The sequence below is a fragment of the Poecile atricapillus genome, chromosome 5 (genome assembly GCF_030490865.1).
Source record: "Poecile atricapillus isolate bPoeAtr1 chromosome 5, bPoeAtr1.hap1, whole genome shotgun sequence".
In the NCBI taxonomy this organism is placed as follows: Eukaryota; Metazoa; Chordata; class Aves; order Passeriformes; family Paridae; genus Poecile; species Poecile atricapillus.
The window spans coordinates 497,935-639,165 of record NC_081253.1 but is presented as its reverse complement, the minus strand read 5'-3'; the positions used below and the strand labels follow the sequence as shown (position 1 = coordinate 639,165).

The 141,231-nt window shown below is 53.7% G+C and overlaps 5 protein-coding genes across 8 annotated transcripts; 1 reads left to right on the top strand and 4 right to left on the bottom strand.

The window, feature by feature from the left end:
- The first annotated feature begins 15,202 nt into the window (after positions 1-15,202).
- On the top strand, positions 15,203-28,582 carry GALNT5 (polypeptide N-acetylgalactosaminyltransferase 5). Its single transcript, XM_058839734.1, has 11 exons — positions 15,203-15,663; positions 15,783-16,409; positions 19,083-19,249; positions 19,906-20,025; positions 20,372-20,507; positions 20,879-20,998; positions 21,613-21,730; positions 21,913-22,236; positions 23,720-23,800; positions 24,276-24,437; positions 27,468-28,582. The coding sequence occupies exons 1-11, from the start codon at positions 15,203-15,205 to the stop codon at positions 27,609-27,611; spliced, it is 2,460 nt and encodes an 819-aa protein (XP_058695717.1). The 3' UTR covers positions 27,612-28,582.
- Positions 28,583-32,198: 3,616 nt separating this feature from the next.
- Positions 32,199-35,104, bottom strand: ERMN (ermin). Its single transcript, XM_058840182.1, has 3 exons — positions 34,858-35,104; positions 34,480-34,566; positions 32,199-32,824 (listed from the first exon to the last, which is right to left on the bottom strand). The coding sequence occupies exons 1-3, from the start codon at positions 35,102-35,104 to the stop codon at positions 32,412-32,414; spliced, it is 747 nt and encodes a 248-aa protein (XP_058696165.1). The 3' UTR covers positions 32,199-32,411.
- Positions 35,105-41,629: 6,525 nt separating this feature from the next.
- CYTIP (cytohesin 1 interacting protein) lies at positions 41,630-50,143 on the bottom strand. Of its 2 annotated transcripts, none has more exons than XM_058840578.1 (8): positions 50,025-50,143; positions 48,635-48,684; positions 47,704-47,758; positions 45,575-45,677; positions 45,357-45,450; positions 45,128-45,197; positions 44,325-44,391; positions 41,630-42,359 (listed from the first exon to the last, which is right to left on the bottom strand). In XM_058840578.1, exons 1-8 carry the CDS (start codon positions 50,100-50,102, stop codon positions 41,908-41,910), a joined length of 969 nt encoding a protein of 322 aa, XP_058696561.1. In that variant the 5' UTR covers positions 50,103-50,143; the 3' UTR covers positions 41,630-41,907. The 2 variants fall into 2 exon arrangements, with proteins under 2 accessions (XP_058696561.1, XP_058696562.1); XM_058840579.1 differs by lacking the exon at positions 50,025-50,143 and adding an exon at positions 49,106-49,918.
- A 10,018-nt stretch (positions 50,144-60,161) lies between these two features.
- Positions 60,162-83,008, bottom strand: ACVR1C (activin A receptor type 1C). Its single transcript, XM_058840384.1, has 9 exons — positions 82,922-83,008; positions 73,356-73,586; positions 68,137-68,376; positions 66,737-66,967; positions 66,250-66,417; positions 65,356-65,512; positions 64,600-64,724; positions 64,357-64,487; positions 60,162-63,302 (listed from the first exon to the last, which is right to left on the bottom strand). Exons 1-9 carry the CDS (start codon positions 82,992-82,994, stop codon positions 63,177-63,179), a joined length of 1,482 nt encoding a protein of 493 aa, XP_058696367.1. The 5' UTR covers positions 82,995-83,008; the 3' UTR covers positions 60,162-63,176.
- Positions 83,009-90,761: 7,753 nt separating this feature from the next.
- On the bottom strand, positions 90,762-140,794 carry ACVR1 (activin A receptor type 1). Of its 3 annotated transcripts, XM_058840471.1 has the most exons (11): positions 140,747-140,762; positions 140,598-140,659; positions 110,804-110,877; positions 109,975-110,241; positions 109,327-109,544; positions 106,873-106,972; positions 105,965-106,111; positions 103,898-104,173; positions 98,424-98,621; positions 92,943-93,073; positions 90,762-92,015 (listed from the first exon to the last, which is right to left on the bottom strand). In XM_058840471.1, the coding sequence occupies exons 3-11, from the start codon at positions 110,853-110,855 to the stop codon at positions 91,881-91,883; spliced, it is 1,524 nt and encodes a 507-aa protein (XP_058696454.1). In that variant the 5' UTR covers positions 110,856-110,877; positions 140,598-140,659; positions 140,747-140,762; the 3' UTR covers positions 90,762-91,880. The 3 variants fall into 3 exon arrangements, with proteins under 3 accessions (XP_058696454.1, XP_058696455.1, XP_058696456.1); XM_058840472.1 differs by having other exon boundaries at positions 140,598-140,794; XM_058840473.1 differs by having other exon boundaries at positions 140,621-140,794.
- Between the last annotated feature and the right edge of the window lie 437 nt (positions 140,795-141,231).

Here is a 141,231-nt window from a genome sequence, read left to right as displayed (position 1 = left end):
CATTTGCCTTATTGAAATGTACACAGACAATATGCATTTTAAACAATTCCGAGCTGCCTGCCTAAAACAGTCATCGGGCCACCGATCCCTGTCTGGAACAGGCTCCCTGCTCTCCCAGCTCTCTCGCCTTGATGAGCAAGGCAGCTAACGAAACGAGCCCATGCATCTGGAGCTCGGAGCTGGCTGCATTTATTATTGGCATTTGCTCCATATTGCAAGGGAAAGTTATCATCTGCGTCATCTGGAACTTAATTACGATCTGCCACCAGCCCAATTCGATTTTAAGCCTGTCTTAGAGAGAGTTCATGAAACAACAACAAAACGGGGGGAATTCTGCATTCCAAAAGAAACTCGCCCAAAGCCGAGGGCCCGTGCAGGGGCAGCTGCTGCTGGCAGCCCCGTGTGGCCATGGGGCTCAGTCAGCAGGGCTGCCTGCAAAGGCTGCCCTGCAATGGGCCTCAAATGGTCCCAAAGAGACAATTCCTGCACTTTTTCCTCTGGTCTGATGGAGCAAACCCAACCCACAGACGGAGATGAGAGCTGCCTGGAGCAGGAAAGCCAAAGTCAACGTTAATGATAATGAAGGACAGGATTTAACCATGCCTGGCTCAGGGGTACTTTTGGAAGACCACCTGAGTGGAAGATGCCTGGCAGGAGCTGCTCCTGCCAGCCCCTGCAGGCTCACAGCCCAGAGAGGTGCCTGCTCTCCACCTCCCCTCATTAACAGCCACCCTCCTTCCCCCTAATCCAAAGCTCCTCTTGCCGAAGGCAAACCCCACAAGTCCCAGGGCCACCTGCAGGTAACGGTGACCCTCAGGGCCTGTGGGAAGCCAGCAATTCTCCAGCACCGCTGTGGGATCCTCCTGGATGGTGTCCCAGAGCCCCCAGCCCAGAAAGGAGGGGCAGTGGGTGTCCCCAGCAAGGTCTGGCTGAGGGGCTGGCAGTGGTGATGTCCCAGCTCTGTCCACTCTGCTGGAGAGTGGCTGTGCTCCAAGGGGGAAATTTTGCAGGTTTTGAAGCTCTTGGAGCACTGCTGGTGTGACACAAGAGGCAGATGGTTTAGAGATGGTGCCCAGCTGGTGATGGGAGGGTGGACAATGTGGAATGTCACCACACTGCCCGGAGTGACCCTGCTGACAGGAGAAGCCTGTGTGAGGGTACCTGTGAGCCCCCCAGGCTGCTCTCACCGGGGAGCAGGGCTGGAGCATTCCCAGCCTGCAGCACACACCCATGGCTTCCAGTGGGCAGTGGGGCTGTGCCAGGGGGAGAAGCCAGAGCCCCCTGGCCACACAGCCACACTGGGACACTGCAGTGCCCCCAGGCAAGCCCCCCTGGCAGCCCCTGGGCCGGACCCCCGGTCCCTGATGTAGCACAGGAGAGCCTGGAGATGCAGTGGCTGCTTGGGAGTGGAGGCAGCATATGTCAGTGGAGCTGTGGCTGTTTCCTCACATGTTTGCTCTCCCACATATCTTCTCAGAGGCTCAAAGGAATTATGGTGGATAAAAAAGGGAAAAAAGCTCAAGAAAAAATCTTCCCTTTTCTCCCCACTCTTGAAAAATATGCCCAAGTGATGTCTCTTTTTGGTATTTCACAGTGCTGGGAGCCAGGAAAACCAGCCTGTGCACTTTCCATGCCTTCTGTTTTAATGAAGTGCCCATCAGTTCCGTCTGCAGCTCCAGCCCCTGGCTACCCACGGCACCGAGGGCTCCTTTTAAACACACTTCACCTGCAATCACAGGCACGGAGCTGTGCCTCCAGTGAAGGAATGGGCAGGATTGCTTTACATCTGCACTTTCATTGAAAACATTTATTCAATCAAAGGGAAAAATAAATGTGGTCCCTCTGCTCTGTCAAGTATAAACTGTTATTGATCCCCTAAATGAAATTTGTCCATGCTGATCGATCAAACACATTATCCTTTTTCCCCAGTCCATTACCAGCAATTGGAAACTCTCAAGCATCAATAGCAGCTTGACCACACACAGCTGCACGCTCAGCCTCTGTTCCCCAAATCCGAATCATTCCTGTTGCCCTCCTTCCCCCCCCCACACTGGGATCTCGGCATTATAACCACATTTTTTCCAAGCTGACGGGTAGAAAATCTAAATTTCATAAAGCACTGGGGATCAGCTGTGTTGTGTTAAACTCCAGTGCTGCAGTAATGGCCATGTAACAGCGTGGGGACAGCACCGGTGCCCAGCCAGGCTCCCCACGAGGGCCCTGGGGATGTGTCCTAACACCAGCCCGTGGCACCCTGCCTGGCCACATCCACTGGAGCAAACCCATGGGTTTTAGTATTTCCTAAATATTTCCTAAATATTTCCTAAATATTTCCTAAATATTTCCTAAATATTTCCTAACTATTTCCTAAATATTTCCTAAATAGGAGTGCATTTTTGCCAAAGCTGGTATTTATCAGTACTCCTGGCACAGTCCCCACTCCTGGGGCCATGGCTTAGTGGTGGCCTGGGCAGTGCTGGGGACATGCTTGGACCCCCTGCTCTCACTGGGCTTTTCCCACCCAAACCTCTCCACGGTTCTGTGATTCCACGGAGCTGCTGGTGCCAAGCCCTGAGCCCGAGGCAGAGCTGCTCTGCAGGTCCCCAGCCAGCACATCCTGCTGCTCTTCCACTCCCAGCACGGGACCGTGGCCTTCCCTCGGCTGCTGCACCCAGCACAGCCCCAGCAGGATGTGAACACACCTGCCCACCCTGGCCCTGCTGTCCTGGAGACACGAGTCTGCAGAGGTGCCAGGGACAAACCTGGTGTGTGCTGGTCCTGCTGTCCCAGAGACACGAGTCTGCAGAGGTGCCAGGGACAAACCTGGTGTGTGCTGGCCCTGCTGTCCTGGAGACACGAGTCTGCAGAGGTGCCAGGGACAAACCCAGCCTGTGCTGGCCCTGCTGTCCTGGAGACACGAGTCTGCAGAGGTGCCAGGGACAAACCCAGCCTGTGCTGGCCCTGCTGTCCTGGAGACACGAGTCTGCAGAGGTGCCAGGGACAAACCCAGCCTGTGCTGGCTGAACCACAGCCTGCAGTGGCTCCAGGACACGGGGTGTTGGTTCCACACGGCCACTCCTGCTCTGTGAGTGGGATTCCCATCGACACAAGGTGCCCAGAGCAAGGGAAGTGTTCCAGGACAGGCTGGACAGAGCTTGCAGCAACCTGGTCTAGTGGAAGGTGGCCCTGCCCAAGGCAGCAGGGTGAAGCTGGATGATCTCTAGAGCCTCTTCCAACCCAAGGAATTCTATTATTGTGAGCCCTGACGCGAGCTCACGGGGCTGGGCAGAGCACTGATCCTCAAAAAGAACTTCTCTTCAGGTAGGCAGTGGAAAAAAGGCAACTTGTCTCTTAATAGCCACCACGGGGGGCTCACTCTGCCGCTGTCAATAGCTCACATGTTTGTCTTTTGTCTTGCTGATGGGTAATAATTTTCTGAGTGAGCTTAGGGAGCAGTGACTCTTTTATTAAAACTAATAAGGGAGGGAGTCACAGGCCTTTAAAAATCGCTCAGGAAATTATTGCTGACAAGTGTTGCTTGCCTCACCCCTCAGAAGGAACACGGTGAGGAGTTAGGATGCTCTGCATGATGTCAGCTCATGGATTTGCTGCCATGTATGCTCAGGACCCCCAGGTTTTACAGTGTCCTGCAGCTTCACTGGAGGTAATTGAAGCTCCAAGTGTGCATTGTTTCAAATGTCTAATTTTGTCTAAATATGGCCAAAATCACATACCAGGGGAATAAACAACTGTGAAACGTTTTGGGTGCTGTCTAACACCTGCTCAAGTACTGAAAACACAAAACCTGAGAAAAAGTGGTGAAAGGCAGCTCTGGCCCTGTAAAGAGGAAGAGCCAAGTGCTGATCCCACTCCTGGACACATCAGCCCAGGTGGGTTCACAGGGTCCCCCTTCTTCCAGCTGTATGACGAGGACAGAGCGCAGTGAAGGCAGAGAAGCCCTGCAAACCTGCCCTGCCTGGGCTGTGGCTGTGCCCCAGGCAGCTGCAGCACACAGGAGAGCAGGGATTGCAGCACACAGGAGAGCAGGGATTGCAGCACACAGGAGAGCAGGGATTGCAGCACACAGGAGAGCAGGGATTGCAGCACACAGGAGAGCAGGGATTGCAGCACACAGGAGAGCAGGGATTGCAGCACACACACAGGAGAGCAGGGATTGCAGCACACACACAGGAGAGCAGGGATTGCAGCACACACACAGGAGAGCAGGGATTGCAGCACACAGGAGAGCAGGGATTGCAGCACACACACAGGAGTGCAGGGATTGCAGCACACAGCAGAGCAGGGATTGCAGCACACACACAGGAGAGCAGGGATTGCAGCACACAGGAGAGCAGGGATTGCAGCACACAGGAGAGCAGGGATTGCAGCACACAGGAGAGCAGGGATTGCAGCACACAGGAGAGCAGGGATTGCAGCACACAGGAGAGCAGGGATTGCAGCACACACACAGGAGAGCAGGGATTGCAGCACACACACAGGAGAGCAGGGATTGCAGCACACAGGAGAGCAGGGATTGCAGCACACACACAGGAGAGCAGGGATTGCAGCACACAGGAGAGCAGGGATTGCAGCACACAGGAGAGCAGGGATTGCAGCACACAGGAGAGCAGGGATTGCAGCCCTGTCTCCCAGCTGGCTCCTGCCCTGCAGGGAACCACATCCCAACAGAGACAGAGCTTTTCTGCAACGAGAGCAAAACCTCACCCATCAAGATTTTATCTCCTCATCTCACACACCTCTCTGAAATCTCTCCTGTCTTGGCCCAGCACAGAGCCAGCCCTGGAGGGATTGGCCCGATGGTTCATTCCCTGAGCAAATCTGGACCATATTCCAGTCTGAATTCATCCAGTGTTTGCTCCCTGGGGCTGCTCCTCAATCCCCTTCCCTTCCCACTGGGTGGGTGACAACTTTCCCCTGGCAAGCCCCAGGACTCCCCCTGCCCCTGTTCCCAACAGGGAGCTGAGCTGCTGGGTGCCCATTTTGGGCCATTTTTAGCCCAAAGCTCCCTCGTGCTGTTCCAGGGGCCAGGAGGAGCCCAGGGGCTCCGTTCACAGCCCCTGAGCAGGTCTAATGGCAGCGCTGACCTCTGCCCGCGCCGCAGCCCAGCCCATCCCGGGAAGTTGCTTGTATCCATCACGCCTTTAACCTAATAAAGAAGGCGGTGGGGAAATGACAGAAAAACCAGTTTCTTGCCAATATTGTTGCATTTCCACTATTAGAACAATCTTCTGCAGAGAAAAGAACACGACCGTGTGTGGCCACATCCATTTCCATCCCGAGCCACGGCAGCAGAAGCGCTGCCCTGCTTCCCCCGGGGCTTTGCTGGCCATGGGGAGCCATCCCTCTCCCTCACTGCCTCCATCCTCTGCCGAGCTCCTCCTGGTCTTCCTCATCCTGGGATTTTCCTCCTGTGCTGCTTCACAGCTGGATTGGCACAAAGGCAGCGATGTGATTTCTCCTTCATCACCCAGGAAAAGGGGAAAATGGAGCCATTATTCCAGAAAATGTAGAAATATTGGTGGTGCTGTGGGAGAGGAGGTCAGAAAGCGGCTGTGGTGAGGCTACAGTTCACACAGCGCCCGGGATCGCTGCCTCTCTGTGCCACCTCCTGCCACAGCTGGCCAGGCTGGCACTGCCTGGGCAGGGCGAGGAGGGGACAGCAGGAAGGGTCTCACCGTGGGCAGCACCTGCCCAGAGCCAGAGAATTCCTCTGCACTCACTCAGAACCAAAAACAGATCCTTGTGTGCCAAAGCAATGGGGATTTGGGGTGTCAAAATCGAGAGAAAGGCAAAGGCAAAGGCAAAGGCAAAGGCAAAGGCAAAGGCAAAGGCAAAGGCAAAGGCAAAGGCAAAGGCAAAGGCAAAGGCAAAGGCAAAGGCAAAGGCAAAGGCAAAGGCAAAGGCAAAGGCAAAGGCAAAGGCAAAGGCAAAGGCAAAGCAGGGCAGGACAGGGCAGGGAAAGGCAGGGAAAGGCAGGACAAGGCAAGGCAGGACAAGGAAGGACAAGGCAGGACAGGGCAGAACAAGGCAGGGCAGGGCAGGACAGGGCAGGGAAAGGCAGGGAAAGGCAGGACAAGGCAGGACAAGGAAGGACAAGGCAGGACAAGGCAAGGCAGGACAAGGCAGGACAAGGAAGGACAAGGCAGGACAAGGAAGGACAAGGCAGGACAGGGCAGAACAAGGCAGGACAAGGCAGGACAGGGCAGGACAAGGCAGGACAAGGAAGGACAAGGCAGGACAAGGAAGGACAAGGCAGGACAGGGCAGAACAAGGCAGGGCAGGGCAGGCAAAGGCAGGACAAGGCAGGGCAGGACAGGACAAGGCTGCACTGACTGAGGACCCGTGGTGACCTCAGCTACACCCGGATCCTGAGCCCCTTGGTCACACCAGTGACACGAGTGGCAGCAGGTCTCAGCCTGCCCCGAGTCACATCCTTCCAGCAGGACAACAGCTGGATGTGTTCTGACCAGGGACACAGTGGCATCGATGGATAGAATGGCTAGAAAAGGAGGAGGAAGAGGAGAAAAGAAGAAGAAAAACTGGATAAGATAAAATAAAATAGAATAGACCAGAAAAAAAAAATAGTAAAAGCCAAGAAATAGAATGAAAAATAAGATAATAAAAACTAAGGGATAAAATAAAAACTGGGAAATAGAATAAGGACTCCTGCTCTTGAAGTTAGACTTAAAACCAGGAAGTTAGCTTTCAATATGCCTCTTTTTTCTCCCAGATTCTCCAACTGCTTAATTCAACTGACTTCATTCTGCTCCAAGTGCTTCTCACATGACCTCTGTGGCTCTTTAACAGATTTTGAAAAACTTTTGGTGTCAAAATGTGGATGTTCTTCCCCAAAACACCTGTTTTCTTCTTTACCTGAATTTTTATGGCCAAGTGCCCACACCATTCTCTGTGCGAGTTATAAATTCTCTTCCTCTGCAGAATCCAGCAGAAGAAACAACACTCTTCACCAAGGCCACAGATGCGCCTTCACCCTCAGGCCCTGCTGGGTGTACTTTGCAGAGGAAATAAGTTTAAACTTTTTTTTTTCAGTTCTAAGCATGGAAGAGCAGGGAGGGCCCTGTTGGGTTGATCCCCTGGCAGGTTCCACCTCCACTGGCACCTCGGAGCCCTGGAAAACCAAACTCACCCCAAGAGATGGAGCTTTGGGAGGCCCCTGCACCTCCTCCTTCAATAAGTGGAATTACACCAGTGGATTTTTCTCTTTAATCACAGGATGAGCTTTTAAAAGGAAAACAACCGAGTCCTGCAGGTTCTCGCTATGATATTTGCTGGGAGATAATTCAATTATTGTGGAAAATTATTTTAAACATTAAGATGCACAAAGTTCAGTTTCCCCTGTTTCTGTGACTATCACCCAAGCTATTGATAAGATGTCTAAATTTATTGCAGAATAATTCTGCAGGAAAAGAGATAAAAGGTTCCTGAATAAAATATGAGGCGAGAGCTGTAAATTGTAGCAATGCATATCATTTCATTCAAATGTAGGAAGCAATTACCATCTGCTATACTCATCAGTTCCCTCCTTTATGACTTAATTATATGTTTAATGCTATCAGATCAAGGAAAGGGCACAATAGATGAATGAGTGAAAGAAACAGAAAAGATTCAGCAACAAGACAAAAGGCAGATGAAAAGTAACCCAAGAACAGAATTGATTTCATTTGTTGGGAGAGGAGTTAATTTAAATAGTATATTCTATCATCTCCTGTGCTGTACTGAGATAATATAAATCATGTGTTTGTGAATTTGCTTCATACAATTTTAACAAAAGCATTCAAGTTTCTGAAAACCCAGGGTCTGCAGGTTTTGATTTATTTATGAAACGAGTAACATTTACAAAGAAAGAGCAGTGACTGACACCAAAGCATTTAAATGATTATTAACAGCACTTTGCTGTACAAGTACAAGATGACAGAGGGGAAGCTCAGCTTTGGCCCCTCCTGTCTGGCTTCCAGCACCTGCCAGGATCACCTCCAGGGACATGGGACGGTGATGGGACACAGCCACCACAGCCACGGCCACCAGAGTCACCAGAGTCACCATGGCCACCACAGCCACGGCCACCAGAGTCACCAGAGTCACTTCCACCTTCACCACAGCCACGGCCACCAGAGTCACCAGAGTCACCATGGCCACCACAGCCATGGCCACCAGAGTCACCAGAGTCACTTCCACCTTCACCACAGCCACCAGAGCCACCATGGCCACCACAGCCACCAGTCACCACAACCATGGCCACCAGTGTCACCAGAGTCACCTCCACCACAGCCACCACAGCCACCAGAGTCACCACAGCCATAGCCACAACCCCAGGGCCAGAGGGCCAGGGAGGGCACAGGGGTTGGTGGCCCTAAGACCTCTCAGGTCCCTCCACAGGACTGAGCAGCCGCCCTCCCCCAGCTGCTCTGGGCTGACGGCTCTGGATGTGTCCTGGCAGAGCTGCTGACAACCTGCACCCACATCCTGCAGCCCTCCATCCAAATCTGAACCCTGTGTTCTGCACCCTGTATCCTGCACCCTGTACCCCTGCACTCTCTATCCCTGCACCCTGTATCCCTGCATCCTGCATCCTGCACCCAGTATCCCTGTATCCCTGCATCCTGTATCCCTGCACTCTCTATCCCTGCACCCTGTATCCCTGCACCCTGTATCCCTGTATCCCTGCACCCTGTATCCCTGTATCCTGCATCCTGCACCCTGTATCCCTGTATCCCTGCACCCTGTATCCCTACATCCTTACATTCTGCATCCTGCACCCTTTTGACCGTATATGCCCATGGAGGAAAATCATCATGGAATAATGCAATTTGCTTAAATATCACATGGTGGGGTTAGAGCACAGAAAAGAATGTGATCTCCTGACAGAGCTCGGGTGCTTTTAACTCCAGCAGGAAGAGTGGGGCTGGAGCAAATCCAGTGGGATGTCCTCCCAGGGACCTGGGGACAGCTGGAGACAGAGGTGCAGGCAAGTGACAAATCCACTGTCTGGAGCTGTATATGCAGGGTTAAACACAGTGGGCACCGAGTGCTCCTCTGAAAGAGCAAAACAAGTCTTATCACTTCTCACTTGGGCTCTGAAGCCAGATTTAGATTAGATATTAGGAGGAAATTTTCCCTGGCAGGGTGGGCAGGGGCTGGGATGGAATTCCCACAGCAGCTGGGGCTGTCCCTGGATCCCTGGCAGTGCCCAAGGCCAGGCTGGACACTGGGGCTGGGGACAGTGGGAGGTGTCCCTGCCATGGCAGGGGGGCACTGCAGGGGCTTTAGGATCCCTTGCAACACAAACCATGCTGTGCATCCATGACTGGCCCTGCACAGCAGAGACTTCCTGAGGGGTTTGCCCCACTAAGGTGGGTGTCATCCTCTTGCAGCAGTGATCTGCATCCCTTTGTGGGCACACCACCACCAGTGCCTGCTCACAGGTTCAGCAACTGTGTGTGCAGGCAGGGATGTGCTGGGGAGCTTCAGAGAAAGAAAGCAGTTTTGTACTAATTCCCTTAATTTATTCACATCAAATGTCAGTGCAGTGTCATATAAAAGTCTTTTATGATTTTAAAACAAATGGTCCCTGAGGCAGGAAAATAGTTATAGTGCCATTTCTAAAATTAATTTAATTCCTGTGGAATAGAAATAAAAAAAAAAAAGTGCCTGCTCGGTTGCACAAGCATCACAAATAGCACTGGAATATTTCTGGAGAGGCTTTCCAGCTGCACTCACCCAGGGTTTCCCAGCCTTTTTGCCAACCCTTGGCACTGGGAGCCCCACGCTGGGCAGTGCTGAGGGCAGTGCTGCCCCCTCCCCATCACCACAGAGAGCCCCCACATTAATTAGTGCCTGCTGCTCCCTTCACACAGCAGCAGAACTGTTTCAATGACATTTCTCTGTGCCTCACGATGCTCTGTGTCCCCTGCTGTACACACAGGACAGCACTGCACTGATATTCCCGGCTGGAATCTGCCTCACCAGCCCCTGGGATGATCATTCCCGGTCCTGCCTCGCTGCCCCCCGTTCCACCCCGAGCTGCTGGCCCTGCTCAGCAGCTGGCACACAGGTTCCAGCCTGGGACAGGGCTGGCAGGGCTCCCAGGGACAGACAGTGCCATGTCCCAGCTCACCTGTCCCTCTGCCAGGGGACTCTGCCCTCACCCCGAAGAATCCCAGACTGGTTTGGGTTGGAAGGGACCTTAAAGCTCACCCAGTGCTCCCCTGCCATGGCAGGGACACCTCCCACTGTCCCAGGCTGCTCCCAGCTCCAATGTCCAGCCTGGACTGGGACACTGCCAGGGATCCAGGGGCAGCCACAGCTGCTCTGGGCACCTGTGCCAGGGCCTCACCTCCCTCACAGCCAAGAATTTCTCCCTAACATCTGACCAAAATCTCCCCTCCCTCATTTTAAAGTCTCTCTCCCTTGTCCTATCACAACAGGCCCTGCTAAAGGTTGGTCCCCATCTGTTTTACTGTCTCCATGGACACTGGTGCCCACGCTGGTGCCCAAGGGTAGTGCTGGGGGAGCACAAAGGTGTGAGATCTCCTGAAAACTGCCGGTGTGGATAATTAAAATAAGCCCCAAACACGTGAAATTCTGTTCAGTGACTCAGTCCACACACTCCCCCGCTGCTCCCACACACCTGCTGATGCTCAGGCAGAAATTAAGCACTTATGGATTTTTTCATGCTTTGTATATAGGGCTCCACATTTTCTCTCTCTTTCTGCTCATCCGAGGCCACTCCCAGCATGGCAGGGGGTTTGGGAGCCCACTGAGGTGCCTCTGGCTGCCCTGGCCAACCTGGAAGCCCGAAAGCTCGGTGCCAGTGAGTGACAAGGCACAGGGGCTGCTCCCCGGCAGGGAACAGCCCGGCTTTCCTTTCCAAGGAGGGTGCACGGGAACCCCCAGACCCCCAGACCCCGAGACCCTTCCCCAAACTCCCCCATGTCCTACAGGGAAGCCAGGCTGGTGCATTCCAGCACTGTGGGAGAAGAAGGGATGTGTGCAGGCCAGCCCTGTGCCTAGCCTGGGGTAAAAGAGCTCCGAGTTCACCCTGTCCACACAGCCATGGGGGGTGAGGAAGGAGGCTCGTGCTGCTCTTGGTGTGCAGTGATGCTGGGACCAGCCTGACTGATCCCAAAGCTAAACCTTCCTAGTGAGGGTGTGCAGGACAATGTTCCCTGACAGAATCCAGCACCTTCACACCAGTGAAGATGTGGCAAGGCTCCTGACAGAGGAACCAACAAGTCAGGCTGGTGACTTAACTTCCCTGCATAGCCCTGGGGACACATGTCCAGGGACAGCCAGGCTGAGCGGGGAACGAGGAGGAGGAAAAGGAACAGGAGACTAAGCTGGGATGCAGGTGAGGGAGACAAGATGAGGCTGGCAGGGGATGGTGCCCAGAGGGTCCCTGCAGCCCGGGGGGAGCTGGGGCCCAGGGCCCGTCCCTGCCCTCCCAGTGCTCAGCAGACAACCTGACAAATTCGGTTTAACTGTTTTGATGTAATAATGTAATTAGGTAAAAGGGTTCAGCAACCAATTGCATCTCACTAATTTCAACCATCTGCTTCAACACTTGTTCTATGTGTGCCAGACTTCAGTCTCTTTGCTCTAATAGTAATTAATGAAACTGTTAATAAGCTACATATATCATATTATGCTGCAATAATTTATCAAAGGATAATGTTATGAGACAAATTCTATATAACAATTATAGAAAATGGCTTACATTACTAATGCTGCACACTGCTCACTAGTTTCTTTACTCTTCCCTTCTTAATGAATTCCCTAATTAATTTAATGCATACGTTATGCATAATTTGAAATTTAAAAACATTGCTGGGTCAGGTTTTAACCATCCTCTTTTACATGCTGTCTGCTTCTACAAGACACATATTAGCCAAACATGACCTCTATGTAAATCAGGGTGCCCGCCGCTGTTCCCGTTCCCGGAGACGACAGCGGCGCTCGGGCTCTGCTCTGTGCCACGGCACACGGAGTGCCAGCACATTCACCAGAGCCACGGCAGCCAGAGGCACGAGCCACAACAAAACACAGACACCAGCAGCTACTCCAGCCTCTGAGTGTGTGACCAGCCCTGCTTTGGGGAGAGCTGCCCCACTCACACATGGTGCAAACACCCATCCAACAGCGGGGCCTCGCTGCCGTCACCCGGCCTGGGATAGCGAGCTCAGCTTCAAAATCCAGAAACCTTTCAAAATAGAAATGCAAACTTCAGTCTCTTCATCTGAAGTTTTTTAAGCATCTGGCACAAAGTTGCCCAGCATTTCCCAGGTTTCTGCCTCTACAGCTCTGGGGTTTTCCTGCAGAACATGGCCCCAAACTCTTCCTGCACAGTTTCCATTTTCATTCCTATCTGATTGGGTGGAGACTTCCAGAACACCACCAAAAACCCCAGAGGAACAGGGTACCCCAGCTTCAGTGTTCCCTTCAGTGGAAGGTGTCCCTGCCCATGGCAGGGTGTGGAACTGGATGAGCTTTAAGGCCCCTTCCAACCCAAACCATTCCGAGATTCTTGTGCTGCATAGAAGAAATACAATTTACCGAGTGAACCAGCCTTTAGCAAGAGATCATTCCCTCATGAATTCTCTTTGAGCAATATATTATTTACATTGCTAAAATATTATATTGAGACCCAGAGTGAGTTATATTAAAATTTCCTTATCTGCTGGGACACTTCTGGCTGAAAAAAGTGTTGAGTTTTCATCTTCAAGCGAGCTTGCTTCCATGCTTTTCCATCTGACACGTCAGATTATTTTAATGATGGAGTACTTGATTAAATTAATTCCTCCCTACAAAAGCAGCTGTCTTGTGTCATGGAATCTGTTCATCTATCTGGAACATTTGTACTTGCCAGGGAGGAGAGCCAAAGCGCAGTGTGGGGAGGGAGTGCCTGACCATACCGAGACGGCGACGACTTTGTCACAACGCATAAAGCTGAAGCTCAGCGGGACGGCCGGGTCTCCCCTGCCCCGCCAGGGCTGGATCTCGTGCCCAGGGATCAGGGAAGAGGCTGCTGGCCAGCCCCACTGGGAGAGGAGCACACTTCCAGCAGCTCCAGGACCTGCCACATGTGCCGTGTCCCTGTGTCCCCGTGAGCGCTGAGCCCCGCTGCGCCCGGGGGCTGAGCCCTGGAACAGCCCCGGGGTGTCACAGCAGGGCCCAGCAGTGCCCACCGAGCCTGAGGGAGAGTCGGCATCAGCAAGGGAAAAATAACAAATGAAAATGGAAAATTGTGCCAGCATGGTGGATGAAGCACAGACCGTGTGCATCAAACTTTTATTTCTAAACAAACGGAACTGTTCCCTTTAAGTTCATCTCTTGCTTACTCTCAAGCTGCTGCTCATTCTTTTTCCCTTTAGACAGTTTTTGCAATCTTATCCTTCCCTCCCTCTCACTGCGAGTCCTCAAGCACCATCCACACATGCAAATCTCCGAAAGCAGAACCGCCTGCCACGTGTGAAGGTTTCTGCTTGGCAAAGAAAAGCCTTGGAAAAACAACAGGATGGCCATTTCCTTTGTTTTCCATTGCACGATGTAACCATAGGCTGGGTTTTGATAGTACTAATTTTTTTTAAGTATGAATAGTAATATAATTTTTTCCACTTATCTCTTTTCAATATTCATATGCACTGCAGTGGGGTTGGAGCCCTTTATTTAACAAAATCTCCAGCTTTGGGACTTGGGATACAGTGCACTGTATTAAATTTATTAATACCAGAGAACTTTAAAGAGTTTAAGGTAATTTTAATAAAGCTGCAAAATACTCCATTGCTACAGGCACACAGACTGGGGTGTTCTTAGGATGCCCTGCAGAGCCCACCTGAGCCCTGCCAGGCTGGAGTACCTGGGGCCAGCAGGGCCAGGACAGACAGGACAGACAGGACAGACAGGACAGGACAGAAGGACAGACAGCAGAGCTGGCACTGCCATCACAGCCACCACAGCCAGTGCAGCCTGGACAGCCAGAGCACGCAGGACAGGTGGCACAGCCAGGACAGCCAGCACATGTGGCACAGCCAGGACAGGTGGCACAGCCAGGGCAGGTGGCACAGCCAGGACAGCCAGCACATGTGGCACAGCTGGCATAGCCAGGACAGGTGGCACACTCAGCACATCCAGAACAGCGGGACAGTCAACACTGCCAGCAAAGCCTGTCACGTCCCAGCCTGCGGTCCAGGGCAGGAGCAGGAGCAGGAGCAGGAGCAGGAGCAGGAGCAGGAGCAGGAGCAGGAGCAGGAGCAGGAGCAGGAGCAGGAGCAGGAGCAGGAGGGTGGATCCTCTCTGGTTCCTTTCTTGGCGTTCTCTGGCTCAGCCCACCGGAGGCTGCCGCGGTTCGCCAGCGTGGCTCCCGTGCCCTGTAATTGAGCGGGATGTGGAACACACCCACGTCCTCAGCAGCGGTTCAGCCGCGGACTGCCGAGCCAGCTGCCACGTGGAGCAGGGACACGCACGGCTCCCCCGAGACACGGCCCCTCTGCCCCCGGTGGGGACCCGGGACACAGCCCCGCTCCCTCCCACTGCCCCGAGCCGCAGCTGCTCCCCGGGATGTGTCCCGAGCTACAGCACCCATCCCGGGATGTGTCCCGAGCTACAGCACCCATCCCGGGATGTGTCCCGAGCTACAGCACCCATCCCGGGATGTGTCCCGAGCTACAGCACCCATCCCGGGATGTGTCCCGAGCTACAGCACCCATCCCGGGATGTGTCCCGAGCTACAGCACCCATCCCGGGATGTGTCCCCGGAGGCACAGCCCCGCTCCCCCCGGGATGTCCCTGGGGCCGGGCGGGTCCCCGGTTCGGGTTCCATTGCGGGCGGGTCCCGCTCGGGGCGGGGGCAGCCGTGTCCCGGTGCCGGCCCCGTTCCGCCCCCGCTCCGCTGGCCCGGGGCTCCGGCTCCCGGCCGGGATGAGCGGGCTGCGGCGGCTGTTCCGCGGCAGCGGCCGGGCCCTGGCCCTCGTGTTCGCCGCCTCGGTGGCCTGGCTGCTGCTCGACATGGCCGCGCTCCGCCTCTCGCTCGGCGAGGCGGGCGGGCGGCTGCTGCGGGAGGCGGCGGGGCTGGCACCGGGGCCGGGGCCGGGGCCGGGGCCGGGGCCGGGGTTGGGGTTGGGGCGGCCCCGGCGAGGCCCCGAGGCTCCGGCGGAGGCAGCGGGGGATGCGGGGGCAGCCCCGGCCCCGGTGGCATCGCCGCCCCCCCGGCAGCGGCCCGGGCCCCGCGGGACGGGCACGGCGCTCCCCGGAGCCCACGGGAGCGAGCAGCGCCCCTCCGGCACCGCGGCACCGAGCGGCCGGGCAGCACAGCCCGGAGCGCAGGAAACAAACACGGGACGGGAAGAAACTCCCTCCAAAACTCGCTTCATCCTCATCAGCAAAGACGGGATGGACCTCGCCGGCCCCGCAGCCCCGCGCCGTGGGCCCCACTCTGCGGGGAACGCCACAAGGAGACGGGGAAAGCACAAGGAACTTGCTGACAAGAGCAGGGATGGTGCCCACGCCGCCACTGCCACTGCTGCGGCCACCAACATGGGTGGCAGGAGCCGCACGCTGGGTGCGACACCAAGAGCAGCTCCTGGAGGAGCGGGCACTGGCCAGGATGGGCAGGAGAGAGGGGCAGCAGTGGGCACTGGCCGGGATGGGCAGGAGAGAGCAGGAGCAGCTCCTGGAGCAGCGGGCACTGGCCGGGATGGGCAGGAGAGAGGGGCAGCAGCTCCCAGAGCAGCAGGCACTGGCCAGGATGGGCAGGAGAGAGCAGGAGCAGCTCCCAGAGGAGCGGGCACTGGCCGGGATGGGCAGGAGAGAGCAGGAGCAGCTCCTGGAGGAGATGGCGCTGGCCGGGATGGGCAGGAGAGAGGGACAGCAGCTCCCAGAGCAGCTGGCACTGGCCGGGATGGGCAGGAGAGAGCAGGAGCAGCTCCTGGAGGAGATGGCACTGGCCAGGATGGGCAGGAGAGAGGGGCAGCAGTGGGCACTGGCCAGGATGGGCAGGAGAGAGCAGGAGCAGCTCCTGGAGGAGCGGGCACTGGCCGGGATGGGCAGGAGAGAGGGGCAGCAGCTCCCGGAGGAGCAGCGGGCACTGGCCAGGATGGGCAGGAGAGAGCAGGAGCAGCTCCTGGAGGAGATGGCACTGGCCGGGATGGGCAGGAGAGAGCAGGGAGCAGCCCAGGGATGCACAAAGTCCTGTCCATGGATGCAACGCTCGCCCCTAGAGACCCCCGAGCTCCAGGCCAGTTTGGACACCCTGTTGCTGTCCCTGATGATAAACAAGAAGAAGCAAAAAGTAGATGGAAAGAAGGAAACTTTAATGTCTACCTCAGCGACCTGATCCCTGTGGATCGAGCCATCGCAGACACCAGGCCTGCCGGGTAAGATCTGCTCCCCCTGCGCAAAGCCCGGGCTGCCCCCGGGGATGGGCTCCGTGGCTCTGGGGAGGGCTGCTGGGGACACAGCGAACCTTCAGCCCTGCTGCCTGGCAGGTGGCTTTTGGCCAGGCCAGAGCAGCCTGTTGTTAAAGGTGAAACTGGGGAAGGTTTGTGGGTTGTCGCAGCCCCCTGAGCCCGGCTGCCCGGCGGGACAAGGACACCCAGCCCGGGTGATGGGCTCAGGCCTCTCTGTGCCCGGGAACTCCGTACCTGGAGTGTCAGGAGCAGCTCTGAGCACTCACAGCTCGTGTGTTGGTTCCTGGAGCCTGCACCCCGTGGGTGTGTGAGGGCAGCAGGAGCCCCCCTGCCCGGAGGGGCTCTCACAGCCCAGGCTGCCGTGGCCCTTCCCTCGAGGAGGGGACACCAAGGGACCCTCCCGGCCAGGGACCTGCTGTGGCTCCACAAAGCCCCTCAGGAGCTGAGTGCTGGCACCGTCCAGCAGGCACAGGCTGGGGGCTCTGCTCTGTGGGCACACGCAGGGAGGGCTGCGCTGTTTGGGCTTGGAAAACCCACACAGCTACAGCTGGCATTAAATGTGTAACTGATGCTGCACATCTCAGGACTGCGCTTCAAAAAAGCCTCTCCCTGCCAGTAGAGGAGAGCAGGACAAGGTGAGGGCAGTGCCTGGGCAGCAGAAGAGGCTGGTGAGCCCCATCCTGAGCTGCCGTGCCCGGCGGGCTCGGCACTGCTGCCTTGGTGCTTGCACTTGATGACCTTAAAGCTTTTTCAACCTAAGCCATTCTGTGACTGCTGCAGGGAGGGCAGGGAAGGTGCCAGCTCAGGTGAGTGCCAGGTTCATCTCTCGCTCTCAGCCCTCCCTAGGGACATCCTCAGCCCCTGGGCAGGTGAGACCTGCCCCGTGCAGAGACCCTCGCGTGTCCCCACGGGTACGGCGGGCTGGGAATTGTGCTGTGCTTGTCCCCCGCGGCACAGGGCAGTGCAGACACTCCCACCGTGCCAGGGGTGCTTGCTGAGGTCAGATCCTGCCCAGGAGGAGGGGAGCAGGGATGGGGAGACAGATGGGGCTGCTTCCTGATGCCTCCTTCAGAAGCCACCTGTGCAGAGGAGCAGAGCCATGGCACAAAGCCAGCACTGGGCTTGGTCTGGACAGCAAACCCCGGAGCTGCAGAGCAGGAAGCACCTCCAGGGAGTGACACACCTGCCCAGGAGGAGCTGCTTTGCCATCACAGGGAACTCCTTGGGCAAACAGGGCACGTCCCTGGGCGTGTGAGCTGCTGCCACGGGGCACGGAGCTGCCCTGGGCACTCTGGTTCTGGCAGGAGCCTGTGCAGGTTCTGCCCTGGGCACTCTGGTTCTGGCAGGAGCCTGTGCAGGTTCTGCCCTGGGCACTCTGGTTCTGGCAGGAGCCTGTGCAGGTTCTGCCCTGGGCACTCTGGTTCTGGCAGGAGCCTGTGCAGGTTCTGCCCTGGGCACTCTGGTTCTGGCAGGAGCCTGTGCAGGTTCTGCCCTGGCCCATTGGCACAACAGCTACCAGCTTGTCAGGTCCAGCTCAGGGCAGTGGCTGTTTGCAGATCTTGGCAGCCAACAATTAATTTTTGGTGTATTCCAGTGTCTCCCAGTTTAGACTCCAGTTCCCATTGTGATTCTTCCTGGAGTACTGGGCTAGACCACTGAAATGGGGCCAATCCATGCACAGTGCTCGCTGCTTTTGGAGCTTTACTGACAGTGCTGGCACTCACAGGAGCTGTGTCTCTGCAGCTGGTGTGAGGGACAGCGCCCTGAGGAGGAGTGTGATGGGCAGGAGGCTTGTGGGGAGCGCTCCATGCAGAGCCCAGATCAGGAGTCCTGGGGCTGAAGGGAAGAGAAAGCTCCAGGGTGACCTTGGAGCCCCTCCCAGTGCATAAGGGGGCTCCAAGAGAGGAGAGTGACTCTGGACAAGGGCCTGGAGTGCCAGGGCAAGGAGCAGCAGTTTCCCACTGCCAGGGGCAGGGACAGGTGGGACACTGGGAGGGAATCCGAGGGAATCCTTCCCTGGAGGCTGGGCAGGCCCTGGCACAGGTTGCCCAGAGAAGCTGTGGCTGCCCCATCCCAGGAAGTGTCCAAGGCCAGGCTGGAGAGGGTTCTGAGCAACCTGGGACAGCGGAAAGTGTCTGTGGGAGTGGTTGGAAGGAGATGGGCTTTAAGTTCCCTTCCAACCCAAACTATTCCAGGATTCCCTACTGAAGGACAAAGGGGGGGTGACCCGGTTCTGCTCACCAGCTGCCCAGCAAGGTGAGGCAGTTCTGGGTCCAAAATGAACTTTTTTGGCATTTTCTGCCTGCTGACCTCCCTGAGACAGAAAGACACATCTCAAGGATTTTGACACAGAGTAATTCTGGGGTGAATTTCACTTAGCCAGAGCACTTCTGATTATCTTCTGAAACATCTTTAAATTTCCTTCAGGAGAGGTTCCTGTGAGAGCCAAGTGAGCACAGTGCAATGGGGCTGCCCATGAGAGAGGCCCTGGGGCTGGTGTGGGGCTCCCCCCTCACCGCTCTGTTCCCCTCCCAGCACTGCAGGGCTCTCCCTCCGTATTTCACCTTGGGCATTTTCCCAGAAGCACCAAGCCTGCAGATTTTCGGGAGTGGGACCTGTGAGCCCGTGTTGCTGTTGCAGGTGCTCGGAGCAGCAGGTCCACGACGACCTCCCCACCACCAGCATCATCATGTGCTTCGTGGATGAGGTGTGGTCCACCCTCCTGCGCTCCGTGCACAGCGTCCTCAGCCGCTCTCCTCCTCACCTGATCGAGGAGATCATTCTGGTGGATGACTTCAGCACTAAGGGTAGGTGAAGCCTTTATGAAACTCATATAACTTGAGGGCAAAATGCGATTTGTTCTCTGTAATTCAATTCTAAGCAGGAGAGAAATCACATTTTCTCCTTCCCCTGTATTGAAGTGCATCCCTGGCCTGCGCTGGGGCTGAGGGGAAGAAGAGGACAGGGGGTGCTGGGGCTGGCAGTGGGAGATGAAGGCAGAGGCTCCAAGAGCACCAGGAGCTGAGTCCTGCCCAGCCCATTCATCTTTGGGGCGTCCTGGCTCAAGGGCTTGTGCAATCAGGAGATGCTCTCACCCCCCAGTGTGCGTGGCTGGTGTTCCCAGTGTGGGGGACACACTCCGGGGTGGCTCAGAGCACAGGAGCTGCAGTGGGAGCAGTGGTGAGCTGGGATCTGCTCTGCACGGGGCATTTCAGCTGGTACCCACCCCCTGCGTTCCGGTGCCTCCACTCTCTGCTGCGTTCAGCCCATGAAAATGCAGGGATGATGTGATTTCCCCGCTGCTGGCTCGGGTGGGCTGCACAAGGAGAGCCCCGTGCCCAGAGAGATGTTCACACCCCAGAGCTGAGGGCCCGGCGTGCCTGCAGGCGCTGCCAGGGGGATGTGCTGGTGGCTTTTCAGCGGGTGGCAGTGTGTGAGTGAGCCGGCTGTGTCCCCTGAGCAGAGTACCTGCGGGAGCAGCTGGACACCTACATGTCGCGGTTCCCGAAGGTGAGGATCCTGCGCCTCAGGGAGAGGCACGGGCTGATCCGGGCCAGGCTGGCGGGAGCTGAGATCGCCAAAGGTAGGACAGGAGCCGTGCTCCGGCCGTGTGGGGATCCCAGAGCGCTGGGCATCCCTCTCCAGCGCCGTGTTTGTCCCTCCCAATGCACCGAGGGTGCCTTTCACCGGGACCTCCAGCCCCAGCTCCGCCGGCTGCCCCAGCCGGGCTGTGTCCGCACCGAAATGCCGATTCTGGCAGGAGCTGCTCTGCCAGGCAGGGAAAAACGCTCTTGGCTGTGGCTGGGCAGGTCTGGGGAGCCGAGGAGGGCTGTGGCACAGTCAGCAGCACCCCGAGCCCGCAGGGTGCCCGGGGAGCTGCCCAGCAGGGCTGGGCTGGGGTCCCCAGGCTCATCCTCCTCACCCTGCAGGCGCTGTCCTGACGTTCCTGGACTCACACGTGGAGTGCAACGTGGGCTGGCTGGAGCCGCTGCTGGACAGGGTCCGCCTGCGCCGGACCAAGGTGGCCTGCCCCGTCATCGAGGTGATCAGCGACAAGGACATGAGGTGAGGCAGCTCATCCCTGCCAACCCCACGGTCCAGGCTGGTGTCCTGAGCAGAACCCGCCTGGCACCGCCGCTGGATCCGCTACGGGAGCGGATCCGTGACTCCAGAGCCCTGAGCAGCCTCCAGCAGCTCCCACAGGGGACACAGAACATTGCTGTGCACCAGAAATTAACATTTGCTGTGGATGTGGCCCGTGTTTATCACACACCATTTTGCTTTTTCACAGCTTTTAGTACATGAAGATGGTTCCTGATGAAATTTGTTAAAATCCTGGTGTAATTACCTACAGATACTCATCTTCACTCATTAGGGGTGACATTTCAATCAGGAATGTGACTCAGAATTAGTCAGCCCATCTTTTCTCTGTTTAGTTACATGACCGTGGACAACTTCCAGCGTGGGATTTTTACTTGGCCAATGAATTTTGGATGGAGGCAGATTCCACAAGAGGTCATAGAGAAAAATAAAATCAAGGAGACTGATATTATAAGGTAAAAAACCAACAAATGTGAGAGCTTTGAGAACCAGCCTGTTCCTCTGGTAGCAGCTTAGCAGCAAAGGCTCCTTCGAGGCCGAATGTTGTTCTTTTGTGGCCAGGTATGGTTCTGGTGCTTTCCAGGACAGCTGAGGCACAGGCTGGCCCCCAGCAGGCATGGGCAAAGCCCAGGAAGCCTTTCTCCCCACACATGGCACTGCTGGTGTGTCAGCCAGGAGAACATTCCGCTGCCTTTTACCCTTCCCTGCCCCATTTCAGCTTTCAGGCCCCCCAGGTGCCCTCTGTGCCACTGTCACACCGTGTGGCCTCTCTGTGCCACTGTCACACCATGTGCCCTCTGTGCCACTGTCACACCGTGTGGCCTCTGTGCCACTGTCACACCGTGTGGCCTCTCTGTGCCACTGTCACACCGTGTGGCCTCTCTGTTCCCAGGTGCCCTCTGTGCCACTGTCACACCGTGTGGCCTCTCTGTTCCCAGGTGCCCTCTGTGCCACTGTCACACCGTGTGGCCTCTGTGCCACTGTCACACCGTGTGGCCTCTCTGTGCCACTGTCACACCGTGTGGCCTCTCTGTGCCACTGTCACACCGTGTGGCCTCTCTGTTCCCAGGTGCCCCGTCATGGCAGGTGGCCTGTTCTCCATCGACAAGCAGTACTTCTTTGAGCTGGGAATGTACGACCCGGGACTGGACGTCTGGGGAGGGGAAAATATGGAGATTTCATTCAAGGTGGGTCAGTGTCACACACCTGCACCCCTGCCAGCCTGGGTGAGTGATGGGGCTGAGGCAGGGGCTCCCCAGGGTTGGACACCCCATTTCCCTGGGTGCCTGACCTTCTGCTGCTCTCCTGGCTGCACGAAGCCAGCGCCCCCCACCAGCTGCTGTCTCTGCCAGCGGCCTCTGTCTCGCAGGTCTGGATGTGCGGAGGAGAGATCGAGATCGTTCCGTGCTCCCGGGTGGGGCACATTTTCAGGAATGACAATCCTTACTCCTTCCCAAAAGACCGTGTGAGGACGGTGGAGCGGAACCTGGCCCGCGTGGCAGAGGTGTGGCTGGACGAGTACAAGGAGCTGTTCTACGGCCATGCCTATCACCTGCTCCTGGGCAACGTGGATGTCGGGGACCTGAGCCAGCAAATCCAGCTGCGCAAGAAGCTGCGCTGCAAAAGCTTCCGCTGGTACCTGGAGAACGTCTACCCGGACCTGGAAGCTCCCCTGGTTAAAGGCAGCGGGCTGGTGCGTGCCCAGGGGTGTCACTGTTCCCTGGGGTGGCTGTGCCCGGGCATTCCCCGTGCTGCGCAGCTCCCTGGCCCTGGCAGCGCTGTGCATGTTTGATCGGGCACAGATCTGGATTCCAGAGCATTCCCACAAAGAAACGGGTCCAGGCAGCAGGGGTGACTTCCCTCTGTAGGGCTGGGGGTTTGGATGGCTGAGCAGGGCACAGTGCCAGGACAGGATGTGGCCCTGGGGTAGGATGGGCACCGGGGCTGGACGTGCCCTCGGGGTGAGAACTCCCTCCGTGGTGAGAACTCCCACATCGGGATCCGGGGGGTCCCAGGGGATCCTGCCCTCGCTCCCTGCCCCAGCTCGGGGGGTGGAGTGCAGAGCGGGGTCTGTAGGGTCAGGGTCTGTAGGGTCAGGGTCTGTAGGGACAGGGTCTGTGGGGTCAGGGTCTGTAGGGACAGGTCTGTAGGGACAGGTCTGTAGGGACAGGGTCTGTAGGGTCAGGGTCTGTGGGGTCAGGGTCTGTAGGGACAGGGTCTGTGGGGACAGGGTCTGTAGGTACCGGGTCTGTAGGGTCAGGGTCTGTAGGGTCAGGTCTGTAGGGTCTGGCGCTGTAGGGTCGGGCTCTGTAGGGTCGGGCTCTATAGGGTCATGGTCTATAGGGTCAGGGTCTATAGAGTCAGGGCCTATAGGGTCGGGCTCTGTAGGGTCAGGGTCTGTAGGTACCGGGTCTATAGGGTCATGGTCTATAGGGTCAGGGTCTATAGGGTCGGGCTCTGTAGGGCCGGGCTCTATAGGGTCATGGTCTATAGAGTCAGGGTCTATAGGGTCGGGCTCTGTAGGGTCAGGGTCTGTAGGTACCGGGTCTATAGGGTCAGGGTCTATAGGATCAGGGTCTATAGGGTCGGGCTCTGTAGGGTCAGGCTCTGTAGGGTCAGGCTCTGTAGGGTCGGGCTCTGTAGGTACCGGGTCTATAGGGTCAGGGTCTATAGGATCAGGGTCTATAGGGTCGGGCTCTGTAGGGTCGGGCTCTGTAGCACGGCTGTGCCGCCAGCAGAGCGCAGCAGCCGCTCGCGTTGCCGGCGCTGGGAGGAGGGACCGGTGCGCTCCGGGCACGGAACCTGAGCCTCGCCGGGGGCAGCGGGCAGAGAACACTTTAAAGTCGCTTTGGATTCAGTGCTGCCTCCACAAACCCCAGGTGGGAGAAACTGGGTCAGGCTCCTCTTCTCCAGCACTGAATTCCAGAATGGTTTAGGTGGAAGGGGACCTTAAAGCTCAGCTTCTTCCACCCCCTGCCAGGGGCTGGGACACCTTTAACCAGCCCACGTTGCTGCAAGCCCCGTCCAGCCTGGCCTGGCACACTTTTCCGCCTCCCTTAGTTGTGTGAGCAGTATTAACCAGAGTCCTGTGAACCCAGCAGGTCCGGTGCAGTGTAACATCCTCCCCCCTTCTTGGGAATTTCTGTCTAAATGTGCGTTTTGTTGCTGTTCCCCAGCTGGTTAACGCGGCCCTGGCAGGGTGCATCGCTGTGGAAGGCACCAGCCTGGCTTTTGAGGAGTGTGATGTTAACAGCACGGTAAGGACAGCCCGTGTGTCACCCTGCCCTGGTGCTGTGCCTGTCCCAGGTGACCTGTCCCCTCCCCGGGGGTGGCACTGCCCTTCCCAGCCGGGGACGTGGCCAGGCCATGCTGGCACAGCCTGTAGCCAAGCAGCAGTGTCAGAAACAGCAATTTCGGCCGCTTTCCTTTGATGGAGCTGTGAGTTTGCATGTGAAAACAGAGGGACATTTAAATACCAGCCTGTGATCTGTGTGCAGACGCTGAACTTCCAGCTTATAGCCCTTCCCGTGCCTCGGCTCCAAGAGGGCCAGAGAACCACCCAGAGGGACGGGACACAGGGAATGGCTTCCCACTGCCAGGGGACAGGGATGGATGGGATCCTGGGCAGGAATCCCTGGCTCGGAGGCTGCTGGAGCCCTGGCACAGGGTGCCCAGAGAAGCCCTGCCACGGAGCCTGACGGGGCCGTGTCTCCTCCTGCTGTCTCCCCACAGAACCAGCAGTTCAACTACACCTGGCTGAGGCTGATCCAGCACGGAGAGCTCTGCCTTGCCCCGTCTGGTGTCGTGGGAGCCGTGGGCCTGCGCCGCTGCCAGCCCAGGAGCCGCAGCCTGGCCTGGCTCCACAGGTCACTGGCCACCGTGCAGCCGGGGCTGGTGAGTGATGCTGCGGCGATCAGCACTGCAGGGAGCAGGGAGCAGGGTGCAGGGTGCAGGGTGGAAGGTGCAGGGTGCAGGGTGCAGGGTGCAGGGTGCAGGGTGCAGGATGTAGGGTGCAGGGTGCAGGATGCAGGATGTTGGGTGCAGGGTGCAGGGTGCAGGGTGCAGGATGCAGGATGTTGGGTGCAGGGTGCAGGGTGCAGGGTGCAGGATGGAGGGTGCAGGGTGCAGGGTGCAGGGTGGAGGATGCAGGGTGCAGGATGGAGGGTGCAGGATGCAGGATGCAGGATGCAGGGTGCAGGGTGCAGGGAGCAGGGTGCAGGGAGCAGGGTGCAGGGTGCAGGATGCAGGATGCAGGGTGCAGGGTGGAAGGTGCAGGGTGCAGGGTGCAGGGTGCAGGATGCAGGGAGCAGGGCGCTGGGTGCAGGGAGCAGGGTGCAGGGAGCAGGGTGCAGGGTGCAGGGTGCAGGATGCAGGGTGCAGGGAGCAGGGCGCTGGGTGCAGGGAGCAGGGTGCAGGGAGCAGGGCGCTGGGTGCAGGGAGCAGGGTGCAAGGGAGCAGGGTGCAGGGTGCAGGGTGCAGGGTGCAGGATGCAGGGTGCAGGATGCAGGGTGCAGGATGCAGGATGCAGGATGCAGGGTGCAGGGTGGAAGGTGCAGGGTGTAGGGTGCAGGGTGCAGGGTGGAAGGTGCAGGATGCAGGGTGTAGGGTGCAGGGTGTAGGGTGCAGGATGCAGGGTGCAGGGTGCAGGGTGCAGGATGCAGGGTGCAGGGATGCAGGGATGCAGGGTGGAGGATGCAGGGTGCAGGGTGCAGGGTGCAGGGTGCAGGGTGCAGGATGCAGGGAGCAGGGTGCAGGATGCAGGGTGCAGGGATGCAGGGATGCAGGGTGGAGGATGCAGGGAGCAGGGTGCGGGTGTAGGGAGCAGGGTGCAGGGTGCAGGGATGCAGGGTGCAGGGTGCAGGGTGCACGGTGCAGGGTGCAGGGTGCAGGATGGAGGGTGCAGGGTGCAGGGAGCAGGGCGCTGGGTGCAGGGTGCAGGGTGCAGGGTGCAGGGTGCAGGGTGCAGGATGCAGGGTGCAGGGTGCAGGGAGCAGGGTGCAGGATGCAGGGTGCAGGATGCAGGGTGCAGGATGCAGGGTGCAGTGTGCAGTGTGCAGGGTGTAGGGTGCAGGGTGCAGGGTGCAGGATGCAGGATGCAGGGTGCAGGGTGCAGGGTGCAGGGTGCAGGATGCAGGGTGCAGGGTGCAGGGTGCAGGGTGCAGGGTGCAGGATGCAGGGTGCAGGGTGCAGGATGCAGGGTGCAGGATGCAGGGTGCAGGATGCAGGGTGTAGGGTGCAGGGTGCAGGATGCAGGGTGCAGGGTGCAGGATGCAGGGTGCAGGATGCAGGGTGCAGGATGCAGGGTGTAGGGTGCAGGGTGCAGGATGCAGGGTGCAGGGTGCAGGGTGCAGGGTGCAGGGTGCAGGATGGGTCAGGGATGGCCCCCACCCTCCAGGACGTGGCAGGGTGCCAGGACAGCCGTGGCAGGGGGACAGCCCGGCCCGGGGGTCCCCCACCCCCTGCTGCCCCCTTTCCAAGGCCACTTGTCCTGGAGATGCGCTGGTGCCACTCGTGCCCCTCTGCCAGGGGTTGTGCCCAGCATCCCGCACGGCTGCAGCCCGGGGACACCGGGGACGAGCCAGGCACTGCTGCTGCAGCCACAAAGCAGCCTGGTTACACTCAGAAACCGTCAATAGCACTTAAAGGAAGATGAGTCAGCATCGACTGGCTCTCAGCTCACAGGGGCTTCTAAAGAGAGCAGGTATGGAAAGGAAAAGAATGGATACTTACACTAATTGCCTGCCCTGCACAAAGAGTCATGGCTGTGCCTCCGTCTGCCTGGTGTAAGGAGCTGTCCGAAACGCTCTGAAATAGCATAGCTCATTGTTGAGAAAAAAACACTCTTCACTTAAGAAAGAAAAAATGTAGTTTAATTATACATTCAATATAAAGACAATTTCCTGTTCCCATTTGGTTTTTTCAGCCTAAAGTGTTGAATGCCAGAATGCCACAGGCTCACCTTGGGTGTTTAGGGAAAAATACAGGAAAATTTTTATCCACTTAGTGAAAATCGTGAAATTGTCATTTCACTTTGTGAAAAATATGCAGAAATGCCCAGGGAGGTGTGTGGGGCACGGGCAGGTCTTGTCTCCTGTTCCAGCCTGATTTCTCAGCTGAGGGTGGATGGATTTAGTGATGCTCTTTTACCGGTGCCAGCAGCAGGAGTGTGAGGAGAGCTCAGTGGCTGCTGCCTGAAGGAGTTGCAGGGCTCTATCCCCATGGTGTGAATTGCAGTTCCTGCTGCACAAAGGTGCAGCTGCTGCCCCTGCACACATCCCTGGGGAGTGTTCCACCTCGGAGTGCTCTCCTGGGATCACTGCAGGGCGAGCAGCAGCACGGACACGTCCCAGCATCGCCTGGCTGCCCACGGGTGAGGGAGGGCAATCCAAGCTGGTGTGGAAAGCAAAAGGATGGAGGTCACTCACAGCCTTCGTTCCTCCTCAGCCCAGTGTCCTGCCCAGCACTCCAGCTCCAGGGCTGGGTTCCCCAGCATCATTTTCATTGCAGCAGCTGCTGAGTTCATGAGGCAGCAAACTGAGACAGAGATCAGTCTCCTGCTGGACATTGCCTGTGAAGCAAATCCCACCCAGCGACTCCCCACATGGCAATTGCCACACGGACAGTGAGAGAGCTCATCTCTCTGCTCCCAGAGAAGGAGAACCCAGGAGCCACAACAGCTGTGCTGTGATCCTGGCTCAGCAGCAGCTGCAGGCTTGGGTCCCACGCCAAAGCCCTGTAACTCAGCAGAGATGTCTCAGGTACTGGGGATGAGCCACAAAAGGGCACGTAAGGAGCTGGGCTTTGGTCTCAGAGGGAGAGTGGAGCTGCTGCTGCTGCTGCTGCAGGAGCCCTAAAGCCTGAACACCCCCTAAGCCTCAGCCCCCAAAGCCCAGGCCCCCCTGAGCCCTCCTCTCTCTCCTGCAGACCGAGCACATCATCTCGGAGCACCAGCACCTCCCGCAGCCCTGCCTGGAGGTGGATCCCTCGTACCGAGCGCTGCGCCTGAAGGCCTGTGACCCCACAAACCCCCACCAGAAGTGGCACTTTGGCAGGTACCACGCAGACTGAGGGCAGCCCAGCTGCTGTCCCCATGCTGTCACCGTGGGCTCAGCGAGGACATGGCTGTGGCTGATGGCAGCCACCAAACGGGGAGTGCATTTCCAAAGGAGAACTGACACCTGTGATTTGGTACCGGCACATGGAGGATCCGAACACCGGGAGCAGCACGGCGGGTGTGACAGTGCCAGAACAGATCAGGGCCATTCTCCCTCCCCGTAGGAGACTTTGGGAAAAACTCCTTTTCTCTATGCTTAAATGGAAATATTTTTTGAAGTCCCCATCCTACTGTAAGCAGACTTCCCTCGGTTCCCCTGGACAGCAGCATAAGCTCCAGAAACACTTCCAGGGCCCCAGAAGTCTGTGAGCAGCAAACTGGGCTGCTAATTCCTCCACAGAAACTGGAATTTTGAACACCATGTCCACACTGGATCTGGCTGCAGGATGCCTCCCCATGGGACGTGTAGTGTGACAGGTGAGGATCAGGGCTCTGTGAGGAATCAATTGCACACCAATAAAGCCCTCATTTTATAGTGGGAGGTGGATGGGGCCAGCCCCACCCAGGAGCTGCAGGAGAGCCCTGGAGCACTTCCCTGTGCTGGGGACAGCGAGGACACACGTGCCTTGCTTTGTTTGGTGCTGGAGCAGGGAACCAGAGGTTTATCCTGCTTCTTGCCAGAAGCACATTCCAGGGGCCAACCTGGAAGCTGCTCATCCCAGGGCAGCCAGGTTGTCCCACCCTGGGGCTGCCAGGACCCCAGCCATGTTCCCCAGCCCCCGTGGCTTTCTGGGGGCTCTCCAGGAGCAGTGCTGCTCCCCTCAGCCCAGGCTGCACGGCACAGCCAGGCTCTGCACACCAAACCCCTCTGGGCTCACTGCCATGGACAACTGTAGTCTGTACTGTGAAGTTCTTCATCTCCAAAATCCATCACCAGTCACCAACGGGATGGATTTGATGAGAGAATAAACTCTGTGTGCCAAGGTTGTGAGACCCAGCCTACAGCAGGGAGGGTTTCTGCCATGTCCCCATTGGAAATTCCTGCTGTGGGATGCTGCTCCCTGTGCCCTGTGGGGCTGCAGTGGGAGGCAGCGCTGCCCCTGCCCTGGGCTGAGCAGAGGGGCTGTTCCAGCACCAGCCCCTGTGTCCCTGTGCTGAGGGAAGGGGCTGTTCCAGCACCAGCCCCTGTGTCCCTGTGCTGAGCAGAGGGGCTGCTCCAGCACCAGCCCCTGCCCTGGGATGAGCAGAGGAGCTGTTCCAGCACCAGCCCCTGTGTCCCTGTGCTGAGCAGAGGAGCTGTTCCAGCACCAGCCCCTGTGTCCCTGTGCTGAGGGAAGGGGCTGCTCCAGCACAAGCCCCTGTGTCCCTGTGCTGAGCAGAGGGGCTGTTCCAGCACAAGCCCCTGTGTCCCTGTGCTGAGCAGAGGGGCTGTTCCAGCACAAGCCCCTGTGTCCCTGTGCTGAGCAGAGGAGCTGTTCCAGCACAAGCCCCTGTGTCCCTGTGCTGAGCAGAGGGGCTGTTCCAACACCAGCCCCTGTGTCCCTGTGCTGAGCAGAGGAGCTGTTCCAGCACAAGCCCCTGTGTCCCTGTGCTGAGCAGAGGGGCTGTTCCAGCACAAGCCCCTGTGTCCCTGTGCTGAGGGAAGGGGCTGCTCCAGCACAAGCCCCTGTGTCCCTGTGCTGAGCAGAGGGGCTGTTCCAGCACCAGCCCCTGTGTCCCTGTGCTGAGGGAAGGAGCTGCTCCAGCACAAGCCCCTGTGTCCCTGTGCTGAGGGAAGGAGCTGCTCCAGCACCAGCCCCTGTGTCCCTGTGCTGAGTGGAGGAGCTGTTCCAGCACAAGCCCCTGTGTCCCTGTGCTGAGCAGAGGAGCTGTTCCAGCACCAGCCCCTGTGTCCCTGGGATGAGCAGAGGGGATGTTCCAGCACCAGCCCCTGTGTCCCTGTGCTGAGCAGAGGGGATGTTCCAGCACAAGCCCCTGTGTCCCTGGGATGAGCAGGGAACTCTCTGCTCACGGTGGGCACAGCCGAGCCCCCAGAGCAGCCTCACGGCCCCCACCCGGCACAGCGCTGCCTCTGACCTGCTGGATCAGTGCTGACAGCATCTGACAGGCTCAGTCTGCCAAAATATTGACTGGCTCAACAGATTTTCCCAGTTGACTCCTATTCCAGCTGTCTGCCTGATTTTCTCTCCCTCCTTCAGCGCAGCTAGCCCGCAGTCACCATCAGAAAAATGACACAGCCGTTGTTTGGGCAGTCAGCTCGTATCAGGAGCATGGATTTCATCAAATTCTGTTTGCTGACATTCAATCACTTGTCACGGAGCAGGCGGCAGGCAGTCATATGTCACGGTCACATCCCATCGCCAGCGCTGTCACTCGCGGGCGCTGCCCCGCTCGTGTAAATGCTCAGTTCCCCGCTGGATCTTCGCTCAGGGACTGAGGGCTGCCCGGGGGCTGCTGGCACTGAGCTGGGGCCCTGCTGTTGCTCAGTTCTGAGAACATTCCCACGGCACCAGTCAGCCCAGTCTTCCAGAAACGAGAGCATTTTTCTGTCCGTGCCGCTGCTCCGGGCTCGGGCTGGGCTCCGCAGCCCGGGCTGCGGCTCCTGGAGCGAGGCACCAGGGCTGGAGCATCCCCTGAGCGGGGTAGGGACAGCAGCGCCCGATGGCCCCGGTGTCACATCGTTAAAAACACAAAAGGGAGAATAAACGATAGTAGGTGAAGCTGCTTCCTCTGAGCGCAGGGTGTTAAATCTGAGCAACTCGGAGCCTCTCTAGGGGCTCCTCCCGAGCTCCTGCCAGGCTGAACCGTAAAGCATCGCCCCAGGGAGAGCCCTCCAAGCAGCAATGGCCCCGATGTGTGGCTCCTGGTGGGTGAGGGAAGGGCAGCAGCAGCTGAGCTCTTGCCGCAGGTGTGGCAGCTGTCACCAGCACTGTCCCCTCTCCTGCTCTCACCTGCCCCAGCCCGCACCAGGCACGGCCGGAACGAGAAAAAGGAGTTTCGGGCTGTGGCTGCCATGCCCTGCTCAGCACCTGCCCGAGGGTATCTCTGCTCCAGGGCCGCGTTCCCAGCTCCTGCCCGGCTCCTCCCGTGCGTGTCCGACCCCTGAGCACTGCCCGCAGCTCCGGCACCTCCCCTCTGCCCCTCCATCGCCCCGAACCCCTCCGGGCTCACACCCACCGGGGGCTCGGGCCGGGTGGGGAGGGCTCTCAGGCCCCCCGAGCATCCCGGCACTTTGATTTTTTCACCTTTTCCACCCAGGAAAGCAGGAGAGGGCGCTGCGGCTCTCGGCAGAGCAAGCGCTGCTTTGCAAGGAAGGCAAAAAGCGAGTCCAGGGTTCGGAAAGCCTCGGGGAGCCTTTCCCAGCGAGAGCTCAGGGGATGCTCACAGGGACTGATAGAACCGGAGTGGTTCGGGTTGGAAGGGACCGCAAAGCTCCCCTCGTTCTGTCCCCTGCCATGGGCAGGGACACCTTGCACTGTCCCAGGAGCTCCCAGCCCTGAGCAGGGTGGCCCTGGCTGGGACCACCACGGGCTCCTCAAGCGGGACGTGTCACCCCAGAGCAGCTGTCAGCGGGAACAGACACACAGTATAAGTTGGTACCAGCAAAGCTCAGAACTTCCCCAGGCCAAGGAGCAAATAAACAAGTGTGAATGGCACAATGAGGGCTATGTCTGCTGGCACAATGCAGAATTGCCCTGTATTATTTTCACATTGCCAATAAATAATTGCCTTTATGTAGAAGGAGAAAAGTCAAAGCGATATTCAGTGCTGCTGGAGATGTAAAACTAATCCTTAAAAAGGCACTTATGGCTGCAGGAGGCCTCTGTATAACTCCATCCTTACCTCCTCTCCCTTGCCAGCTGTTCTCAGCTTTCCCAGATTTCTGGGATGACAAGTGCAAAGCTAAGTCCCAACTCCAGACAAATCTGACTGCAAAACAGTTTAAAAAGATTGCCACCACTGCATGGTCACAAAGGTCCTTTAAAGTGGAGAAGAGTAATATCCAGGTGAGACAAAAATAATGGATTAAAACTCACCTGCTTTTGACAAAATAATCTTTTAAATTTTGCGATTTTAGGATGAAAGTCTAGCAGACACCTAAGGGACTCTGACTGGGTGGCAGTGGGACAAGAGGTGTTGCTGGCAGTGGCCAGGCTCACCCAGGCACAGGCAGGGAGGTGCCAGGGCTGCCAGCCCAGAGCCCGGCTGTGCCCCTGGAGATGGCAGCGGTCACCGGTGCCACTGGCCCGAAGCCACCCGGGCTGGCAGCACGGCCAGCCAGCACCAGCAGCAGCGCCCACAGCTGCCCCTGGGCCTGGGGACATCCTCAGCAGAGGTGGGGACAGGCAGTGCTGGCACAGGGAGGCCGTCAGGGCACCGGGACAGACAGACTGAGAGGCAGAGCGGGGGTGGCCAGCAGCTGTCCCTCTGTGTCCCCTGCCCTGGCAGTGTCACCACTGCCACACTGCCAGCTCGTTACAGCACAGCTGGTGGCGTGGGACAGCCAGGGGAGCCCCAGCCAGCTCCAGCCTTGCCGTGGCCTCAACACGGCTACAAAGGTACAGAGAAAATAAGAGAATAACCTTAAAATCCACCGGGTGTGTATTTAGCAAACTGATTATTTATTTTCCTGCGCTATGGATGCCTCTGCCCCGTCAAAGCCAAGATGTTAAATTTTCACAGTGTATTATAAATCATGTACAAAAAGAAGAAAAGCAGTGACCTTGTGTTGTGTGAAGAGACTGGTTTTGGGGGAGTAAAATCGAACCAAGCCCAGAGCAAAGGCTCGGTGCGTTCGGCTCTTCCCCCTCAGTTCATAAGTGCATCATGGACTCAAACTCGTCGATCCGCTGTTTGGTGTTTCCTTTGCGGATCCTCCGGTAGGAGATTGTGTTGTATCTGGAGTAGCTGTGTCTGGAGATGTCGTTCTTTTTCCCCAGGCTGGGCTGCTCGGCCCCTTTCTCCAGCGGGGAGTTGCAGCCGGGGCTGCCGGGGGGCGATGCTCGTTTGCCGCTGTCTCGCTGCTGCAGGCGGGGCGCCTCGCTCTTCTCCTTCTTCATTTCAATCACCTGCACTTCATCCTCTTCCGTGTCCTCCTCCTCCTCGTCCTCCTCCGCCTCCTCCGCCTCCTCGGCCGCATTCCCTCTGGGCTGGCCGCTGCCGGGCAGGGTCCCCGGCTCCTCCGTGCCGGGAGCGGCCGAGGCTGTCCCCGCTGTGCCACCCGGCCCTGCGCGACACGGGGGACACGGGGGGACATGGGGGACACGGGGGGACATGGGGGACACGGGGGGACATGGGGGGACATGGGGGACACGGGGGACACGGGGGGACATGGGGGACATGAGGGACACGGGGGGACACGGGGGACATGAGGGACACGGAGGGACACGGGGGCTGCGGGGCGAGCACCAGCTCATGCCCAACTCGGCATCCCCGGCACGGCTGGGGACACTCGGGGGACACTCCCTGCCCTCCTGAACCCATTCCTGGGGAAGGGAAGGGGAAGGGGAAGGGGAAGGGGAAGGGGAAGGGGAAGGGGAAGGGGAAGGGGAAGGGGAAGGGAAGGGGAAGGGGAAGGGGAAGGGGAAGGGGAAGGGGAAGGGGAAGGGGAAGGGGAAGGAGCCATTCTGCCCGCAGTGCCCAGCTGTGTCCCTCCCTCAGCACTGGCCACCCCGGCTGCGATGGCCGTGTCCCATTTGCCCTGTTTGGCACGTCTCTGCGGTTAATGATGCTTTAGTGTCGCAACAAACGGTCTATTCAAGGTTTTGCCTGTGGGGTCCAGAGTATTAATTAGACTAAATTGGTTGGGTAGTAAAAAGCTGCCTGCAATTTCGAGATAAAGTGCTGTGGTTGCAGGGCGGGTGCAGGGGACCCACGAGAGATCCTTTAATAGGTTTTATTGTGTGCTCCTAAAGCAGCACAGCTGGAATACGGATGTCAGCTCTCAGTGGGAAAGCCTCCACCACTGTTCATCTCCTCACAGCCTGTCCTGTGAAACACTAATTTGCCCATGACAAACGTTCAGATACTTTTCCTTTTGTCAATGGAAGCGGGTTTTGCTTGCAGGGCACAGCCCGTGGCTCGTTTAGAGCCCGTTCCAAAGCTCAGGGCAGAGCATCACCAGCGGCTCCCGGTCCAGCCACCCCTGTCCCACCACTGCCAAAGCCAGCGAGACGGGAGGAGCCTGTGCTGGAGATGAGGAAAGGAACAATGCCCAGAGCCCCTCTTGGAGAGATCTGGCTGCTCTCCTCTAGTAACAAGCCACAAAACACTCCTCCTTTTGGAGAAGTGGCTGCAGTTTGCATAGTGAATTAAATACATTAATTTCTGTATATGCTCGGTACATTTTTAACTCGTGACTGGGACCCCCCTGCAGCCCCGCTCACCACAGGAGGTGGCTGAGGTTCCAGCCTTGGCTCCTGCTCGTTCCCACCATTTTCACTCAGAAATGAGCAGAGCAAGACCCAGGAGCAGCTGTTCAGAGGTTTTATGTGGATACTTGGGTACTGAGGGATTCAACACTTGGTGAATCAGGCAAAAAAGGAATTTGGGTTTTGTGGCCACCAGCAGCCTCACAGGGTTCTCCTCTGAGCGTGGAGCAGAAGATAGAAAATCTCCCAGCCTCATGAGACTGTTGGGGACCTCCTGGCTGAAGACCCCACAATGTTTGAGTAGCCCATGGTCAGTGAGATATGTAAAACCTCAGCAAGGAAGAGATCAGTTCTGCTTTCTAAGGTGCAGCAGCTCACAGGTGGGAAATGAGTGACTGCTCTCTGGGATAGAAGGGTCTGACCCAACTTAAACAAGATAATCTCCACCCGCATCCATTGTCTCTTTGCTGCACATCAGGGAAGCCCCGGAGCAGATGGCATTTGGCATTACCTTCCCCTGATCCCTGGCCATTGGTCCCTGTGTCCTGGATATCCGCTGCTCCCTGCTGGAGTGTCCCAGCGCTCTCCTCTCGCTTTTCTTTGGGGAACACAAAGCACAAGACATGGGCTGATGGAGCGATTAGCGATGACAATCAGGTTTTAATGGCTGCAGGTCGGCAGATTTTCAGATTTAGAATTGCTCATTTCTTTAGTTATGAGCTTTCCATTGCACCCCTCGTGGTGTCCCAGATTCTGAAACACTCCCAGTGCCAGCTCCCACGGATCAGGGGTTTTGCCTAACACACAGCACATCCCGTTATCTATGGGGCTATAGATCAAACAGAACTTTTCTCTCCCGACACTTAGAGACAGCAGCCCCGTACGATACCTTGGCATCGCTCCTCTCCAGCACAATTCTCAGGAGTGATGTCCTCTGCCAATGAATTCCTGTTTTCCTCCGGATTTTCCCTTGCAGGTGAGGTGTCAGGGCTGGTCTCCTCGTTTGCGTACGGGACCGTCCCAAGGGATTTTGCGATTTCTTGGATGCCACCGATGACCTGGAGCGGGCCGTCCCCCGGGGGGACGCTGCCATTGCACGCTGGCATGGTGGCACCTGCGGGGGCTTCTTCTGTCATGCTGCGGGCCCTGCTCCTCCGGGCCCCGCTGCTGCCCCGGGCTGGGGAGCTCCTCCTCGCCCCTCGGCCCTGCCTCTGCTCCCTGCAGAGTGGCCCTGGCTCGTCCCCTGTGCCCGGCCACCATCCGCCGTGCCCAGGCCTTGCCAGCCCAATCAGCGCCTCCCCTGCGGCCCAGGCTCTGTTGCATAATTAAATGCACCATTATAATTTACATAAACAAACAATCTGAAGCAAGGAAGCTTTTGTGCTGGCCCGGAGCGCGGGGCTGTGGGCATGTCGGGGAATAAGCAGGAGTCTGTGCTCCGGGCACAATGGCTCTTTGTGTCCCCGGCGTCACAGGGACAGCCATTGTTCTGAGCCCTAATCCCCGGAGGGTGACCACCTTCCCCAGCGCCTGCACCTAACCCGCTTAACATTCCCCATCGGGATTGTGCCCGGGAACCTCGCTGTGGATCAGCCTCAACAACAGGGATGGACCTGGATATGGATCAGCCTCAACAACAGGGCTGGACCTGGATATGGATGGACCTGGACATGGATTGACCTCGCAGTGGATCAGCCTCAACAACAGGGATGGACCTGGATATGGACCAGCCTCAGCGTGGATGGACCTGGATGTGGATCAACCTCAACAGGGATGGACCTGGATATGGATGGACCTGGCCATGGATGGACCTGGACATGGATCAACCTCAACAGGGATGGACCTTGATATGGATCAGCCTCAACAGGGATGGACCTGGATATGGATCAGCCTCAACAGGGATGGACCTGGATATGGATCAGCCTCAACAGGGATGGACCTGGATATGGATGGACCTGGCCATGGATGAACCTCGCTGTGGATCAGCCTCAACAACAGGGATGGACCTGGATATGGATGGACCTGGCCATGGATGGACCTGGACATGGATCAACCTCAACAGGGATGGACCTGGATATGGATGGACCTGGCCATGGATGGACCTCACAGTGGATCAGCCTCAACAACAGGGATGGACCTGGATATGGACCAGCCTCAACAGGGATGGACCTGGATATGGATCAACCTCAGCATGGATGGACCTGGATATGGATCAACCTCAACAGAGATGGACCTGGATATGGATCAACCTCAACAGGGATGGACCTGGATATGGATCAGCTTCAACAGGGATGGACCTGGATATGGATCAACCTCAGCATGGATGGACCTGGATATGGATCAGCCTCAACAGAGATGGACCTGGATATGGATCAACCTCAACAGGGATGGACCTGGATGTGGATCAGCCTCAGCGTGGATGGACCTGGATATGGATGGACCTGGCCATGGATGGACCTCGCAGTGGATCAGCCTCAACAACAGGGATGGACCTGGCCTTGGATGGACTTGGCTGTGGATGGACCTGGCCATGGATCAACCTCAATGTGGATGGACCTCACCGTGAATCAGCCTGGCTGTGAATTAACCTTACCATGGATGGACCTCATCATGGATGAACCTCTCTGTAGATGAATCTCACCATGGATGGACCTTGCCATGGATGGAGCTCACCATGGATGAACCTCACCTCACCCTGGGGCACAATGGGCTCATTTTGCCCTCTGGGGAGCAGCCCTGGCGGTGGGACAGGCACAGGCCCCACATACGGAGCGGTGTCACGCTGTCCACCCACGCCCGGCCACACGCCCTGGACAGCCGGCACTGCTCAGAGGGGCCATGGCAACCCCTGGATCCCTGGAAGTGCCCAAGGCCAGGCTGGATGGGGCTTGGAGCAGCCTGGGTGGTGGAAGGTGGCCCTGCCATGGCAGGGGGTGGAACAGGGAGACCTTTAAGGTCCCTTCCAAGCCAAGGCATTCCATGATTCTATTGGTAACTCTCAGTCAGACCCAAGGCTGGCAGGATGGAGAGTGGAGTGCTTTGCAGAGGGAAGCTGGAGAATCAGCCAAGCAGCACTGGGGCATTTCTGACCGCAGCTGAACTCGTCTCAACCCTGGTGCCAGAGCCAGGTTTACATAACAGTGTAATCTCCTGCTGTGAATGACATCCTGTGTTTGTACAATACAACATTTCTGGTATCTTTGGCCTTTAGGCTTTGGAAATCCTCTTGTTGAGTTCAGCCCCTGATTAGAAATGGACCCAAAGACTTTCCACTGCTTCTATTCACCTCTTGAGTTTGTGTCTTTAAATCAACAGGTTTTTATTAGTGTTTTAAAATTAGTTTGGTGTGATTGATCTATAAATTCCATCCTTTGCTGGAAAACTTTGTCCAAGAAAAGTGAACGATAATGTTTGAACATGAGCTGACAACGGGCAGCGGTCAGTGCTCTCAGGAGAGGCTGAGAACCAGCAAGGCCTGGTGACTGGAGAGGGGAGAGCTCCTTTCTGTTATCACAGAATCACAGAACCATTTGGGTTTGCCCAGCACCCCGCAGGACTGCAGAAGGAAAAGGCAGCTGTGGGTTCATGGCAGGCAGCTGCTTGTAAACAGCTGGGCAAAAGCACCCCTCAAGGGCAGGGAAACATTCCTTCTGCACAAACCCCACGGGGTGGATTTCTGCCTCCTCAAGCTCTTAGAAATGAAAAATCTTTGTTCTGTCCAATCTGGCACAGCCACAGCTGGATGTGACTCCACTAACAGCAGCTGGCCCGTGCCAGGAGCACCGGGAACAACTCCTGGCTCTGTCTGTGGATAAAACGTGAGTCCACTTTGCCTTGAGGCTCTGCCAGGAGCTGCCTCCATCACTGTGTGTGTGACCAGGGACTGCTCAGAGCCCCAGAGCTGAGTGTGACCAGGGACTGCTCAGAGCCCCAGAGCTGAGTGTGACCCACTGCTCAGAGCCTGAGAGCTGAGTGTGACCCACTGCTCAGAGCTGAGTGTGACCAGGGACTGCTCAGAGCCCCAGAGCTGAGTGTGACCCACTGCTCAGAGCTGAGTGTGACCAGGGGCTGCCACAGCGGAGCAGGGTGAGGAAGGAAGTGCTGGCTGTGGCTGCAGGACCAGCCCAGCAGAACAGTAGCACGGAGACAGCCCCACCATCCCTGGCTGTGGGGCAGGATGGATCCAGAGACAGCCCCACCATCCCTGGCTGTGGGATGGGATGGATCCAGAGACAGCCCCACCATCCCTGGCTGTGGGGCAGGACAGCACCCAGGGACGGCCCCACCATCCCTGGCTGTGGGGCAGGATGGATCCAGGGACAGCCCCACCATCCCTGGCTGTGGGGCAGGATGGATCCAGAGACAGCCCCACCATCCCTGGCTGTGGGGCAGGACAGCACCCAGGGACAGCCCCACCATCCCTGGCTGTGGGGCAGGATGGATCCAGAGACAGCCCCACCATCCCTGGCTGTGGGATGGGATGGATCCAGAGACAGCCCCACCATCCCTGCCTGTGGGATGGGATGGATTCCAGGGACAGGACCTGGTGGGAGGGTCTGGGCAGTGGGCAGCACTCAGCCGAGCTGTTAAGTCCCTTTAGAAGGTCAGGCTCTGTAGCATTCATCAAATTAATTGAAATGTTCAGTTTAAAATCCAGTTGCATCCATTGAGGACCAGCTGCACTTTGCAGTAAACTTGTGTTACCCCCTCAGCCCCTGGGGAATAAGCAGAGAAAAGGCTCCATTGGCTGCTGGGAACTCTCCAACCCTTCCAACACCCCTGTGAGCAGTGAGAACACCTCTGCTGCTGGAGGTCCAGAGCACATGGAGCCAAACCCCAGTGTCCCTGTCCCAGGCTGCCTGTGCAGCCACCCTCCCTGCCCCACTCCCAGGGGGCAGAGCAGGAGCCACCCAAAGGGCTCTCTGCGAGGACAAATGCCATTTTAAAAAGCTGTTGCAGCTGCTTTTCTCTCTGAGCACTTTGGCTGGCCTGTGGGCTGCTCCCTCCCCCACAGGCTGGGGCACAGCAGAGCTGGGTGCTGTCACCCACATCCTGTTTGTGACAGTGCCTGAGAACGTGTCACGCTGTCATCTGCGGCACCCAGAGCGTGCTCTCACCCTGCTGGGAGGGCATCGCTTGTTCAGCCTGAGCTTGGGGGGTGGTGAGGCTCCTCCAGCCCTTCCACACTCACAGTAAGCACCTACATCCCAAACTCTGCCAAATTAGCCTTTCATACCAAAAGGAATCACACATTTGGACTGTAAAGCTGCAATAATTCAGGGTCCCTTTCTCAGTGCTGGAGTTGTCCGTTCCCTCCGACCAACTCTCACCAGATGTTCTGGTTTTTGTACCCCAGTTGCTTTTGGTCACCCCTATATCTGCCTTTAACTCAACATTTTGGCCAAATAGAACCAATATCTGATTTTTTCTTTTATCCTCTCAGCTAGTGCTACTGGCAATGAAAAGTGGAACTCTATTTTGAGACAGCAAATCATGGGCAAAAATATTGATGCCTAGTGACAATCTCCAGAGCAGCATCTGACTGGGGATGGGCTTTGACTCCAGGTGGGTGTTGGAGCAGAAGCTCCTCCAGCGCAGGGCTGGGGCTGCACCCACAGCAGAGGGGCTCCCAGGCTGAACTGCAGGCACTGGGTGCAGCAGCATGGCCAGGACATCAGCCCAGGTACAAACCTGGATGTGTCACCACTAACAGCAGCATGTGAGCTCCTCCCCTGAGTGTCCTGCAGCTCCTCTGACTGTCCTGCATCTCCTCTGATTGTCCTGCACCTCCCCTGAGTGTCCTGCACCTCCCCTGACTGTCCTGCAGCTCCCCTGACTGTCCTGCAGCTCCTCTGATTGTCCTGCAGCTCCTCTGAGTGTCCTGCAGCTCCCCTGAGTGTCCTGCAGCTCCCCTGACTGTCCTGCAGCTCCTCTGACTGTCCTGCAGCTCCTCTGACTGTCCTGCAGCTCTCCTGACTGTCCTGCAGCTCCTCTGATTGTCCTGCAGCTCCCCTGACTGTCCTGCAGCTCCCCTGACTGTCCTGCAGCTCCCCTGAGTGTCCTGCAGCTCCCCTGAGTGTCCTGCAGCTCCCCTGAGTGTCCTGCAGCTCCCCTGAGTGTCCTGCAGCTCCCCTGAGTGTCCTGCAGCTCTCCTGAGTGTCCTGCACCTCCCCTGACTGTCCTGCAGCTCCCCTGACTGTCCTGCACCTCCCCTGAGTGTCCTGCAGCTCCCCTGAGTGTCCTGCAGCTCCCCTGATTGTCCTGCAGCTCTCCTGAGTGTCCTGCAGCTCCCCTGACTGTCCTGCAGCTCTCCTGAGTGTCCTGCAGCTCCCCTGAGTGTCCTGCAGCTCCCCTGACTGTCCTGCAGCTCTCCTGTGTCCTGCACCTCCCCTGAGTGTCCTGCACCTCCCCTGAGTGTCCTGCAGCTCTCCTGAGTGTCCTGCAGCTCTCCTGAGTGTCCTGCAGCTCCCCTGAGTGTCCTGCAGCTCCCCTGACTGTCCTGCAGCTCTCCTGAGTGTCCTGCAGCTCCCCTGACTGTTCTGCAGCTCCTCTGAGTGTCCTGCAGCTCCTCTGAGTGTCCTGCAGCTCCCCTGAGTGTCCTGCAGCTCCCCTGACTGTCCTGCAGCTCTCCTGACTGTCCTGCAGCTCTCCTGACTGTCCTGCAGCTCCCCTGACTGTCCTGCAGCTCTCCTGACTTCCCTCCATCTCCCCTGAGTGCTCCTCAGCTTTCCCAGAGCCATGCTTCTTTCCAGCACTTAATCCTTTCCACAGAAATTTCAGAGGCCAGTACTGACTCCTCTGTCTTAGCAATGTCCATGAATTTGAGAAGTTTTGGGAGCAGCTTGGTTTTGTTTGGAGCTCATCTCAGAGGGAAGTTTTTGGATTTAGCCTGCAGTCTCTGAGGAGCCCAGAACCCCCTGGCACAGCGGTACCCAGGGGTACAACTGCACAGGCTGCCCAGGCAACAGCGGGAAGAGTCACACAGGGCCTTCCAATTATATTTAAAATGCTTCCAGTTGTATTTAAAAACTTAATTAGGCTGCTCAGGCTGAACAAACAGCCTGTTTGGACTGAGAGGGAGCAAAATTCTCTTTTTCTGCACATCTGTGCCCATGGTTATTGAAGCCCACTTCCCAGATGCTCTGATGTGAAGTGCTCGAAGCCTGTGCCTCTGGAGAAATGGGAGCAGGGGTGGAGAGCTGGAGCAGTGGGACCAAGGACCGGGCACTGCTGGCCAGGGTCCCCAGCACAGCCCCCCAGGGGAGCCCTGAACGTCACCAAGCTGCCAGTGCAGAGCACTCCTGGGGCTCCTGCAGGACAAGCCTCCACCCTTTTCCTCTCCTGCCTTAGAGAGGTCAAATCTGCCGGACACACCGAGCTGGCTGGGGCAGTGTCACAGGCACCACTGTGCTCCCCAGCACGGGCTCTGCAGAGTGGGGACATGTGCAGGCTCAGGAGGGCCCTTCCCACTCCAGATCCCCTGGAATGAGGCAGCTCGGTGAGACACGAGCATCAGCCCCTGGCAGAGGCTGCAGCTCAAGCCAGCACCGGCTTACCACGCTTGGTACAGAGGATGCAGAGCTGCCACTCCAGAGCACCCCTGCCTGCCCTGCCCTTCGCTCCATCCTCCTCCTCAGGGACTCTGCAACTGGCTTCAGCAGAAGCTCTCGTTTTATTAAAGACCTTTGGAAAACACTGACTCCGGTAACAGGAAATAAATAGCTATCAATTTCGCATTCAATTAAAAACTGTTATTAACAGTAAAGTTCGCCGAGGAAGTTCTGCAAAGGTTCTTCACATTTTGGAGTCGCTCATTTTCACGTTAATGAGGAGGTCCGCAGCGTGCTCTGATTAAAAATGAAAATAATTAAAAGCCCCGAGGCGTGTGAGCCTCATCAGTGCTGTGGTCTGGGGCGTGCCCCGGGGGACACGGGGGGCGTCACACCCGGCTCTCCTCCTCTTCTACTGCCCGCTGGAAGCCTGGGATGAATTTCAGAAGATGCTTGCGAACGCTGGCTCTCCTGCTCTTCCTCGGGAGGGTCCCGAAGCTGCTGGAGCTGCTGCTGCCGAGCCGGAGCGGGGCCGCGGAGCCGCTGCTGGCCAGGCTGATGCTGCGGTTCCTGCGCAGGGAGCTCCTGCCGGCAGCTCCGGCCGCATCCCCGGGGAACACACAGTCCTCATCCGTGCTGGACTGCCGGCTCCTGCTCCCGGACCCACAATCATCGCACATCTGCTGGAAGCTGTCCTGGCTGCCCACCGTCATGGAGCTCAGGCGGCTGCGGGAGCTGCTCTCGCTGGAGAAGCGGGGCTTGGCTGGGAAGAAGGGTCCCGGGGAGCTGCTGGGCTCCCCCGGCTCCAGCTCACCCAGCAGAGCGCTGTCAGTCTCCTCCCCTGGGACAGGAGCCCGAGAGCGGCGTTAGGGGCACAGCCAGGAGCTCATCCTCAGCACAGGAGCTGCCCCATCCCATGTGGGAACTGCCCCATCCCATATGGGAACTGCTCCATCCCATGTGGGAACTGCTCCATCCCATGTGGGAACTGCCCCATTCCATGTGGGAGCTGCCCCATCCCATGTGGGAACTGCTCCTGCTTTAGGAACTGCCCCATCCCATGTGGGAACTGCCCCATCCCATGTGGGAACTGCCCCATCCCATGTGGGAACTGCTCCATCCCATGTGGGAACTGCTCCTGCTTTAGGAACTGCTCCATCCCATGTGGGAACTGCTCCATCCCATGTGGGAACTGCTCCTGCTTTAGGAACTGCTCCATCCCATGTGGGAACTGCTCCATCCCATGTGGGAACTGCTCCATCCCATGTGGGAACTGCTCCATCCCATGTGGGAACTGCTCCTGCTTTAGGAACTGCTCCATCCCGTGTGGGAACTGCCCCATCCCATGTGGGAACTGCCCCATCCCATGTGGGAACTGCTCCATCCCATGTGGGAACTCCTCCTGCTTTGGGAACTGCTCCTGCTTTGGGAACTGCTCCTGCTTTGGGAGCTGCTCCTGCTTTGGGAGCTGCTCCTGCTTTGGGAACTGCTCCTGCTTTAGGAACTGCTCCTGCTTTGGGAACTGCTCCATCCCATGTGGGAACTGCTCCATCCCATGTGGGAACTGCTCCATCCCATGTGGGAACTGCTCCATCCCATGTGGGAACTCCTCCTGCTTTGGGAACTGCTCCTGCTTTGGGAACTGCTCCTGCTTTGGGAGCTGCTCCTGCTTTGGGAGCTGCTCCTGCTTTGGGAACTGCTCCTGCTTTAGGAACTGCTCCTGCTTTGGGAACTGCTCCATCCCATGTGGGAACTGCTCCATCCCATGTGGGAACTGCTCCATCCCATGTGGGAACTGCTCCATCCCATGTGGGAACTCCTCCTGCTTTGGGAACTGCTCCTGCTTTGGGAACTGCTCCTGCTTTGGGAGCTGCTCCTGCTTTGGGAGCTGCTCCTGCTTTGGGAACTGCTCCTGCTTTAGGAACTGCTCCTGCTTTGGGAACTGCTCCATCCCATGTGGGAACTGCTCCATCCCATGTGGGAACTGCTCCATCCCATGTGGGAACTGCTCCTGCTTTGGGAACTGCTCCTGCTTTGGGAGCTGCTCCTGCTTTGGGAGGTGCTCCCTGCGCCCTGCCCCGGGGCAGCCCATGAAAAACCAACCCAGCTAAGACCAGAACGAGAATGGAAAACAATTCCCCACCCACACAAACTCACACCCCGGGACAGACTGAGAGCCCCGTGTGCGCTGCTCGAGCAGCAGCACCGGTTCATTACATTACCCTCGGGACAAACCCAGGCCGGGGAGGGCAGAGGAGGCAGAAGGAAGGCACTGGGGTTGCAGAGGATGCAGAAGGAAGGCAGTGGGGTTGCAGAGGGTGCAGGAGGCAGTGGGGTTGCAGAGGAGGCAGAAGGAAGGCAGTGGGGTTGCAGAGGATGCAGAAGGCACTGGGGTTGCAGAGGATGCAGAAGGAAGGCAGTGGGGTTGCAGAGGGTGCAGAAGGCAATGGGGTTGCAGAGGAGGCAGAAGGAAGGCAATGGGGTTGCAGAGGATGCAGAAGGCACTGGGGTTGCAGAGGATGCAGAAGGAAGGCAGTGGGGTTGCAGAGGAGGCAGAAGGCAGTGGGGTTGCAGAGGAGGCAGAAGGCAGTGGGGTTGCAGAGGATGCAGAAGGAAGGCAGTGGGGTTGCAGAGGAGGCAGAAGGAAGGCAGTGGGGTTGCAGAGGATGCAGAAGGAAGGCAGTGGGGTTGCAGAGGAGGCAGAAGGAAGGCAGTGGGGTTGCAGAGGATGCAGAAGGAAGGCAGTGGGGTTGCAGAGGATGCAGAAGGCACTGCGGTTGCAGAATTGCTGCCTGGGGGCTCGTACCGTGCAGCAGGAGCCGCTCCCGGGACAGCAGCACCCGCAGCTCTCCCCACCGCTGCTGCAGCACCTGCTACGGGGACAAGGAACAGCTCTGTCACTCGGGGAAGCACAAAGCACTCGGAAAGAAACCAGTCTGTAAAAGTGCAGGTCAGGGAACACTCGTGTGTCCCGCTTTTACTCAGACAATTTTCCCAGAGTTTAGGAAATGCCTTCCAGACAACAGGATTCCCTCTCACCCGAGGGTGCTCTGGCCACATCCCATTTGGGAAAGGAGCAGGCTGAGAGCTGCAGAGCACAGAGCCCACCTGCAGCCAGCTGGGGCAATGCCAGAGCTCTCTGCAGCCCTGCCCACCCTGCAGCAGCCAGCAGGAGCAGGCACCCCACTCCTGCTCCCAACCTCACAGCCAGCCCTGCCTGCGCTGGCAGCTCCACCTGGCAATCCTGAGAGCCCCAGGGGCACAAGGCATCCAACAGCTCTGCTGCAGGTCAGCTCTTGGGGGAAAATAAACCACCTCAGGCTTGATTCAAAACCCCAAATCCCCTCCGGCCCAGCTCTGTGCAGCTGGACATTCCTGCACCCAAACCACAGCCTGAGCTCCCCTGGGCAGTCCTGGGATGGGACCACATTTCTTCTCTATTCCTGGTTTCTGAAAATAACACCAGAGGGGCCAGGGCTGGGCTGCTGGCAGCAGGGAACCCCCAGGTGTCAGCCCTTGGCAGGCCCCCGTCCCATGGACACCCCCTGCCCCCAGCAGCAGTGAACACACATCTCCATTTGACAGTGGGACAAGTCCCTCAGCAGTTACCTTGAGAGCCTGCAGCCTGCTCTCCAGCTCCATTTTCCTCAGGAACAAGGCCCCGTTGATGGTCTCTAACCTGTGGGAACGGGGGATGCTGGCCCTGGAGCAGAGGCTCTCCCCAGCCCAGCCCTTGGGATTTCGGTGTCTCAGGCAGTGCAGGGCTGTGGGGCAGTGAGATCTGCCACAGGTGGGAGAGGATATCAGGCCAAACCCCACCTGAAGGACAGACACCCACCTCAGATAGTTCCCTGAGGACTTTATCAAGTCCACGATTTGCTTGTGACCAAAGCCCTCGGTGCTGACGCCGTTGATGCTGGTGAGGATGTCACCTGTCAGAGACACAGAGCGAGCATCAGCAGCCCGTGCTCACCTTCCCCTGCTCCACAGACACTGCAGCAGGCACAGGAAAGGAGGATCAGGCCCCCCAGGTCAGGAAAAGCCACGGATAGTTACCAGCCTGAAGGCCAGAGAGATGGGCAGGGCTTTCCTCTTGGATTCTGCAGACACAAGTGCACACCTCCAGGGAGAAATCATCTTGGTGTGGAAACCTGATAGTCTGTTAATGCCAAAGGGACACAGTTACCCATCCTGGAGCCATGAAAGACATCTAAAATTCAGCACTTCTGCAATGAGAAGGCTGTGATGAGCAGAGTCCATTACATGCAAGGGAGATCAAAATGCTGTAACCCAACAATAAAAAATGCATTTTTATAGCAGAAAACAGTAGACAGCTGACAGGTGCCTGGACACTGGGTTTGGGGAAAACAAACAAACCTAGTTTTAAAGCAAGCTGGTTATTCAGTGTTTAAAACTAACTTCAGCCAAGAATATGTCAGCAGGGGTGGGAATGGCTTTCTGGAAAGATGTCTCATGTTCCCAGGGGAATGTGGCAGGATGGGACTGGGGCTTTTCAAGGGATTGACTCTTATTCATTGGGAATGCTGTGTGGAGACAGCTCGGTTTGCATGGGAGCTGAAAAGACAGAGGGTTTAAATTAACTTTTGCTCTTCTGGCCTCTGAAACTCGTCATCCACACACATCCCCACACTGCTCAAAGTGCTTTTTATTCTTGACTTACACATTTAACTAAACGTTAAGTAACTCTAATTACTCTCAATCTCTCATGTGGTTATGGGTGCTGGCATGAATTTAGAAAAATGCAAAAGCCGGTGCCGCAGCCTGTCCGGATCCTGCGACAGAGGAAACGTTTTCTGGTGACGTGCAAATACCACATCTGCTTCCTGGAAACCTGCAACCGCCACTTCTAACCCAGACAGAGCTCACACTGCAGCCCCAGAGTTCTCAGCCAGTGTGGAACAAAGGGGTGGAGGCTGGGGAAGAGCTCATCTGGACAAATCCCCCCAGTGCAGTGATTCCAGCCTTGGACCAGCAGCAAAATTCGTGCTTAAACTGAGAGTGACGAGTGAAGCATGAGCTCCCTGCAGATGGAAACCTGAAGTTTCACATCATCTTATTCTGCTTTGCCTAAATTTATCTCATAATGATGCAACTACAGCTTCTGAACACCCTCAGGAGCTGACAGATGCTGCCTTTCTGCAGCCCGGACTTTCTATGAAGTGCTCACGCTGAATGTATGTTCAGGAAGAAAATGTGCCAAGAACAATTATTTTTAATCAGAATGCCACATATAATGAAAATCTGCCCTGACAATTTACACAAAAGGCCAATAATTGACTCAATTATCCTCCCTTCTGAAAGCTCTCCTCTGTTCACGAGCTGAGTGCTGACCTGCTCATTAGTCACAGACCCAAACTGGGCAAAGTTGAGCTTTTCCCAATTTCACAGAAAATACTTTTTCCTTTTGTGTGCAGAGAGAAGAAAGCACTTTGAACGTGCCCTGCTGCTGAGGCAGATCCCCCTGCCCCCAGACTACATCCCTTCACTCCTGGGAGCAATTTTTAACTATAGCCAGGGTTTTTGCAGACCTGCTGATCAGCAGTTACCTTTCTCACAAAACCCCACAAACATAAAATCTCCCACTGCAGTGCTCCTGGTAACATTCTGGTTCTCCTACTTGGAGATTTACTGACTTCTACACCAAACAGAAGCTCCTCTTATATGATTGAGTTCCTGCCCCAGAAGTCATGCTTAACAGGTATTTATGGGAAAATATACCAGTATTGTACATCTTCTTCCAAAGCACATATCTCTCTGTGCATATTAAAGGAGGTAGCAAAAAGCCAGTATAAGGTAATTTAAAGACTGTTTTTTGATCTCTGTCATTTGAAAATATTCTCATATACAATTCTCCCAAAATTATTCTCTTATGGATGTAAGAAGGCACTGTCATTGACTCTGGCTTGGATGCATGGGATTTCTCCTACATTCAACACTCTGACTTATAAGAAGGCCAGAAATTCTCATCTGTGACCTTCGTTATGAAAAACTCCTCAGAGAAACACCCCTGGCTTGTCTGAGCACTGTAAGCTCTTCAAATTTCACAGCCTCTGACAGACACTTCCTCTGCTCTGGTCTGCCTTAACCTGATTTTGAGGATATGACACTTCAGACTCCACACCACATTTTATTTTTAATGAATCAACTTGTCACTTAAGTCTTACCTGTATTTCAAACCCAAAGGTCTCTTTATCTTCTTTCAATATAGCAACGAGGTGCCTGCACGAGGAACACACAGAATTCCATGGGAATGGAGGGTGCTGCTCTTGGTGGGGCTGCATTTCCACCCAGAGCAGGGGTGTCCTCCCCATCACCCCTCCCTGTGCCTGCAGCTGTCACCTCACCGTGGGGTGTCACCTCACTGTCCCTGTGCCTGCAGCTGTCACCTCACCGTGGGGTGTCACCTCACTGTCCCTGTGCCTGCAGCTGTCACCTCACCGTGGGGTGTCACCTCACTGTCCCTGTGCCTGCAGCTGTCACCTCACCGTGGGGTGTCACCTCATCACCTCTCCCTGTGCCCACAGGATGTCACCTCCTGTCCCTCCCACGGTGGTGCTGTCTCTTCCCCTGCTCAAGCCAAAGGTCCCAACTGCACCTGCACCTCCCAGGTGCTGGGTACCACTCTGTGCCTCACACCCTGATCCCACCTGGGCTGGCACAATGCCAGGGACACACCTTTCATGCAGAATAAGCCAGGAACAGTGACTCCAGAACCCCAGAACCCCAGAATCCCAGAACCCCAGAACATCAGAACCCCAGAACCCCAGAATCCCAGAACCCCAGAACCTCAGAACCCCAGAACCTCAGAACCCCAGAACCCCGGAATCCCAGAACATCAGAACCCCAGAATCCCAGAACATCAGAACCCCAGAACCCCAGAATCCCAGAACCCCAGAACCCCAGAATCCCAGAACCCCAGAACCCAAGAATTCCAGAACTCCAGAATCCCAGAACCCCAGAACCCCAGAACCCCGGAATCCCAGAATTCCAGAACCCCAGAACATCAGAACCCCAGAACCCCAGAACCCCAGAACATCAGAACCTCAGAACCCCAGAACCCCAGAACCCCAGAACCCCAGAATTCCAGAACCATACCTTTGTGGCTTGGAGGAGTCGTCCAAGGAGCTGGATCTGGCCAAGGTGAGCTGTGACTAGAAACAGGAGAGGAAAGGCATCAGTAGTTTGTGGTTCTTTGGGGCACACGGATAAACCCAGCAGTTTTGAGAAGAATGAAAAGCAGTGGAGGCATCCCACCAGCACCTTGCACCAGCACAGCCTCTGCCCTGGCCCAAAGAGACCTTGGACTTTCCGGCCGGGAGGAAAAGCATCTGCAGGTGAAATCCCCCTGTCAGATGCTGGAATTGACAAATCACATCCCTGATGTGCCAAGAGCTCATCTCACTTTTGTCCCTTCCCTCTAGAAATCTGTGGGCATTTATAACCCGAACGGCTGCCGGGAGAGGCACAAAGCAGCCGCAGGCAGGGGAGTGCACACAGTGAGCCCTGCGGGGTCTGCACAGCCTCTCCCAGGCAGCAGCCAGGGCTCCTGCTCCAGCCTGCGGACACCTGAGCCTGAGAGCTCTCTGGGAAGGGCCAGGTCACTCCTAAACACGGATTCTTCCCATAGGAGTGAGCCATGAGTAAGGAATTCCATTATCACTGAGGTGTTTGTAGTCGATGCAGCTGATGTCTGGGGCTCCAGCAGGATAAAGTGGTGAGCTCCGACAGAAACAGCGACTTCGCGGACATCATTTACTTGTCAAGGGACGAGTTGAGGAGAGAGGCCGTGTACAATCCGTGTGGGAGGAGATGAGAGGGCTGCTAGCCAGGGGCACCGGGGCCAGGGTGCTCTGGTGGCTGCAGTGTCACCTCGGCCCTGGCTCAGCTTTCCCTGTCACATCACGGCTGTCACCAGGGCTCCGGCCCCAGGAGCTGCTCCCTCCCCGCAGCCTCCCTGCCCCGAACACACGCACCAGAAAGGGTTAAGTGTCCCTCTGCAGCCCAGCAAAGCAAAGCCTTCAGCGCACAGACATTGCAGGCGATTTTTCTGCCTGTACTTTCAGATTATCCCGTCCCACAGACATTTCTGTTCAGGTTTCTTCACTCCGGACAAGCGGTGCCGGGCCGGAGCCGCTCAGCCGAGAGCAGTAGGGCTCTGTGGGGATGCCGTGGGGATTGTGCTGCCCTGTGAGCTCTGGGGACAAAGCCCAGCGCCAGAGAGAGCCCCGGCAGCCGCCACAGCCGCCCAGAAACGCTGCCACAGCCGCGGCTCGAGGTGTCACTGCTGTCACTGCTGTCACTGCTGTCACCGCTGCGGGCAGCGGGACCCCTGCCTGGGGAACAGGCGCTTTAAAGGAGCCCCCGGAGCGCACAAACCCTTCTGCGAGTGCAGGGGAGCTCGGCCGGGACCGGAGCTCAGCCTGCACCGCCCTCCGCAGCCCGAGCATCACCGGCAGAGCTCCCCCGAGCCCCGCACAGCCCGTACCTGCCTGCGGGCCCAGGGCTGCATCCTCCGGCCGTCCGGAGAGCCCGGGCCGTGCTGCAGCAGCCGCCGCAGGGCCATGGCCCCCGGGCACGGCCGGGGCTGCGGCAGCGGGGAAGGGAGAGGGCGGAAGGGGCTCCACGTGATGTGTGGTTGAGGTGCGAGTTACACAAATCCCTCCTAGCACGGCCCCGGGACCTCGCTGTGCCTTGTGCTCACACCGCGGTTAACAACCAGGCTTGGCACTTACAGAAATCTGCTGAATTTTTCCATTCCTGAGCACAATCCTCACCGGCAGCTGCTGCTCTCCCAGGATCTGTCCTTACAGCCCTGCCTGCCTCGGGCACTGGCCTGACCTCAGCCTGCTCATCCCCTGACTTGCCCGGCATCCCTGGCATCCCTGAACTCACCTTCTGGCAAAGACGGGGAGGATAACACGGCCTTTGGCTGATGGTGTCAGTGCAGGGCCTGCAGCTGCAGAGGGAAACAAGAGCTGCGGGTGTGGCAGAGCCAGGGCAGGACAATGCCCTCGGCACACGCTCGGGGCTCCGTGGGCAACGAGGACTCCCCTGGCACAGCAGCTCTGGGGACACACAGCACAGTCCCTGCAGAGTGTCCAGGACAGGGCTGCTGTGGCACAGCTGGGACAGGCCCGGTGCCAGGGAGAGCCCTGCACCTCCCCTGCATGGCCAGAGCTCGAGGAAGATTTCTGGCTGAGAATTCTGGCTGGTTTTTCTCTCCAGCTATTACCTGACCTGTCATTATTTCAGCATGGCTTTGAGCAGCCTCAGATTTCCTGCTCGGGGATGTGCTGGAGCAGCAGAGGAAGCAGCCCTGGGCCTGGGGGGTCACTGCAGAGCTGCCGGTCCCCACCTGTCCCCTGCCTGTCCCCTGCCTGTCCCCTGCCTGTCCCTGCTGTCCCTGCCTGTCCCCGCCTGTCCCTGCCTGTCCCTGCCTGTCCCTGCCTGTCCCTGCTGTCCCTGCCTGTCCCTGCCTGTCCCTGCTGGCCCTGCCTGTCCCTGCCTGTCCCTGCTGTCCCTGTCTGTCCCCTGCCTGTCCCCTGTCTGTCCCTGCCTGTCCCTGCTGTCCCTGCCTGTCCCTGCCTGTCCCTGCCTGTCCCTGCTGTCCCTGCCTGTCCCTGTCTGTCCCTGCCTGTCCCCACCTGTCCCCTGCCTGTCCCTGCTGTCCCTGCCTGTCCCTGCCTGTCCCCGCCTGTCCCCGCCTGTCCCTGCCTGGCCCTGCTGTCCCTGCCTGTCCCTGCTTGTCCCTGCTGTCCCTGCCTGTCCCTGTCTGTCCCTGCCTGTCCCCACCTGTCCCCTGCCTGTCCCTGCTGTCCCTGCCTGTCCCTGCCTGTCCCCGCCTGTCCCCGCCTGTCCCTGCCTGGCCCTGCTGTCCCTGCCTGTCCCTGCTTGTCCCTGCTGTCCCTGCCTGTCCCTGCTGTCCCTGTCTGTCCCTGCCTGTCCCCACCTGTCCCCTGCCTGTCCCTGCCTGTCCCTGCCTGTCCCCACCTGTCCCCTGCCTGTCCCTGCTGTCCCCGCCTGTCCCTGCTTTCCCTGCCTGTCCCTGCCTGTCCCTGCCTGTCCCTGCTGTCCCTGCCTGTCCCTGCTGTCCCCGCCTGTCCCTGCTGTCCCTGCTGTCCCTACTGTCCCTGCTGTCCCTGTCTGTCCCCGCCTGTCCCTGCTGTCCCTGCTGTCCCTGCCTGTCCCTGCCTGTCCCTTCCTGTCCCTGCCTGTCCCTGCTGTCCCTTCCTGTCCCTGCTGTCCCTGCCTGTCCCTGCTTTCCTTGCCTGTCCCTGCCTGTCCCTGCCTGTCCCTGCTGTCCCTGCCTGTCCCTGCTGTCCCCGCCTGTCCCTGCTGTCCCTGCTGTCCCTACTGTCCCTGCTGTCCCTGTCTGTCCCCGCCTGTCCCTGCTGTCCCTGCTGTCCCTGCCTGTCCCTGCCTGTCCCTTCCTGTCCCTGCCTGTCCCTGCTGTCCCTGCTGTCCCTGCCTGTCCCTTCCTGTCCCTGCCTGTCCCTGCTGTCCCTGCTGTCCCTGCCTGTCCCTGCTGTCCCTGCTGGCCCTTCCTGTCCCTTCCTGTCCCTGCCTGTCCCTGCTGTCCCTGCTGGCCCTTCCTGTCCCTGCCTGTCCCTGCTGTCCCTGCTGGCCCTGCTGTCCCTGCTGTCCCTGCCTGTCCCTGCCTGTCCCTGCCTGTCCCTGCTGTCCCTGCCTGGCCCTGCCTGTCCCTGCTGTCCCTGCCTGTCCCTGCCTGTCCCCGCCTGTCCCTGCCTGTCCCTGTCTGTCCCTGCTGTCCCTGCCTGTCCCTGTCTGGCCCCGCTGTCCCTGCCTGGCCCTGCTGGCCCTGCCTGTCCCTGTCTGGCCCTGCTGGCCCTGCTGGCCCTGCTGGCCCTCAGTCCCAGGTCAGCAGTGCAGCAGGACGGGCGAGCAGCGGGTGAGCCCAGGGCAGAGCAGTGTCCCAGCCCTGGCAGCCACCCAGGCAAGCCCTGAACACCCACAGAGCAGGGGACACCCCGTGACAGCTTTTGCTGGGACCTCGGGACAAACAGGAGGGACAGCAACTGCACAGAGCAGCCAGCCTTGGACACAATTAACTCTGGCTGGGATGTAAGGGGGAAAGCAGGGCTCCTGCTATCAAAACAGAAGGAATAAAAACAAGTAACAGTCGTTTTTCTGAGTAGAGACCTTTTATACACCTTTACTAAGTATTGCCACACACACCTGGGACTGCCAGCTCTGGGAGGAAAGGCTGGCAGGGGCTCAGGCAGGAGAGGGGGCAGCCAGGACTGCGGGGTGAGGCTGCTGGGTTCTGTCTGCCAGCTGTGGGGACTTCAGTGCAGGCTGGCACGAGCTGGCACCACAGGGCAACACAGAGCTGCTCTGCAATCCTTCTGTGAGGGCCCTGCCTCTGCCAGCTGCAGCAGAGGAGCTGCAGGGATGGGTGTGCAGGGAGGAGCTGCAGGGATGGGTGTGCATGGAGGAGCTGCAGGGATGGGTGTGCATGGAGGAGCTGCAGGGATGGGTGTGCAGGGAGGAGCTGCAGGGATGGGTGTGCAGGGAGGAGGAACAGGGATGGGTGTGCAGGGAGGAACAAGGATGGGTGTGCAAGGAGGAGGAACAAGGATGGGTGTGCAAGGAGGAGGAACAGGGATGGGTGTGCATGGAGGAGGAACAGGGATGGGTGTGCAAGGAGGAGGAACAAGGATGGGTGTGCATGGAGGAGGAACAGGGATGGGTGTGCAGGGAGGAACAGGGATGGGTGTGCATGGAGGAGGAACAGGGATGGGTGTGCATGGAGGAGGAACAGGGATGGGTGTGCAGGGAGGAGCTGCAGGGATGGGTGTGCAAGGAGGAGGAACAGGGATGGGTGTGCAAGGAGGAGGAACAAGGATGGGTGTGCATGGAGGAGGAACAGGGATGGGTGTGCAGGGAGGAACAGGGATGGGTGTGCATGGAGGAGGAACAAGGATGGGTGTGCATGGAGGAGCTGCAGGGATGGGTGTGCAAAGAGGAGGAACAGGGATGGGTGTGCATGGAGGAGCTGCAGGGATGGGTGTGCAGGGAGGAGGAACAGGGATGGGTGTGCATGGAGGAACAGGGATGGGTGTGCAAGGAGGAGGAACAGGGATGGGTGTGCATGGAGGAGCTGCAGGGATGGGTGTGCATGGAGGAGCTGCAGGGATGGGTGTGCATGGAGGAGGTCCCCGATATTTGCTGGAGCAGATGTCCCTTAGTGCCGGGAAAACGCTGGCTTGGAGCTTCCCCCGCCCCAGGGGATCCCCTCATTGCCCTGACGTGTCAGTTCATCCCCATCCCAATCGTTCATCCCTCCAAGCCCGGCAGAGGAACAGGCTGCCCGGAGAGCTCTGCTCCTCCCTCCTGAGGGCTGCTGGCTGCTCTGTGATGGGTGCCTGCGGTCCCTGTGCCTCTCCTGGGGACAGGCAGCCACAGGGACAGGCTGCACACCGCAGCAGCAGCACAACAACGGGTCTGGATGGCTGTCCTTCACCTCCGAGTTCCTTGGGGGAACCCCTCCGGGTTAAGGGGAAGGAAAAATATGTTTAAAGAGCACAGCAGGCGAGGAGGAAAGCTGTCTCCCCTTTCCTGAGAAAACTCTCTGCACCCCTGGGTGGCACCTGCTCGCCTGCCAAGGCACAACAACTTGCACAACAGGAGCAAAGTGGGGAGAGGGTGACTCAAAGCCTCTTCCCCTTTTCCTGCTCACGATCACCCTGCTGAATGCCTGAGAGCAAAGTGCCTTTCAGTTCCTCCAGCAGCCCTTCCTGACAGTCCTGAAACCCAGAGAATGAAACCCAGGGACTGAAACCCAGTGACTGAAACCCAGGGACTGAAAGCCAGAGACTGAAACCCAGGGACTGAGACCCAGGGACTGAGATCCAGGGACTGAAACCCAGGGACTGAAAGCCAGGGACTGAAAGCCAGGGACTGAGACCCAGGGACTGAAACCCAGGGACTGAAACCCAGGGACTGAAAGCCAGTGACTGAAACCCAGGGACTGAGACCCAGGGACTGAGACCCAGGGACTGAAACCCAGGGACTGAAAGCCAGGGACTGAGACCCAGGGACTGAAACCCAGGGACTGAGACCCAGGGACTGAAACCCAGGGACTGAGACCCAGTGACTGAGACCCAGGGACTGAAAGCCAGAGACTGAAAGCCAGGGACTGAGACCCAGGGACTGAAAGCCAGGCACTCGTCTGCAGACAATCTGGGGGCAGAAATGAACGACACCTCCCATCAGAGCACAGCGCAGGATCCTGGTGTGAGCTGCCCCAGCAGCCCCATTACCCTCCTCTGGTACACACCCTACACCCTGACACACCCTGACACACCCTGACACACCCTGACACACACCCTGACACACCCTGACACACACCCTGACACACACCCTGACACACCCTGACACACCCTGACACACACCCTGACACACCCTGACACACCCTGACACACACCCTGACACACACCCCAACACACACCCTACACCCTGACACACACCCTGACACACCCTGACACACCCTGACACACCCTGACACACCCTGACACACACCCTGACACACCCTGACACACCCTGACACACCCTGACACACACCCTGACACACACCCTGACACACCCTGACACACCCTGACACACCCTGACACACCCTGACACACACCCTGACACACCCTGACACACCCTGACACACACCCTGACACACCCTGACACACCCTGACACACACCCTGACACACACCCTGACACACACCCTGACACACCCTGAGACACCCTGACACACACCCTGACACACCCTGACACACACCCTGACACACCCTGACACACCCTGACACACCCTGACACACACCCTGACACACACCCTGACACACCCTGACACACACCCTGACACACACCCTGACACACCCTGACACACACCCTGACACACCCTGACACACACCCTGACACACACCCTGACACACCCTGACACACCCTACACCCTGACACACCCTGACACACCCTGACACACACCCTGACACACACCCTGACACACCCTGACACACACCCTGACACACCCTGACACACACCCTACACCCTGACACACCCTGACACACACCCTGACACACACCCTGACACACCCTGAGACACCCTGACACACACCCTGACACACCCTGACACACACCCTACACCCTGACACACCCTGACACACACCCTGACACACCCTGACACACACCCTGACACACACCCTGACACACCCTGACACACACCCTGACACACACCCTGACACACACCCTGACACACACCCTGACACACCCTGACACACCCTGACACACCCTGACACACACCCTGACACACCCTGACACACACCCTGACACACCCTGACACACCCTGACACACACCCTGACACACACCCTGACACACCCTGACACACCCTGACACACACCCTGACACACCCTGACACACCCTGACACACACCCTGACACACCCTGACACACCCTGACACACCCTGACACACACCTTGACACACACCCTGACACACCCTGACACACCCTGACACACACCCTGACACACACCCTGACACACCCTGACACACACCCTGACACACCCTGACACACACCCCACACCCTGACACACACCCTGACACACACCCTGACACACCCTGACACACCCTGACACACCCTGACACACACCCTGACACACACCCTGACACACACCCTGACACACCCTGACACACCCTGACACACCCTGACACACATCCTACACCCTGACACACCCTGACACACACCCTGACACACACCCTGACACACCCTGACACACACCCTACACCCTGACACACACCCTGACACACACCCTGACACACACCCTGACACACCCTGACACACACCCTGACACACACCCTGACACACACCCTGACACACACCCTGACACACCCTGACACACACCCTGACACACCCTGACACACCCTGACACACACCTTGACACACACCCTGACACACCCTGACACACCCTGACACACACCCTGACACACCCTGACACACACCCTGACACACCCTTACACACCCTACACCCTGACACACACCCTACACCCTGACACACACCCTACACCCTGACACACCCTGACACACATCCTGACACACACCCTGACACACCCTGACACACACCCTGACACACACCCTGACACACCCTGACACACCCTGACACACACCCTGACACACCCTGACACACACCCTGACACACACCCTGACACACCCTGACACACCCTGACACACACCCTGACACACCCTGACACACCCTACACCCTGACACACCCTGACACACCCTGACACACACCCTACACCCTGACACACCCTGACACACACCCTGACACACCCTGACACACACCCTGACACACATCCTGACACACCCTGACACACACCCTGACACACACCCTGACACACCCTGACACACACCCTGACACACACTCTGACACACACCCTGACACACCCTGACACACACCCTGACACACCCTGACACACACCCTGACACACACCCTGACACACACCCTGACACACCCTGACACACCCTGACACACACCCTGACACACCCTGACACACACCCTGACACACACCCTGACACACACGCTACACCCTGACACACCCTGACACACCCTGACACACCCTGACACACCCTGACACACACCCTGACACACACCCTGACACACACCCTGACACACACTCTGACACACACCCTGACACACCCTGACACACACCCTGACACACCCTGACACACACCCTGACACACACCCTGACACACACCCTGACACACACCCTGACACACCCTGACACACACCCTGACACACACCCTGACACACACCCTGACACACCCTGACACACACCCTGACACACACCCTGACACAGACCCCACACCCCAACACACACCCCCCACACCAGACACCCCCACTCCCGCACACTCCCAGCCCGCCTGCCCCTCCCGGCAGGGCTCGGAGCTGCTCGGAACCGGGCCAGAGGCGGAGCGGAGCCCGGCAGGGAGACACCAGGCGGGGAGGTGACACCATGGCCGGGGAGGTGACAGCACAGCCGGGGAGGTGACACCATGGCCGGGGAGGTGACAGCACAGCCGGGGAGGTGACAGCATGGCCGGGGAGGTGACACCATGGCCGGGGAGGTGACACCATGGCCGGGGAGGTGACACCACGGCCGGGGAGGTGACAGCACAGCCCGGGAGGTGACACCATGGCCGGGGAGGTGACACCACAACCGACGAGGTGACACTATGGCCGGGAAGGTGACAGCATGGCCGGGGAGGTGACAGCATGGCCGGGGAGGTGACAGCACAGCCCGGGAGGTGACACCATGGCCGGGGAGGTGACAGCACAGCCGGGGAGGTGACAGCATGGCCCAGGAGGTGACAGCACAGCCCGGGAGGTGACACCATGGCCGGGGAGGTGACAGCACAGCCCGGGAGGTGACAGCACGGCCGGGGAGGTGACAGCACAGCCCGGGAGGTGACAGCACGGCCGGGGAGGTGACAGCACAGCCCGGGAGGTGACAGCACAGCCGGGGAGGTGACAGCATGGCCGGGGAGGTGACAGCACAGCCGGGGAGGTGACAGCACAGCCCGGGAGGTGACAGCACAGCCCGGGAGGTGACAGCACACCCTGCCCCAGCCCCTCCCCGGGCTGATCCTGTCTCGGGGCTGCAGTGGTGGCGAGCCCTCCTCTCGAGCAGGTTGCCCTGTCCAGCCTGGCCTTGAGCTCTTCCAGGGATGGAACTCCCATCCCTCGGAGGCTGCAGGGATTGTGCCCACAGCCACCTCTCCCGGACACAAGGAAGGAGTGTCCCCTCTTCTGTGGGACACAAGCCCTCGGGGCTCAGGAGCTGGCTCCTCTGGGAGCACGGTGCCTTCTGGGGAGCTGATTTACTCAGTAAGAGGAAATTGAAGAATTTGCCTTCTCTCTGACTCCCAAGCGCTGTTCTGAGCGGTGTCCCCGCAGGTGACAGCCCCCAGTTCTGCTGCCGGGGCCGGGGAGCGGCATCGGGGACCGCAGCGGCTGCTCCATCCCCGTGTGCTGGAAGGGAATGCGTGGCCAGAGACAGAAATTCCTCCTGAGGAGCAGCAGGCAGCTCTCCTGTGCCACAGACACCCCGGCCGCGGCCAGGGAAGGCAGGCGATGCTCACCCAGGAGCCCCTGGCTGCTGCTGCTGCTCCATCCGGAGCCCCACTGCCCGGCCACAGCCAGCACCGTGACAATGCCACCTTCCTGGACATGGGCAGGGACCACACAGCCCCCAGGGAATTCCTGTCATACAAATGTCTTTTTAAGGAGAAAACAAACAAACAAACAAAAAAATCCCAAAAACCCCACAGTATCCTTCAAAAGGCACTGAAGTTTCTTGGGTCACAGCATGGCAGATTTCATTTTGACACACACAAAGTTAAAACGAAGCCTGATTTAAATTCCCAGATTGTGGCTATGCCAGGGGAATTCTCAAGCAGGCACACTCGAGAGCTGAGGCGCTCAGGGGAGCTGGTCCCACTCAGATGTTCACCACTGAAAATCTCAACAGCTGGAACTGCACAGCCAGGGGGTCTCGTATGAAAGGGGGCTCGGAGGGAGCTCACACTGCTGTGGGAGCAACAGCCACCAGTGAAGTTTCTACAGGTTCAGCCAGGCTCAAGCCTTCTCTCCTCACACAATGAACAGAAGAACAGTTTCAGGCCACGGGAACACAAGGGCAGAGTATGCTGAATTTATTAAAATTGCCACGTCTTCCCCAAATCTGCATACAAAATACAACAGCTAAACCATTATTTACATCCAGGCAGCTGCAATATCAAGCAATAACTTTAGCAATAGTTTTAAAAATAACTCTGCAGTGTACACAGATCAGCTATTTCACAACATGAGGGTTGAAGTTAGCGCTGCACTGCTATACTTAGTTCAGAAATATTACAGTGTTCCAGATAAAATACTAATGCTTCTTTTAAAAACAGACAACTCAGGAAGTGGTTTGTAAATTGACAAAGCATGACACGTTTTTCTTAGGGACTGAGAAGCACAGCAGGCTTAGACACAATGTCGTGGCTACATTCAAAATACATCTGGTCCATTTATGCCAAAAATACATTCAGTGTAAGTTACAATTTATTGCACATTTCTTATATTCTGTAGAAATATACTGTACCTCAATGCTTATTCCCTGTACATTCATAAGTATTGTTCTGCCCATCAGAGCAGAACATGGACGGGTTTCCCTAAAAGCCTCGGGGCTGTGGGGTCCCAGAGCCCGTGGGGATGGAACAGACAGCCACGGACAGACAAGGGGACACGCTTGCAGTGCTGCTGGGGCACCCAGCTGCTGGCCCAGGGCTCCCCAGGGACATCCCAAGGACACCCCAAGGACATCCTTGTCCCCACTGACCCACAGCAGGGGGTTTGAGCAGCAAAAACCCAAAAAAACAGGTTTGTGCCTCTCCAGCCGTGTGCCCAAAGGAGGCAGCAGAGGCACCTGCCACAGCCAGAGCCCTGCCCTCGCCCCAGGCAGCACCCCAGTGCCACCCTGTCCCTGTCCCTGTCCCTGTCCCTGTCCCTGTCCCTGTCCCTGTCCCTGTCCCTGTCCCTGTCCCTGTCCCTGTCCCTGCCCCTGCCCCTGTCCCTGTCCCTGTCCCTGTCCCTGTCCCTGTCCTGTGCCACTGTCCCCAGGCAAAACCCAAACACCTCCTTCCCACGAGCCAGGGGGAGCTGGGGACAGCCTCAGGGCCACCCTTGGCACAGGAGCTCTGGGCAGAAGGGACTGGGAAGAACTTTCCCTGCCCAAAGTCCAGACCCATTGTAGGGACTGGGCACATTTCTAAACTCATTTATTTACAATTCCTGAATCTAGTACCAGCAAAGAAGTGACATAGCGACGACTAAAATATTGTAGGATTCTTTAGAGTGTCATGTGAGGGAATGAGCTTGATTAAGTGCAAATTATAAAAGTAGGGAAGAGCAGAGGAAATTACAGCCTGAATTTCTCAAGGAGTGTCTGGGGGCAGCAGTTCAAGTAACTCCAAAAAAAATAGGTGCTACAGGAAACATTAATTAACTTTCCCTTCCAGTGCATAATCCCTACATTAAACTGTAGATTGTTATTAGAAGCAAATTATAAAATATTGGTAACTCCCCCCATTTAGAAGCATCAGTTAGGAGAGGCTGAATGTGGTGGCAGGCTTTGAGCATCCTTGACCTTGAAAATTTTCATGAGCTTAAGAATTTGAGTTTTAAATGAAGATTATGAGGAACGTTGTAACCTCTGAGGAAACCTAATCCTCCCTAGACTGCACAGAAGTGTCTTGGCATAATATCTGTGCTTAAATTAGAAGAGGACAAACCCACATGGAGGGGAAAGGCAACTAAAACAAGGGTTCTTTGGAGTTTTTCTAAAGGAGTGTAGAGTTTACAAACACTTCAGAGCTCAGTACAACAACATCAGCTCCTTGGCTCAGTTATGTCCAACTCTAGTCCATCAAAATGTACATTCACCTCTCAACAAGAGAGAAAACCAGTGCAAAAATACTGAGTTAGGTGAAAAGCCAGGGCAACCAGACCATAATGTCAGATGCCAAGAGATATGTCCAGGGAAAAGGTTAAAGCACATCCAGGGCTGGAGCTGTGACCTGTGTGAGGAGTAGCTGAGCCTGAGCATCCTCCACCCACACTTCCCAGCCAGGAACCAAAAGGGTCTGGTTCAAATAACTGAGCTGGCCAACAATTTTCAGAGACTCCAGGGGGGAAACTGAAAACTGAAACTCTTTTCCCACTTAAAAAAATAAAGCTTTGATTTTTCCTTTTTAAGATAAGGATTTTTTTAAAGATAGGTATGTTCTTGTACATACTACAAGAACAGATTCTGGATCTTAGGTTTGCAAATTTTTTTGATAGTCTAGTGAGCACCAAGCTTTGGGTCATGGAGGTGCCAAGATTACCCCTCAAACAGCCTACAAAGTCACATCCCTGAGCTCCACGGGATAGCTCGTGCACTTGAAGCACAGAAGAACTGAATCATAGAACCCCAGAATGGTTTGGGTGGGAAGAGACCTTAAAGCTTGTCCCTTTTTACCTGCCTTGGGCAGGGACACCTTCCAGCTGTCCAGGTGTTCCAGGTCCCATCCAGCCTGCCGTGGATCTCAGATATCTCGTGATGGTATCTGAGACACCACACTGGAGGAACAGCTGCCAGCAGTTATGGAAACTGTGTCTGCACAGCCCACAGAGCCTGCAGGAGCGACTGAACCCTGGGCAAACATCGCACCAGAGCCCATCTCTGGGCAGGCAACAGCCACGAGCATCACACTGTCCTGAGGATGAGGAGGCCAGGATGAGGCCGGGGGTGATGGCACTGCTGGCCACGCACTCAGGAAAGGTTCAACACCTTCTTCCCTGCAATGGCTCCAGCCAAGGGATTTGTCCCCAGAGACTGATCTGGGACACCGTGATCAGCCAACAGCTGCCTGCCACGGAGCCACGGGGGCCACATCAGATTTCTGCAAGGCTTTGCTATTCTGGAAACATCTTTGGAATTAATTTCCATGGGCCAGCAGGGTTTAGAAACATTTAAAGAACCGTAAGACTACAAAATATATAATTTTGCCTATTAAAAATATTCCAGCGTTATATTCAGCGGCCCAAAATTCATAAAATGCCAGAACATTGGTGAATTTTAACACAACAACTCACTTTGCTGATATTATTTTTTGTGATATTATGGAAACCTGGTCAGAAATGTTAATATTCATCACCAGCCTGGTGCTGTTACAGAATTCTGCAAGAAACTTCTAAACAGGCTGTATTGGCTTTTGTTAAAGCTTCCCCCTAACACATCAAAAGGCACTAAAATAATTCTGCCAGTGATTGGAAAGACATTGCTAAAAATAAATATTTTCCCAGTTTAGGTAGAATTTCTCGTGTTCCATCCCTCCAGAGCTAACAGAAAAGTATTGCCTCTATTTTTTTTTCCTACCAACTGTTGAAATGAAAATTTGTCCCTTCATTGATCTGTTTGATGAAAAAAAGACAAAGCAAAACAACTCAAACTTTAACCATGATATTGAATGTGAAATTGAGACTATAAAAATAAATGTTAATAAGGAACCGACTCAATGGTTTTGTTCACAGTGCACACACTTATTGGAATTTCCATTTTTTCTAATTGCTTGGTTAATTATAGTAATTCAAAAAGCATTTACTGACAACCCCTTTTCAAATCCCTGCAAGAAAAAAAAATAGGTAAAAGGCTGGGTTAATTTGGTCTTGGTTTGAGGACAGAACATGAGGTTTCTCTCACAAACACCAACACCAGACACTTCCAGGACATTTGAGGCTGACAAGGATGAAAAGCACAACAGCAAAGGAATTTTTACACTGTCACGACTCTTCAAGCTCCTTCCTGGGATTCACTGGTGTCTGATTTACACAAAAACCCAAAGCAAGTCACGGGCTCGCTGTATCAAACCCGAGCTGCGAGTCCCGACTGCCTCACGCCGGGGCCCAGCACAACTCTCCGGGTCGGTGTTGGGCCCGGGGCACCGCACTACGGAACCACATGAGCTGAGGTAGACAGAGACAGAAATACAATCACACATGCAAGGATGGACAGCAGAACGCCTTCCCCTCTCATCCCACTGCCAGGGCTCTCAGCCTTTGCAGTCCTCGAGCACGCAGAGCTGTGAGATCGTCTTCTTGACGCGCAGCGCGGTGAGACGTGCGGCACCGCTGGCACGCCAGCACTCCCGCATCAACCGGCCCAGAACCCGCAGAGCCTGTGGGGAACAGAACCGGTACCAGGGGACAGGAACAGAACCAGGGGACAGGAACAGAACCAGGGGACAGGAACCAGTACCAGGGGACAGGAACCAGTACCACAGCTCTGGGAACAGGAACAGAACCGGGTACCAGACGTGCGGCACCGCTGGCATGCCAGCACTCCCGCATCAACCGGCCCAGAACCCGCAGAGCCTGTGGGGAACAGAACCGGTACCAGGGGACAGAACCGGTACCAGGGGACAGAACCGGTACCAGGGGACAGGAACAGAACCAGGGGACAGGAACCAGTACCACAGCTCTGGGAACAGGAACAGAACCGGGTACCAGACGTGCGGCACCGCTGGCACGCCAGCACTCCCGCATCAACCGGCCCAGAACCCGCAGAGCCTGTGGGGAACAGAACCGGTACCAGGGGACAGAACCGGTACCAGGGGACAGGAACCAGTACCAGGGGACAGGAACCAGTACCACAGCTCTGGGGACAGGAACAGAACCGGGTACCAGGGGACAGAACCGGGTACCACAGCTCTGGGGACAGGAACAGAACCACTACCACAGCTCTGGGAACAGGAACAGAACCGGGTACCACAGCTCTGAGGACATGAATGGAACCAGTAGCAGGGCTCTGGGGACAGGAATGGAGGGACAGGAACAGAACCGGGTACCACAGGACTGGGGACAGAAAAGGCACCAGGTACAAACAGGATCTGCAGAGGACAGACAACAGCCAGGGTTACAGCACCACCCCCTGCTTTCCAGTTTTAAAACAGAGATAAAGTGCAGCTCTCTGAAACGGTGACACAACAGCAGCAGCATCAATTGAGATCTGCCTTGGACAGCATTGAGCACTTGGTGCACAATTTTCTCTGTATTGATCTGAAGGACAACTAGACATCTGAAGCTTCTAAGTTCAGGAGAAGCCAGGCATGGAGTGCCCTATCTCTCACTGAAAAATTCTGTCTTAATTTAAACTTGAACATATAAATAACAAAATAAAGTAGAAAAAACCCTACAAAATGAACATAGAATAAACTAGAAAACTGCTTTTACCTCACAGCTTTGCCACTGGTTTGGAATACTCGGTCTGAGCTTTTGTTCACAGACAACCCTTCTCATATCTTCTATCGAAGGATCAGAAGGCACAAGGTCGTAGTAAGGCAACTGGTATTCCTCAGTGACTCCTGGGGAAGATTTATTGCGTAGGTGGCCATGGCAGGGGTGGAACAAGAAGAGCTTTAATGTCCCTTCCAACCCAAACCGACCTGGGATGGGATGAGAAGGCCAAAGCCTCACCTCCAACGGAGCACCTCCGGGCTATCTCCCAGTACACCAGCCCCAGGGAGTAAATGTCTGCGCGCTTGAAGGACTCAAAGATGTTCGTGTTCATCGCGTCGTCCAGGATCTCGGGGGCCATGTACCTTTGGGGCACACAGGCTCAGTTTGCTGGGGCAGCTCCCACAAAAAGCCACATCCTGCTGCCACGTGCCGGGGCCCCTGGTGGTGCTGGCAGCTGTGCCCCAAGCACCAGGGTGAGCAGGGTGAGCACCACAAAAGGCTGCCCCACGTGCCAGGGCCCCTGGTGGTGCTGGCAGCTGTGCCCCAAGCACCAGGGTGAGCAGGGTGAGCACCACAAAAGGCTGCCCCGTGTGCCAGGGCCCCTGGTGGTGCTGGCAGCTGTGCCCCGAGCACCAGGGTGAGCAGGGTGAGCACCACAAAAGGCTGCCCCACGTGCCAGGGCCCCTGGTGGTGCTGGTAGCTGTGCCCCGAGCACCAGGGTGAGCAGGGTGAGCGGCACAAAAGGCTGCCCCATGTGCCAGGGCCCCTGGTGGTGCTGGCAGCTGTGCCCCAAGCACCAGGGTGAGCAGGGTGAGCGGCACACGATGCCCCAGTGGGGCAGAGAGCTCCATCCCACAGCAGGCTCTGCCGTGGGTGATCACCCGCCCACCCCGCAGTGGCCATCCCTGCCCGAAGCCAGGGGCAGAGGGGACAGCACTGATGGGGGCACGGGCTGAGGAGCCATCCCCAGGGAGCCACCGCTGCCTCACCCACCTGCGGGTGCCCACCCGGGGGTTCTGGGGGATGTCGATGGTGTTGAGCACCGAGTCGTGCTTCACCGCCAGCCCCAGGTCGGCGATGGCGCAGGTCTCGTTCCTCTTCACCAGGATGTTCTTGGATTTCAGATCCCGGTGTGCGATCGCTGGCTTCCCTGTCCACAGCAAGAGAAACCGCCTCCAATTTTGATAACAACAGTGTGGATTTTAATATCATGAGCAAGGATGTAAAAATGGATTTATTCATTTTTGTTACTATACCCTATAGAAATATTGAAGCTTATTTTGAACCGAGTAAAGCTCTGCTAAGTGTTGTCAACTTCAAAAGAAAACTTTAAGGGTATTTTTGTTTCAATATCTGTATTTCAAGAATAAAACACAAAAAGAGAAACTGGAAGATCACCCTCCAAATTTATTTAGAAAATTACAGAATCACTGAATGGATTGGGTCAGAAAAACCCTCTAAGACCACCGAATCCCACCATTCCTCAGCACTGACAAGGCCACCGCTAGCCCATGGCCCCAAGTGCCACATCCACACAGCTTTTTAAGGGGTGGTGACCCCACCACTGCCTGGGGCAACCTGTGCCAGGGCTGGACAAACCTTTCCATGCAGAAATTTTTCCTAATTTTTCCTTCATTAGCGCTCATTCCCATTCAGCAGAGCTGCTTCTCCAGGCATTTCTTTAAAGGTGTGGATAAAGTGCAGACAATGGGGTGGGAAGGGAACGTCCCTCTTCCCAGTCTGTACTGCACCACTCACACTCACACGGTTCCCCCTGGTGCTGACACTTTGGAAAACACTTCACCATACCACATCACCCATAAATGATTTTGAGAACAATGAAGCTCCTTAAAACAGTTGAAGGAGAAGTGGGAGGGAAGCACTTGCCTTGCGTGCCAACGATCTCCATGTGGAGGTGGGCCAGGCCACTGGCCACCGAGAGTGCCAGCCTGACCATGCCCTCCACCGTCACCGTGCCCCTGTTCAGGTAGTCAAACAGGGAGCCCTGCTCGTGGTACTCGGAGACGAGCCAGAGCTGAGTCCACGTCCCATTATCTGGCCAGAGGAAGCAAGAGTAATGAAAATGTTAGCTGGGAAAACCTTCCCCTTGTCGGGGAATGCAAACAAACAAGTGTGCCAGCTGTGGCACTGGGAAGGAGCCCGGGGCACCGCAGCTCAGGGTGGTTCCAGATGGAGCGGGGGCTGAGACAGACACTGCAGTTAGTGAGTGTCATCACTGGGCTTGGGAGGAGTTCTAGGACCACAGAGTCCAGTGTTACCCCAGCAGTGCCAAGGCCACCGTGCAGGAGCAGAGATTCTCTGGGTGGGAGAAGCTCGGTCAGAGGCGGGCAGCCCGCGGGGCCGCGCTGCTCACCCTTGTTGTCGGCAGCAATGAAGCCCAGGATATTCTCGTGCCTCAGCATGACCGTCTGGTAAATCTCTGCCTCCCGGAACCAGGACCGCTCGTCTCTGGAGGAGAAGATTTTCACAGCCACGTCCTCCCCACACCATTTCCCATGCCAGACTTCGCCAAATCGTCCTTTTCCCACAATTTCCTGCAGGACGATCGTCCTCGCGATGGTTCTCTGGACCAGCAGAGGCAGACCTGGTGAAAAAGAGAGACAGGTTCCTGTGAAATAGCTCAGCTGGGACCTTCAAACCCCAACACTGACCTCTCCCACTGAGCTGCACTCATGGCTTTGCTTTCCAAGACTACCAAGGGAAAATCCTCTCCCATCCAATATCTCCTCAAATCAGAATTTTTGGTGTTACTTCCCAATGTCTGTACATAGAAAAAACTTTTTTAAACCCCAGTAAAAATTTTAAAATTTGGCCCAAACTACTCCATTTGGTTTGATACAGACTGCAGCTGTCCTCCAGTCAAGTAGTTGCTCTACTCTGGCTGAAATATTTGTAATTAAAATAAAATATTGTAGCAGCTCCACTGTGCTTTGACAGCCACAAACTCTGTCTGGTTTGATTTGATTCTGTGTTTGTTGGGGACTTACAACAAGGAATTATTAATTTTTTTTTTAATAACTTCAACCTTGATTTTGGCTGAAGTCAGAACGAATTACCCTGGTGCATGGGGCTCTGGCTCAGCTGAAGTCCAGCCCTGTTCCTGGCTCAGGGATGGCTGGGAACAGTTAAAAACTTCAGCATAAATAAAGCCAAAGTCTGCTTATTGGATCTGTGAAAAGGCATTAGGGAAGAACAACAACTTAATCCTCAGAGGTATGCAGCTCATGGAAATAAATTAAATTGGGCACCATTCGTACATTTTTCATTTACAAATAAAAGCAAGAATAGTTTACACACTTCTCAAAAAAAGTTCTAGTTAGGGAAGTTGGGCTATACATCCCAGACATGCCACTGGTCAAATGAGGTGGAATTTGTGAATTCCCTCCTCATTTTTAGGTTTCTTTGGTTTAACAGGTTCTCAGTAGCAATGGGGGTATCACAGTAGGCAAGAAATGGGAAAAATGTTAAAAAGATGAATGTTCTGCTCAAAACAAGGATTTGGAGGAACATTATTCTGCTCTGAAACACAAAACACTTCAGAAGCAGCATCCTGTCCCGCTCTGGTGAGTTTAGCACCTTTCAATATCAGCCAGCAGCGCTGGGTTTCACGCTTGATTCTGATTTCCGAGCTCCCTTTTTCACAGCCTCCATTCCCAGAAAGAAGGGGATTTTTGCAGTTTGACAGAAGAGCTCCCAAAGCCCCACCGCCGCAGCGAGGGGTGGCCACGAGCAGCGGCACAAAGCTCCACGTACCGGAGCCCGAGCCAGAGGTGGTCATGTCGTAGATGAGATCCTTCAGCGTCTTCCTGGAGCTGGCCAGGCTGGCCTCGCACAGGGGCTCCTCCACATTGGGGGGCTTGGCCCCGCGGTGCCGCCGGCCCCGGGCCGTGCAGGCCCCCAGCAGGGCCAGCAGCACCAGGGCGCACACCGGCACCGCCACCGGCACCGCCAACGCCGCCGAGCGCCGCGCCGCTCTGCCAGGAGCCTCGGACGCTGCACGGGGACAAGGGACACCGTGACACACGGGCCTGGCACAGGGCTGCACAGCAGTGACACCGCCACAGTCACAGGCACCACCTTGGCAGGCTCCCAGGAGCACAGGCTGGCTTAAAGAATAAAGCAGGGATTTATTAAAAGCCCTTCCAAGGATGCACCGTGGGCAGTGCAAGAGCCCGGCCAAGGCTACACCCAAGATGGATCCCAGGTCAGGAATTTTCACACTTTTATAAGTTTTGGTGCATTTCCACACTGGGGTTAATTGTGCAATTACAGCTTCAGGTGATGAAGCTGTAATTGCACATCCTCCCAGTTTGCTCTCCTCAATTTGCTTCTTTTACATTCCTTGGGCCTGAAGTTGTAACGGTGTCCTTGGTTCTGGGGCTGGAAAAGGACTGTCAGGGGAACTTGCTAACACTTCATATGAAGCTCAGAGTTACGTACCAGTGCAGTACAGAATCTGGAAAATATGAAAGCTAAAACTTAAGGCATCAGCTAGGTTGGAAGAGACCTTTAAGATCACCGAGTCCCACCCAGCCCTGACACCTCCACCAGCCCCTGGCACCGAGTGCCACATCCAGCGTTTTTTAACCCACCCAGGGATGGTGACTCCAGCACCTCCCCGGGCAGACCATTCCAGTACTTTATCACCCTTTCCATAAAAATCTTCTTCCTCACATCCAGCCTCTGTTTCCCTTGGCACAGCTCAGGGCTGTGTCCTCTCCTTCTGCCAGAGCTGCTGGAGAAAGAGCCCAACCCCAGCTGGCCACAGCTCCTTCAGGGAGCTGCAGGGAGTGACAAGGTCACCCCCGAGCCTCCTTTTCTCCACTCAATGCTTTCCCACAGTTGTCCTGGCCAGGAGACAGAACAGACAGAACAGACCAGGTTTCTGTAAGTGATGGAGCCTTTCCCCACACAGCTTTTGTGCAGAAAGCTTGGTCTCAGGTCAGCATTCTGATCACCACCCAAAGGAGCTCTGTATCAAGAAGCTCTAGGAAGACTCTGCTAAGGGATTCACTTGCACATGAACACACACATGATGCCTTTATTCTCAATGCTCAGAATCATGAGTACAAACAAGATCTCAGGGCAGCAGAAGATGTAAAAATCACAAACTCCACACCATGACAGGTCACTCTTTCCCTTCAGGGAGATGCTGGGCCACAAGCACACCGTAACCTGAGTTTGAGAGTGACCAAAGTGATGTGGGGTCTCAAAAGCATCAGGAAATGAGCTCAGCACCCACTGCTACCTTCCTCCAGTCAATACCACATGTCTGTTCACCAGCACAACTCCAACCCTCCTGAACACCAAACTGGAACATTTTGTTCACAGGCGTTTTCCTTTAATGACTTCAAGAGGCTGCTCCAGGGGTGACCCGGGAGGTTTGTAAGAGGATTTATGAGCATGATTCCTCCTTGGAACTGCTGCTTGTTAACTGGCATGCCAGGATCTCCTAAACATTTTTCATTCTGTTTCCACATGGCTGAAATCCCTGTTTCCCTGAAACAGGGACGGAGTACAGTACAGAGAGATCCCCTACCCCAGGAGCTCCAGTGCCTCGCTGAACCTGCCCTGCCACCCCAGGCTGTGCAGGGGACCCTGTGCAGGGCAGGGCTGGCTCTGGGCAGGGACAGAGACAGGGCAGGGACAAGGACAGGTTGGGCAGGGACAGGCTCTGGGCAAGGACAGGCTCTGGGCAGGGACATACAACATAAACCTTTGCTAATTACAGTCACAGAGTCCCACGATGGTTTGGGTTGCCAGGGACCTTAAAACTCAGCTGTTTCCGAGCCTCTGCCACGGGCAGGGACATTTCCATCAGTGCAGGCTGCTCCCAGCCCCGTGCAGCCTTTGAGCCAGAGCAGCTCAGCTCCACGGAGAAAAGCTGAAGGGTGGGTTCCTGTCCCAGAAGGACACAAAGGTCCTGCCTCACCGAGCAGGGATGGGCACCATGCTGGATCTTCTCAGGGTTTCTCCTCCTCCAGGAGAGTCACTAAAGGGAAGTTTTTCATGCCCATGTGCTCCACTTTTAAACTAGAATTTGCTTAATGGGGATAGACAGCTCAGCAGGTAAGTGGGTAGATACATAATATATATACACACATTAAGAAATAGACATATACACACACAAAGGGAGATATAGGGTTATATATATATTATAGAGAGAGATATATATAAGGGATTGATAGAGAAAATAGAACTGGAGAGACATTGGAACAGAGAGGCAGAGATAGGTATAGTTAGATAAAGATAGATGATACAGATAATGCACAGCAGACATTCCATACCCAGGTGTCTGTCCCAAGTGCCACTTGCCAGGTGTCTGAGACAAGGGAGTGACCCTGGAGCTGTCCCCACGCCACTTCCTGACAACATGAACAGCGTGAGGAGGGGAAAAGGCCAGCACAGAAACCACACTGGCACTGCTACAATTCCAGCTGACACGAGCTCCCCCGAAGCTTTAGAGCAAAGGGCTCAGGGTAAGAATTCAGTCTGGTTTTTTGGGTACTGAAATATGAAACTAGAGGTTTTGCAAGTCCCAGTTCAAGTGCTGGAACAGCAGATTGCCTCCGCTGCTCCTCTAGAAATAGCAGCTTTCTTCCCAGCTTGGAAAAACCACCATGGCACTTTATTTCTAGAGCATGACCACAATTAGTGTGTCCCTTCTGTGGCCAACTGAAAGAAAAACAACGTCCTAGGGTCACTTTATGATGCTTGTATCCCCAGCCATCTGTGGGGACACAAACATCATATGAATTATCCTCAGCACCAATTAAATAATCCTTATTCCTGCCCCACGGCCCAGGTGAGGTTGGGTACCAGGGTTCACCAGGAGGTGACAGTGCCCAGGGCTCCCACAGCTGCTCCCCCATGGTCTGCCCAGCAACAGCCTTTCGAGTTCCATTAAGGACTACATGATAGCATCTTCAATTCAAGTTATCATTTTAAATTGTGTATTCATTTGCATCTTTTTTACCTGTAACATACCTCACTGCTGTAAGTATATAATACAGTATTATCTGATAAAATAGTATATTTTACACCTTTTTTTAAGAAAAGCCTGGAAAAAGCACAAATCTTGGAAAGAAGAACAAAAAAAATTAAAATTATGCTAAAAAGAGTATAAATATTTATTTTTAGAAAGCACCAAATCAACCTCATTACACAACTTTGAGCCTGGCAGACTCTCACACTGCACCAGCTGGGTAATACACATGGCTCCTGGGAGTGCCAACCCTCTTCCTCCCTCTCATCAGGACCAGGAATCTCACAGCTTCTCATCCCTGCTGAGCCAGACTCGGTGACACCGATGTGACACCAATGTGACCCTGATGTGACCCTGATATGACACTGATGTGACACTGATATGACCCTGATGTGACTCTGATGTGACACCGATGTGACACCGCTTTGACACCGATGTGACACCGATGTGACCCTGATATGACACCGATGTGACACTGATATGACACTGATGTGACACTGATGTGACACTGATGTGACACTGATGTGACACCAATGTGACACTGATGTGACACCGCTGTGACCCCGATGTGACACTGATGTGACACTGATATGACCCCGATGTGACACCAATGTGACACCAATGTGACACTGATGTGACACCGCTGTGACACCGCTGTGACACCGATGTGACACCAATGTGACCCCGATGTGACACTGATGTGACACTGATGTGACGCTGATGTGACACCAATGTGACCCCGATGTGACCCCGATGTGACACTGATGTGACACCGCTGTGACACCGATGTGACACCAATGTGACCCCGATGTGACACTGATGTGACACTGATATGACACCGATGTGACCCCAATGTGATACCAATGTGACACCAATGTGACACCGATGTGACACCGATGTGACACTGATATGACCCCGATGTGACACCGATGTGACCCCAATGTGACCCTGATGTGACACCGCTGTGACACCGATGTGACCCTGATGTGACCCCGATGTGACACCGATGTGACCCCAATGTGACACCGATGTGACACCGCTGTGACACCGATATGACACCGATGTGACCCCGATGTGATACCAATGTGACACCGATGTGACACCGCTGTGACACCGATATGACACCGATGTGACCCCAATGTGACACCGATGTGACACCAATGTGACACCGCTGTGACACCAATGTGACCCCGATGTGACACTGATGTGACACTGATGTGACACCAATGTGACACCAATGTGACACCAATGTGACACCGATGTGACACCGATGTGACACCGCTGTGACACCGATGTGACACTGATATGACCCCGATGTGACACCGATGTGACCCTGATGTGACCCTGATGTGACACCGCTGTGACACCGATGTGACCCCGATGTGACCCCAATGTGACACCGATGTGACACCAATGTGACACCGCTGTGACCCCAATGTGACACCAATGTGACCCCGCTGTGACACCGATGTGACCCCGATGTGACACCAATGTGACCCTGATGTGACACCAATGTGACCCTGATGTGACCCCGATGTGACACCGATGTGACACCGATGTGACACCGATGTGACCCCGATGTGACACCAATGTGACCCTGATGTGACCCCGATGTGACACTGATGTGACCCTGATGTGACCCCGCTGTGACCCTGATGTGACACCGCTGTGACACCGATGTGACACTGATGTGACACCATGGCCCAGCTGCCTCACAGGCTGCTCACATCAACCACACCAGCCAAAGAGGTCCCTGGCAGTGCCCTGGGGTCCCCCATCGCTCGTGCCCCCAGGAACCCTCTGCTCCAAAGACATCAACACCAGCCTCTGGGTGCCTTTAGAAACACAAGGAATCCCCTCTCCTGCAAACACAGCTGCAGCTGATATTCTGGTGTGTGGAGAAGCTGGGACAAAAGCAGCTGTGTTTGCAGGCAGCCTGTGAAGGCCCAGGACGGGCTCCCACCCCGCTCTGGTCCCCGGCACTCACCGAGGGGCAGGCGGAGGGTGATGTTGTTGCAGAAGTCAGTGTAGCAGCACTCGGTCTTGGTGACGTTCTTGGAGCTGTGGCAGAAGACCTGGGCGTTCAGCTCGGGCAGGGAGACGCAGGACTTGACCACCTCCTCACGCCCGTTGGTCAGCATCACCGAGGCCCAGCAGGCGCCCTCCGTCTGGCACGTGAAATTGGTGTGTTCACACAGCTGGCACACACACTGCAGGCCTGGGGAATGGGGAATAAATGAGTGTGGAGACCAGACCCTGGCACGTGAAATTGGTGTGTTCACACAGCTGGCACACACACTGCAGGCCTGGGGAATGGGAAATAAATGAGTGTGGAGACCAGGCCATGGGGACCAGACCCTGGCACGTGAAATTGGTGTGTTCACACAGCTGGCACACGCACTGCAGGCCTGGGGAACGGGGAATAAATGAGTGTGGGGACCAGACCCTGGCACGTGAAATTGGTGTGTTCACACAGCTGGCACACACACTGCAGGCCTGGGGAACGGGGAATAAATGGCCCTGGGGACCAGGCCATGGGGACCAGACCCTGGCACGGCAGAGCCCCGAGGTGGCTGCAGGAGGCCGGCCCCAGGACACCCCCAACAGCGCAGGGCCCCAACACTCACACATGACGAGCTCTTAAATCTTGGTTCCGGGGGATTTTATAGGTGGCAGCAGTCTCTTGTGCTGGACTGGCCATCGCAAAAAGCAGTTCTGAAAGCTGCTGCTGGCTCCCAAAAGCACAGCACCCACTGCCCGTGGCAGCCCTCAGCAGCAGCAGCACCCCAGCTGTGCCAGGGCTGGATGTGAGAGCCACCAGACACTGCACCCCCGGATAGACACGGACAGAACGACAGACTCCTCCTGTCCCCTTGTCCCCACATGGACAGAATGACAGACTCCTCCTGTCCCCTTGTCCCCACACCGACAGAATGACAGACTCCTCCTGTCCTCTTGTCCCCACACCGACAGAATGACAGACTCCTCCTGTCCCCTTGTCCCCACATGGACAGAACGACAGACTCCTCCTGTCCCCTTGTCCCCACATGGACAGAATGACAGACTCCTCCTGTCCTCTTGTCCCCACATGGACAGAATGACAGACTCCTCCTGTCTCCTGTCTCCACACCGACAGAATGACAGACTCCTCCTGTCCCCTTGTCCCCACACGGACAGAATGACAGACTCCTCCTGTCCTCTTGTCTCCACATGGACAGAACGACAGACTCCTCCTGTCCTCTTGTCTCCACATGGACAGAACGACAGACTCCTCCTGTCCTCTTGTCTCCACATGGACAGAATGACAGACTCCTCCTGTCCCCTTGTCCCCACACGGACAGAATGACAGACTCCTCCTGTCCCCTTGTCCCCACATGGACAGAATGACAGACTCCTCCTGTCCCCTTGTCCCCATATGGACAGAACGACAGACTCCTCCTGTCCCCTTGTCCCCACACGGACAGAATGACAGACTCCTCCTGTCTCCTGTCTCCACATGGACAGAACGACAGACTCCTCCTGTCCCCTTGTCCCCACACGGACAGAATGACAGACTCCTCCTGTCCCCTTGTCCCCATATGGACAGAACGACAGACTCCTCCTGTCCCCTTGTCTCCACATGGACAGAATGACAGACTCCTCCTGTCTCCTGAGATGAGGCACCTTGTCCAGGCAACCCTTCCCGGGTCAGCTCCAGCTCTGCAAGAGTGGGCCCTGCTCAGGACAATAATTCTTGCCATAAATCTTTGTTTCTTTTGGAATCGTGGGGGAGAGCAGCTTTCTTTTATTTAAGGATAAGAGAGAGTTGAAAAGGAAAACACAGGTTAGTGGTGGGCTTGTGAGTGCTGGGGGTACAGCTGGGCTCGGTGATCTTAGAGGGATTTTCCAGCCTAAACCATTCCATGATTCTGCAGTCTCAGAGTCCCTGGAGGAGCGCAGAAGTCCTGACTGATGTCAGCACAAATCTGATTTCTGTTTCTGTGACACTCTTTGCTTCCCTTACAACAATCTCCATCCTGTGCCACCCTTCTCAAGCAGCAGCTGGTGGTGTTTATCTCCAGCTCCACCCCACACCTCCTTGGCACGGTGTGTCTGTGTTTGTGCTGGGTGAGGGAGCGCCAGGAGCTGCTGCCTCGGCTCTCCCTCGGCACAGGAGCAAGCGCCATCCATCACACACAGCACAACAGGCAAATCTCTCCTTAAAGACATTACCCTGCTCCTAGAACTGCTGCCAGGAGCAAGACTCATCAGACCCAAATAAATCAGAGACCTAGCGGAAGGAACACAGGCACATCATCACCAAAACTGCAAAATAAAAGCATTATTGAGGAAATGAGTCGAAGATTGTGGCAAGTGTCTTCGGGGCTTTAGACACGTAATTATGGTGTTTTTCTCCCTTTCTCAGTCTAAAAATAAAATGGAAAATTATCTTTATTGCGTCATCTGCATGGATAACTGACAGATTTATCCATACTCTGCACTTGCAGATCACTTGAGAGCAGAGCTGACCAAAAGTGTCCCTGCACATCACGAGCAGCTCCGGGGGCCCCTCTGGGGCGAGCTGAGGATGGTTGGGGAGCTCTGAACCCTCCCCCTGACCACACTGACACAGCCACTGCCACCCTGACCACACTGACACAGCCACTGCCACAATGACAGCGCCACCAGATCCTGCCCTGCCACAGGGGCAAATGGGAAACTGTACTGCAGCTTCTGGAGCTGAATCTGTTCACAGACAAGATCAGAGCTGGAGTTTTGGGAAAGAAAACTTTCCTCACAGAAGACTTTCACAGACCACTTTTAAATATAATTCTACAAAAGCAGAAGCCTCAGGTTCCTCAGATATCTGCCTGTGCTGCTGGCTGACTCCTCATGTAGAAAAATGGAAAGAAATCACAAACCAGATAGGAATCCCTGACCCCGTTTTCAAGAGCATTTGTGTCTGCCCAGAACCCTTTGTTAATAGAGCAGGAAGATGGCTGAATACTAGCACAAAAATCCAGGTTTCTTGCACCTGTGCTACTTCAGCTGCCTCAGCTCTTGTGGAATCAGGGGAGGAGCCTGGGCTGTTTTGAACATGCCTTGGGAAGATCCAGGCTTTTCTCACTCCCATCCCGCTGAGCAGGGGAGGTGACAAACCCGGTGTCACATCCCTGCTGTGCCTCCCACGAAGCCCTCACAGACACCTGTGCAACCACTCCTGCTCCTGTGTCCCATCCCTGCTGACATCCTCAGGGACACAGCTGTCACCACAATTTGTGCTTTATCTGTTCTGCTCCATCAGGAAAGCCCCAGTGCTGCTCCCGGTTTTTCACGGCAGCTCCTTCCCTTGGGGAGAATTGTCCGTGTCAGTTCCATAACCAGTGCACCTACAGCCACTGGCAATGTACCCCTGGTTTCACATCACACATCCAGATCATTCCTGCTCTCCATTGCCTCCACTGCTGTCCCAGAGGAGCCAGGAAGGCATTTTCCTCAGCTTACAGACCAGAGGGGTTACAGCACCGTGATGGAAGATCTTCCTCTCTCTATCCAAGGCAGCAGCTCCTCTGAACTGCTTCCCCTCCCACAGAGACATTTTACATCATGAGAGAAGAGGAAGAATTTGCAACTATTGACTGAAATTCTGCAGTCCCTACATGCAGCAAGAAATGTTTCCTCCCTCCCCAAACCCATTCCTGAGGACAGTCCTGGCAATGCCACTGGTGATTCTCTGTCTCAGGGCAAAAGTCAGGACTCCCACACCCTGGAAACCAAGGAATGGAATAAGGTGACTGTCAAAGAGTTAAAGGATCAAAGAGGCAGGAGGAAAATGTGCTTGCAAACTTTCAAAATAAGGCACTCTTTAATCTGGTAATGAACACAACTCCTTTATTTACTCAAGCACAACAATTCCCTTAAAATATTCCATCCTCTGGTTGAGAAATCAGGAGAAAGCGAACAACAGAAACAGGGCTGCAGAGAGTATGCCAGGCACCCAAACCTGGCCAGCAGGGTGCCAGCTCCCTGGGCATGGAACTGTGCAGCAGCCACTGTCCATGTGCCCTGACCCTGCCCAGGGCCCTGCGGGACCACGGACAGGACAGGGACAGGACAGGACAGGGGACAGGACAGCACAGGGGACAGGACAGGACAGCACAGGGGACAGGACAGGACAGGACAGCACAGGTCAGGGGACAGGACAGGATGGCACAGCACAGGTCAGGGGACAGGACAGGACAGGACAGGACAGCACAGGTCAGGGGACAGGACAGGACACAACAGGACACTACAGGACAGCACAAGACACCACACCTCACAGGCTCCCTGCAGCAGGGACAGCAGCCACAGACACACACAGGGACAGAGGGTCCCCTCCCCAGGGCAGCTGGCACTCTCAGGACCCAGCCAGCAAGAGCAGAAAGCAGAGCCAGCCGAGGGGGAGATGCACACACTGGCACAAAGGAAAGCAGCTTTTGCATTCAGAGACCCCAGGAGCAGATGTTTCCTGGGCTGGGCATTTTTAAGACATTCGTGGTTTTCAAGGAGATTTTTCCTGCTGTTATTGCAATAGGAGCTGGGACTACACACCAGATTCTTGGATGAGTCCCACCATGAATCGAGGGCAGGATGACTTGGTCTTCAGAGAAGAAAATCTGCCTGACTTACCTAAGAAGTGACATTTCCTGCCTTCAGCTCTCAGTGAACTGCCAGGAAACACACAGGACAGGCAGACATGCCATGCACTGAGCTTACAGAGCAGGAGGAACAGAGCCAGCACCTGATTCCCAACAAACCAGCACAGAAGATTTTTGTGTGCTTCCACCCCTTCGCCAGCGAGTGTCAGCATCACGTACATGAATCACTGGATAACTGAGGAACAAGTGTGATACTACACGGGAACAAGAGATGGAAGAACTGGAGTTTAAACACCAGCTTCATGGAGACAATGAATAATTTAAACACACTGATAGACAGTGCAACTTCAGAAGTTAAATGGAAGGAATTGAACACTTAACACAAGCCCACTGATACCACGGGGCTAACAGAACTGAACTAAAATCCTGGGGGAGCAAAGCCCAGACCTGCCCTCTCTTGTGAACCACACAAGGTTCAACATTTCAGCACTGTTATAGATACATTTTATATTGTTGGCTTTTCACAAATATTAAAATGAATGTTATGTGTATAAGAATGAGAAATTTGTTGTATTAATAGAGTTTTCTTTATTTCTGTTATTGATGGAATTTAGAAATAGTAGTATAATACATATATGTTAGGCTATGGCATAGTATTAAAATAAAAACTGCTTTTGTTTGTATAACCCAAAGACTGAGGAAAAAAAAAAAAATAGAGAACTCCTGCATTTGTAAACTCTCTTATCCAGATGAAGACAGCAGTGACCAGAGCTCTGGGGGAGGAATTTATTGCATTTCTGGTATCAGAGAATGTAAATCTCAATGGCACCAAGAGGATTGATCTATTGGGAAGGGGGCAAGAGAAAACTAAACAGAAGAACACCAAAGATCCTAAGAAGAATGTATGAACATGTATGAGAATTTATGGATATGTAGTAGGGTTCTGTTTTTAAGGGACAATCCTTTGTTAGTAAGGTGTGCTCTCTTGGCTGAATGCAGAGACACCTGGCCGTATCTGTATACTTTACTTTATTTTTTCTCCTAATTGTCTTTTTTTATTAAACTTTTAATTCTATAAAAATTATGTGAACCTTGTTTTTCACAAGCACAGACTTTTTACTACACAGATAACAGATTATTGATAATCCACTAAGTCATAACCCATCACTGCTCACCATAGTTATCAGTAGAACAGTTTAAAATTAAATTGGAAAGCAAAGTTCCAAGGGGCCTGGTGGGAGGAACTGCGGAATATCCAGAACGTTTCCATCTTTGATCATTCTGTACCGTCATTGTCTGCTGTGCCCTCCTAGATACACTTCCATTTCATTTCCAAAGAACAGGTCTGGGGCTCCCATGGCTGTGGGCTCCCCACACTGCCTGGATCCCCTGCCTCAGGCACAGACCCCAGTGCCAGGACAGCTGTCCCTGGGCCACCTCCAGCCCTGGGGATGGTCCCACACCACGGGACACATTCCTGGACCTCACTGACTGGACTCAGAAGGGTCTCAGGTGACAAAACTTGCACTGGGGGACAAAGGAGCTCAAAGGAGATCCTAAAAATGACAGACTGGCTGTTTCCCATTTTCCTGCTCTTGCTGGTGATGGAGCCAGGACAAAAACCAGAGAAGGTACCAGCAAAGATGCCGTAGGGTGGGTGTGGGTCTGGCACAGCCCCTGGTTCTCCAAGGGCACAATTGCTGGGAACTGGCCATGGCAGAGAAACCCTGCTGCCAGCAGAGTGATGTTCCCCTGAGCCAGCCTGTTTCTCTGGCAGAGCTGGGGTCTGAGGCAGAGAGCAGCTCAGCGTGCGAGGCTGCGGCACAGGAGCGTGGGCTGAGAGCTCTGGGAAGGGGAGCAGTAAATGGGAACAGGGGCTGCTGAAGGCAGGACTGACTTCAGAGCATTGCAAAACAATTTCATCACACAATCACAGAATTGTTTGGATTGGAAATGCCCTCTGAGACCAAGTCCAACTGCTCCTCCATCACTGCCGAGGCCACTACTAACCCAAGCCCCCACGTGCCAAATCCACAGGGCTGTGAGAGCCCTCCAGGGGTGGGGACTCCATCACTGTCCCGTGCTGAGGGACCAGAGGACAGTAACACCACACAGAACAGCCTCAGCTGGGCCTGGGCAGGGACCAGCTCACTCTCATCCCCACTGGGAACAGAGGGCTGTGCCTCCCTGGGGAGCACAGGACAACTCCACAGCTCGTGGTGAGAGCACAAGCAGGAGACACCAGGAGAAGATGCAGCCCTGTTCTGCCATGTGGGATCAGATGCTGTCACCCACCTCAGAAAGGCACAGGAGAAGTAGGAAGAGTTTCAGGACATAGAGCAAGGGGATCAGGCATAAGATCTGGGCTGTCATGTCAAAGGCAGCTCTGGAGAGGTGTGAAGGCTCTCTGAAGAAATGAGAGCACACTTAGAAGATGAATGGGGTGGGTACTCAGCAGCTCACACTCACCCAGGAGCTCTGGGCAGCCCAGGTGTCAGTGGCAGCACACTGACACGAGCAGGAGAAGCTCTCCTCTTCCTCAGGCAGCCCCAGTGCCACTGCCTGGAAGAGCTGAGGTGCAGCACAAGCACAGCCAGAGCCCCCTGCGCGTCTGGAGACCCCCAGAAGTGCAGCAGCTCTCCAGGCAGCAGCCTGCAGCCAGCCCTGCAGCCAGGGATGAGTGATCCCATCCTCCCTGCCCACGGTGGCACAGCAGGGACCGGCCCAGCCCCGCAGAAGTGACACTGCTGGCCCTGAGAAATTTATTCTCTTGTGACACATTTCTTCAGAAGGCAAAACCAGAATTTGGAAAAATGACAGGTCTTAAAAAAACCAAACCTGCTTTTTGGACTATCATTAAAAATACGGAAAAGTTCCCCCTCTGGAGAGGGCTCTGAAAGAAAACAGTTGGAGTAAAATCCCCCATATAAATATACTGTAAAAAGGGCTGATACCAAACAGGACAAACACTGGAAAGTTGTAGAAAAGAGAGGCAAAGTATTTGTTCTAGAATTGAGGAAATGTCTTTGAATGAGAGACATCACAGAGCTACAGAGTTTTGAACTCTTAAATAAACATCTGGGGAGTGATTTATATATATATATATACACATATATATAATAAATATATATATTGTCATAATATATATATATATAGTCATTTTGGAAGGAGGGTACTGGATGCTCAAAATCCCCATTCCAGAAAAGCTCAGCAGCCAAGGCAAAATCAGAGGCAGGAGCTGAGTCCAGGCATTGAAATTAATACTAACAGGACAGGAAAGGGCTACAAGAGCCAGGGAAATTACATTTGTTGGAATAAGCTGCCAAAGGACATTTTTAGGTTCGAACAGGCGAGGGATCCTTGGGAAGGTTGTGCTTTATGGGGCACGAGCGACACAGCAGAGCACTGTGAGAGCAGGGATTTTGTGTAACACAGCACATGCACAGAGCTGAGGAAGAACCTGCTGGTCCCAGTCCTGAGGGGCTGAGGGCAGGCCCAGCACAGGTACAAACTCCATGGGGAGGCAGCTGAGATAACCCAGCACTGACCCACTGCCACCCTGGAGCTGCTTGCATAAGAGAGTCCCCAGCACTGAGAGCTCCTAAAGTCACATCTGAGCAGTTTGAGCAGGGATTTTCCATGCAGACAGTCACACAGACTGTCCCCTGTGTCGCCACACATCTGCCCGTCGGGTCTGTGCACACCCTCTGGAACAGGGTGAGGACAAGAGGACCCTGCCCTGCACCTTTGGGGAGCAAAGCAATGCAGGACTTTTGTACACAAATGGAAGGCAATGCGGTTCCTCGGCGCTCTGGATGCTCTCCAGAGGGAAGTGGTGACGGCCGGGGCGCTGGCGATGCTCAGCTTTAACTCGGGCACACCGGGAAAACAAGGGCTGCCCTGGCTCGGGGGCTCACTCCCAAACATGGATAACACAACGCCAGGGGAATAAGAAGAGCTCTTACGGAGCAGGTTTCACACCCTGTGGAGATGCCAGAGGTGACCCCATGTGCAGTACCACACACAGGAACTTCACAGCCCGCAGCTCAGCTTTGCTGCTCCGCCCTGCCCCAAAGCAGAGGTTCCGTGAGTGCTGGATGGGCCTCTGGGCACGGTCCTGGGGCTGGGGCTGGGGCTGGGACCTCCCCTCGCTGCAAGGTCCCAATGAGCATCACACGGAGAAACTGCTCTGGTCAAAACACGGAGAGAAGGGTAAAATCCAGTAAAGCTAATAGAAAACTATAAAATATTCTGTGCTACGCTGCCTTGCTTACCGCCGGTTTGCAGAGCGCGGGTTTAGGTTTTAAAGAGACGATTGAGGGGAGGGAGCGTCTCCCAGCACCTGCCCCGTGAGAGAGGAACCTGCGTGGAAGGACCCGGAGCCCTCCGATGGGGCACGGGCACCGCACGGCCCCGGGACAGGTCCTCTCACCGGGACCGATGTCGCTCCGTCTGAGCATCCATCCCCGAGCAGCTGCCCGGGCGCCGCCGGAGCCCCCGGGGATGGCGTGGGGAGCGCCAGGGATCGGGGATTCGTGCCCGGGGTCGCTCCGGTAAATCCCCGCTGACCCAGTTCTCGGTCCGCGCCGCCGTGATTAAAGCGCCGGGAGCCCGAACCCCCCGAGCGGTGACGGGAGCACGGCGGGGACGGAGGAGCGGGGTTCCAGCGCCGCGCCCCGAGCACCGCCCGCCCCGGCTCCCGGAGCCGCTCCCGGGGCCGCTCCCGGTGCTCCCGGTGCCGCTCCCGGTGCTCCCGGTGCCGCTCCCGGTGCCGCTCCCGGGGCTCTCCCCGGTGCCCCCGGGGCTCCCGGAGCCGCTCCCGGGGCCGCTCCCGGGGCTCCCCCCGGTGCTCCCGGTGCCGCTCCCGGTGCCGCTCCCGGTGCAGCTCCCGGGTCTCCCGGGTCTCCCGGTGCCGCTCCCGGTGCCGCTCCCGTACCTGCACACAGGGACACGGCAGTGCCCAGCAGCGGCAGCGCCGCCCGCAGCGCCGAGCCGGGCTGGCCCCGCATGGCCCCGGTGCCGCTCCCCCGCCGGTGCCGGTGCCGGTGTCAGTGCCGCTCCCGGTGCCTCTCCCCGGGGCCGGTGACCTCTCCCGGGCCGGTGCCGCTCCCCGGCCCCGCCGGCCGCGGCTTTAGCGGCTTTAGCGGGGAGGGGCCCGGCCCGGCCCCGCCCGGACCCCCGCCCCGCTCTGCCCCCGCTCCGCCGGGCCGGGACCCCGGGACAGCCCCGGGCGCTGGGAGCGGGCAGCGGCCGGCGAGGGGAGCGCCGAGCCCCCGGTACCCGGGGAGAGCCCCCGGTACCCGGGGAGAGCCCCCGGTAGCCGGGGAGAGCCCCCGGTACCCCGGGAGAGCCCCCGGTAGCCGGGGAGAGCCCCCGGCCCGGCTCCGAGCTGCCCTCGGGGCTCCTGCCCGCAGAGATGCGCGGAACCAGCCTGGGACGAGGACGGCTTCTCATCCCGGGGGCTTTGCCAAATCCCCATCAGAGCCTTTTGGCGCTGCCCCGGGACTTCTCCATCGGCCGCACCGAATCACCCTTGGACAGCAACACACTGAGCCGTTTGCAGCGTTTCTGCAATATCCTGAATGCGATTAAACTAAAAGAGATTTCGATTGGAAGTGAGGAAGGAGAGCACTGGCACAGGGTGCCCAGAGAAGCTGTGGCTGCTCCATCCCTGGAAGTGTTCCAGGCCAGGCTGGCCGGGGCTTGGAGCGACCTGGGACAGTGGGAAGTGTCCCTGCCCATGGCACGGGGGTGGCACTGAACGAGCTTTAAGGTCTCTGTCAACCTGGACTATTCCAGGATTCTGCGATTACACCTTCACAAGCAAAAATCATCCAACTAAATTCTTTTTGCAAGAAAACAAATTGCCCTCCACCATGGTACAGACACAGCAGAGATGAAACCCAAGGAGTCTGGGATCAAGTGGCTGTTAAACAGCACCAAAAAAAAAAGCTGCTCTTGTACTTCTTTCTTTTTCAAATTGTCAAACAGATCCCGAGAAGACACTCAGGACTTCCATGCCACGCCATCCTCAATTAATTGTGGTGGGAATTGCAACATCTTAGTGCAATGCAGTCCAACATGAGTCTGTCACAGCAATCCCCGTGGGTTAATGTTCTATTGCACTGAAACACAGCACAATATTGCACACCTCATGCTTGGGAGATACTGCAGAGGGGTTAGAAAATACCTGCCAGGATCTAATTAAACATATGAAGGTTTGGGTGCCAGAGCAATAAAACAATACAGGAAAAATTGCTGCTGTTTCCTTTCTGAGAGCCTGGAGCCAGTGACTGCTCCCTGCCCACGCTCCCCATGTCCCTGCACCTGCCCAGCCATCCATGACTTGCCAGGTACCTGTTAAGCCGCATTTTACCTTCCTGGAGATCCCAGCTGGCTCTGGGAACACCAGGAGAGAACATTGGATCCTCAGCAGCAGCAGCCACTGGTCCTGGCAGAGCCGTGTTTGCTTCCATTCCTTCTGAGTCTTACAAAAAATTCACTTTATTTGCTCAATGCTACTAGAAAACATGAATAACAAACAAAATAAACAATGAACAAAAATAAACCATAAACTCATTCAGACTCATTTTAGGTTCACAGCATGGAACTATTCTGCTTTTCCATGTAAAGGAAGACATCAAAGTAGGAATTGTGTAATTAGTTTTTCTTCAGTTTAAAAAGAAGGATTTATAAAACATGTTTGCTCACACTTTGCAGAAGTGATGAAAGAGTATCTCCTGAACTTGTAAAGAAGGAGAATCAAAGCTTTTAGAAAATAAAAGTTGTATATATTCAGGGACTCTGAAGGTTTGGGTCCTGGTTATCACTGAGCCTTCACCCACTGCCTGATCTTCCTCAGGGCTTTGGCACAACAAACACCAGCAGAAACCAAAAGAACAGGACAAGGGATGGGAGGGAATAAACCCCACCACGTTTTGTGGCTGTTGTCAAACGTGCTCCCCAGTTCAGCTGCTGGCATGGCACAGCTCACAGGGGCACAGAAACAGCCTGGCCTGGCAATTTAAGAGTCGTTGGAAATGGGGAACACCAGAGAAAGTTTTGCCAACTGAAGCACTTATAGAGCTGGCCAAAAAACAAGAATTTTGGTTTGTAATTTGTTTTGCTCCAAACCAAAGATTTACTGAAATTTTGTACAAGAAAAACCAAAGAAAATCCACAAACACCCCGACATGGGCAGCAGGTCAGCAGTTATCCCTCCCTCTGCCCTCCACATCAGTGTCCTGGCTACAGAGAGGCCTTGCACTTCCTTAGTCCCACCCTGCTCACCCAGAAATGCCATAAAGCCATCCAAAAATTCTGATCAGAATGATATATTCCAGCAAAAGCATTATATTGTTGACTGTGGTAATTTGAACAAGAGGTAAAAAAAATCCAAAACTGTTCCAAGAAACATTTTCTAATTCTTCAGCCACCCCCTCCCCAGGTGCTGCTTCCTACGGCTCTGAAATGGAGTAGACAGCAGCCCATAAACCCACTGAAAAGGACACTGAGTTACACTGGGTGGGGCCTTTCTGGTGAGGGGGGTAGAAGTGGAACTGCTTGGAGTATTTGAGCATCAGCCATAAGAAGTGTCCAAAGAGCAGTTTAAAAGTTATTTCATCAGGGAATGGGTTGGGCTGGAAAGGACCTTAAATCCCACCCCATTCCAGCCCTGCCATGGCAGGGACACCTCCCACTGTCCCAGGTGCTCCAGTCCCAGTGTCCAGCCTGGCCTGGGACACTGCCAGGGATCCAGGGAATTCCTTCTACCTAAGCCAAACCCATCGTATTTCCAGTGGGAAGTTTCCAGTGGCCCAGTTTGGAATCATCTCCCAGGGAATGAGAGATTTGCCAGAAACAGCAACAGGGAAATTGAACCATCCACTGGTCATGGCTGGAATGGCCAAAAGCACCAAGTGGGAATAAGGGAGAGGGCCAGAGCCCTTTCCTAAAGGTTTAACATGAATTCAAGATCCTCATAAAACAAAGAAAAGATACTGAGGACATGGAATTGTGTCGAGTTTCTCATGCAAATTTTTTTATAAAGTGGCTTGCAGAGGAGTCACAATTTCAGGTTCTCTCACTTCAGCAAACCATTAGAAACAGCAAAATACCTTTTTTAATTTACTGGTATCAGAGTTCTTTCTCCCAGTGCAGAGGGGCTGTCCATGTTGTGAATTGCCACAGTCTCAGAGCAGATCTGCCCCAGGTGAGAGCTGCAGGGGAGGGAGCAGAGCTCCCACAGCTCACAGCCAGCACCAGCTGCCCTCACCCCCTGCACCCCTGAGTGCAGCCAACAACCAAACCAGCACAACTGCAGGCAAAGGGGGATCAATCACATCCTGACGCCCCAGGCTTCCCAAGAATGAAAAGAGACCCGTGCCGTGAATCTGAAATATTTCTGAAGCTTGGGAAAAGGATTTTTGTGTGGTGAAAATTGGAGAAAACTGCTGCACAGACCCATGGGGGAGGAGATTGGGGCGATGAAACGTCCTTGACTCCAGCTGGCAGCACGCTAAGGGTGTCATCATCTTCTAAAATCCAAACTGACTGCGAGTTTTAATGTCTTTAACCAAAAAATCCCTGGCCTTGCTAGGTATGATTTCCTTCTGGCACAGTTTTTCACAGTTGACACACAGCTTATCTCTGAGCTTGACCAGAAGAAAAATACACAGGGATGAGAGAAGGAATGCATGGCCTTTTCTGTGCCATGAAAACCACCAAAAAACACCCAAAAAAACTGGTTTTAAAAATCTTTCCACGACACCCATGGGGAGAAGAAAAATCCAGGTGTTGAAGCTGAACACTATATTAGCTTTTCATTTTTTGAGAGGAAAAGATTTTAGCACAGCAACCAAGACCTGGACTTGCTGCCACTGATGCCAGTATCTGAATGCTGTCATTTCAGGAGTTCAGGGTAGTTTTGTGACAGTAGAAGTGGACAGTCACTGCACTGGACAAAGTGATCAGTGGCTGGGTGGGGGCTGCAATTAGAGACAAATTACTAATTACTGATGTTAGATAAATCCACCTCAGAGGTTCAGAGCCGGGAGTGCAGAGCCCTGAGGAAGGGACGGGAGCGCCAGGGCTGCGCTCTGGGTTCTGACACAGCGCTGGATGTCACACAGGGTGACACAGGGTGACACTGCTGCCAAGGGGGACACTGGGCTGTGCTTCTTTTAGAAAAAACAACCCAACAACTGACACCTCCCGGGTCTGAGCCACTCTGGTGTCCCACAGGCCACCATCACCATGGCCCCAGAGCCCCGAGAGTGGGGCTGGTATGGACCAGGGTGCTCCAGATCCCGGGAAGGTCCCTCCCAGAGCTCCAGCACACAGCACCCAGGGGCTGCAGGACAAAGCCATGCCCAGGGAGAAGCTGCAGGTGTGGAGCAGCTCCCAGGCTCTGCTCCTGCAGCCTCTGTCCCCAGCAGGGGCTGGCTGGACAGGAGCTGTGTCCAGCAGCTCTCAGCCCTCCCTGGCAGGCTCTGCCTCTGTCCTGGCACAGCTCATGGGTCAGGCCCTGAACAGCGCTGGCATTTTTCCTTCTAACCAGGAGATAAAGCCAAGGTGCTATTCCCAGGTGAGAACACCTGTCCCAGCACCTCAGGAGCTCCACATTGGATAAAACACTTCCTTTTCCCACACAAACCTTATCTTTAAAATGTGTTCTGAGTTTGACAGTCTCTCTCCATAAATGGAACAGCACCTGGAATGTCTTTGCTTCCCTTCTCCAGTGCCAACCACTGCGCCAAGGCTGAGCATTTTGCACAGCAGACGTTTTACCTCACAGGGAAGAGAACTGTCCCTATCAAAACAGTTTAATCCAGGTAAATATAATTCTGGAAGGCTTCATATAGATTTTTTGCTTGATTATTCCAGGCCAGAGTGCCCACAAGGGAAGTTCCAACTGAGGGGGAGGAAGCCTTCAGTGAATTCCCTACAGCAACACTAACTGGAGTGCCCAGCCTCAGGCTGCTCCCAGCAGCTGTCCTTCCCCTTGGAGTGCCACAAATTCCTGACCAGTAACAAACAAACCTTCTGCTCACTGAATCATGGAATCACAGGATGGTTTGGGCCCATCCCATCCCATCCCATCCCACTCCTGCCACAGGACACCTCCACCATCCCAGGATGCTCCCAGCCCGTGTCCATCCTGGCCTTGGACACTTCCAGCCTCTCTAGGCAACAGAGAAATGCAAACAAAAATCTACATTTCCTGTACCCCTCAAAATCTGACACTGGAACCTCTGGTTCCATCCTGTAACTGCTGGGGATTGTCCCCAGCACCAGGACAGCTGAATCCCACAGGCAGTGCTGCTCATTGGAGCTGTTTTTCCACACTCCTCTCAGCAGGCTCTGATCCCCAGCACGGCTCCACTCACTCTGCAGCTCTGTCCTGGCTGCTGCAGTGCAAACCCGCCAGACACATGAATAATTCAGCTCCAGAGGGAACAGTAAAGCACACAGCGACACCCTTACTGCAGCAGATTATACATAGGAATTCCAAATCTCTTTAGAAGATTAGGTTTTTGTGGATGTACTAGAGGAACACTGATTAATGAGCACGGTGGAAAAATGGCCTGGGAGACCGGGGTGCTCCCTTCACTTGGAACCTCCCCCACTGCCCAAGCCCTGACACCTCTGGGAAAAACAGCAACAAATGTTCTCTGAGACATCCAGACACGTGGAAACGAGGTTAAATCACACAGAGAACAGCCAATACTTCCCTGGCTGTCTCTGAGTTTTCCTTTCTCTGCTCCAGGGCCCACCACACTCCAGTTCCCAAGAGGGCCCCCAGCTATTCCAGGGAGCTTTGGGCAGCACAGACCTGGACTGCTCTCAGCAGTAATTGCACATCAGGACAGCACAGTGCTGAATGACTTCTCCCAAGTCAAGGGATAAGAACTTGCTAAGAAATAACTCCCAATGATCACCTTCCTCTTCTCTTTCTTGACTCACATTTGCCCATAGTGACCCAATTCCAGCACACACTAGCTAACACTTCACAGCTCAGCCAGTGCCTGCACCAAAGTGCTTCAGGAGCCGGGGGTGGAAGTGAAATATGTTTAAAATGAACCCTGTCTGCTTTGCTATGCAGAAGGCAGTCCTTGGAGCAGCAGCAGTGACCATGACCTCCCCCAGCACACCCAGGAGTGCCCAGGACTCCCAGCACTGACAGACTCTGTTACCCTGCCAGTGGATTTCCTGGATAATCTTCTTTACCTAACACAGGATAAAGAGCATTACTGGGGTGTTCCTCTGGCTTGTGGTTTTATCCTTTAGTCAGTTATCTCCTGTGTGTTCAGAGAAGGGAATGGAGCTGGAGAAGAGGCTGGAGAATTCCTGAGGGAGCTGGGAAGGGGCTCAGCCTGGAGAACAGGAGGCTCAGGGGGCCCCTCTGGCCCTGCACAAGTCCCTGCCAGGGGATGGAGAGAGGACTGTGCTGTTCCATCACATCCTGCAGCATCCCAAGCAGCCCCAGCACAGCTGGCAGCCAGCACCCAGCACTGGGGCTGGAAAATCCACACACAAAGGGAGCCCTGTGGGGTATCCAGAGCTGTTCCCAGGCTGCAGTCAGTGCTGTTAGAACACAGCCCTCTGCAGAGGATGCTACAGTGAAAGAGCTGAGCAGCTATTTAACAGGACCATCTTCCTAATGCCCAGGGAGATGCTGTGACTCAGTGTGGCAGCATTTGAGGGACACAGCTCAGCTCCCACCAGCATGGCCAGAGCTGTCACTACCCCTCAGCACATCAGGATGTCTCTCTCCTCCAAGCCCTGCACCAGAAAACACTGGAGAGGTAAAAACTGCAACCAAAAACCTGACCATACGCTCCACACTCACACTGCACACTGAACTGCCACCTCTGCCTCTGTCCCCTGTCTGCAGTGCCACCTCCTGCCACCCCAGCCTGTCCACACATCCCTGCCAGCCTCGCCCCAAGCACCTCCACGAGAGCCTGCCTCGCTTCCCACTTGGTTGAAATGCTGCTGGTTGAAATGCAGGTGCCACAGCAGGCACGGGGGGCTGCAGAGCTTCAGGCAGTGCCACCATCAGCTCCCAGCAGTGCAGCTCCTCACCTGGCAGCTGCACTTGTCACCAGTGACCTCCCCCTCCCAGCAGCTCCAGCCCAACCCCGACTGCCCTGAGCCATCCTGCCCAGTCCACAGCTCACACACACACCCAAATCAAGCAAACCAAAACACCTTCAGGCACTTGAATTCCTGTTACAAACCAAGAGAAAAACTCATCGAATCAGCTTTCCCTGTTTTTTCCCATCCCATGTGAGCAGAGCCCTGGCAGCTGGTGCAGCTCAGGCTGCCCTGGAGAGCTCAACCCCAGCTCTCAGCCCCACTCCTGGCTCCCCTGAAACCAGGCACTGCCCTGGGCTGGGAAGGAAAAGTTACAGAGAGGCAGCAGAGCAGAACCTGCTTGATCTGAAGTCCTGAAGGGAAGCTCAGAGAAGTGTTTTACCCCAGAGAGGAAGCGTGGAGGGGCTGATCACTGCCCAGAGCCTTGGATTGCCTGGGGGAGCCCGAGCCTATGAATAAAGGAGCTCTTTCCCAAGGATGAGAGGGCACTGCCGCTCCCAGGCTCCTGCAGGCCATGTAAGGAAGGGCTCACAGAGGCACAGGACACCTTTGGTGCCCACAGAGCTCACCCCGAGGGCTGGAGTCATGTCCAAGGAGAAGCCAGCACCTCCCTTTGGAGCCTCAGCAGCTGGGAGGGGCACGGCATCACTGACAGGCACAACTGAAACACTCCCACGTTTGACTTGAAAACATTCTATTTAATTTATACAAATAACTACTAAATAGAAAAAGTAGATTAAAACAAAATAGTTATTTTTCTGGCAGAGTTTAAATGCATATTATATAGCTTAGAAGAAATAAAATGCATTTTCCCCACAGCATTCATGACCTAATATTCTAATTAACTCCTCCGTTGCTTTCCTTTCCCAGATCAGTGAGATGCCAGATGCAAGGTCCTGTGGGAAATGGCTATATATACGTTCCATATTCCAACTGAAAATATGGTACAGACCACACACCTACAAATGTGAAGCACTTAAAATGTGACTATCGAGTTGTAATATGATAATACAGAAAACAATTCATGTTTCAGGTTATATTGTGTTACAAAAACGTCTGTGTAAGAAATCATGAAAGAGGCCACATAAAAATAAGCTTTAACTTTATGCACTTATTTTACAGTTTAAAAAACTGGCAAGTGCACTAGTAATAAATAATTTGCAAGTTTTGGATAAACAAGAAATTCCTAATGTTCAGCATTATTGTAAACATCAGTACACATGTAAAATGCAGCTAAAGTCTGACAGTTACATTTTCAGTTTACCGAATTCTTTTCCTATTACTCAGGCATAGATCAATGCAGGATACAGCCAATCATATTTTTGGCAAGTCATGTCGTTAAAATTAACAGTGACAGTGCAAGTAAGGAATGCAAAGAATTCCTAGTGCAATAAAGAAGAGAAGCACAGGCAATATTGCTGATTAAAATTTACCACTTCCACGTGTTCACCCTGGGAGTGATTAGGAGAATTAAAATAAAAATTTTAAAAAAACTTAAAAAAAAAAAAAAAAAGAAAGTAAAAGAAAAGGGGAAAAAAAACCAAAAAAGAAGCTGTTCAAAGCCATTGTTTAATGCCCTGATCTTGTCTTAGGATTTCTCTGTCTTCCTTCAGGCCCCCAGCTCAGCCGCAGCTCATCCAGCTGAGTCCTCAGCGCTCGCCCAGGGGAGGCCCGGGGTCCCCAGCGCTCCCCAGAACTCCGGGCAGCCCGTGGGGACCAGGGCTGGCAACTGCCTGGCCACAGCCCTCCAGGCCAGCCCAGTGCCTTCCTGCCAGGACAGCACCACCAGGAGAGGGTCAACAGTCAGCTTTCAGTTTGTCTAAGGAATTGTCAATTTTGGTCAAAGTCTTTTTGATGCGCAGGGCTGTCAGTCTGGCCGAGGGGTTCTGGTACCAGCACTCCTTCATCAGCTTGGCAAGGGATGTCAACGTCTGGGAGAGAACAGAAAGCACACAACACAGGGGTCAGCCACAAATAACAAGCCAAGGAAGCCCTGGCTGGGGCCAAGCGCTCACACACAGAGGTTTCATTGACTATTGAATGATCCATTTTCAGAGTTTCTGCCTACTTACCAAATACAGGGCTTTCATGTTTGAAAAGCTCCTGAATTCTGATGGCTGGATTAAACCAAGAGCACAACTGGGCTGACTGGAGTGACCAGCTGGTGTAACTTTAAACAATAGAGTGCAGGGGGTTTTTCTAATTAAGCAAGCACTACACAGAATTTCTCTTCAATGAAACCAACTCCTGCAGACCCATGAAGGCAGCTGAGAAGGTACAGAAGTTCTGCCTATGATTTCATCATGCCCAGCAATATTTAACTGGCTGGGCTCCCAGCACAGGGCACAGCTCCATTCTCAAACCTCAGAGATGAGCCTTCTGCCCTGCCCAGCCCTGCAGCTTTCAAACTGACTTCCACAGCTCCAGGGGTAAGGACAAAACAGCCAGGCAGCCTGGAGAGGCCAGACTGATACTGATGAAGAAAAATAAACTTGAGTATCACCCTTTCAAAAAGAACAATAGCCCCTGTCTTGTAGGCAGGAGAGCCCAGCATGCTGCTGTGTATGCTTGTAAGCCACAGAAAGCCCTGGAGTAGCTTCTCTCCCCTTCCCTTCCCCTTGGAGGGAAAACAGCCACCAGGAAAAGCGGCTCTAAGACTTTGCTAAGTCGTGTTCCCAAAAGGCTGCTCTGTGTCTAGCTCAGGCCTGGCAGGGCTCAGATTGCTGCCAGGCCAGGCCAGCACAGCCCAAGTCCTGCACAGGTGACACTGCTGAGGCCCACCGAGATCATCCCCCCAGCAAGTGACAACTGAAAAAGCTTCTGTGAGTGTGTCAAAGCAAGAGCAGCACCACACTGACCGGGTCTGAGAACCATCTGTTGGGAATGTTGGGCCTCTGCTGATCCACACAGACCACTTTCCTCATGTCTTCAAAACTGGGGTCGTTGGGAACCAAGTCATAAAAGGGTGGTTTGTAGTCCTCCACGATACCTGGGGAGACACAAGCAGACATCACTCAGTGACTGTGAGAGTGAGCAGCACTTCAGGGACACAGGGAACACATAACCCACCAAAGAGACACAAAAACCCTTCAGAACTCAACCCTATGGTGCCATGCAGCCTCTAAACAACAGAACAGCTCTCACTGCCCCAGGAACAGCTTTTTCTATTCAAAATGTTAATTAATTGGCACATATTGCAAGACCACAAAGGATGAGCTATACCCACTTTAGAGATGCTAGAGCTGAAAGGATGAGATGTAAATCCCTTGCCAAAAGGCCATGTTTTGTAACACATGCAGCTTTCCTACCTACCAAAACCTGGGATTTCTACCAGCAAATGGAAAAATGTAAGGTCTGCACTGGGGTTTCCAACAGGCTCAACACACACTTTGGTGCTTTCATAATTCCTGAAAGAGTCCAGTGAGCATGTCAGCATCCACAGACCCTCAAAGTTGGTGCTTCAAAGCATTTCAGTCCTCATTATGAAAACAGTAAAATCTCCAGGGTAGCTGGTACCACGTGCCATCACAAAGCCAAACACCCAAGAGCCCGTGGCACTCAGGAGCTCAATGCATCTTCATAAAATCACAGCCTGGGTTGGGTTGGGAGTGACCTTACAGCCCATCTCATTCCACCCCTGCCATGGGCAGGGACACCCTCCACTATCCCAGGTTGCTCCAAGCCTCATCCAGCCTGGTCTTGAAAGCAACAAGCTGGCTATGTCCTAGAGTTTGGCACTGAAACCAGAGTTTGTGTGTGTGTGCTGTCCCAGCCTGTCACCCCTCTGTGCTCCCCAGGACACACGTGCAGCTCCCTGCCTCCTCACTGCACCAGGCTCACAAACCATCTACAGGGAGCCCAACTTCCTCAGGAAGCAAACTTACAAACTGGTGTTCAAAGACAGGCATCTGGGTCAGCAGTGTGGAAAAAGCCGGAGCTAATGAGGCTCTCTGTGTCCAGCAGGAACATCAAATGGCATCAACTGGGACCAGCTGACTCAAATCTGCTGTCCCACAGCCAGACAGGAAATCCAGGAGAACCTCTGCTGCCTTGGCTACCCCGAAGCTGAAAAGAGGTTCTCAATCTTTCCCACAGCAGCTGAATTTTAGTTTCCCTGTTCTATTGGAGATGAAGATCAAAGTACCATAGATACTCCTGTGCATACTTTGCAAAAATCTGTAAAGCCTGTCTGCAATGATTAGTCAAAAAGGGAAACAGTCCTCAGGAAATTCCAAGTGCCTTGGAGAACAGTGGGGTGATTTGGAGGCCTGGCTACCCAAGCAAGCTCCCATCAGAAGCACCAGGCAGCCTGCAGTTTGTTATTCTGACATGGGCACAGACAAATGACGTGTGCTGCGTAAAGCACCCTCCCTCCTGCTCAGAGCAATTCCCAACTGCACTTACCAACACCACTGCTGAATGCCTGTCCTCTCCCTTCTCCTGCTCAATGTGTCCTCTCCCTTCTCCTGCTCAATGTCTGTCCTCTCCCTTCTCCTGCTGAATGTGTCCTCCCCCTTCTCCTGCTCAATGTGTCCTCTCCCTTCTCCTGCTGAATGCCTGTCCTCTCCCTTCTCCTGCTCAATGCCTGTCCTCTCCCTTCTCCCTTCTCCTGCTGAATGTGTCCTCCCCCTTCTCCTGCTCAATGTGTCCTCTCCCTTCTCCTGCTGAATGCCTGTCCTCTCCCTTCTCCTGCTCAATGCCTGTCCTCTCCCTTCTCCCTTCTCCTGCTGAATGCCTGTCCTCTCCCTTCTCCTGCTGAATGCCTGTCCTCTCCCTTCTCCCTTCTCCTGCTCAATGCCCGTCCTCTCCCTTCTCCCTTCTCCTGCTGAATGCCTGTCCTCTCCCTTCTCCTGCTGAATGTGTCCTCTCCCTTCTCCTGCTGAATGTGTCCTCTCCCTTCTCCTGCTCAATGCCTGTCCTCTCCCTTCTCCCTTCTCCTGCTGAATGCCTGTCCTCTCCCTTCTCCTGCTGAATGCCTGTCCTCTCCCTTCTCCTGCTCAATGCCTGTCCTCTCCCTTCTCCTGCTGAATGTGTCCTCTCCCTTCTCCTGCTGAATGCCTGTCCTCTCCCTTCTCCTGCTGAATGTCTGTCCTCTCCCTTCTCCTGCTGAATGTGTCCTCTCCCTTCTCCTGCTGAATGCCTGTCCTCTCCCTTCTCCTGCTGAATGCCTGTCCTCTCCCTTCTCCTGCTGAATGTGTCCTCTCCCTTCTCCTGCTGAATGCCTGTCCTCTCCCTTCTCCTGCTGAATGTCTGTCCTCTCCCTTCTCCTGCTGAATGTGTCCTCTCCCTTCTCCTGCTGAATGTGTCCTCTCCCTTCTCCCTTCTCCTGCTGAATGCCTGTCCTCTCCCTTCTCCTGCTGAATGCCTGTCCTCTCCCTTCTCCTGCTGAATGTGTCCTCTCCCTTCTCCTGCTGAATGTCTGTCCTCTCCCTTCTCCTGCTGAATGTGTCCTCTCCCTTCTCCTGCTGAATGTGTCCTCTCCCTTCTCCTGCTCAATGCCTGTCCTCTCCCTTCTCCCTTCTCCTGCTGAATGCCTGTCCTCTCCCTTCTCCTGCTGAATGCCTGTCCTCTCCCTTCTCCTGCTCAATGCCTGTCCTCTCCCTTCTCCTGCTCAATGCCTGTCCTCTCCCTTCTCCTGCTGAATGCCCGTCCTCTCCCTTCTCCCTTCTCCTGCTGAATGCCTGTCCTCTCCCTTCTCCCTTCTCCTGCTGAATGTCTGTCCTCTCCCTTCTCCTGCTCAATGCCTGTCCTCTCCCTTCTCTTGCTCACCCCAGAGCCCAGGTTACTGTGAGACCCCACCAACACAAGCCCCTGTGTGCCCTTGCTGCCATCCTGCAGGTAAAGCCAGGGCTCCACACGAGGCCAGCAGCCAAACCCAGCTGTGGCACACAGCTCTGAGCAGTCCTGGGGCCACGAGGACATTTCAGATGAACTTTGTCACTGCAGAGAGCGCCTGGCTCTGACTCTCTGCTGTCATGTGCTCTGTCCCAAGCACAGGGCACAGAACTGGCTGCTGCAGAAGACAAAGGAAGGGGTCTGGCCTTTACTCCAGTAGTGCCTGTGGAGTGCTCTGAGCTGCTGCCCGGCCCCTCAGCGCTGCCAGGGAGCCGCTCACCTCTGTCCCACAGCTCTGAGCTGTGCCACACTGCCCAGGACACCGGGTCCTTCAGCACCACACAGCCTGCACGGCTCAGAGGTGACCTGTGGCACCTGCAGCACGCTCTGCTGCTCTGCTGGGGCTGCTGGCTTTGTGCTCTCCAATCAGCTCCAATTCACAGCTACCACAGTGGTGTCTTCACTCCTTGTTCCTGCAGACTCCTGGAACGGCCTGACAGGGAAGGGACCTCAGAGCCCACCCAGTTCCACTGTGCCACGGGCAGGGACACCTTCCACTGTCCCAGGCTGCCCCAAGCCCCACCCCAGCCTGGCCTGGGACACTTCCAGAGACCCAGGGGCAGCCACAGCTGCTCTGGGGGTCTGTGCCAGGGCCTGCCCACCCTCACAGGGAAGCACTTCTTCCCAATCTCCCACCCATCCCTGCCCTCTGGCACTGGGAGCCATTCCCTGGCTCCTGTCCCTCCAGCCCTTGTCCCCAGTCCCTCTCCAGCTCTCCTGGAGCCCCTTTAGGAACTAGAAGGGACTCTGAGGTTTCCCTGGATCCTTCTCTTCTCCAGGTGAGCATTCCCAGCGTGGCTCCAGAGAGGCTCCAGCCCTGGGAGCATGTCCATGGCCCTCAGCTGAGTTTAAGTCCAGCTTGACCTGTGCATGCACAAATGTCACTGCTGAGCCTGACACAAAGCACCAGCTCCAGCCTCGCCCAGGAGTGATGACCACGCACCAGGGCTCCTTGGGGTGGGAACAGCTTTGAGCTTTGGCTGTTACTGTCACTGAACATCACCACAGCCCCGGGAACAGCCACAGCAATTCCAAGGACCTGAGCTGTGAGGGCACCAGGCAAGCAATGAACCAAGGGAGCACGTTCCAAGAGCAGGGGACGCTCCCCAGGGAACCAGCACTGCTCTGTTTGAAGAGAGGCAAACACAGCTCTGGGGACTGAAATCACACCCTGAGTACTGAGAAAATGCTGGCTGGCTCCGACTGCAGCACACAGACAACACACAAGTGCTTGTTTGTGCCAAAGGAGTTTCCTATCACATTTTCCTCCTCATAGTAAAAAAGAAAACACCAAGAACCACCGTGTCACCTAGAGGATATCATTGGGTAAGATTAAAAAATAAAAAAATTAAATTAGAATAAGTAAATAAAAATTAAGAACTACCAGACTTAGTAGTCGTGGTAGAACAACTTGCAGGTCTCTGTGAGCTGAAGCACTAAAGCAGGCAGAGGCACTGGAAGGCTGTCCACGAGCCCAGGAGAGCACAGGGAGCTGATGAGTGCCCCTGGCCCCCCAAGCCACCACCACACCCTTGCTCCTGCAGGCTCACTCCCAATGCCAAAGCAAACAGGGTTATCAGAGTGAGCACCTGACCAGCAATGATTCCCACACAGCTCAGCACACACAGGCAAGGGAAGATGTTTACTCCATCCCAGCCAGTGCAAGGGCATGGAATCACTTACAGCAACATCCAGGAGTACAGAGCAACTGGTTCTGTGCCATTAGTATCACCAGCACCTGAAACTTCACTGTCCTGACGTGGCCAGTGCACAGACAGATCTGCATCACCTTAAGTGTTCCCGTGGGGGCACTGAGCTCAGTCACAACCAAATTCCCAGAGCGTGCACCTGTAAGCAGGTAGGTCTGCAGCCCCATGAGCTCCACACCAACCTGCTGAAGCTGCCAACACCCTCCACTCTTGCTCATTCAAGAGCAGCTCAGGTGAAGCCTCTGCAAGCTGCAGCAGCAGCACCTGTGTCCAGTACCAGAACTGAACCTGTGCACAGGTCAGTGCTACATTCCAACTCGGTAAAGCAAATGCAATCCTGAATTCTGATACCTTCTGCACTTCCTATAGAGTCTCTTTCTGTGCTTTTTTGTCATGAGAAACAGACACCTACAAATACTCCCTATGGTTCAATGACACAAGGAAGAAGGACAGAGACTTCGTGATCTAAAATTTTAACTTAGCTATTTGGTATGAAATGGGTCTCACCAGGACTTAGAACGAGCAGGGGACTCTCTGCTCTGCCTTAACAGAAATGGCAACAGGATTCAGCCACTGTACTCAACACACCAACAGCTTCCTCTCCTCAAGGTTTCAGGAATCAAAGCACTGTGGAGGCCCAGCACACCCCTGTGCACTTTGGTGTCAGGTGCTTTGCCATGAAGCACCACTTCCTCAGCGCTCCTAGAGCCAAGGGAAGGAGTCCCAAGCACTTACCATTGCTCACCATGCGCCTGGCCACTTCCCACAGGACCAGCCCAAAGGCCCAGATGTCCACCCGCTTGTAGGAGTCAAAGCAGTCTGCCTGGATGGTTTCGTCCAGCACCTCTGGAGCCATGTAGCGCTTGGTGCCCACACGGGGATTGTTCCCCACGTCCAGCTGGTTTGTGCTTTGGGAATGCATAACTGCAAGGCCTGAAGGACAGAAAAAAGAAGCCACTGTTCAGTTCCCTTCCACTGCTGCAGCACAGGAAGTGTGAAGGGCCCGCGAGCAGCGGCCCCGTCAGATGCTTTCTGAACGAGAAGGAGCAAGGGCCCAACTGCCCAAAGACCAACGGGGTCAGCTCCAAACTGGCCAGCAAAACCAGCCCTGAGGCCACAGACAGGCCCCGGATCTCCTAAGGGATTATCATCAGGCATTTTATTGCGCTCTTGCAAAACACCCTCATGAAGTGTTTTGCAGCCACTGGATGTCCCCAGCACTCCGGGCACGGATACACAGAGGCCAAACAGCTGCTGCTTAGAAGAAAACAATTTTACATGGCATTCAAATTTATTTATAGGCCTTTTGGGTAGGTGGATAAACCCGAACAGTGGGGAAGGGAGAAGAAAAACACTGCACAAAGGATACACACAAGTTAAAAAAATAAAGCTGGAAAACAAAAAACACCGTATTTGCAGCAGCTTGAAAAATAAACATCCTCAAGCAGATCTAAGATGAGTCAGACAAAACCACTCTACCTGGTTTCTACTAATTACTAAACATTTAAGCAGAGAACATTATGTGAGGGACTAAATTACTGTAAATTTGGAAACACACAGAGCCCTCATTTGGCCACGGTAAACAGAGAGCACTGCAAATTGAGCAGCAGTGGGTGCATGGCAGAGCCAAGCGACAGAGAGGGTGATGCAAACTCTCCCTAATTTCCTCAACGAATCTTCTAAAAATGAGATATACTACTTGCATTTAACAGGAGTTTATTTTAGGTGAACCTTAAAAGGCTTTTTACCTCAATCCCACAAAAACTAACCTATCACCAGATCATTCATTTGCTTTTCCTTCCAAAAGAACAGCTTTTCCTTTTGCTTTTCCTTTAACATAACAAAAATTTGGAAAATACTTTTCTATAATTCAAATACATTTCAAGGTATTTCAAGCTGATAAAAATATGCTTTTGGCACCTCTAGAAAGATCATAAGATAGAATACTTGGGGTTGGAAGGGACCCTAAAGCTCATCCAGTGTCCCCCTGTCATGGCAGGGACACCTCCCACTGCTCCAGGATGTTCCAAGCCCCAGTGTCCAGCCTGGCCTTGGGCACTGCCAGGGATCCAGGGGCAGCCCCAGCTGCTCTGGGCACCTGTGCCAGGCCCTCACCTCCCTCACTGTAGAATACTTCTGATATTTAATGTAAATTTACCCTCTTTCAGTTTCAAACCACCTCCCCTTGGCCTATCACAAGAAGCACTGTTAAAATGTTTGTCCTCGCCCTTCCTAGGGACACCTCATGTACCATCTCACAAGCCCAGACTGGTAAAAAGTCTGCTTCCAGATCCAAGTACTTTTGTCAAATATTGACACACACACATATACACTTTTATGTACTATTTTAAATTCATATTAGATTATATTATACAGTAAGTATGGTTTATAATTTTTCCTTAAGAAAAGCTTGCAACAACAAACGAAGGCTAGAAACCACATTTCTTGGCCAAGTCTGGAAACATCAAGACCTCGGAGAACACTTTGATAAAAATGTTTTCTTCATTCAAACTGAGCAAAGCAGATTCCAGAGGCCAACAGGTCAAAGGCTGAGAGCTGAGGGAGGCAAGTCAGCATGCACAGACCGAGGAGGGGCCGTGGGGTCAGGGGCAGTGCTGTAACCTGCTTCCCATCACAGCTTCCCAGCACTCAGGGGCTCCTCTCAAAGCACAGCTAACTGAGGGGCTCCCAGAACGTGGCAGAGCTGCTCCTGCTTTAAGATACCAGTTCTGAAGAAGGAATTTGTGTTTTGAGAAGGCCCTGTTAGCACACTGCAGCTTTACCACAGCCCCCCGTGCTGTCCCCCAGAGCTGCTCAGCTCAGACCAGCACCAGGCACGTGCTCTGCTCCACAAGGACAAAGGCAGGACCTTTCCCCAGCTGACAGACTGAGCAGGAATGACATCCACTCCTGAACTTTGTCACACAGGAGCACACCTGAGCCAGCTTCTGCTGGTGCTGCAGCTCCTGATCCTGGGGGTGCCACGGGCCAGAGCAGCTCCCAGCTCAGATCCTGAGAGGAACACACCACAGGGTGCAAACAAGACACAGCCTCACAGAAGAAAGGGCATGAATGCATGCCAGAAGCAACAGATTCTTTGGTGAACTTCCCTTACAGAGAAGGAACATGCAAAAAATGTGACAGACATGGCTGAGGAGATCACATACCAAAAAATAGCTATTTAACCACCATAAAAACTAATCAGGATGTGTTTGCTGCTGTGCTCTCTTGGAAAAATCTCTCAAGAATATGAAACCTCTAGATAAATAGTGTAATAGATTTCACTGCACCAGTGCCATGCCAGGATGTGCTACCCCTCCTCAGAGTCAACTACAAATTTATTTAAAAGCCAGTCTCTGACACTTTGTATTTTCAACTTAGGGCTCCATTTGTTACTATTCCCACAGCAAATTTCCAGAGGCCCAAGTGCATGGCTCTAATGTTTTCCCTGTCTGTATCTCAAGTCCTTCAGGCACAAGCAACAGAAACTATGCAGTAGAATTATTATTTTTAAAATTCCCATCTCCTGATACACTTTTTGCCTAGGCAATGGTTCCCCAATACTGTTCTAACACTATTTTCTCCCTTGTGTGCAGAGAAAAGGAAAACCAGTTTCTGTCAGACATCCCTCCAGGGTGTGAACAAGGCACGCTGCTGTGACTGCTCCCCAGCAGCCGTGCATCGTGTTCCAGCTCCAAAGCAGGGAAGCCACCTCTGGGCACCAGCTGGACAGAGCCACGGGCCAGCGAGCACAGGGCTCACACTGCCCGTGGCACAGCACACTGCTCAGAAATGGAGATTAACCACGGCACCCTCCGGGATCCAGAACTGGATCCAAATCCCAGGAAAAAACAGGAAAAGGCCCCAAAACCGACCCTGGGCTGCAGGCGCCACCTGGGGGCCACTGCGGGGAACAGCAGCGACAGCGCGGCGCACTGCGGGCTCTGGGACGGACAGACAGACAGACAGACAGACATACCAATGGGATCAGTCTGGACAGACAGACAGACAGACATACCAATGGGATCAGTCTGGACAGACAGACAGACAGACAGACATACCAATGGGATCAGCCTGGACAGACAGACAGACAGACATACCAATGGGATCAGTCTGGACAGACAGACAGACATACCAATGGGATCAGTCTGGACAGACAGACAGACCAATGGGATCAGTCTGGGACGGACAGACAGACAGACATACCAATGGGATCAGTCTGGGACGGACAGACAGACAGACAGACATACCAATGGGATCAGTCTGGACAGACAGACAGACATACCAATGGGATCAGTCTGGACAGACAGACAGACCAATGGGATCAGTCTGGGACGGACAGACAGACAGACATACCAATGGGATCAGTCTGGGACGGACAGACAGACAGACAGACAGACAGACCAATGGGATCAGTCTGAACAGACAGACAGAGAGACCAATGGGATCAGTCTAGACAGACAGACAGACAGACAGACAGACAGACATACCAATGGGATCAGTCTGGACAGACAGACAGACAGACAGACAGACAGACATACCAATGGGATCAGTCTGGACAGACAGACAGACAGACATACCTACCAACGGGATCAGTCTGGGACGGACAGACAGACAGACAGACAGACAGACATATGCGATCAGTCTGGACAGACAGACAGACATACCAATGGGATCAGTCTGGGACAGACAGACAGACATATCAATGGGATCAGTCTGGACAGACAGACAGACAGACATACCAATGGGATCAGTCTGGACAGACAGACAGACAGACAGACATACCAACGGGATCAGTCTGGACAGACAGACAGACATACCAATGGGATCAGTCTGGGACGGACAGACAGACAGACAGACAGAGAGACCAATGCGATCAGTCTGGACGGACAGACAGACAGACAGACATACCAATGGGATCAGTCTGGGACAGACAGACAGACAGACAGACATACCAATGGGATCAGTCTGGACAGACAGACAGACAGACATACCAATGGGATCAGTCTGGACAGACGGACAGACAGACAGACATACCAATGGGATCAGTCTGGGACAGACAGACAGACAGACAGACAGACAGACATACCAATGGGATCAGTCTGGACAGACAGACAGACAGACAGACCAATGGGATCAGTCTGGACAGACAGACAGACAGACAGACAGACAGACCAGTGGGATCAGTCTGGACAGACAGACAGACATACCAATGGGATCAGTCTGGACAGACAGACAGACAGACAGACCAATGGGATCAATCTGGGACAGACAGACAGACACACTGCCCAAAGGGATCAATCTGGACAGACAGACAGACACACTGCCCAAAGGGATCAATCTGGACAGACAGACACAGTGCCCCAAGGGGGCACTCTGGGATCTCTCCCAGGATCACTCCAGGCTCTCCCAGGATCACTCCGGATCTCACCCAGGATCACGCCGGATCTCTCCCAGGATCACTCCGGATCTCTCCCAGGATCACTCCAGGCTCTCACCCAGGATCACTCCGGATCTCTCCCAGGATCACTCCGGATCTCTCCCAGGATCACTCCAGGCTCTCTCCCAGGATCACTCCGGATCTCTCCCAGGATCACTCCGGATCTCTCCCAGGATCACTCCGGATCTCTCCCAGGATCATTCCAGGCTCTCACCCAGGATCACTCCGGATCTCTCCCAGGATCACTCCAGGCTCTCACCCAGGATCACTCCAGGCTCTCACCCAGGATCATTCCAGGCTCTCTCTCAGGATCACTCCGGATCTCTCCCAGGATCACTCCGGATCTCTCCCAGGATCACTCCGGATCTCTCCCAGGATCACTCCGGATCTCACCCAGGATCACTCCGGATCTCTCCCAGGATCACTCCAGATCTCTCCCAGGATCACTCCAGATCTCTCCCAGGATCACTCCAGATCTCTCCCAGGATCACTCCAGATCTCTCCCAGGATCACTCCAGATCTCTCCCAGGATCACTCCAGATCTCTCCCAGGATCACTCCAGGCTCTCACCCAGGATCACTCCAGGCTCTCACCCAGGATCACTCCAGGCTCTCCACCCAGGATCACTCCAGATCTCTCCCAGGATCACTCCAGGCTCTCTCCCAGGATCACTCCAGCCCCACAGACACCCCACCCCAGGGCTCACCCACCCTCCTGTGGCCGCAGCACCCACCACCCTCACTCTGGGCAGGAGCGGGCCTGCGCTCACCCAGGTCGGCGATGCAGCACTGCCCGTTCTTCTTGACGAGGATGTTCTTGCTCTTGAGGTCGCGGTGGGAGATGGCCGGCTTGCCCTGCGTGCCGAAGATCTCGATGTGCAGGTGCGCCAGGCCGCTGGCGATGGACAGCACGATGCGCAGGCAGCTCACCGTGTCCAGCGTGGTCAGCTGCAGGTAGTCGTACAGAGAGCCCATCTCGTGGTAGTGCGTGATCAGCCACAGCTGCGTGCTGGAGTTCCTGGAAGTCATGTCAGATGCAATAAAACCTAGAGGGAGAGGCAGAAGGAGAAACGCGAAGGTGAACTGACGGAGCTCCTCCAAGACTCAAGGAAAGCAGCTCGGGCAGAGCAGGGTGCTGACAGTGCCGAGGCCGTGGGTTCGGTCCGTGCAGGCCGTGCACTCAGGAGCTGGACCCGACCCTTGTGGGTCCTTCCAGCCCTGGATACTCTGAGATAAGGTGAATCAGTACTGCTGGCCCTTCTTGCCATGTAGGTAAACAACTTGTTTAATTACAGCTACACTGCAGGTACTGCTGTGATGGAAACAAAGCCAACAAATTCTGGAACTCTAACTCACATCTATTCACAAGAACCCATTTATATATTTGTCAGTCACACCAAAAAAATACTTGTTAGGACCACACACTTTAAAAATATTTTTCTTTTTCCTTCTTTTTGAAGGAAAGGAGGTGGGGAAGTTCCCAGTCAAACAGAAAGACCCCAAGTCTGTAGCACATTTGCTGCTGCCCACTTGAGAGGGTCACACTGGAAAGCAGAAACACCTCAAACATCAAGCCATGAACAACCATTTCCATTTTTAGAGCCCACAGGCAGCCAGTGCGGGCTGCTGAGAAAGGGTTAAATGTGTAGCCCAACCACAATGATCTTCTACAAAGAAACAGAGAAAATTTTCTGCTCAAAACTCATGAACCTCAAGAACTGCCTTCAAAAATGTCATATCTTAAAACTGAACCCCAAATTCAGGGGAAGGAAGGAATTCCCTTCCTGTCACCTCTGCATATATCCACATATGACCACCACAGTTTTAGCTGGGAACAAGTTTTATTCCCAAGTCCAAGGAACAAATCACATTTATGAAAAGTTCACATACATTTATTAGAAAGAACACCCACTGCTTTCTCTCTAAAGTCAGACTTGTGCAGAATGTGACATTTCTATAATCTGTGATATTGTTTAACATTGCATCTAAAAGAAGTCTCTAAAATAGCCAAGAAATTTGACAGTTATCAGGAAAGACTAAACACAGGCAGAGCACCAAGGGAAATGTGCAATGCAATTTCAGCCAAGTCACTTGCTCTCTTGGCAAGTTCAGTAATTCACATTTCAGGAGGCCACCAAATTATTTTTGTAGTAACAAAGGAATTGCTTCAGGAAACACACAAATATCTAGCAGGGTGAGCTACAGAGCCAGGGAACATTCTCCGACAGGAAACAAGAATAAGGAGCTGAAGGAAAACTGATTGAAGCCAGATTTTGGGTGAGGCAGTGTCAGCACTCAGAAAATGTGCTGCTGCCTTATTTGCAGAGGTGGCACACCAGTGACAGAAGGACATGTCTATTAGGAGTCAAAGGGCTGATTAAACCTCAGACATGGCCCAACACAACCAAGCCACCTTCCCAGCTCTCAGAACCAAGCACATAAGGTATGAGTGATGAGCAAGGTTCATTTACTTTCCTATTTACAGGGAAAAAAGATACATCATGCAGCTACAGCTGAAGTTTAAACACCAGAAGAGCTTACTCTCACCCTGAGAAGAACAGTTAAACAGAAGAGAATACTGAATTCATATTACACTTTACTTAGCCATAAGGAAAAGTATTCAAATCCCTAAATCTCATTATAAATTCCCCCCCACCTTTTCTCCCTCCATTTCTGCAGGGAAACTGAGATTATAACACATGCACAGATCCACCAGAGCTTCCCCTGACACTCAGTGCAGGCTCTGCAATGAGAGCTACAAGAGCCAGTCCCTTCCACAGGGGTCTGTGGCACCTCCACTGACACACCAGGACACAGAATGTGCTTGTCCTACTCACCTAAAATATTCTCGTGCCTCAGCAGTACAGTGTTGTACAGCTCAGTTTCCCTGAACCAGGACTTTTCATCCCTAGAAGAGAAGATCTTCACAGCAACATTTTCTCCTTGCCACTGACCCCTCCAAACTTCTCCATAACGGCCCTTTCCTGGTGGGGGAAAAAACACAGGAGAAGCTGTCAACTAACAAACAGCCTTCAGCAGGCAGAACTCAACTGTCAAGAACCAAATATCACAGCAGGTGGTCTGATCACCCCTGCCTGCACCTCTCATCACTGCAGTCACACTGTGCTCCAGCATCCCTCATTTCCCTGTTTGTTCTGAGTGCAAGCCCTGCGAGTGCCCTGCCCACCAGTGCAGGACAGAGAGCTTCAACTGGGAGGTGTCACCATTCAGCCACCAGCAATCAAAGTGCTTTTCAGCTGAAGTGACTTAGGCAGCACATGGCAAGGGCAGCGTGCACAACACAAAGCTGTGAGTTCTGCAGTGAGGAGGACAGGAAGGAAATGTAATGCTGGGGATTCAGCCTTTACATTTCTATTCCACCATCAGCCCTTGCAGAAACACAAAATGATGATTTAAAGAAAGCATAAACCCAAATCCATCCACAAACAACAAAAGGATTTAAAAAACCACCAACCCCACCAAAACCAAGCCCTGTCCTGGGGAGATCAGGACACACAGTGTGCAAGCCAAGCTTTTTACCCCAATAGCTTCCTCACCTCTTCAGTGCCTGCACACCATCCTGGCTCAATGTCAATGCCTCCAGGTATCTTTGACCCAAATACTTCCTAAACTCAAATTTAACACTACTCAATTAATAATGAAAATATGCTGAAGAAAAATTTAATTAATCCTTAAAATTAACACTTAAGCCCTACAAAAGAATAAACACCCAGAAGACACTGACCTACACACTCCACAAGTGTGATCTGGCGAGCCACCGTTCTTTGCACCAAGAAAGGAAGTCCAGAGCCACTTCCAGATGTGCAGGAATGGTCCAACAAATCCTGTTCAGAAGGAACAGCAGAAGTTCAGAAGCCATGAGAAATCCCCTTTTTCCCTGCTTGCATGCACAAAGGACAGGGCACATTAAAGCTCGGGGGGATGTCTGTGGCTCTGGGGATGTCACTTGGTCACTCGGGAGCATTTGTTTAGTAAGCCATTATTTGTTTAGTGAGTGTAATAAACATATGACAATAGATGTCTGTGCACTGGAAGCCCACTCCTGGCCTAGCAGCTGCCCCCTGTCATGAGATTCCATTTTTCAGTGCTTCACTCCTCTTTTACTTACCTTACATCCTCTCACTTCTGTTTCTGATACTGATTCAAGCTTGGTGCAGGTATTTAAAACCAAAACCAGTTTTCAAATAAACGAGGTGAGGGGATTTACCAGCATCACCTACACAAGATTTGTCATTGATACTCCAGAAAAACTTCTGTAACAAATGTTTCTTAAAAGCTTGATCAGTTTCTGATACTTTTAGTGCATAGAAAGCAGACTTAGAGCTAGAAGCTTATAATAAACATAAGTAAGATCCTGATTGAATGTTAAAACCCCATTAGCCTTATAAAATGCTAATGCCCAGCTACTTTTACAGCCAGGAGTTTTGTATTAGTTCAAAGCATTAACAACTATTATCAGACTCTTTCTTTACAAAGGAAAATAGGATAAAAAAGTCTAAGTGTAATCAAACTTTCTATTATTTCCAGAAAACCACACTGCTGCGCTTGAACCAGATATCCATGAAGTCTCATTTCCTCTAACAACCTCTTAACCAGTGCCCAAAAAAAAAGATCATCTAGGAGTGACAGAGACTAACTTACTTTTTAACATGAACTGAGGGCCCATTTTTCTTCATGCTTGCATCAGAGACAAAACAAAAGCAACAAAAACAAAAAACCACCCTCAAACTTATCAACAGCAACCCCACCAGTAAAAACAAGATTTGAAGAGGCCAGAGCTCCTTCCTTCTGCCCACTAAGCAGCTTAGGGCTTTAAGCACTTGCTACACTGTAGAGACTAATCCTAAATGTAAACTTACCTAATATGTGACAAAACCAGTGACTTAAAACACAATGGAGAAGAAAAACCGGGAATCTAGAAGACTTTCTGCTTAGATGAACATTTAGGCACAGGAACTCCCACTCACATTTTGTGCATCAGGCACACCGGGAGGCAGAGCAGCAGGGCTGGCTGCTCCTCCAGACCAAGCCCCAGCTCCCAGCTCCTCCCAGCTCTTTGAAACAGCATTTTGATCTACTCTTCGCAGGTTTTAGCACCATTTCCAAGTAACATTAAATAACTAGAAGTACAAAAGGTCTGCAAATGGCTTGAGATGATCCTACACGGGTAAGACAGAAGAAGCAAGTGCTTAAGGATGGATCACCAGTTGCACACATGCATGGGCCATGCTGGATACATCAAGACTGGCTGTTTTAAACCAGTAACATGGAATCCAGCTTTGTCTGCTGATTAAAGAGAGCCAGAGGCATTACAAACAAAGGAAACAAAAAAAAAAATTAACAGACATAGGGCCCTCTTCAACCCTACAGTGAAAGCCCGTTATGGTGGAACAGCACTAAAATAGAAAATGTTTTCCAGCCTCTTAATGTTGGGGGCATTTTATCTCAGCAATGCAAGAAGAAAACCCTGCACTGCTTCAGAAACAACCACTCCATCTGAAGCTTTACTTGCCCTGCTCAGATAAAGTGAGGGACAGCTGCTGGGGCTTCTGTGCTCTGGCCTCAGGGAGAGGGGAAGGGACAGGCACCCTGCAGAAAGGGAACACTTCTCAGCTCATTACATTTTCCAGAGACAGCATGAGCAAGAGCATATTTTGAAAACTGCGCTTTGAGTAAGCACTGAACACTTCTTACAACTCCCACTGCTCTTCCATCAGCAAAATGTCACTGATATCCCAGTCATCCCAGAGTCCTACTACTGAGATCATGGCAGTCAGCTCTGAAGGTTCCAAACACCAGAATTATCTGTATTTTGTTTCTCACCTAGCATCACATCTTTTCCAACCCTTCAGGCTGTTGTATACCAAACATGCAGCACAGTTCTTCACCTCTCCCATTATTTCAGGCTCTGAAATCTCAACACTCTGTTTTGATGTGCTGACATTGTTTCCAGGAACACAAACAGCTTAGAGCAATTCTCCAGGCCAAAGGACCTACACTTGCCAAACCCATCTTTTGGTTAAAATTCATTCATACTACAGTTTTGGGGGCACAGAAAGGGCACACTCAAGTCCTGAGGCCAAGTGGCACTCCCAGCACCAAAACATGCTCTCAGTGATGTGGCCACACAGAAGGAAGAGAGGGAAACTCACACCCTGCACACAGGGAGGTCACTTACTGCCAACGTGCTGTCCCCCACGTTGGAGGCAATGAGGCCCTCGATTGTGCCATACTCTGCATCCCGAGAATTGAGCCTCTCCATGTGGTTTTTCTGTATTCTCCGTATGATCAGCACAGCTACTGCAGAAAAAACTATCAACACTACCACAGGAGCCAGGATAACGATGATTAATGTTTCCATGCTGTAACCTGCAGCTTCTCCTTGAAAGGTTTGCCCTTGGAAAAGAGAGGGGAAGGGGAAAAGTGTGAAAAGAAAGAGAACAAAATAAATTTGCAGATTTACAGAGGAAGTCTTTAAACTCATTAGCACTGACACCAACCCCTCCCTCGGTACCCACCCAGTGTGACAGAGAGGCTGTGCCACAGGCAGGTGTGAGCTCACCTGCACAGAGGATGTGTCCCCACCTGCACCGAGCCACTTCCCACAGGCAGCACCTCCATCCTGACCCCAACCACACGCTGCAAGCCCCTCACTGGCCCAGCCACGGCATCAGAGCTGTGCCAGCAGCCCCAGCTGGGGACCAGGGCACAAAGGGCACCATCAAACCCTTCCTTCAGCCAGCACTGCAGCCATCTCTCTCCCAGCACAGCAGAGCAAAGCCAAGCCCCTCCTCTTCCTCCAAATGCAGGCGAGTTCAGCTCTCACCTTTGGCAGAGGGCAGCTGTGCAGTGATGTTCATGTTGCACAGGTGTCCCTGGCAGCACTCCACGGCCTGGCTGGGGGACGGGGGAGTTTTGCACGTCATTTTGCGTTGCTCATAGACCTGGAAGCAGCCTTTCTGGTAAACCTTGGCCCCGTCATTAATGCTCAGGGACGCAAAGCAGCGCTGGCCTTGGCACCGATCCCCATTCCCACAGGATGTGCCTTCACACACACATTCGTAGGGGACCATCTTCAGCTTCCGTTCATCATCTGCAAAAGGGAAGAGCCCAGGAGGAAACATCATCCTGCTCTTAATAGCTTTAGTTAGAGGTAACAAAATCACAAGACAATAAAACCTGTTTAAGGGAAGTGATATTGTTTTCAGGTAGTGCTGAAGAACCGCTAAGTAGGCTGTAACAATTCTAATTCAGCTATTTCAGCATGACAAAGATATGCCACAGCAGACACAGAGACACAGACGTCTCTCAAGTCAAAATTTAAACCTGAAAAATTTAAAACTTAAAAATTTTACTCCCACAAAGCCTTTGTTCAATGTTTTCCAAAGGCTGCCTGCAAAGTAGGGAGTGCACATCTCATCAAACATCCAAGAGATCTTCAAATGAACCATTCCTGCCTTTCCATGGCAGTGGAAATACCAGACCCCTTTTTCTGAGGCAAACCTTCAACACACTGCGTGTCAGAAAAGCTTCATGTGCACACAGCTGAGTAAAGCAGCTCCAGAAGTCACTTTCCAAACCCAATGCCCTCACTGGAGCAGTGGTGGAAGAGGTACCAAACACCACTCAGGAAAGTGACCCCGCACAACACTCACCTTGCCAGCTCGGAGATGGGAACGCCATCACCATCAGCACAGGGAGAATCATAACTCCATCAACCAGCCTGGAGCTGCAGAAAGGAGAGACACAGGAGTTCTGTATGCTTCCACTGCTGTCTAAAAACACAACCACCCCAAAAGCAGCATTTAGCAATGTCTATCATCAGTTCCTTACACAAAACACAAGAGTTGACTGGTCTCCTTTTTAACTCTGTCTTGTTTCCTAAATACTTTCCTTCACTGATAAAGTCCATGCATTTACTGCAACATCTTCTTAGATTCACAGAGACACCACATGCAGCCACCATGTAGATACAGAAGCTTGTAGTAGGGAAATATGAACCTTCCCAGTACCAAGCGGGAATGTAATAAAGATGATACGTTCTTTGAACCAGTTATTAAAAAGTCAGATTATTGTGAACTGAGAAGGTGGTCTGTAAAACTGTATTATCTGGACTTTGACAGGAAACAGAAAAAACTCAGAATAACTTCCATTAACCAGCAATCTTGCTGGATGGCAAGAAAAAGGATCAAGATGTATTTAAGGAAGGTGCTGCTCTCTGAAGAGTAATTTCCCAGTTTAAGTTGTTTCTCCAAGGATTTTCCTCTCAATGGCCCAAGTCCATTTTCCTGCTGCTGAAGACAGGTTACTCTATTCCTTGTGCCATGGTTCAGGCTGATTCCAGCATAAAGCAGAGGCACATGTTCCCTCTAAAACAGGAAATAAAGGAGTGAATTTGCCTTTGTATTTCCAATCTTTGCCATGATACTTAGTCTTTACAAGAAAATAACAGACCACTCTTCACTCCACTCTTTACTGTGAAACAAGGCTTCTGAGAATAAACTTTTCTGCAGTTTCTTAGGATTTAACCCAGCAGACAAGGGCTGGACTCAGAATGGTTCATCTGTCCTGTGCTGGTCGGCTCCTACAGAGAACCTCTCTGGCCCAGTCACATGGAACAAAATTCCAGTCAAAAGCAGCAGCAAGTAGTAGGTGCAAACCCAAGCTCTCCTTGACAAGCCACTGAGCTATTACCATGCTCCTTATGTGCAGGTATTTGTCTTCATTTTTCAGATTTAATTCTAATTGAAGCAGATGAAAATTGAAAATAAATCTGATACTGCCATTTTCCTTCAGATCTCTTCTGTCGTGCCTTTTCAAATCATTAGCACTTCTTAAGTGCTCAGTGATGAAAGCCAAGCCATTACTTCTGTATTTATTTCCTGACATGGATTTGTTTACAGTAATTGATTTGCCATCAGTTAAAAAGATCATCAATTTCTGACCCAAGTATTCAGTTTTTGCTTTCACAGACAGGCCCGGGCAGCACTGGCCACCTCACCTCCCAGAACAACCCTCTTCCTTCCAAAGACCCATTCCCCAAGGACACTTCCCTCACCTGTCTGCAATACACCCCAAGGCACTTAACCTGGGATTTAACCTTCAGCAGTCATGCTGGCAACATGATCAAGCCAAGGGAAACAGCATGAGCAGGGAGCAACCCACAGAGGAAGTTTAAAGCAGAGGAGAGCTACCCCAAGGAACCATTAGTGACTTAATGCTCCAGAGCAGCTCAAAGGTGCCCTGCTCCCAATGCAGGCTGAGCAGGGATCAGGATCCCCAGGCCCTGCACACTGCTCACCCTGAGCAGCCCTGGCTGTTCCCTGCTCACCTGGAGCAGCCCTGGCTGTTCCCTGCTCACCTGGAGCAGCCCTGGCTGTTCCCTGCTCACCCTGAGCAGCCCTGGCTCTTCCCTGCTCACCTGGAGCAGCCCTGGCTCTTCCCTGCTCACCTGGAGCAGCCCTGGCTCTTCCCTGCTCATCTGGAGCAGCCCTGGCTCTTCCCTGCTCACCCTGAGCAGCCCTGGCTGTTCCCTGCTCACCTGGAGCAGCCCTGGCTGTTCCCTGCTCACCTGGAGCAGCCCTGGCTGTTCCCTGCTCACCTGGAGCAGCCCTGGCTGTTCCCTGCTCACCCGGAGCAGCCCTGGCTGTTCCCTGCTCACCCGGAGCAGCCCTGGCTGTTCCCTGCTCACCCTGAGCAGCCCTGGCTGTTCCCTGCTCACCCTGAGCAGCCCTGGCTCTTCCCTGCTCACCTGGAGCAGCCCTGGCTGTTCCCTGCTCACCTGGAGCAGCCCTGGCTCTTCCCTGCTCACCTGGAGCAGCCCTGGCTGTTCCCTGCTCACCCTGAGCAGCCCTGGCTCTTCCCTGCTCACCCTGAGCAGCCCTGGCTCTTCCCTGCTCACCTGGAGCAGCCCTGGCTGTTCCCTGCTCACCTGGAGCAGCCCTGGCTCTTCCCTGCTCACCTGGAGCAGCCCTGGCTGTTCCCTGCTCACCCTGAGCAGCCCTGGCTGTTCCCTGCTCACCTGGAGCAGCCCTGGCTCTTCCCTGCTCACCTGGAGCAGCCCTGGCTGTTCCCTGCTCACCTGGAGCAGCCCTGGCTGTTCCCTGCTCACCTGGATCAGCCCTGGCTGTTCCCTGCTCACCTGGAGCAGCCCTGGCTCTTCCCTGCTCGCCTGGAGCAGCCCTGGCTCTTCCCTGCTCACCTGGAGCAGCCCTGGCTGTTCCCTGCTCACCCTGAGCAGCCCTGGCTCTTCCCTGCTCACCTGGAGCAGCCCTGGCTGTTCCCTGCTCACCCTGAGCAGCCCTGGCTCTTCCCTGCTCACCTGGAGCAGCCCTGGCTGTTCCCTGCTCGCCCCACAAGTGCAGCCAAAGGCGGCTCCTGGGCCCTGCCCTGCTCCTCCCCACACATCGGCAGTTCCAAGACCCAAAGCCACCCCCAAAGCCACCCCAGGGGCTGCATGGACGGGAGCAGGGGAGGGCTCCAGGGGATCCCGGCAGGGACAGCTCCCCCAGAAGAGCCCTTTGGACAGCAGGGACATCCAGCTCGAGGAAAAAGTGCTCTAAGAAGACAAAAACAGAGTTTAACAGCACTGGGCAGGTTCAGAGGTTAACCAGCAGCACCAGCAGCTGCTCGGGCACAGCCAGCTCTCCACAGGTAACAGGACTGCAGCCTGTGGGCCCAGTTAAAACCAGCATGGGCTGTTTGGTGCTGGTGGCAGCTGTCCCACCTCTGCAGCACGTGGGGCAGCCCTGAGACCCCCGTGCCACGACCCCCCTCAGCAGGGCAGCCCCATCCAGGCTGGGAGAGCAGGAGTTTCCCTGGATGAGGAGCACCACAGGGCCCTGCACGAGCCCCGCAAAGGGAGCGAGCACACGGGCCAGGACTGCCCTTACAGCATGGCACGGAACACACGGGAAACACACACCGCTCCAAACACCAGCAAACTGCCAGCTGCGTCTACTGACCTGCTGTGGCTTCTCAAGCACTTCCTTTGAGTTCCCAAAAAACAAAGAAACAAACATACACAAGTATATTTGTACATACAAGCCCCTGCACTGTATTTGTCAGGGGGAGGATTCGGATGGAAATCAGTCCCACATCCCCAAAGAGGCAAACAAACCATGCTGGACTTTTAACAGATTTTATGCATTTCACAGCATGGATGGTCCTGCCAAGGAAAAATGCCCAATACTTCAATTTAAACCCTGCTTCTATGAAGGTGTTCTTGTGGCTATTCATTTTCCCAAAAGCCTCAAGGAGTATCTCATCTGCCTTTGCTGAGAAGAGCTCTGCACGTTTGCAGCAGCCTGTAACACACTCCCCATGTCCTCACACCAAAGCAAAGCCTGCCCCACGTCTGTGCAGCCCAGGACACTCTGGGGCTTTTGGCAGGGGGCTCCCAGCCCTCGGCACGGCCCAGCCACAGCACCAGCTCAGGGAAGGAGCTGGCAGGGAGACTCTGACCTTTACAAAAAAATCATTTTCCCTCAAAAATTATTTGAGAGCATGAGTTCAAAGGTGTTGTTCCCACTGCTTTAAAAAACATTACTTTTTCAAAGCAATTCATGCACGTACATAAGCATCAAAGTCTGGTTCTAGTGACACCAGCAAGCTCACCCTGTCCAGTTACTTCTTGTTTAGAGAGAAAGAAAAGATACATTTTAATGTAAAGAACAAAACATTCTTTAATAAATCCCCACAGCAAATTGCTATGTATTTAACAATCCATGAGATATCCAGTTACTATCTGGATTCTGAATTCACAAGAACTTGTTTCCCAAGGGAAGGGTTGGGATTTAACCCAGATAAACAAAGAGGAATTAACGTGCAACCAGCAAAAATAAACGTTTGTTCCTTTCTAAACAGCAGGATCTTTGCCGTTTGACTGGAGCTGCAGGCCATGCCCCATGGAACCGCAGCACAGCAGCAAGAGCCACTAGAGGGCATTGGGAACATGGGCAGGGATCCCAGCGCTCGGGATGGGGGATCCGGGATCCCAGCGCTCGGGATGGGGGATTCGGGATCCCAGTGCTCGGGATGCGGGATCCCAGCGCTCGGGATTGGGGATCCAGGATCCCAGCGCTCGGGATGGGGGATCCAGGATCCCAGCGCTCGGGATGGGGGATCCAGGATCCCAGCGCTCGGGATGGGGGATCCAGGATCCCAGCGCTCGGGATGGGGGATCCAGGATCCCAGCGCTCGGGATGGGGGATCCAGGATCCCAGCGCTCGGGATGGGGGATCCAGGATCCCAGCGCTCGGGATGGGGGATCCAGGATCCCAGCGCTCGGGATGGGGGATCCAGGATCCCAGCGCTCGGGATGGGGGATCCAGGATCCCAGCGCTCGGGATGGGGGATCCAGGATCCCAGCGCTCGGGATGGGGGATCCAGGATCCCAGCGCTCGGGATGGGGGATCCAGGATCCCAGCGCTCGGGATGGGGGATCCAGGATCCCAGCGCTCGGGATGGGGGATCCAGGATCCCAGCGCTCGGGATGGGGGATCCAGGATCCCAGCGCTCGGGATGGGGGATCCAGGATCCCAGCACTTGGGATTGGGGATCCGGGATCCCAGCACTCGGGATGGGGGATTCGGGATCCCAGTGCTCGGGATGAGGGATTCGGGATCCCAGCGCTCGGTATGCGGGATTCGGGATCCCCGCGCTCCATGACGAGCTCCATACACACACATGAAGATTCCAGTGCTCCCTGACACACCCCACAGGGATGCAGGGATCCCTGTGCCACACCCCAAACCCACAGAGGGATGCAGGGATCTCAGCAGCCCGTGCCATGCTCCAGATGCAGCAGTACTGGACACCACAGGGCAGAGCTGCAGACAGGACACTGGGTCTGAGTTTCAGCCACATACTGGGAAAAGTGGATCATTTGGATTTAACCTCCTGCTAAAGCACATTATCACTGGAAAATGAGAACTTGCTATGGATTGAAAAGTCTCTTTCCAAGTGCCAGCTCCCAAATTTCCTAACAAACCTGCCATGCAGTACAGGCAAGGAAGGGACCCTGGCTCCTGGGCAGGCCAGCATCTGCTCCAAGGCCAGCTTTGGATTCCAAAGAAGTCCTTTACACTAGCTTTGGAAGCCCAAATGAATATGCCAAGCACAAGGCAGATCAAACACTTGGTGAAGACACCCAACATAACACACACACAACTGGTTTAGGTAACAGAGTTGATAGAATCCTTATGGTTTGTCGTCAAAGTCCCAACACTGCAAAACCCACCCTGAAACCCCAGTGCCTGTTCCACCCTGCTCCACTTCCACAGCTAATACTGCTTTCTCCTTTCTTCCTAAGAAAACTGTGTCCTGCCAAATCATTCCTGACAGCAATGTGGGGTGAAGTTCTGTGCTGGGATGGTCAGGACAGCAGCTGCAAGAAGCCACAGGGGAGAGAGGAACCAGCTCAGACAACCCAAAACACCACGAGGAGCCCTGCAGGCACTGGGTGTGGGGAAATGGCCTTTAGTGCCCAGTGCCACCACGAGCACAGACGGCGGCAGACAGAGCGAGCCCATTACTGCACAAACTACAGGTTACATTTCATCTCCATATGACACAGACATGGGAACACGAACCACCAGAGCAGCTCAGACTTTCCGGATGAGATCAGAAGCACCCAGATATCGCTGACAGTCCCTGTGGCCCCCTGCCAAGAGCCCAAGGGCTGTACATATTTTGCATGTACCTCACCAGATTCCTATCAAAAGAAAACATCCATAATACTGGATCACAGTTGTGCCATCCACATCAACCACACACGAGCTGAATTCATCCACAGCTGTGTCTTCAGAAGGAGAAATGTGCATTTAAATGCAATAATTCACAGCTTGCTCTTTAATTGAAGCTCACACAAAGGAGATACAACCCCCCAGGAGCCCCACAAAGGCATTCCTTGCGTCAGAGAGCCACAACCTTGGGCAGCCCTTTCTTATGGCCTAAACTTGGTTGCCAGAATTCAGAAGATGGAAGCCAGCTGCCAAATCCATTTGGTACCAACCTGAAAACGCACAAGGCACACATCCATGCTTAGCAGCTCCAAAAACGTGTCCAAGTGCCACCCAGAAAGATCAAATGTCTCAGATTCAAGTGACCACAAACACAAAGAGTGAAGGATGGGATACTGTTTCCTCTGTACAAAGCAAAATCACAGCACTGCTGAGTAAGACTAAAACCACCACGTGAAAGGCAACCTACACAGAATAAAAGGTCCTGGAAGTTTCTCCTGGTCAGTAACTCTGACATGCTCACAAAGAGCCAATCCCTTAGTTCTTAAAAGAAAAGGTAGCAAAGCACAAGTGTCATATAAAAATAAATACAGCCTGCTTCCAGGGAACAGGGACAAGACAAGAGGAAACAGCATCAAGCTGTACCAGGGGAGGTTCAGGCTGAATACTGGGGGAAATTCCTTCATGGGAAGGGTTGCCCAGCCTTGGCACTGTTCAGGGCAGTGGTGGAGTCCCCATCCCTGGAGGGATTTAAAAGTTGTGAGGATGTGCCACATTGGGTTAGTGGTAGCCTTGGCACTGCTGGAAGAATGGTTTGACTTCATTATCTGAGGTTTTGCAACACAAACCATTCAGTGATTCCATGTGGGCAGCATGGAGGCAGAACACAGAAGGCACTTGCCCAGTGCAAAAGCTCAGGCTGTGTGTAGGTATTGCATCAGTACAGGGGTCTTAGGAAACCCACTGACAGACTGCTTACTCAAACAATGAAGCAAGCACAGACACTTTTAAATTCATCTGCAGCTACCCAGAGCCTTTGAAGACACGTGCATCTGTCCATATCATTTGTTGCCTTGCGGGGTAAATGAATTCACCAGGAGCCAACTATCAAGGATTAGCATTGCCCCATGGAAGAGCCTTCCCTGCAGAGCCTGCATACAGCAACACCACTTAAAAGCCCTCATTCACTAAATCACTCCTGGAGCTCACTGACCTGCCACCGCTGGGAGCAGCTGGACAGTGAGGAGTGCAACTGCAGATGTGCAGAGAAGCAGCACACAATGAACACAGAGGGGTTTGCAGGCCCATGAGCCACTCAGGGGAGTGCTCAGGTTCAGGTTTCACCCCACACCAGTGTGCCCCAGGCACCACAGGTATCTGCTCAAGACACTTAGATACACATGAATTACTGTGGCTTCTCACACATTTCACATATAAACAAAGGTGTTATTTTACTGTTTCCTTGCTGTACAGGTATTCTTACATGGCACACAGCTCCCACCAGCGGGGAACATTGCATTCTGTAACAGGAAAAAGGCTCCATCGCACAGCTTCCCAGCTTCTCAGACACTTCCCTGCTAGACACAGGTCATAACTATAGACAACCTTGAATACCACTCTGCCAAGGCCATTCTAGATGGCCACAAAGTGAGGAAAATCCCCATCAATGTCTGGTGACTTCATCTGTGCTGAGGCCTTGGGCTGAGGAGGCAAGGAGAGCACCCCTGCACATTCTACTGCCAGACTGCCACACTCTTCCCCCTGGAATGGTTCTCTCTCCAAAGACAGTGTACTCTCACATCTCAGCACAAAACTGAAGGTACAAACTCTATCCAAACAGAACACCTGGACTGATCCAGCAACTGTAAGTCCCAAAACACAAATATTTTCAACCGAGAGATTACCAGGAATTGTTTGTAAAAGCTGTTTCTTAATAGTTTAAGTAAAAAGGATTAAAATAGCCACACAAACCCAAAATGCACCCAGTAACAGTGACTTACTTTCAACTTATTCAAAGCCTACCTCTCTGAGCCTTGGCCTGCTTTCCTCCAGCCAGCAAGAGTGTGTTTATTCCAGATGTTATCAGTGCAGTGTGTGATGAAGGAGCTCAGGCAGGAACACAACTCAGGCGTTTTGGGATTGCCCATCACACACTGCTCCTGCTGTATCCTGGTCTGTCCTGACCGGGAAAACGAGGCACGAACACTCGGCCCCACTCCCGTGTGCACAGCAAGGGCTCAGCACCAGCACCAGCCTGGTACAGCACCAGCACCAGCCTGGCACAGCACCAGCACGGCACAGCACCAGAACCAGCCTGGCACAGCACCAGAACCAGCCAGGCACAGCACCAGCACCAGCCTGGCACAGCACCAGCACCAGCCTGGCACAGCACCAGCCAGGCACAGCACCAGAACCAGCCAGGCACAGCACCAGCCAGGCACAGCACCAGCCTGGCACAGCACCAGCCTGGCACAGCACCAGCACCAGCCTGGCACAGCACCAGAACCAGCCAGGCACAGCACCAGCCAGGCACAGCACCAGAACCAGCCAGGCACAGCACCAGCCAGGCACAGCACCAGCCAGGCACAGCACCAGCCAGGCACAGCACCAGAACCAGCCTGGCACAGCACCAGCCTGGCACAGCACCAGAACCAGCCAGGCACAGCACCAGCCAGGCACAGCACCAGAACCAGCCTGGCACAGCACCAGCCTGGCACAGCACCAGAACCAGCCAGGCACAGCACCAGCCAGGCACAGCACCAGAACCAGCCTGGCACAGCACCAGCCTGGCACAGCACCAGAACCAGCCAGGCACAGCACCAGCCTGGCACAGCACCAGCCTGGCACAGCACCAGCACCAGCCAGGCACAGCACCAGCCAGGCACAGCACCAGAACCAGCCTGGCACAGCACCAGAACCAGCCAGGCACAGCACCAGCACCAGCCTGGCACAGCACCAGCCTGGCACAGCACCAGCCTGGCACAGCACCAGCACCAGCCTGGCACAGCACCAGCACCAGCCAGGCACAGCACCAGCACCAGCCAGGCACAGCACCAGCACCAGCCTGGCACAGCACCAGCACCAGCCTGGCACAGCACCAGCACCAGCCAGGCACAGCACCAGCCAGGCTCACCAGGACTCTGCCATGGCCCCGAGCAGCTCCTGTCCCCAAAGCCACCGGCCCACAGTGAGAGCACAGCCCCCAGAACCCTGCATCAGCCCCTGCATCAGCCCCCTGCATCAGCCCTGCATCAGCCCTGCATCGGCCCCCTGCATCGGCCCCCTGCATCGGCCCCCTGCATCGGCCCCCTGCATCGGCCCCTGCATCGGCCCCCTGCATCAGCCCTGCATCGGCCCCCTGCATCGGCCCCCTGCATCGGCCCCCTGCATCGGCCCCTGCATCGGCCCCTGCATCGGCCCTGCATCAGCCCTGCATCAGCCCCCTGCATCAGCCCCCTGCATCAGCCCTGCATCAGCCCTGCATCGGCCCCTGCATCGGCCCCGCTCCCCAAATCAACATCGCTCTGCCGAGAGCCTCGTTACAATCTCAACCAGAAACCCAGACAGCTCAGCTCACAGTCTAAATGAGATCACTGACTGCTAATCATTTTCAAATGCTTTTTAGTAACTAGTTAAATATTACATAGCTCGCCTGTTCGGAGTTTCTGCAGAACACTCCAGCCAACCAAAACAAATATTTCCAAAAACAAATCTTTGGCTTGGTTATCACCAACAAAAGTCCTATTTTTCCCTTAAGGAAAAGTGGGGGGGGGGGGGGGGGGGGGGGGGGGGGAAGAAAAAAAAAAAAAAAGGTGGTTCCCCCCCCCCCCCCCCCCCCGGTTTTCCTTTCACAAATCTTAAATAGTCATTTCCTTATTCTGGGTCGCAGAGAAGCCTGGGCCTGATGTTGTGCACAGCTTTTAGAGACCACCTCCCACTGGGGCACACCCTGCTGCAAGATAACAATGTTGTCTACTTCCTACAAATGCAGTAATTAAGCAGCATTTCCCTACAGTATCAGTATGTTTTCACACATGCAGGGACCTAGAGAGGTGCAAATGCTGTTTTTTGCAGTCCCTGACACTATCAGGCCAGATCACTCCAGCCAAACTGAGGGAGGTGAGCCCCACAGCACTCTCCAGGTGACCCCTCAGCTGTGTTGGTATTTCACTCCAGGGAGGACCTCATTTGTACATCAATAACCCTAGCGAGATTTTGCAGATTTACCCTGGGTAAACCTGAACCTCCAGAGTTATTTTCACAGGGTCATCACCACAAGAATATTCTATTTCTGCCCTTTAGCCCAAGCACCCTACCCTGAGTGCAGTTTGGGGTATTTTGATAAAAATTAGCCAAAACTTTTTTTTTTTTTAAATCCATTTCATTGCATTGTCAGAATAATACAATGGCAGCATGACACAGCAAACACAGCCACTAATTAAAACAGAACCATCAAAGCTGGAAACACTATAAACACATATCTGTATTTTTATTGTGTATACATACAAATCTATAAACCTGAGCAGGAGAGGAGCAGGAGAGGTGCAGAGGAACACAGTACCACGGCAGGGGTACCAAGGAGAGACAGGAGAGTCTGGCTTCACACCTCCAGCTCACTGCTGAGGGATTACGCTGGGATTAGAGCAGCATTCTTCAGGAGTGATGGGATGCTACAAAGTCGGAAAGGTTAAGGGACATGGATAAGTCAGGTGTTCATTCTGCACCCCACTTACAGCTTAACTGCTCCTAGCCTCAGCCAGTCAAAGAAAATTAACCAACATTTATAGAGCAACCAGACTGAGAACAGCAGTTCCTGACACTCATGAAACAGCATTTCCCCTCATCAGAGAATTTCATTAACTATTACTCTGGAGTCCAGAAAACTGAAAGCAATTAGCAATCCCAAGAAGAAGGAAACACCCTGCTGCACAAGAAAGTCAAATCTTCAGAGATTATATAGCCCACCCCAGAATTTTAGCAGTACTGTTCCACAGTTTGGTCTTTCCTGTTTGGACAGGCCAGAGCCACATTATTCTGTTTTTAAATCCAATATACAAACAAAGCAGGTCCTGTTCCAGCCCTGGTGCTCCACAGCCTCCCATCTGCCACTAGCCCTGTGCAAATGGGACACTTGGGAGCAGGGGTGTACAGAGCCTCATGAAATCCAGGAACAACCGTGAAGGGCACTCATCACTAAGGGGAATGCAACCAAAGCTGACTTGAAGAAGACAGTAAGGTGAAGACCAGCTCAGGCTTTTCTCCATCCTTGAACCCACCAGTGGTATTTCTGTTCTTCCCACATCAGCAACATTAACCTCAGTGCTGCAGTTCACAGCTTTACCCTGTTCTCTCCCTCCACCATGATCCTGTCCCTCAAAGCACCCGGCAAGCTGTCCACCCTTTCCCACCTGAGGCTTAGTATGCCTCACCACAGGTCTCTGTTCTGCTCAGATCTTACCTGTGGCAGTCTCACCTGGGACACTGATCCATCTAACATGCATGCTTGTGTGCTAAAGCAGCTCGAGAACTTTACAAATCACTTTGTCCCGGCATTCCTCAGTTGCTGTTGCAGCTGTGTCTACTTTGACCTCTCAGGCAAACCCTTGTGGCCCTCCTGGTATGGGGGTTCCCCAGCACAGTCCCAACCAATGTCCATCACTGCCTGCTCTGCACCCCTCAGTCCCATCATCAGGCACCTGGTCATCTCTCCAAACACCAAATGTATCCCAGTTACACACAACTCTGACACTTCTTTCCAGAGCCATTTCAAGTATTCCCTTTCCATCTATTTAGCTGCATGCTGTCAAACTCACACATCTCACGTGGCCTTGCCAAAGCCGACTGTACTTGCAGATCTTCAGAAAACCATTCCCCAGATTGACAGACTTGTGGTTGAATTGCTGCTGCAGAAGCCAAAAGCAGGCAGTCTCACCCCCGTGTAACAGCTCAGTTCCCATGGCTGACCTCACACACGCTCAGCTGCAGATGTGAAGCACAGTGAAAGGCCAAGTCTCTTTGGGGACCAGTGTGGCTTTGGAGCTCTGCCCACACTGCCCAAGAGCTGCACACCTACCAGGAGCTGGGAACAAGGCACACCCACAAGCCAGAGACCTCATGACACACATCCACCGGCTGCCTGCAGGTGCAGCATCTCCACAGAGAGGAGCCGGCCATGACTGTGAGTGTAACACAGTGAGCACCTTCACCAGCTGCTCCTGAACACAGCAAGCACCAAATGTGCTTTGGGCCAACAGCCCTCCTCACTCATGGGCTGTCATGGAGGAAGGGATCATTCTGCACAGGACACAACGCAGCACTTGCTCACACAGAGCAGGGGAGCACTCCACTCTTTTTCCAACAACATCAAGCCATTTTCCTCAGAGGAAAACTCAAGTTAAAGGAGTGTACTTGAGTACCTCCCACAAATAACCTGCTATACAAACTGCTCCTACAAAGGGTCAAAAAGCACTAAAGCACTGTCATAGGCACAAGGAAATAAATTTTGGATATTCTGGATAGTAGCTGTCATCAACCTGTCAGCCACATAATGCTGAAGAAAAGGTCCAATAGTCAATACAAAAAGGTTTCCATGTCCCTAACACTCACTGCTCAGTGAAAATGGAAAGCCAGGTTGGTCAACAAGGCCAGATCTGACTTCACAGAAACCTTCAGCATTTTCACTCATCTTCTAGCCACAAGACAGACGATTCTGGGTTTCATGCTCTAAAACTTTTCACTCAAAAAAAGAAAGCAGCATCAAAACCCTACTCCAGGTTCTTACCAGCATGGCTCTAATTGAGTGCTCTGAAGTTAGCAGGAACACAGCTGCAGAGAGAAAGCAGAAGCTGCCATGTCTGCCTGTGAGCATTCAATTAGGCCAGGAATCATCTGAATTTCAGCTGGACTAGACAATAAGAAAACCACAATAAAATGGACTGAGGCATCCAAAATTATTCTCAAAAAATAGGCCAGACCAGGCATGAAAACATCTGGGCTTGGCTTGAGTCACAAACCACATGAGCAAGACACCCCACTGCTGCCTGCGGGCCAGGTGAGGAATGTGAGCAGCACAAAGGCAGGCAGCAGCAGTCTCCCACACCCAGATTCCCTCTCTGCATCTTCCTCCACTGAACATGCAACAGGCCCTTTATTCTGACGTGTCTTGCACATCCCAACCCAATGGGATTCCTAAGGATGGGATTTCTGGGGGGTCAGGCAACACATACACCATCACAGCTGGAGAGCCAGCCAGCTCCAGACACATATTTCCACTTCTGAGACAAAAACAAAGCCAAAAAGGGTTAAACCATTCCAATCCTGGCCTATGCTGATGTCCAGCTGGCCAACACCATACACGCTCCAAGGATCCCTTACTCTGCTACACCAAAACACAGCAGCTCCCCTCCCTCCCTCTTTCCATGAACTCACACAAACTGATGAAGACAAGTTTATCCCAACTCTAAGCAGCAAACAAGGCTTCAGACACCAGGAGGACTGCAGAAGCTCAGCTCCTCTGTCCCTCAGATGAGTCAGTGTCAGCACTATTCCCTTTTGGCTTTTCAGTACTGACACAAGTGAGCTGAGCATTCTCAGCAGAACTGCTCTCCGAGGCCACAAAGCCCCAGAGGGATCTACACCACAGTGGGAAAGACAGGCATGGGCTTGGGCCATTGACCAGAAACTGCTACTTCCTAGACTCAGTAATGAAAGAGGGGAAAAAAGCAAAGATTAAGGAGGAAGTCAGCAGAACTTCAGTGATTAATTAAAAATAATCTGCTCATACATTTTAGAAATAAGCCTGACAGGACAAACAGGTATGAAAGAGACACAGGACACAGTGTATTTATGCACTTAATATAACATAGAGAATGAGTAGACTATTATAGATATAACCTAATATAATAATACACATATAATACACATATAATCCAGGAAATCCCCTTTCTGGCCACCACATGTACTCCTAACATGCATTTCAGCACTCGGACTTCAGAGTGGATTGCCCTTGGTCCCCTCACTGGAAGGTGCTACCACATATGGCTCCAAGCTGCCAGAAGAGGCTGAGAACTTGATGCCCATCTTTCAGGATGGAGCCATACACCAGCAACAGAGCCTGCAGCTTAGTCTCCTCCAGAAGAAGTCCAGCATGCACATGCCCAAACCACTCTCACAATAAATGGAGCTCCTGGCAGGGACAAGCTTCAAAAAATGCACTGCTCCAAGCCAGAGGCTCGATGCGGGTAAGAGCCATCGAACCTGACCCCACAAGCATGTGTGGCCTTCACCTTTTTGCATCCCCCAAAAGCCAGAGGCAGCTGCTGAGGGCAAGCCAAGAGGGGTAAGAATTAGCTTTTAACAGGAAAAGGGGGGGTGCACACCCGAAGCAAGCCCGCTGTTCCCCATGGAAGGCAGCGCTCAGTGTCTGAGCGTGGCCCCAGCCCGGCAGCTGTCGGCTCCCACGGCTGGCACTGGGCACCGCTGTCCAGGGACAGCCACCCTGGCCCTTCAGCACTGCCTACACCACTAATGAAGCTTTTATCTCTCCCTTTTCCTGTCAGCTCAGATCCAGACAAGCTGACTCTGTTAACATTAGAATGCTTATTTTTCCCTGACCCACTATCTCCAAGCCAAAACAACATCTGGAACTTCAGCTTGCAATACAAAGAGAGACAGATTATAACTGGAAAAAGCTACACATCAGCTTCCCAAGCTTTATATGTTTCTGCTTTTATCTGAACTTCCTACATGTCCCCTCCAAAACAGCTCCACAGGGAGAAGAACTGAGTCCTTCATAGAGACTCCCAAGTACAATGTAAGGCCCCTTCCATTTCAGAATGACCTCAAATGATTATCAGAAAAATAACAGGAGCAAAACCGATAGGAAAGTTTAGAGTAAGAATTTACCATCTGCTCCTTACACAAAAGAGAGGTGACATACCAGTGACCTAGAAAAGGAAATTAAACAAAGAATATTACTGGTGTGTGTTACTTGATAAAGTAATGGAAGGAAAACCTGGCGCCATTTCAGACTACATAAAGGTCCTACTTTAACAGACAGCTGTCTCCAGTGCCATTTAAGTGCGCTTTTTGCTTAGATCATGGTCAATGAATCATGAAAATCAATACAGATGGAAAACATAAAACCACGCTGCAGACAGGCTCAGCAGTGGAGCGTGTACCAACTAGCACCAGCCTCAGCTGGAGAGAGACAGGCCAAATAAACACAGACTAGTTTTTCCAACAACATTTATTTAACTCTTAGTAGTTAATTAACAGAAGTCATGACTACTGGTTATTTTCTAAGCAGCCATCCCACTGCAGTTAGGCACCCCAGGCTCACCAGCCAAGCTCTGCTCTGCCAGCCTCACGCAGAGCTGCTCCCAGCCCAGGGACAGCAGCGCTGGCCGATGGTGGCCGAGATGCTCTCCAGGGAGCCCCAGCTCCGCTGTCCCGGAGCACCCAGCACATGGAGCTGCCTGCCAAGGCCAGCCCGGCTGCTGGGACAGCCCTTCCCCAGGGCCGCTGCCTGCTAAGCAACCAAGGCTCTCAGAGCAGGAATTTTCATTTCCCAGCTCCCTGGACGAGTTACCCCACTGCTGCTCCCGGGCTGCAGGAAGCTGCCGTGCTGCTGCCAATCGCAGCATTATCTTCAGCTGACAATCATGTAAAACCAATTTGAATGGCCAAAGCAGAATGAAGTGTATGTTTTCAGGAACAAACAAAACAAGTGTCACGGGTTTCTGTGCCTAGCATCAGAGTTTTAACATAACACAGAGTGGAACCCAATTAAAATAGTTCTTGTTGAACGGAATCGGCCGTGTTGCAAGTGGAAGGACAGAGAGCCAACCCCCACATTGTACCAATGCTTTGACAGTCTCATAGCAATGACCACCAGTTCAAACACACAGCTCATGCCAACTCCAGTGAAGCAACAGCAGCATAAGCTCAAAATGGTAATTTGCTGCTGAATACAGACAGAAACTCTATGCAACACTCAGAAATTAGTCATGTTTTAGCAGATTTTTTCTCTGCACCCAGCTGTTGCTTGTTCACAAGGCACCTACTCACATATTAGCCATTTCCCCTCTGAAAAGCAGGATTAGCTGACAGCAATGGTACTCAGCAGCAGTGACACCCAGCCCTCCCAGCCCATCCCTGTGGGTCCCCAGCCTGCCCTGCAGCAGCCAGGCACTCCAAAGGAAGCTCAGCATTGCCAGCAAACAGCAGATCTGAGCTGAATAAACAAATTCTCTAGCAATGCTTTTAATACATTACTTTTCTGACAGTAGGCTGAAAGAAACAGGAATTACTAAATCATCTCCAAAACCCCCAGAACTGACTGAATAATATGAACTCACTCGACAGTATGAGCTAGTAAAAACAGAAGTCACCCCTACTGATCTGCACAGCCCTTTGTCTGGGAACACTCACCACAAACACGGACAAGTTTACTGAGTTCCTTTGTACCAGAGCTCTGGGCTGACGTGTCCCGCTGTGGTCTGATGGCAAGGACATCCAGCGTGTCCCTCTTGCCATTTTCAGGACAGGAACATCTAACATTCTTCATGGCTTCCCAGAGCAAAGATAATCACAACTTGGGCTAGCAGAATTTGAAGCTAAAACCAGTGAGTTGCTATTGTGTGAACTTGGTTGTTGGTCGGGTTTGTTTCCCATGAAGAGAATTTATGCAGTCACACAGAATCTGCTCTGCCTAGGATTTCCCTGAATTCCAAGAGCACTGCAGCAACATTCTCCCAATACCCATTTCATGACCATGCAGGAAACTGAACTGTAGCTACCTACAGATGTTATACGGCAAAACCACCTAACCAAGAAAAGCACTGTGATTTCATCTCTTTTTCTGTATCCATTCTTAATGCCATGATCATTTCCACTCACTCCAACTTCCTCCAAGTGATCATTTGGGGAAGACAAGAGTTGCTGGGCACCAGTTAACCCTGACCTACTGATACAAACACACTGCTGCAAGAAACCCTACTACTAACAACTGAGTTTTAGCTAAGAACTGTGCTAAGAGATGACTCCTCGCCCGCAGCTGCTCAGAGAGACGCCTGTTTTTGGACCTGCAGCTGTACATTACCTCCTCCAGCAGCAATAAAGCCCACATGTCCCTGCAGCACTCAGTGCTCTGCTCCCTTGCTCTGGAGTCCTGCCACTGTCCCACCTCCATACACCCAGAGGCAGACAGGCTCCTCTCAGCACCACAGGTAAGCCTGCAGCACAAGGCAGGTCCTGTCTGCAAACTGCTGGGAACACAAATTCCAAGCAGAGAGTCTGCTCCATGGACTGTATTTGACCATATCAACACAGCCTCAGCTCACCTGCCACCAGGTGAGGAGGAGAGGGTGGGAGATGTTTGAACAGCTCTGTTGTCACCCATGCAAAGACCTGAGATGTCACTGCACCGTGACAGAGGCACCAGCAGCACCAGCTCAGAGCAGGCAGAACAAGCCACAAAACAAACCCAGAAACACTGAGTTCCCACAGCAGGGCTGCAAAGAAATCAAACAGCTTCAAAATAATTCTGTGGTAGACTTGCCAGGGGCAGAGTTGCCAAACTAGCAATTCTAGGAAGGGCTGGACAAGCCAGAGCTCTCTGCAGGTCTGCACGGCTCCCGGGGAGAAAGCAATCCCTGGCCACCCGAAAATCCAGCCAGGCTGCACAAGCTGCTCCCAGCAAGGAACACCACACTGACTGACCTCAGCACTACCTGGAGGATTTCACTCCACCTGAGCAGGGATGTACTTGGGATGGAACTTTATTTGGACTAATACCAGGAAAAAAACAGCTACAGAAATGAAAAATAAGTCAAACTGAGTAATTGTGTGAGCATAATGATTCAAAATTCCAGGTTTAAAACAAACAAAAAATCCCCCTACAACCCACACACTTGGAATTTTAGCTGGTTACCTGAAACTTTCAAAACAGCATTTACCTTTTACATTTGTATGGGTGGAATACCCATTTCAGGTTTTGGTGTGTATTTAAATGCTTCCAAGTTGATCAAGGTGATTTAAGTTAGGAAGTTGAGTACAATTTAAATAACCAGTTCTAGATCTGATTTTGCACTTATTTTTGTTCTTCTCTAAGACATCTTGTTAAGGCTAGCTAAATGCAGTCTTTAAAGACTATTTCCCTCTCCATCACTCTACTCCAACAACCAAACTCAAGTCACCATTTCTTATAGAAAAGGACAAATCTGTTTTGATTATTCACTCTTATAAACACAATATTTTAAAGTTTATTTTTAACTGGAAAACAAGCTTACAGTGGCCTGACTGTGCTAATTATGCAAGAAAAATTATCAAGGCCTTTTGCCACTAAGGCCCTATTACTAGCCCAATGACACAGGAGCTGCAGCTCCTCAGCCAGCAAGGTGGGCTTGTCTGGGTGCCCTGGGCAGGGGAGACAAGACCACCCTGCCTCTCAGCTCATGGATCAGCTTTGCTGCTTTTGGGAGTCCCTGTGCACGGCCCCCACACCACCACGACAGCGTGGAAGATGTGAAACGCTCTTTAAAAATCTCTGATGTGTCAGACTGGGAGGGAGTGCTTAATCACCTTTAGACCCTCCTCATGATGCAGCTGGGCTGAGCACTTAAACTTTATTTAGCATTTACTGTGGGTTTTTATGAAAAACAAGTAAACAAAAACACAAATTAAATTAAACCCAAAACAGTTCAGCCATTTAAAGTAATTTTAACTTTTATACTCCAGACGCGCAACCCCGAAGGTGCCACCAATTTCAGCACGACCTTCAGAGGAGGGTCAGCTCAGCAATGAAAATCTCATGAATTCCTCAAATTTTTCTAAAAAGGTCTAAGTTCTACCTCGCTAGTTCTTAATTCAGAATAAAATCAGATGTTATTTTTTGCATGTTTTACATGGAAAATATTTACTATGTTCCTTCCTTACTGTATTTAAACATTTTAAATTACTTTAACAGAGAAGACACGTTCTTTGTGGGTTTTTTGTTTGTTTGTTTTGTAAGAAAGTAGCCTTTCAAGATCAGAGAATCAACAGAAGCTCCCTTTAAGATCAGATACTCAAGTATTTCCTTGGTGTCTCAGGGAACTGACCAACTGTTACACCAGAAAACCCACCTTCATGCTCAGCTTTAACTCATATTGGCCACATGAGCCCTTTTCCTTGGCCTTGGTTTGCTTCTTGACACAGTAGCTACTGTGGCCTCTTGACCCATAATTATCTCACAAAAAGAAGGTAACACACTAAGCACTTCTTTTTCTTCAGCTGTGGTCCTAAGAATAACCTGGATAAAAGCTGCAAGCTGCACCAAGCTGTCAGCTAACACACAGACAGACATCTTTCAAACAATTATGACATGCAAGTGGTTTTGGCTTGTCCAACATTCAGTTTTTAATGAATATGCTTTTATGAACTCAAGTTTAGAAGAATCCCTCTTTCACATAGAACCAAAGACACCTGTGGGACTGAGACAAGATCAATCATTTCAAAAAAGCCCTAAGATTTTTGGAAGAATATTTCAGAACTCTGAGAAAAAACCCCACATTTAGTATCCTTTCCCACTGCTGGCACACTAACCCCTCAGAGACTTCATTTACAGTGCCTGGGTCACTGCTGTTTGTGGCTTTGGTTTGGGTTTCCTTCCCTTCTGGGCCTCACTGGCCAGCATCTCAGAACAAACCTTTCCTATAACACACACTCCATTTCTGCCAGGTGAGCCGTGCTCCTCTGGGGCACCCCCAGTTCCCCAGGAGGGTCCCAGCCAGTGCAGCCCAACAAAGGGCTGTGCTCTGCAGCCTCCAGAGCCAGGAGCAGAGCCCTCCTGCTGCCTACCAAGGAAAAGCTGGAGAAACCACAGTCCCCACCCTGTGAGACACCGCTGCGAACTCCTCGGACGAGGCCATCCCAGCCCAAGCCAAACACAGCAATCCTCTGCCATCACACCTCTCCTGACCTGCCAGCAAGGACCCTACCTCAATGCCATCCCAGCCCAAGCCAAACACAGCAATCCTCTGCCATCACACCTCTCCTGACCTGCCAGCAAGGACCCTACCTCAATGCCATCCCAGCCCAAGCCAAACACAGCAATCCTCTGCCATCACACCTCTCCTGACCTGCCAGCAAGGACCCTACCTTGATGTCGGGGCAGCCTAGCGAGCAGTGACCCGTGGTCACCAGAACAAGGCAGCCCACCCAAGACCTCACTGATGTGTTTCCACACTCCCAGAACAAGAAGCAGGTGCAGAGGTGAGCAGCACCAAGCTGACAAGCAGTAGCTTACTCTGTTAGAGACACCGGGCCATGTGCCTGGCCCTTTGCCATTCCCTCCTCTGATGGAGTCCCCAGTCACACAAACTCCCCGAGTGTCCCTCTTTCACACCGACCCCCTCGTTACCTGTAGCTGTAATGGGCCCTCCAGAGCTCTCCTCTAGGAGACCCAGCAGCAGAGACTGCCTTCACTCCCAGCACAGGGGCTCTGCACCCCACAAACTCTGCAGCCCCAGAGCCAGGGCCACTTTCAGTTCACAGCCATGTGAACTCCTACCAGGAGGCAGCCAAAAGCTCCGTGTGAGGCTCCTTCTCTCCCCAGAAAAAAAAGGATTTGCCAGTTTGTTTTGCTCAGTCACCCTGCGGCACACACACCCCTGAAGAAGCGCACATGCTCCTCTTTCCAGATTTCCATCACAGACAGGAAAAACTGTGAATCTCTGCCTTCAAGAAGGGAACCTGTTGATGTTTTCACTCAGGTCTCAAAAGACCCATCAAGTACCAGGAGACAAACACTGCAGTCTTTCCAAAGCTGCCAGGAATGGCTCTCACTACTCCTTGTGGGAGCAGTGCAGGCACTCACAGGAAACTTGCTGTGGCCACACAGGACTGATGCTGCAGAGCAAGAACAATGATGACAGAGCCCGGTGCAGAGGAACAGCAGCCTCTGAATTGCACCTACTGCACATCAGGCTCAAAATACAAGTGAGCTCTCATAATGCCTTTCTTCTGCCTCCATCTGCCGCTGTGTTGCTGTGGCCCTGTGGACCCAGCCTTGCGGAACAGCTTCCAGTTCATTCACCCTTTCCATTTGCTTTAGTCCTCTCCCCAGAGCTCCATATCCACTAGATATTTATTTTAAAGCTAAGCCAAAACCATTCAAACGCTAACACTTCAGGGCCTTCAATACTCCTGGTTGCACACAGTAGGGCTTCTTTTAGAATAAAGAGCGTCCACTTTGGGAACTAAACCAACATGATTATAATTGGGCTGCATGTCAAAGTTTTACAAATCCCCAGACTGGAAATAAAGTAGGTTTTGCTCCTCACAGATCCTTTGTTACCGAAGGCATAAAACTGCACTGCAGCCTCAGGAACACCAATTCCTCACCAGAGATTCCAGGAACTGTGTAAGAAAACTGAGCTTCAAAATCCAGTTTGTTGTTCTGGCTCTTCACTGCATGGCATTCTGGCTTTCCTAATGAAGAAACAAGACAAAGTTCCTTCAAAATCCTGGACACTGTTCCACATGAAAGTCCAATACATTATTTTCTTTGGATGTCTGAACAATGTCCAGGATCAAATCCCAACCAAAAAGATTAAGTCAAAGACTTTTCCAGTCATTAAAACATGCCACTTTTGCATCAGGCATGGAAATACCATATTTCTTTCAGACTTCTGATGGTGCTTAGGTTTTCATTTCCCTAATTTAGGAAGAGTCACATTGATTCACTCATTCTTCAAAATATTACTTGTGTCATAAGGAAGCTGTACGGAGGGAAGGGAATAAATAGGTTTAGATTTTAGAACAGGTTTTGCAGAACAACCATGCCCAGGTTTGCTTTAGAGGTATGACATGAGTCTTACAAACGTGTAAAATACCTACACCAAGACCGAAAAAACACCCTATTGTTTCAGCAAGCTGGGACATGTTACCCAGATTATTCTCTACTGGAGGCTGATGCAAACATGCCAGGTCTACAAACACACACAAAAGTGTCTACGTGGCATTGCTGGCACATTTGTAAAGGCCCAACTGACAACCAACTCCTGTGGGAGAGCAAAAGCCATGCCAAGGAGTTGTTCAAGAATTTAAGAAGGGCACAGGCTCAACAGCAAAAGCCGAGGGCAGGATCCATGAGAGCAGACATGGAGGAAAGACCAAGGAAGCCACCAGCCACCTCCCAGCCCTCACAGCACGTGCTGTGGGCATTTGAGGTGGGGGACAACACAGCCCACCTTGCTGAGCAGTCTCTCAGGTGGAGCTTTTTCTTCTATCCCAGTAACTTGAAACAACTTGAATGTTTCTTTCTGGACAGAGACGGGTTCAAATTATGCAAAGAAGCTGGAGGACAGCCAAGACTCAAAGGCTTTAACCTTCATCCTAACCACAAAGATGTGCCTCTGCTCTCACAGACGGGTGTTTGCGAGCTGGTCTGGGCACAAAGCGCTGCCCAACTGAGCTAAAGGGCTCTGCCTGAGAGGAACAAGACATCAAAGGAAGATGCTGTGCTACCTCTGGCAGGGAGGACAGCTCCCGAGTCAAGAGATAAGCAGAGATGGTCCCACACCACATACACACCTAGTCACCCCTAAGAAGGAAAACGGGTGGAGTAAAAAGGTGCTTGCATGGCAATTTTCATCATCATAATTTCATTTAGACTCAGGGTCTAGACAGGTTTTTCAACTCAGTCCAAAAACAAAGGTCAAGTGGAATGAAAGTTACTTAGATCAATGCTCAATATATAAGAATGCACATCCAGAAAATAATTTCTTAAGTTTTCCAATATTCCTTTTTCTATTGTAATCACAGTCACCAAGAGAACACACCCCTCCATTTTGTTGCAGTTTTCTTTTTTTAATTCACAAGGATCAGCACCTTTTTCGTGTGCTAAGGGTGCATCTCAAATGCTCTTTCTTACCATTTAACTTGAGCCAGTATTTAGAAGTAAAATTTAAAAAAACCTTCTTTTTTTAAATGCACAACTTACTGTTATTTTACTCCTAAGGAAATATGTGCTTTCAGTCTGACAACAGAAAATAAGGAGTAGCACACAGTGTAATCCTACAAGACTGACTGCCATAAACTCCACTGCAAAATCATCCTCCTGATCCTGAAATCAGCTGGAATAGTCCCTTCTTTTTTTTTTTTCACTCTTTCCAGTCACATTCATCATCCTGTGCACATACTTTTATATCTTTTTTATAAAAGTAAATATAAAAAATTAAGCCAGTTAGTCTTTAAGTTCTATTCAGCAGGTTCTGGGGAGCAGAAGATTTTTATTCTCTATGTTTTTTATCACTCCAGCCTGGGATTTGCCCAGCCCATGCCATCAAAGTCAGTGTTTTAGCAGGCTGCTACCCACAAATGCAGCTGCAGCAGGCAGTTTACTCTCCAGCAGCAGTAAGTGCCGCAATTTAATGGATTAAAAAAATAAAAATAAATATTACTCCTTATGAAGTCAAGAAGAGTTTTCATGTGTAGTGTGGCCATGCAGCATGGACACAGCTTTTACCAATAACCGACCTCTGTATCACCTATCTCTTCTTAAATATAAGAGTATTATAACATAATACGATACAATTAATATTCTGTTAAACCAGCCCATTATCTTTTCATTTTGCTTTCACTTCTAAGATTCAGCCTTAAAATGAGTTTAATTGTTGCAGTCCTCCCACACAAATACAAGAGACTAGTTTATTGCAATGGAGAGCCCTAAATAGCACAGTCTGGTTTAGGCTGACTAATACAAACACACATTTTGTTTAATTTTGCATTTGTTCCTAGGGAGATTTTGCTCTCATCTCTTCCACCTGACAGCACAGGACATCACCTGGCCCAGGGGGCTGAGCAGCACGAGCAGCTCTGGCTCCACGTGTGGCAGCTCGAGGGACGGGCTGGCCACTGCTGCCCACCATCCTGCAGAGAAGGGAGGGCAGGCAGGCATGTGGGACCCCCAAAACTGCGTGTGCAAGCACACCCTGGTGCCTCCAGCACCGCCAGCAGCAAGGGAAGCTGCAGGAACTGTCCCTGGGGAGGGGAGCACAGCAGGCCCACCAGGCCAAGGCACACCAAACACTCCCATGCTGCACTCAAGCAAGGCACCAGCCTTCACAAACACTCCGAGGCACCTCAATGTCCTCTGCATCTGCTCAGCCACCCATACCCTCAGAAATCCCTCCTTAGCACCAGCACAAGAAAAAAACCTGGGAATTAACCCGGGCTAGAAGTAACCTGGCAAAGGCAGACTAAGTCTTAATCAAAAGAATGCTTTATCCAGCGTATCACATGGCCAGAGATGCCAGAACAGGAAAAAGAACAGCACATGGAGAAGGAGAAGCAGGACTACTTACACCCCTGCCATTAGCAGCATTGTGCAACCACAGCCCCAAGTGCCTCAAACCACTGAGGCAGGAACCCCAAGGCATTTGGGGGGAGGGCTGGAGGGGCCTGCTGAGGCACAGCGACTCCTGAAAGCAGGGATCAGCAGCTTCCAGGACTTCAAAGGGAAGCCACTTCTAGCCTCCAAGCTATCCGTGCAGCCAAAGGCGGCCGGCGAAGGCTGCCAGCCCGCTCCTGCTGTCACAGGATCCTTGCCAGGCAAACAGCAGACCTGCAATTAGAAGAGGTGTTTGCTGGCCTCTCTTCTGCAGCTCATTAGCAGAGGTAAGGTTTGCAGTCAGAGCAAGAAAGTCCTGACATCCAGTGAGCACAGCTCTCTACAACTGCTCTGCAAGACAAGGAACAAGTCCTCCTAGCGGCTTCCATTCAACAGGATGACCAGCTTCAGCATTCTGAGAAGGAACATTCCAGGCACTCAGCACAGAAGGTTAAGTGTTGCAGCAACACATCTTCTGTAAAAAGGCCCAGATAAAAGCTTTTGGTGTTTCCCCTCACAATCTTCTATCTCCATCTTGGTTATTTCAGACAACACAAATGACTCCAAAGGCAGCCTTGGACAATCACCAAACTGGAGGTCTTGGTTTTAACAAGCTTTTCTTAACAAAGCCAGAGCCTTCCTTTCCCTAAAGCAGCTGGAGTTACTCTACAAGCTCCAGACACTTTCAGAACCATCTTTCCAGCAGCATCACAGGCAGGGAACACTGACTTGGTCTGACACTCCAGGAGTGTTTCAGAAGGGGAGATGCAGCGACAGCAGGACTTGTGGGGTGAGAACCACTGGACTGCCTCTGCACACCAAAGGGAGGAACAACCAACAACACACACCCCTAACCAGCAATAACCTGACTACAGAAGAGGCCAGGAACAGATGCTCAGGAAAAAGCAAAAGGACACAGCATAAGAGGGTCATTCTTCCACCCTCCTTTGCCCCAACCCCACAGCTCCCAGTCAGAGGTAAATTCCCAAGCCCATAACTGCATTTACTGGCCCCCCACAGGCCTACCAACAGATCCAGCTGTCCTGCAAAATAAGAGTAAGTCTCCTGAATATCCCACTACAATCAATCTACAGCTTTAACCACACAAAAACTATTGGTTTTAATTTTCAAGCTGCTGACAATTGATAACCTCGGTATTCTCCATTCCTTACATGACAAGGAATTACCAAAAATCATCCCTTCCCATTTACTTACATCAATTGTGACTTTAAGTTCTTTCCAGTATTTCCTTTCAAGCATTTCTCCCCTTAGCAAGTCAGTTTATTTACACACCATCTCACCCAGCCTTGCAAAACCAGCATGAGCCAACGTCCTGTAAAACTAAAACAGGTCCCAAGCTTGAAGAAACTATGGAGCTGAAGGACACTGATTTCCCAGTTGGTCAGGGACTTACAATGCCTTTGTACTCCAACAGAACTGCATCCCTTGGGATAAGGGACCTTGATCTGGGGGCTGGAGAGGTGTTTCAGAGCGGCTGGCACACCGATTTGCAGGCATAAGGAATGCAAAGCACGTCCTCGGCAGAGCTGGCAGAATCCTGTGTCCAAGAAGCCCTGGCCTGGGCACAGTGACCAGCATGGCCGGCGCTGGGGCAGCCAGCAAGGTGAGGCACTGCCTGAAAGGCAAGAGCACCTCAGAAGAGCCCAAAGAGGGATCTGCACCACCTGGCAGACTGATCCAGCACCTGACACTGAGTATGCAGGAGCAGATGAACCATGAGGCCTGCTCTGGCCTTCCAGGGGAACAGCACTGCTGAACTGCAGCGCTGCCATCTCCCACCTGAGGAATAGCTGTGTACTCACTGCAGGCAGCACAGGCACACTCCCCACGTCCCTTCCAGAACACAGGAAAACCCGGCAGCTCATGGCAAAGGTGAGCTTACACTCTACTTGTGAGTGCAGTTTGTTCTCTGTGGATCTTCTTAGCAGAAATTGGGGAGTGTTCTGAACAACCTCAATCTACAGATGCAAGTCACTGAAATAGGCGCCTGTGAGCACTGTACACACCATTTCAGAAGAGCACACGCTAAGGAGAGGATTACCATCACCTGAGACTGGGTCATGTGCAAACTCATGGTCCAATGTAACACAGAAAACTACTGCACTACAACCACTTACTGTAATTGGACTGCACTTCCACGCTTTTGAAAGCTTTACTCAAAAACCATGTTTTGGCTGCAAACATAGTAGGGAAAAAAAAAGGAATTTCTTGAAAGCATTTCAATGGAATTCCATACATTTTGTAGTCAACAACACTTTATAAATTTGTGATCCAAAACAGTTTTCAAACACATGTGAATTCAGCTTTCCAACACTGCTAGAAAACACCGTCATTCCTGATTTTTACAGATACGTACAGGATATAAATGCCTTACACCCCCAACATGTGGCCACAGAACTTGCCCACAGCAGTGCTCCAAAGAGGAGGATTTTGACAGCATCAGACACCTTTGTAACTAAGATGCCCTTAAACTCCCAGTCACAACTACCCTCAGGTACTGAAGTAACTAATCCATCCCTTAATCCACTGCCCACCCTGGCTGAGGCCAGCCTGCCATCCACCTCTGTGATACCTGCAAATCCTCATACACAGAGGCACTCAGCAATCACCTGCGTTCAATACCACCACTGCAACCTGCCCTAGCTCCTGACAGCTGCACAGGTGAGTGGGACGAGTTTTTAACCTGTTTATACACACTAGAGCAGGTATCAAGATGCCCATTTGAGAGTTCCAGTACCAAGAATGTAAATGAATTCAAGTAGCTTTTTTTTGGCAGGGACAAGAAGGGCTGAACGGGTGCCTAATTATTTCACAACGGCTGTCCCTAGATCCTATTTTAGCATCGGGCTTTCATTAAATTTAAGCATGACTTCAGAGTACCAGCTGGCTGGAAAAAACAAAAACCACAAACACAACCCACTCACAACACCCCACGGGTGTTCTTTCCCCCGCCCATGTTCTCTTCCTACCCTCACTGAGGGCTTGGAAGACACCAGTTCCATTTGGAAAGCCAGCCTCAAAAGCAGATAAGTTCTGCAGGAAATGGCTATATTTAGCCCTCCCCTTTCACCTCAGCTTCTCCACACACTTGCATTCTCCTGCAAAAGGATCTTTCTCCTCAGTTGTAGAGGTGATCTTTAGCAGGTCACCTCAGCCGAAAAAATGCAACCAATTTCATACGTGTTCAGAGAAGAGCGTGAACAATCCCCAGAATATCGAATATTCAGCTGCTAGGACATACAATAAAATTCCCATGCCTCAAAGCGTGTTGAATTGCAAGCTCCAGGAACACGGTATGGCCAAAATCACTTTCTGAGTGGTGCCCATGGAGGGCCAGGCAGAACCTCTGCACACACTATCCAAAATTTTGTCAGTAACTAACACAGCCATCCTAATTGCTACAGAGAATAAACATGAGGCAACAAATTCAACAGCTCTGAAACTAAAATATTTTTCGAATAAATAATTTTCTAAATTTATTTCCTAATAAATCATAAAAAAACAGTTAACAATGGTTCCTGGGCAGTGGAAGTTAGACAGAGAATATCAGCGACACCTCTGGAAACATCATCAGCACCGGGTCAGTAGGATTTCCCTTTCCCAGCTTGACACTTTGAGACACATTTTAAGACTTAAAAGTAAAAACATATAAGGGTTTTTTTCCCCTCAAGCTGTTTCATTTAAATAACAGCCTCACCTGATATAATTCCGTCCTAATCATGATTTAGGCCTGTAAGAGCTGACTATTTACAAACTGAGGAGGTTGAGGCGTGAACTAAGTCACAGCAACAGACCTTAAAGCTCATCCCAAGAAGAAGCCAGAACAAAACAGCTCTCACTCAGTGCGAGGAGACAAACAGGCGAAGAGTTAGAGTTAGGAACTACTCCCCAGCCCTGTGCCACTGGGCAAGGAGCACACACCCACCCCCTGAAACAGGAATGCAGGTCTTATCCCAGCAAACAAATCCTGAGGGAAGGCAAACCTCTGAAACCACTGCACACACTTAACACCTCCTGGGGAGAGCACAGGGCATACAGGAACTTTTTGTTCCCTTAAAACAGATCTCTAGCACGTCCTCCTCAAAAAAAGAAGTTTCGGCCATCAAAGGCCCCAGCCATGCACTTGAGAGCTCTCCACAGCCAGGACTCCAGCTTTCCCATTTCAATTGCAAGGCACCCCAGCACTCTTCAAACACTTCCAGCCCTTCAAGGACAAGGCTCGGAGAGTATTTGCAAAGTGCCTGCTGCATTCCAGGTCAGCACCATCCCTCTGAAGATGAGTATAAGGATCATAGTGAAGATCGTATTACAGGAAACAAAAGAAAAATGAAAGTTTAAAAATAGACTTGTCGTTGCCCACAGCTAACTGCAATAGCCACAGGAGCCTTCTTCAAGGAGAAGCTGAGATGGGCTTCAATGCAGACCATAAAAACACACGAGACTGGGAAAAAGAATCTGCTGTCTTCTGAGAGCTCAATGCGTCATTTTAAAAAGTGGCTTTGTACAAACGTGCCAGTTCTGCAGCTCAGTCCAGAGCCTGCAAGTTCCCAGCAGTAACATCATCCAGAGGCACTGGTGCCTCCAGCACAACCTACATGAACCCCAGCTCTTTGAGAACCCACTGAAGGTGAACTGCTGTCTCAATTACTGGAAAACAAAGTGGTTTCCCTTCAATTTATGTAAAAGCCCTGCTAGAAACAAGTTGTTCTAGCACTTTTCATAGACAGAGTTGGAAAGCCTGCCTGTGCAGCTGCCCCTGCTCGAGGCACGGCCCAGGTTTCTGCGGGCGGTGTTCGGAGCGCAGGTCAGCGGCAGCCGGGCGGGCTGAGGGGCACAGCCGGCCCCAGGGCCGCGCTCCGGGCAGGGCAGCGGGAGCCGGGCCCGTCCTGCCCCCGGAGCCCCGGAGCTGCCTGCGACACCCGCGGGCTCGGGCCCCGCTCCAGCAGCCTGCCCACGGCAGAAGCACCTTTAGAGATGAACTGGCACCAGGGACTTTGGCCCGTAACTTTCCTCTCCCATCCAACCCCGGACTCTCCGCGTACTGCGGCGGGCAGAGCCAGCCCATCCACGGGGAGCTCACCGCGCCTCCACCCGGGCCAGCTCCGCGCAGCCCACGGCGGCCACCGCGAGGGAAATTACCCTGCCCAAAATCACCGCAAGTTCCTCAAGAGCAGAGGAAAGGGAAAGCCCAGCCCTGCCCGCCCCGCGACGATCTGCACCCCCCGAACACGGGGCCATTGTGCGCCCCCCGCCCGCACCCGCCGACCCCCGGGGCGCCGTCCCCAGCGAAGCCTCCCGTGCGGCGGGACCGACCTGCTCCGGCGGCCGGGACTCACCCGCTGGGCCGGCGGGACGGGGCGGGACGGAGCGGGCCGGAGCGGGCCGTGCTGCGGCGCTGCCCCGCTGGGGCCGGCGGGGCCGGGGGCGGGCCGGAGCGAGCCGGAGCGGGCCGGAGCGGGCCGTGCTGCGGCGCTGCCCCGCTCGGGCCGGCGGGGCCGGGGGCGGCCGCGGGCGGCGGCTCCGCTGACAAAGGAGCGCGGGCGGGGCAGCGCCCGCACCGGCAATGGCCGCGCGTCACTTCCGCCCGCCGCCCGCACAGCGCCCCCTGCCGGCGCCGCGGAGCCACGGCGGGGCCGCTCCGGCACAGCGGCTTCGGGTCGGGTTCGGGTCGGGTCGGTTCGGGTTCGGGTTCGGTTCGGGTTCGAGCTCGGTTCGGGTTCGGTTCGGTTCGGGTTCGGGTTCGGTTCGGGTTCGGTTCGGGTTCGAGCTCGGTTCGGGTTCGGTTCGGTTCGGGTTCGGTTCGGTTCGGGTTCGGTTCGGGGGAACCCAAATCCCGTCCCGAGCCCCGGGAAGGAGGGACAAAAGCCTCCAGGGCCTGGGGGCGGCCAGGCCCCCCCGGCTGTGGAGAGGCTCCGGCCGGAGGGACCCGCGGGCTCCGGGGCTCAGG

Coding starts and splice junctions, on each gene's coding strand:
- ERMN (XM_058840182.1), bottom strand. CDS start 35,104: ATGACAGAAGAAGCCCCCGCAGGTGCCACCATGCCAGCGTGCAATGGC. Junction 34,567..34,857: donor TGGAGAGGAGCGATGCCAAG/GTATCGTACGGG, acceptor TGTTCCCCAAAG/AAAAGCGAGAGGAGAGCGCT. Junction 32,825..34,479: donor TGGCCAGGGATCAGGGGAAG/GTAATGCCAAAT, acceptor CGTGTCGCGCAG/GGCCGGGTGGCACAGCGGGG.
- ACVR1C (XM_058840384.1), bottom strand. CDS start 82,994: ATGCGGGGCCAGCCCGGCTCGGCGCTGCGGGCGGCGCTGCCGCTGCTG. Junction 64,725..65,355: donor CCCCGGGTGGGCACCCGCAG/GTGGGTGAGGCA, acceptor TGTGCCCCAAAG/GTACATGGCCCCCGAGATCC. Junction 63,303..64,356: donor ACCAGTGGCAAAGCTGTGAG/GTAAAAGCAGTT, acceptor TGTTCCCCACAG/GCTCTGCGGGTTCTGGGCCG.
- ACVR1 (XM_058840472.1), bottom strand. CDS start 110,855: ATGATTCTCCCTGTGCTGATGGTGATGGCGTTCCCATCTCCGAGCTGG. Junction 106,973..109,326: donor TGGGGGACAGCACGTTGGCA/GTAAGTGACCTC, acceptor CCTTCTGAACAG/GATTTGTTGGACCATTCCTG. Junction 104,174..105,964: donor GAGGCACGAGAATATTTTAG/GTGAGTAGGACA, acceptor CTCTCCCTCTAG/GTTTTATTGCATCTGACATG.
- GALNT5 (XM_058839734.1), top strand. CDS start 15,203: ATGCGGGGGCAGCCCCGGCCCCGGTGGCATCGCCGCCCCCCCGGCAGC. Junction 16,410..19,082: donor GCAGACACCAGGCCTGCCGG/GTAAGATCTGCT, acceptor TTGCTGTTGCAG/GTGCTCGGAGCAGCAGGTCC. Junction 23,801..24,275: donor AGTGTGATGTTAACAGCACG/GTAAGGACAGCC, acceptor GTCTCCCCACAG/AACCAGCAGTTCAACTACAC.
- CYTIP (XM_058840578.1), bottom strand. CDS start 50,102: ATGGCCCTGCGGCGGCTGCTGCAGCACGGCCCGGGCTCTCCGGACGGC. Junction 45,198..45,356: donor TCCTCAGGGAACTATCTGAG/GTGGGTGTCTGT, acceptor CCGTTCCCACAG/GTTAGAGACCATCAACGGGG. Junction 42,360..44,324: donor GGAGCGGCTCCTGCTGCACG/GTACGAGCCCCC, acceptor CTCCTGTCCCAG/GGGAGGAGACTGACAGCGCT.